The sequence below is a fragment of the Poeciliopsis prolifica genome, unplaced genomic scaffold, assembly GCF_027474105.1.
Source record: "Poeciliopsis prolifica strain line A6 unplaced genomic scaffold, Auburn_PproV2 SCAFFOLD016, whole genome shotgun sequence".
Lineage (NCBI taxonomy): Eukaryota > Metazoa > Chordata > Actinopteri > Cyprinodontiformes > Poeciliidae > Poeciliopsis > Poeciliopsis prolifica.
This window is the reverse complement of record NW_026562391.1, coordinates 5,704,305-5,848,483: the sequence shown is the minus strand read 5'-3', so window position 1 is coordinate 5,848,483 and position 144,179 is coordinate 5,704,305. Positions and strand designations below refer to the sequence as shown.

General features: G+C 41.0%; 2 protein-coding genes across 4 annotated transcripts; one reads left to right on the top strand and one right to left on the bottom strand.

Moving 5' to 3' along the window:
- Positions 1 to 80,955: 80,955 nt before the first annotated feature.
- bcl11ab (BCL11 transcription factor A b) lies at positions 80,956 to 123,930 on the bottom strand. Its single transcript, XM_055040927.1, has 3 exons — positions 123,579 to 123,930; positions 119,109 to 119,513; positions 80,956 to 87,068 (listed from the first exon to the last, which is right to left on the bottom strand). The coding sequence occupies exons 1-3, from the start codon at positions 123,631 to 123,633 to the stop codon at positions 85,090 to 85,092; spliced, it is 2,439 nt and encodes an 812-aa protein (XP_054896902.1). The 5' UTR covers positions 123,634 to 123,930; the 3' UTR covers positions 80,956 to 85,089.
- Positions 123,931 to 127,254: 3,324 nt separating this feature from the next.
- cep170ab (centrosomal protein 170Ab) lies at positions 127,255 to 143,703 on the top strand. Of its 3 annotated transcripts, none has more exons than XM_055040924.1 (20): positions 127,255 to 127,374; positions 129,627 to 129,705; positions 130,901 to 131,046; positions 131,143 to 131,232; positions 131,908 to 131,989; positions 132,195 to 132,250; positions 132,638 to 132,788; positions 133,746 to 133,883; positions 133,999 to 134,451; positions 134,544 to 134,908; positions 134,986 to 135,105; positions 135,207 to 135,339; positions 135,758 to 137,206; positions 137,614 to 137,857; positions 138,123 to 138,231; positions 138,400 to 138,561; positions 139,523 to 139,611; positions 139,934 to 140,027; positions 141,255 to 141,306; positions 141,430 to 143,703. In XM_055040924.1, exons 3-20 carry the CDS (start codon positions 130,942 to 130,944, stop codon positions 141,675 to 141,677), a joined length of 4,140 nt encoding a protein of 1,379 aa, XP_054896899.1. In that variant the 5' UTR covers positions 127,255 to 127,374; positions 129,627 to 129,705; positions 130,901 to 130,941; the 3' UTR covers positions 141,678 to 143,703. The 3 variants fall into 3 exon arrangements, 2 of the variants coding, with proteins under 2 accessions (XP_054896899.1, XP_054896898.1); XM_055040923.1 differs by having other exon boundaries at positions 135,755 to 137,206; XR_008606656.1 differs by lacking the exons at positions 141,255 to 141,306; positions 141,430 to 143,703 and having other exon boundaries at positions 135,755 to 137,206; positions 138,452 to 138,561; positions 139,934 to 140,022.
- The last annotated feature ends 476 nt before the right edge of the window (positions 143,704 to 144,179 follow it).

Here is a 144,179-nt window from a genome sequence, read left to right as displayed (position 1 = left end):
GGTGCGATGAAAGGGGTACGATGAGGAAAACAGGCCGAGTGAGAGGCGGGTGTAAAAAGGAGTGGGTGAAGGAGATGGGTGGATAATGTGAGAAAGGCACATGAAGTATGTATCGGGGGAAGAGATATTGTAAATTCTTCTTTCTTTCCTTGAAAGTGATAGAATGTAGAAAAGTGATAGAAGATAACATAATAACATAAATCTGCTGCAGAATTAAAAACAAATCTTTTGATTTCTACTAAAACTATGCAAAAATATTGCATATGTTCTTAAATTGGTTCCTAAATCTTGGCTCAAAGTATCTTTATACGATTGAGTTAATTCTAATGATAACTTTATCTTCTAACAAGGTACAGGAATTAGTATTTTCTATTGTTTTCCCATAATATTTTGCAAATCTGTTCATTTCAGCCTAATTTCTACATTTCACATGATTCTCCCATTAAATTAACTTACCACAGGATTCTAACACTTGTTTCATTTTTAAAAAAATCTCATCTGTGTACTCAAATTCCACATTTTTCAGCGTTTTTAAAATAAAATTCTGAGCATTTGGAAACAAATGCTTAATGTTGTCCCTATTGAAATAACGCAACATAAACAACGAGTTCTCAGCTAAGAGATGAGGCCTGTGTAAAACTTCTGTTCCCCACATATCAAACTCTATGTCAAGTCAAATTGATCCCAAGTGTTTTGTGGACCTGACCAAGGCATTATATAATGATCAGTATCTATCTGCTCTGTTCCCTTTTGCTGTTGTTGCCTGGCTGTCTACAGATATACGTTAGCTGCACTGTCAAATCCAGGAGTGGATTTTACATATACTCCTGTAAAATGTTGCGATAGGATATGCCAGCTGGTGTTGTGAGACCTGCACCAGTCAGAAAAATGGAGCACAAACAAGATGAAAAAGTATATATGCTGTTCATAAAGATAAAAATCACAAGAGCACAACTCTTGCTGACCTTATGCTAAAGGACCACAAGCAAAGTTTGTGGTCCTAAATTTTACTAAGGACTGCAAAGCTTTAGCTAAACCTGCACACGCTTCTGTATTATGAAAAAAAAATAGATATAAGAATACTGTAGTTATCCAGTGCACAATGTTGGAACCCACTGCCCAACCTGCATCCCTCATTCAGCCACCCAAAGCACATTGAGAGGTGTCAACTGTAGAGGCCTGGTTTAGAGAGGTTCTACATTGATTCACGGCTATCACGTGTGCCTCGCCGGCATGGCTACCATCTGTCTGCATGTTGCGCTCTCACCTTCTCACTTCCTCCTACCATCCCTTATCTTTTGGCTCAGCTTTTTGCTCTTCTTTCTCTGTGATCAGTCTTGTGTACAAAGGCATCCATTAAGTTATTGTTTCTTTTAAGAGAGTTAAAAATATTGAATAATTTGTTTTCAAGCAAAATGGACTGTTGGAAGTTGATTCAAACAGAGCCATGCACAGAAAGGCATTAGGTAGAGGAGCAGACAGAGCAACACCTCTTAGAGGCCAGTGTGTGGCAGTGTGCCACAGTTAGAGCAGACTTTGGTATTGTATTAGACGGAGTATAATATGGATGTTGGAGAAGAATGTGCGTATGTTTAACCTGTGGTTCCTATTATTTTGTGACTAGCTGTGTTTTTGATAATCAGACAGTAGGGTTTATTGCATGTAGTTTTGTATACTTGTGTGTAAACCAGTCCTCATTTGGGCGGCCAGACAGATGGAAAGTAGTAGCCAACTAACTATAATGTTGTCATTAAGGAATTCGTCAGATTAATAGCCTTAAATACTTGGAAACATCCTATGATCTAGTGTCTTTAGCTTGTAATTTCCTCTCCAGGTCCTAAGCACTAAACCCGCTGTGTTGTTCTTGGCATTCCTCAGCCGGACCGGAGAACATCGCGTGGACACTGATACCTTCCTTTGGGATCCATTCTCCTCTCGATTTGATGGAAACCAAAAAAGGGCCTTTAGCCAGGCAGCTCCCATTATGTCTTCAGTCATAGAGCCTGAGGGTGAAAAATGCTCCCTTCTTTCCTCAGCACACCTTTAAGTCTCAACAAGAAATGACATATGCCCTGATGTACGGGGGAACAGGGCAATTCGCCTGCCAGAGTCAGGTCAAGTGTTGAGTTACCGGACTGAACTTTGCTTCAGTGCAAAAGTATTTTTCTTACTTGGGATAGAGCCGGGTTATTTTTTATTTTTTTTGTCACCTCTGCTTGACTGGCCAACTTTGTAGACTAGATTTAACAACATGATAAAAAACACATGGTTGCAAAATCATTTTCTTTTCTTTTTTTTTTTTCTTGCTTTTACTTCAATAAGTTTTTTTTTTTTTTTACAATAATCCCAACAGTTACAGGTGCTAATGATCCTAAAGTCCAGTGTCCCCCTTGGACCCTGTCACATTCCCACTTCATGACCTAATGACAATACATATGCATTAAACAGATGTAACCTGCTATGAGGGGCCTGAAACAGGAGAGGAAAGCTTATATACTCTGGACTAGTCTTCACTGGCCTTGAAGCCAGGGGCCTCTGGGTCCACCGGACAGGATAAACAGGATAGCTTTTCGTGAGCATATGTGGGTGTGCTTGTGTGCATGTGTGTGTATGTCAGGTTTCTGTGTGAAATAAAAGGAGACAGACAGTGCTTTCCCACATGCGAACTACAAATGTTGAGGCAGCTTTCCATGCCAGTGTCATGTGAGAACATTAAGTTCATTGTCAGTGTGAGAATTTCTGGCAATTATTCAGGTCTAATTTGCTTATCTCTAAAAGTCACAAGGAACTGAAGGCATTGCTAATATGCTATGCATATTTCAACATTCTTAAATTTTGTTGACAATGAAAGATGCTTTATGTTTGTTCAAATCTGAGTCATTAACTGCAACTAAGCAAGACTATCAACTTGCAGACACCATTCTTAACTGCAGACACTAGAAAGGAAGAGAGAGTCACATCACATTGATGTTTCACAAGTTTAGTCCTGTTTTACTTTGTGTTGTCGGTCCATACCAAAGTGATAGGGCCGTCTGCCTTTAGAAATAGTTTTCCATGGACATATTATAGGAGACTCAACATTACTTTGAGCTCCTACAGTCCATAATCCTTTTCAGTTCATGCATGATGTTCCTTTGTGTAAGAGTATGTGCAAAGGCGAACATGTCCAGGTTATCCTCTGGTTCAAAGTTGCTCATAAAATAATATGCAATGTATAATTTAACATATGATAAATGCATATTTATATTTAGAACTAGGTTTAATGGTGGTTTAGTGTCTCTCACCTGGATCTGATCAATATATTGTTACTATAAAGTCAGTTGATGTGTAAGTGACAGTCCAAATGCTTGTTGATTTTATGGGCATTGTAATAGAACTTTCAACTTATGCTGATGTATGAGAAAATATGGATAGATTTAGTCTATAATACTAAGTTTTAATAATAAGTTTTCTCACATCAGTTTGAGATTAATCTTTTATAGCAAATTCAGAATGGATTATGTGTTTTTGGAGTGGCCTGTATAATGCAGCTAATCACATCTGGATTCAATCCAATCAATGTGTTTTTGCTTTTGCCTCAGTAATTTAGTCACACAAAATGACAATGCTAAATAATCAAACTCAAGAAAAGACAAGATGGACTGATATTTCTACAAGAAAATAAATTTTACAATTTTATGGCAATGAGAAACAAAAGATATTTTTCATGATCTCATAAGAGTGGACTATAAGTGGGACAATCTTTATCTGGGAAAGTGATTCTTTTCAAACCCACAAGTTTGAAAAGAATCAAACTACGGCATTTTTGTTTGAAAAGTCATAATATTATGACTTTTTTTCTGGAAATGTGGCTTATTTTTTGTTTCTTAGTATGGCCCTAATACTCTATTGGTCGCACTTTTTACTTCAATTAAAAAATTGATGTGGATAAATACCAATTCCTGTTAAATTAGAATATAATAATTCATTATATGTTCATATTTTATACACAAAATTATTAGATTATGAGATTTTAGTCTGCTCAGTTCAGCCTATATTGAGCTGTCACTAAATCCAAAGAAGCTGCTGCTGGCCAAGCCCCCAACTCAGTTAGACAAACATACATCTTCAACCCTGAATCAGACCCAAAGCAGAAGAAGTGGAGCCTCCTGCACAGCTAACGAGAACTCAGCTGGTGTCTTCTAAATTGTTAGTCAACAACAAAACACTTGTCTTTTCCAGCAGCCACTTTAGAGCGCATAGAGCAGTAAAACTAACTAACCTGAGTGTTACAGCTCGGTTCGATTTGTGGCCAAAATGGTAACATTTATTACATTTTCAGCCGTGTCGTTCACTTTCACACTGGACTGTGTCAAACTAAAGAGCAGAAGAGCAATTCAATTGCAGAAATATTGTAAATATATGCTTAAATATATATATAGATAAACTACATCATTGCTAAATAAATAAAAAAATATTTCAACATTTAGTCACTACATAATTTAAGTTTTGCAGAATGAGCTCATTGACATTTGACGGCTAATTGATGTTTGATTTTATATTTCTCAACAATGTTCAGTTTGCTTTCCCACTCGGCTGGGGCCTTGGCTACGTAGTGACGACTGGGATGAAGAAAATGTTTGATTATTTCACTGCATTGAAATCAATTTTACATGACAATACCGTGGACATTGAACGAACCGACCCGGCTAGCAACGTTTCTTGTGCAAGTGAGTATGTGAGGGTCCCCAACAACGAGGCTACCCCAGCTGGGGTAGTTCTATCATCGTCAGAGAGCGCTATCCCGGCTGGGGTAGCTCTCTTTGAGGAGGAGAACAAAGTCGTTGGGGACAGTGTTGGTAATGCTCCAAAAGGATTAACCGACCCGGTCGGGGACGTTGACCTTTTGGAGCAGAGGGTTCGGTCAGACACCTACAAAATGACGTGGACAGAAGCTCCACAAGGAAACATCAAAGATGACAGGGACGATACGGAGAACTTTTGCAAGTTCTCCAACGAGATGAATAACAGCTGGATGAATAATGCATTTCAATCAATCCTAAACCTGAGCGAGACAAAGAGATGTCTCGCTTGGGGCAAGGTGTTTGTGGAGGCTTCACCCATTCCTTCGTGTTCAGCATTGATACTTTCTGCTGTACGAAATCCAGGTAAACACATTGCTCCAAAAGAGATTGCACCGGTACTCAAGGAGCTGGGCAAAGGAGGTGATTTTGAAACCACATCTTTGGTTGAATCTGTTTTAGCCTGGCTTGACTCGTTTGGTGGAAGTACTGACACAGAATTGTTTAGTGAAGGCAGCTGTTCCACATGCGATACAGATTGTTTAGAGCTCTTAAGTAACGGCCCAGTGATTGAACTTCGGAAGACAATATCACAGGCCATTTTAATTGTTGGGTGAACTTGGGGCTCAAATCAATTTGTTTACGCCGTGGAACAAAATTGGCTTACAGTCACTGCCTCACCAACAATAATGTGTTGGTCTTCCACCTGCCCCAGTCGGCCAGATCGAATTATTTTAAAAAAGTCATCCCTAACCCATCCATTGTTGTACCCAGAGAACGTACAGCAGAAACTTACAACTTGTCCTCGCTCATCTGCTGTGGGTCTGACCGAACCCAGTGCTACACCTATATTACTCATGGACCACAGATGGTGAAGGTCATCAATGAACATGTCTTCACTGCAGCGGCTGTCTGCAGTGAAGACAAGAATAGGAGGGGCTTCCTCTATGTGTACAAGAAGAAAAGAAAGAAGAGCAACATCATGTAAACATTCTTGAGACAAACTTTTCTGGGATTGATTGGTAAAAAGATTAGACAGGTTTCCTGTTTGCAGGTTTCTTTCTGGGCTCTCTGGCTTGCCTTGCTGCAACAAAGTCATGGGTTTGAATCCTCTCTCTCATAACCCACTTTACTAGAGCTTTTATTTCAGAATAAAGGCTCAGAAATAATTCAATGTATTTCTGACATGTAATTACAAAATGTCAGTAATACATTTTGTAATTTCAATTTGGAGAGACTCGCAGAGAAGAAAATAGCCGTGAAAAGATTTAATGGTACAAGATCTTTGGCGCTCGGACCGGCAGAAGACTGTGTGCCGAGGATCACTGCGAGAAGGAGGTCGGCTCGGCCGAGCTCGGGATAGTCTTCCTCCCGGGACCGACAACTGGTGGTGGAGTGGAGCCTGGAGATGGAGGAGCGCAGAGGGCTCCTGAAGGAAGTCCGTCAAGACGAAGGTGGAGATGAGGAGGAGGTGAGTCAAAGCGCGGCTGACGGGCAGGTAGCTTGAACTTTTGAAGGCGTCCTTAAACGATGATTGGCTGGAGCTGCAAGGTGCAGCGGTCCTGGTTGGCTGCGGCGGCGCCTGGTTATTAGATGATGTGGAGAAACTGGGTCGAGTCTCCCAGCTTGAATTTTTGCCTTGGCTCCATTACATTTTGGAAATAAAATATGAAAAGGAAATTTACTGTTTGCAGGTTTTTCTCTGGGTGCTCCGGTTTCCTGCCACAGTTTAAAACCATGACTGTAAACACATTTTATAAATGAAAAAAAAATATATATATGTATATATATCTGCAACATAGAAAATACTTAAAAATTATGTAGAAAACTGAAATAGGTCTGCATTTCTTACTCATATTTTTTTTTCTTTTACGATTGTGGCGTGTAAAACCATACCATAAAATCTGTTGTGGAAAAAAACTATTTCATCAAGCACTGATCAGGTGAAATCACTCAATCATGTTTATTCATATATTGCGCGCAATACAGAGAGCTAATGAAGCAGGTCTGGATGAAAAGCTCTGTCAAGCAGAGACAACATATTAGTTTTATACCAAGGATAAGAAATTCAAAACAAGAAACAGTCTGGTTCTGATGCAGAACAACTTCCAACCTTGTACATGTAACCCAAATAGTTCTTTTGGTGAGAGTTCACAAGCATTTAATATAACATGATCAACAAATGTTAACTTGGTAGTAATTTTCCACCACAAGTCTTACATATCTCTTTAACTTGATTTTCTGCAAAGAATGTGGAAAGCTCTTTGTGTTTTGAACAACTCCAAACAGCATGGAAGCCGTTCCATGCACTGCTTCCCCAAAGTTATATCTGAAACAACAGGTAAAATATTACAGACAAAGTTGGATAGAATAAACCAACCCAACTGCAAACTCATGTTGCTGTCAGACAATGAAGCGAAACAAAATGTGCACATTGTAGGAAATAAAATATGTAGGAGTCGGTGGTGTAATTGTCAGAAAAAAATCCTCCACAAGCACTTTGTAAACTGAAATAAAGAAAATTTATAAGCTGTGATGGACTCTCACTCAATGAAGCCTTCAACAAAAATTTCCTCATAATTTCACACTATCATAAACACTCTTACCAAAATCTATTTTGCTTGATTCTGTGGATTCACAAGCTTTTGCAAGATGGTTATCATTGCTGATTTTCTCTTTTCTGTTTACTGCAGTTTTCTAAAAGTTAAACAGGAAAGTAAAATACATCTGTGAGGTGTGTGAGAGAGCAAATGTGTCGTATATATTTGTAAAAACGGTTATATTTCACTAATGTGTGCATGCTGGATTTTAACATGTTTGAATGTGCCTCAATACTGGGTGAAGAAAATGAACAACAATATTTTCAATAGTGTTCTTGCATTGTCTTATTTTATAGTACAATTCTTTGCAAGAACACAATTCTATTTTGTGTTGGTGGCACCCCAAACTCTGGGCTTTTTCCTCCTTAAGGCTTTTTAGTTTTTCTGCTTACCCACTCATAATTCATCTTGATAAGCAATGTACATTCTTAAGCATAAAGTGTCCAAAAGTAGAAATTGGGGGGGAAAACAAATTGTTTTGTCAAAACCTTCTTTGTACATCAACTGTTTTGAAGCTTGCTTACATAAAGCAAGATTGAAAACCGGCGTGTCCTCATTAAATTGTTGTTTTACAATGCACTCAGCTGCAAAAAAAAAAAAAATCTACAAGTAAAAAAACTATTATACATCTTTAAACCCCATTTGTATCATTTTCCACAAAGTTTTAAAAAGGATTAGAAGAAAATATGATAGAAAGAGCATTTCAAAATGTGCTTTTATCATTCTAGCATGAGTTGTGTTGTGTTTTATGGTTTATAAACAGCTTAGATAATAACGGTACCGTCAGCACATTGACATGCCGCGCTTTGACAAAGCCTCAATAACTCGCCACTTTTTCTCTGAAGCAACTAACAGAGAAACACGTTACTTTATACCTGCCTTTGATAATCCATGAGGGTATTAATATTTTAAGCATTTATACATTTACAACACAGGTCTTGAATGAACTGTGTTAATAAATATCTTGTCACAGTAATTTGTTCAGCCTGAGCTGCACTTATTTTTGTTGTTCAGAAACCCGCCGTCAGTACTCGTAGACTGACACGGCAGCAGGTTGCAAGTACTCCACTGCCATGCTTTGTTCTATCTTGAAAGAGATTTCTTCAGGTCCGGTGTTAGAAACGTGTGAAAAGGGGTGGTCGTTAATATCATATCACTTTTTAATGCTTGTGTACCTCAAATGATAAAGCTACAAATGCTCCAGATTGCTCAAATCGGTATGCCGACATAACTGCCAATGATACAGTACATTCAAAAGGCTCGTGGTTATTTTAACGTTTGCTTAATTTCAGTTTTAAGGTTTGACAAATCTTAAAAATGTAAAACATGTTGAATTCAAAACAGCGAGAGACACATTCTTACCTTATGCAGATAAATGATCAGGGATCCCTTTTTGGAAAGATGTGAAAAGAATCGTATCAGTATAGCTGCACATTTTTCTATGCTTTTAAGGAAAATCACAAGCAAAGAAATTTCATATGAAAAATTTTAATTAATAAAACATGACATTTCTATATAAAAGCACAAGCAACTTTGTGAATAAAAGGCTGGCGAATATAGTTTCAGACAGTCCCCTCCTGTATAGAGGCATAAGGCAGCTCACCACCGCAGCATTTTGAAAAGATGCACTCATTCCCCTCCTTTAATAAATGCATCAAATAAAACCAAAAATAAAAACAATTGAATTAGAAAATTGATAACATTTGGGCGAATGAGCATTTGAATCATCCACATATTGGTCCTTCTGCATCAAAATCATTGGTTCTCCAAGCAAAGAGAGCCTCCATTAGTGAGACTGTCAACGACCTAAGCCTTACACCAGAGCAAGCTTGCAGACTCAGTCTCATCTGTTTTTACTGTGCCACGCTTTTTTATTAATTTTTTCCCCAAAAAACCTGACACGGCTATCTGATGATGAACCAGCCCCATTATTTTTGTGCACCAGCAGGAACAGACAGATCCGTGAATATTGTGCCTTCACAGAACCAACATTATCCCTCTATGTCAGAGGTGGGTAATATCCTGGCGGTCTTGGAGTCCAGAGGTGCATACAGAATGATGTCATTAATCCTCCAGGGCAATCTCGTTCTGTCTTCCTCGCTCTCTCCATCTACAACTGCCGAAAAACAGAGCCACATTTGCATGCTGCATATGTTGCCAGGTGGCTCTGTGGGCTGCAGGTACAAATTAGATTTTCTGACAACAAGGTGTAATGGAGAAGAAGGAGCAGTGAAGCCTGGCAGAAATGTCTTTCTTTCTTTCAAACCACTCTTTTCTGATATTCAGGCTGGACATTTTTAGATCCAATTTAGCTGTGCATCCCTCGTTATAGTATTTCAGTCAATATGAGTGGTTACAAAACAAAACTATCGGTGATGGTCTTACACACTATTTTACTGTCTGATGTAAGATAACATTTTAAATCCTCCTTTTTCACATTTGTTAAAATATGTCAGTTACCCCTAGCATTGCAAAAAAATAAAAATCACAAAAAACCCCATCAAACTTTGTTTGGTTTTGGTTTCCAGGTTTCTGAATAAATAACAATTCCAAGTCTTGGTACAACATCCCAACCTTATATATTTATACCAACTCTTAAAACTTACTTTTGATCAATTTAAGATTAGTCTTTTATATTTTTATTTTGTTTTGTGTTTCTAATCATCAGTTTTATAATTTTAGAATTTGTGAATGGACATTCATAGCTTAGTTTGTCTCAGAAGTTGGTGAACAAATGCAAATTAGCTCATATCCAAGTTCCAAGAAGAAAAACCAGTTGAGTTTATTAATTTCTGTGGTGGTAACTACAGTTATTTAACCACTATTAGTAGCTAACAAAAGTGAACAGAAAAAATCTAACTCCTGAGTATAGACCCCAGTTTTTTTTTTTTCTTTTTTTCTTGCAGGTGTCCTTGTTTTAAGTTTGACCATTAAACTATAAGCAAAATATGTTTTTCAATCTCATAGTTTCTATTAAAAGTTGCAATAGAAGCTGAGTTTTACCTTTGAGTGAGTGGGATCACTAAATTCAGGTATTCCAGTCGCCTCCAGAACCTAGACATGCACAGCCCTTCTACAAACATTTGTGAACGGGTCACTTTCTGCAGTTCAGTGGATTCCAGCATGGGACTCTGATAAGATCCCACCTGTGCAAAAAGATCAGTTGTGAAATTAGCTTGCTACTAGTGCCACAGTCAACTGTGTCAATTGTGATAATAAAAGAAAATGGAATGATTTTGTATGACTTCAGTCAAAAAGTGGTAGGCAATGTAAAATCACTCATGACCTGCACTCATGCAGGTCAATGAGTGCTGGTAGCCAACTTCCTGCTCTATAGTTAAAGAACTCCAAAGTCCACTTGGCTTTCAGATTAGCTGGTGAACACTAGAAGAGAGACTAATGGAATTAGTTTATATGGTTCAGCAACTAAATTCAGGACTTACATCACCAAGAACAATGCAAAGCAATGAATACAATGGTGCAACGCTTGACACCACTGGATATGGGGAAGTAGAAACATGCTGTGACAATCAAAACTCTATCTGGCAATCCAACAGAAAAAGCTTGGTTTGATGTTTCCACTTGACCCGCTAGCACAGATTCTTGACCTCAACCTAACAAAGCGTGTTTGGTGAGATTTAGTGTAGAATTCGTCATGTAGGCTTTCTAGTCCAATATCACTGTTGAATGTCAGAAATGCACTTGTGACAGAATGGCCAAAAATGTTTATTAATATAGTCCTAAATCTTGTGGGAAACCTTTCAGATGGAAATGAAGTTGTTATTGAAGTTTGCTGACATCACATTAAACCCAGTAGTTCAACAACTGGATCTCAGTCCATTTCAAATGTGTGTCAAGGAAGATGAGCAACTACTTTTGGCCATATAGTGTCAGTTTGGGGAGTTCTCCAAGCTATGTGGGAACAGCTTGGAGATGATCCATTGCTGTTCCGAAATGACTGTTCTATTTTTAGAGGGAATCTATCTGACATACCTTCTAAACATTTAATGCCAACATTAAACCTTCAGTGTAACCATAAGTAAGAATGACCATATAGAGCACAAGTGTCAAACTCCAGTCCTCAAGGGCCGGTGACCTGCAACTTTTAGATGTGCCTCTGCTGCACCCTATCTGAATAGGAGGAGGTAATTAAGCCATTTCATTCCAGTGTTTTGAACCTGTGGCACATCTAAAACCTGCAGGTCGGTGGCCCTTTAGGACTGAAATTTGACAACCCTGGTATAGAGCAACAAAATACATTGAATCCCAAGTGTCCCAAGCTTCTTAGCTACATTTTATTGTTCAAAATGCCTTACCAGTTATTGCTTCCTACCATTTTTCCAACAGAAGATTGTAAGTAGAGTCCAAGTTGAGGACATTCACACTCTCCAAAGATACCAAGTTACCAAGGCCTTGATCTTTGTGGAGACAACACTGAAGGTCATCAAAGTGAAGACGGTGTTCATTTGAGTGTCAGCACAGTCATGCATGTGTACTTGCTCTTATATTGTCTGTCCATATAAAGAAACCCAGCCTGCTGCTTTGCTTCTCTCCCAAATTCAACATTCTAGCAAAATCGACCGATCCCCTCAATTAACAGACAGGCTTGTCCCCAATCAATTCCCATCTTAGTCTTTTAAATTCCTTTATCTGTCTTTCTCATTCTTTCTGTTCTTCTTTCTACATTTTTCACATCAGCCCCTTGTGTACCCCTTTTACCTCCCCTTCTACCTCACACTTTAAGGTCACGGGGGTCACTTGCACCAAGGTGATTCGCAAACAGCAGCCGGCAAAGAAATCAATACTTTATCAACAAGCTACAAGGGGCTTTAGCCCATATGATCTTGGTGGTAAAGGCCTCCAAACATCTATCTCCTTCTCTGCTCTGCTTCCTAAGCTCTGTTGCTAAGACAATCTGAAGAAAGAAGAAAAGGATAAAGAGAGGAGGAGGAGGGGCCTCAGGAGCGATGGAGGGAGGCAAAGTAGAGGGGATTGTGCAGGGTCTAGAGGCTTGCGGTTAGGAGGAGAGATTTGCTGCTCTGCTGCTTTTAGCTTGATCTGCATCTGATTAAGGAGAGAGGGCAGAGTTTTGTCCTTCACCCCAGTGCTCCTCTGTCCCACCATTATTGTACCCTGGCACTGAGATCCATCATCCACCTACCACAGGCCAGGCTGCCATAGCCTGGGGACTTATTAGACCAACCCTGCACTGTTCAATGCGGCCCCACGCATACCATTGAGGGTAAAAAGCTTGTGCCTCTATAGGACACTGTATGTTTACCATGGATCCTAATGATTCACATGAATTCAACGTAGAAGATACATGTACGACTGGAACAGCTCAGCTTTTCTATAGGCTTTTGTTCTATAACTTGTTCATATTTACTGACAGATTCCCAAGATGTCTAATTAAAGATTAAGAAGTTACAAGTTTTCCTTTTTAGATATTGACTCTGTTTTGCTGTCCTATTGGCAGTTTAAGCTCTAAATTGAACCACCGAATTGTACATATTTTAAGAATTTGCAACATTAATCTTCAGACCTTATAAAAGTACTACGTAGGATAAAGAACATAAATTAATCAAAGGGATTAGTTTACAAGTTTATGGTGTATTAAAAGTGCCATTTTAAGTACAGAATCTAGATGCAGAAATCACCAAAGATTGTTTGAAAATTTCATTCATTAGTAGAATGAATGAAATGTTATTCATTAGAAGAAAATCTAAACTGCATACCAAAACAATTTGAACAACTTAATTCTCCTCGCTATGTGGGAACAGCTTGGAGATGATCCATTGCTGTTCCGAAATGACTGCAAATCACTGCATAAGTTTTGAGAGGAAGAACCTTATTTTCCTTGAGAACTGGCATCTATGAGAATGAACATCTTTGGGATAGTCACACAAGAAACCGTTGGCCCAGCCATCTCATCCCACATCAGTGTCTGACCTCTTGAACTTCTTTTTTTCTTTGCGCCATAAAGACAGTCCTAAACCTTGTGGAAAGCCTTCAACCTGAATAAAAGATATTGTAGTTGCATATTGAACCCTTTCGATTAGGAATCCAAAGGGTTTAAAAATGATTCACTCAATTTCAGATGAGCGGGCAGTTGAGCAAATATGTTTGGTAAAATGGATATGTCCTTGTAATCCAGTAGAAAGTGTGTTTTCAAAGCAAAAAGTACTTCATAAAAAAATGAGGTACTGGACTGAAAATTGGTGAGAAGTAAGTCCAGATTCAACTTTCTTTTTTTCCCCAAACCTTTATGAACTATGAGCTTGGACATTTTTTCTTTGGAAACCAATAAATTAGTTTTTATGAATCACATAGGCTCATGGCATTTGCATAGAGTGTTTGAATAACCTAATTTATTTACATTCATCCCAATAGTTTTCACAGATCAATTTTGTTTTCATCTAAAAAAATGTCTTAGCCCTTTTGTTGAACCCACCGTTTGTTTGCATAAACATTATGAGGACATATTGGAGTTTAATTCATCTGCAAATCACTAGCATGTGGAGGCCAGGTTTCGTTCTGCAGCGGTCTCACTTTCAATTCGTCTCCTCCAATGAGCCAGCCTCAAACCCTTCAAACTGAAAGAAAAAAAAAATGGTGAAGCTTGCCTTGTGCACACATCAATCCAAAATTTCCAGCCCCAATACCATCATGACCTTGGTTTGGAATGACATCTATTTGCTGGCTGGCTGCACACATCTCTTTGCAAATTGTATGGGCCAAGCTAATTTGTTTTTATGCACGTTTAGTCAAGAATGTGATGCCACGTTGGCCTTTGGGAGCACCGCCAATGTGGTGTGGGGTTCCTGGTGACAGACAGAAAAAGGGTGATTGAGGATGATTGTTCTGCCTGGTTGTGTAGATATATAAAAAGAAAGATGCCCTACGCATCCTGGAATGGGTTCATGGCAGATAGAAGTCCTTCTGGGACCACCTAACGCTGAATATCATTATCTGTACATGAGAATAAACAATGACCTTTAGAGCTCAAATCCAAACACACAGGATGGTGCTGGGTAGAGAAAACCTGAACAAATCCTCAAGAAGAATCTGTCATGTGATGCAAAACCTTATCATGTTAATTCACAAATCTATGGTAAAAAATGTACATGAAATAAAGAGAAAGAAAAAAAATCTCAGGCTCGTAGGATTGCACTCCTCTGACCTTAATGTTAGCCTATCAAGATGTGACCTAATGAAACTGAAACATAGTTTATTCATTAAAATGTTTGCCTTCCTCATAGCTGTTTTGATCTTTCAGATGTAAAGAAAGGTGTTATAAACATTATAAAAATGTTCACAGTGATAATGTATCATGTTTTGCTCCCAAATTAAACAAATCTAAGCAAACACTATAGAGAATTATGAAAACAGTTGCTGACAAGATAACAAAACTAACCCTCACCATGTATTGTAACCTCACAGCAGAGTGATCAAGAAAAATACAAAAACTCAAATACTAACTAAAGTGCACAGCATGTTCTGCTATGACTGGATGGATGGATTGAAGGAAGGATGGACTGATTTGATTCAAATTCAAGCGTAGGACAAGAGAGCATACAGGAGAAACGTATATTTAACTCTTAGACAGGGACATTTACTGAGGACGTGCATTCTGCACCTTTGTGATATGATGTAGTAGTGCCAACATCACATAAAAGAAAAAGTACTAATGAAACCAAGAGTAGGCAATAAAGTTTTGAGAGACGAGAAAAATAAATCTACCGAAATTTAAACAACCGGGTTTATTAGTTCCATAATCTTTTTTTTTTTTTACCTGTTATACCAAGAAACATTTTTGATTTCCTTTCTTCAAAATGAGAAACGAAGTGAATATGAGCCATTTTCTCGTATCATAAAGCATCACAGTTAAATCGAGACAGATTGACGATATCACTTAAAACTATAGTGAACCTGCATAGGATACCAGTAAGTGCATGCTTTGAAAACAAACCTTATAACATTAACGTTCAGTTCTGGCTTTCATGCTGCCATCATTAGTCTATTTAAAAATGTTCCTTTATTATTTATCCTACTGCTTCATGTTTTGACATCTGCAAGACTATTCAGCTTCATATAATATCCGGACAGAAACATCTGGGGTCATATTTCTACAAAACTCATATTTTTTGTGCCATGTGGTTTTCCTCTGTGATCATTTGTTTGCTCTGCATCAAACACACCATCGTACCACAGCGCTTCTTTGATCTCTTACGTAGAACTATCAACGTCTTGTAATAACATAATGATGCAAAGCATTTTCTTTAGCAGTTTCTTAGCCGTCCATTCTTTTTTTTTTATCCTAATTTATATCTTGCTGTCCTTATGTATCAGAACCCGGCAGGCTTTTGGGTCCCAGATAATGGATGTCTTTTCATGCATGGGAGGCCTGATAGCAGCACAGTGACCTCATACCCCTTGGCAGCTCAGGGCTATGCTTCTCCCAGGTGTAGTGAAATGTTGGACAAACATTTGATTGAAACAGGAATGAAGTGATACAAGAACATGTGATGTGGCTTCAGGGAAGGAGTGCAGCTCCGACACAATCTCCCAAACGCAGCAGTATCAGGAATATCAGGTATGGTCGTGTTGCCGCAGGTCATTCTATAGGATTAGAGTCTAGTATTAATACCTGCTTTAAGGTAAAAATAGCCCTTTGCTTAGTTTGAGAATGTCAATCAAAACAAATTCAGGCAAATAATGAAGCCAAAGGTATCAACATCGACAATATATTCTGTAAACACACACAGGGCTTTGCAATAGTATTTGTGTCTGCTGAGCGTTTTCCCCCCTCATTTTGTCATAATTATGAACTTCTATGTATTTAAATTGGATTTAAAATGAGTATAAGTGTAATGGGGGAAGGGAGATGAGCCGAGTAATATTTTTCTTTTGTGGTCTTACAAATCAAAATCTGGAAAGTGTGGCATGCTTTTCAAACCCCCTTCATTCTGACACACCTAAATAAGTTTCAGTACAGCCAAGTGCCTTTAGAAGTTCAGCATGGTACAAAACCAAACCACCAGACAGGTCAGAGTCAATGCTGTAGAGAAACTTAAAGCAGGATTAGTCTACAAACAATACGTACAAGTCTTAATGAGCTCAAATCGCGCTGTCCAGTCAACCTTTTTGCAGCTTTTATAGTTGCAAATCATTTGGGCTGGCTACCAGCTATGATCTATAAACAGACAGGAAAGTTGGTTAGAGTTGATGGAAAGATGTGCTAAATGCAAAATAATCACAGAAGTAAAGCTGTTAGTGGTTGCAAAAAAGACTTGAAGCTGATGAGAGTTGGTTCAGATCAAGACATAGTAATGTGCTAGATTAGAACAGCAATTGGAAAAGTTTGAATCTAAATCCAATTGAAAATGTATGACCTGGAAAAGTGATGTTCAGATACCCTCTTGTCAGTCTGACAATTCATTTTGTGAAGAAAATCTAAAGGTTTTAATCCCTAGATGTGCAAAGATTTGCAAATATAAAAGCTGCAAAAAGTGTCTAAAATATATTGACTCAACACATTAAACTTTTATTTGCAAAAGATTTCATAAGCCACATGTCTTGTCCTTTCCTCTTCACAATTATGCACTGTGTTTTAGTCTGTTACATAAAATCCCAATAGAATACCTTAAACTTAAACAAAATGTGAAAAAAACCTAAGCATCAACTAATCTGTTTTTATTGCAGTGCTTGTACTAAATAGGGAGTGAAAGTTAGTTTGCTCATTGTGGATTAGGATCTTGTATGCCAACAGAGATAGCAGCGCTGTGTATCATGAGTTGTGCTCATCTGGGGAGAATAAATCAACTCCACATGCTGACCTGACCTAACAGTCCCGCTTCATCCTAACCTAAGGCCCCAAATCTCCACGGGTCATTCCTGCATCTCAAATCAGCTTCACAGCACTTACTGTTTTTTTTTTTTTTGTCTTTATTCCTTTCATTGCTTTCTTTCATGCACCATGTTCTCTTCTCCTGTAATCCTGTTTTTTTTTTTTAATTTGCATCTGTCCCTAGGTCTCCTGATTTTACCATCTACCTTGACATCTGTCATTTTGTTTCTGATACATGCTCACGCTCACCTCCTTTGGCCTAAAGCCTCTTCTGTCCCCTCCATTCATCAGTCTGCAACTCTGAGATGGACGGACAGGTGTCAAGCTGACTGTACAAGATGTCTCAAAGGGGGTGACCTCTTCCTGTTTGTGTATTTATCAACAGTGTTTTCAACAGCCGAAGTGTTAACTTCAAAAGTAAATTGTAATCATATAGTGACATTTTGTTTGAATTTAAATTCCATTTGAACTCCTGCATAAGTTTTGGCAGAACTTGACTGTTTTCACCAGTTAAATTTTTTAGGGTGTCATATACGCTCACTGGTCACTTTATTAGGTACACACATTCAAACACATGTTGAAAAAGAGTCAGAACAGAAATGTCCATTATTGTCCCACAATGGAAAAATTTCTGAGGAACAGCAGTAAAGTGACAATCCAAGCAAATAGACTCACACAAATGTAAAACTTGAAATATGCAGAATAAAAATGGCAAATTGGCCTGTAACATGTCAGAAACTCAGTGGAATCTGGATGAACATCAGAAAGGGAAACAAAATGAGGATCGAAGACACTTTGAACATGACATGATTGTTGTTGCCTGACGTATTGTCAAAGAATTGCAGGTTAAGAATGTGGTTAAGAATGCCTTGTTGATGTCAATGAAGAATGGGCGGACAGGAAGCAGGGATACCGGCTTGAACTTTCAAGAGTTTTATTAATTCCCTTGACATAATAAGCTACATTATTTTGTTGATATAAACAGCAACATCATTTTTTTTGTTTGAAATTAATTTATTGTTGAGGTGCAAGTGCAGGTGCATAAAATTCATATTTGTTTTAAGTCAAATAAACAAAATCCCAGGTGGTTCTTATGTATGTGTTTGTTTATTAAATGTGATTGCAAAGCTACACAGTCAGCAAATTTCCATTGTTGCACCACACAAATGGGTTGTACACTCAGTATGCTTCATCACAGCGGAGAATAACTTCCATGCAGATTACAAGTTCTGATTTGAGAAACTTATTACAATAAAGACAAATATGAACGTCTTCTAATGCTTCATTTGAAGATGCGGTGGTGAAAATGTGCTGCCTGATACCAACCTTGCACAGCTGGACAGAGGCATGCATGCAGTCTTTATTCTCTCTCAACCATGCACACAAACACATAAACATACATGCATTTACTCATATCTAGGTCAAGACGGCAAGGGGAGAATGGGAAAAGCCTGAGGCATATCTATCAGGCAAATGATCTAATGAAATGATTAAATAGTAGATTTTTTTCCCTTGCAGAGGGAAAAGCAGGCTAAAAAGAAAAGCAGGGGTTCATGTGGAGGTTTGAATACATGCATTAGCATGAAGGCTAATGCGCAACTTAAAGGGCACACTATATTTTTTTACAAAGCAGGAGGCTGAGAGTGAAGAACATTGCTGTTTATATACAATAGATCAAATCACTTCACTCTAGTCAGAAAATTACATACCTTTCTTTACAAAAGAAAGTATTGACATACATTATTATTCTGCTTTTACGTTATAACAGATTTTATTCCAGAATCGCTCAGTATTTAGATTTATTCATCTTTTTATCAATCCTGAAAAGTTTCTCTGCTCCGCCTATAAAAGAGCCCCACAGCATGATACTACCACCACCATGTCACCCAGGGCATTTTGTCAGGGATGAGATGACGGTGAGTGAGATAGAAGATAAAACAATGTAAAAGGAGAATATATATATATATATATTCCAACAGATCCACATTTCATCTCTCGCCCATATTTCTACAATTCCACATGGATCCACATTTCATCTCTGGCGTTCTCCACCACCTTTGGTGGTGGAGAACGCCAGAGCTAAGATCCTGTGGGACTTCCAGATCCAGACAGACAGAATGGTAATGGCGAACCAACCAGACATTGTCGTAGTGGATAAACAACAGAGGAAAGCCGTTGTGGTAGATGTAGCAATACCAAGTGATTGCAACATCAGGAAAAAGGAGCACGAGAAACTGGAGAAATACCAGGGCCTCAGGGAAGAACTGGAGAGGGCCTGGAAGGTAAAGACCACAGTGGTGCCTGTGGTCATCAGGGCCCTCGGGGCAGTAACCCCCAAACTGGAGCAGTGGCTACAACAGATCCCAGGAACAACATCAGACATCTCAGTCCAGAAATGTGCAGTCCTTGGCACAGCCAAGATACTGCAGAACCCTCAAGCTCCCAGGCCTCTGGTAGAGGACCCGAGCTCAGAGGATAAGAACCACCCGCGGTGGGTGAGAAGGGAATTATTTTTTATTTATTTTATATATATGTATGTATGTACGCTGAGACATAATTACCGTTTTTGCTGTGGAGCCTTGAACAGAATAAAACTGTCAAAGGAGTATATTTATATGTAATGAGAATACTGTCAACATAATAGTTTGGTTTGAGTTCTTATGTCTTTGCAATAATTCACAACACAGCACAACTTTTGGTTTTGTTTGCCCAGGAATTGTCTGCAGGACCTTTGCACAACCTCTTGTTTTCTTTGTTTCATCCTCTTTAATCATGTGTCTTCAAACTTGACTAAAATATATCCTCACCACTGAATATCCAGCATTATAACCATATAATTATTAACAGAGTAAACTTCTGTTGTTTGACAAGCCCACAATGATGCGGATATTTTTACTAATGCCAAACTGGCTCAATTCTAAACCATTGTGCATACTTCTTTTCACTTTTTTTTTTTTTTTCAGGAATCCTTTCTATTGAAAAGTGCTGACAGATATGCAAACAAGCAGAGTATGTGTTAATGACTGCCAGCTCAGTGTGTGAATAGCAAGGTGTTGATTAGCGCCGCTGCGAGCTGCTGCGGCCGTGACAAGCCCAGCCCTCCGCAGTGAGTTGCAGTCCAGACCCTCAGCCAACGATAACTAACTTCTGCCTCCATCAACAGCTCTCGTCGTCACTTCTGCCCGCGCCCTGACAGAGGCCTGACTGCCGAGCCGCAGTTCGCCCCGCAGCCCAGACCGGGGGAGGATAAATGAGAGCGTTTTGGACAGCGGTGAAGTGACCCACATGTTTTCTCTGGTCATCTCTGTCTCATCTCTCATTTTCTCCTTCCGCGTCTCGTCTTTTCTCTTCGTGCTAATGCATCGGTACGTTTCCGCTGTGGCAGTAAACAGATGTTTGGTGTCGCTTTGGCAGGAAGAGAAACGACAAACACTGAGTGAAGTCCACACACATATGCTCTTTATTTTTAAATCCTGCTTAAACAGGCTTAAAAGGTGCGCGCGAGCGTCTCTTTGTTGTACGCAGAGCTCTCCCGAACACCCATTGCATTTCCGGACCGAACATCAGAAGAGAGATGCCGCGTTGTTGTTCCTGGAGTCACGGGATCACCCTCGCCACAGATGACAAACAGATATAATCAGCTCTCTTGAGACTCATCCTTCTGTAGCCACATTTATTACAGCCCGGCTAATGCATACATCAAACAACAGAGCCCACTGACCACCACACTGTACCCCCCCAACACACACACACACACTCCTGTCTGTTACTGCTACACATTTAACACACATTTCCACGCTTACGCCGTTATACACACATAATTGCACGCACTGTCAACACTCATTGTCATCACACCGACACGTATCTCATTTCAAAAGAGTTGTCTCTTTGACCCCCCTCATGGCACATAGAGCAGAATAATCGCATAATCTCCAAACTGAGGAGCAATATACAAATGGCTGGCCAGGCGGGCTCTTCCTGTCATTCCATCAGTACAGATTTGCATGTGTGTGATGTATTTAATACTTTCTCAGGCCTGGTCCGGCACGCCATAATAACCCAGCGTGTGAAGGCAGACCTGAAGCTGATTTATAGTCTCAGCCTGGCTGGAGGCTTCAGTCTGGGCTGTTTGAAGTGACATCAGGGTGTCTTTGTGTGTGAATGGGATGGACAGAGGCGCAGATATAGGTGTTTATGCATGCATGTGTGCATGTGTGTGTGTGTCTGGAGGTTCATACATCTAATGCATGTCGTCTAGACAACATTTGTGCCCTCCGTCCGAAAGGGGTGATTGTCTTATGCAAATGAGGCCACGCTGGCTGTGACATGTCATCCAGCATGTGGGTCATGTGATGAGAGACCAACCACGGCACGGCGGTGATGGTTGAGAGCCTGCTTTTTTTTTCTTTTTCTTTTTTTTTATAAATTTATTAGTGTGGCCATTGTTTGTCATTACCTCTTTGGGCAGTAAAGGCCAAGAACAAAAACATTATGTTTCTGTAAAGAAAGGAAAAAGAAAGAAACACTAGTTGACGATCAGAACGGAGAAGATGGACATTGAAATTGTGAATTTAAAAAAGTATATATATTTACATTTATCCCTAGGATATGTTTATTCAGACTTCTCCACATTTTGATTTTAGTGTCAGTTTAATTTTTTCATGTGTTTACCAGGTTACTGTAATTATTATGTAACTGATCAAATAAAATCACACACCAATACGTTTATTTATCAAAGATGACAGTTTGTGAAAACGTAATGAAACATTTTCTATGTTTGGTTTGATCTTTCTTCATGTCTTTTTTTTTTCCACTGTCATTTGACATCTTTGCCTGTGGATATTACTCCAGACATAGCTGAATAAGACTATTGTCAGAAATACACACATATGTATTGGAGTCCTGGATATTATCATAGGGGTAGGATATATGTCCAGAGGTCCACACTGACCTCTCACCCTAGTCTCTGGGACAGATTGGGGCCCCTCTCTCTGCCTGAACAGGGCCAGCGGCAGTTTTATAGAAAAGGTCTGCTGACTGACAGGTCATTTTTCAACTATTGTTTTTCTTTTAAACACCAATTTTATCTTGCAAAGTAACACACTGGTGAGCAATGAAGAGTGTAGCTGTGGTGTTCTTGTTAAAGACAGGCAAGGAGTTTGTGATTTGCTGAAAGGTTTTATCTGCTTAACATAAAGAGGGGTTTCTATTTATTTCAGAAGCATTTATGAGCTACATTAAACCGTGTTATATTCATACATCAATCATTTTCGCTCACTACTGTTATTTTCTAATGATTTAACTAAGGGAAAATACATAAAAATGTGATCTACTCTGCAACTTCTACAGTTAAAATAGGACGTCTTATACTCAGCAAACTGAATTTTCTGTTATTGTCGAAGCCAATTAAGGTCCACGTTTCATCAAATGTTCATATGTAGCTATTTTTACTGTAAAGTTGTTTATGTAAATTTGATTAAGATGCTGAAAAATAGGACAAATTCAAAGTTTCTTCTAATTTCATACAAAAAATGCACTAATGTAAAAATTATTTTTGTTTTAGTAAATACAAAAAAGACAGTGTGTATTCGTCTGAGGTAGAGACGCCGTGGCCGTCCCAGTGGCCACGGCGCTGTGTTTTTTTTGTTGATATCTGGCACTGAATCAAGGCAGGGTAACAAGGCGGGCTCCAAGTTTTAAATTGAATTTCATGCTGGATTAGTGGCCCTCCTCTGAAATGCATGTGAGCCTCCCCCTAATGACGCGCTCATCTTCGCACTCCAGAGACACGCTGTGGATGTTTTTGTTTCTCCATCAATTAGTACGAGTGGCACAACAGCCATGTTTGCTTTATCACTGGAAATGATTACTCACCATGCTGCGCTCACATTGTGACAGACGGGAATAGTTTGTTTTTTATTTGTCAGCTGTCTGAAGACATCAAATTTATTTTCCACCTGCACTCACTCAAACTTCATTTTACATTTGATGCTAATAGCAGTCTTTATTAAATGAAAGCATATCAAACTCATCCATGTGGCCGCACTGCGTTTCGTCTTTCCTCCCCGGCCAGGTCTAATGGGGTCTGTGGAGCCTTGGGTCTATCTGTCCTTTGCCATGTGTCCTCTTTAGCACTGACCCATGCTGGAGGAGCAGGGGCCGGGCCCCGGGGGCCGAGGTGGTAGAGCAGGGGAAAGAATGAGTGCGACGGAGGGAAGGGACTGTCTCTGCTTCAGGCAGTGGGTGAGCAGAGGGCAACGTCGTGGGGGTTGAATGCAAGCCATGTAGGCCTCTCGTTCCCCTCCATTCAGCCCTCCGCCCTTCCCTCATGATCTTGGCCTGAATGACATGGATGAATAACAGAGGAGTGCAGCAGTACAGGCTGCCCTACTGCTGACCCTGACTGCTCTGGCCAGACCAGGGATAACGTGTGTCTCTGTATGCGAGTTTTGAGCTGTACGTGGAGGACCTTGTTTACACGCGTATCTACGTGCATGGAAACTTTTACCACTTCTTGTGCGTGCTTGACATAAACATGTTTACCACAAAACAGTATGAAGGTTGAAGAATCCTACATCCATCAGTAAGTGCATTAATGTGTGTGGTATGTGTAAGTATCCACCAGGAACAAGTAAACAATGGGCTCTTGTCTAGCGTAAGGCCTCAGGCCTCTGAAATACATCAGACACAATTCACACAGGGAAGGAATAAAGTCAAGCAAAGGAAAAGGAAAGATTCAAAAAGAGTTTCACCCAAGTTGGCACACAGAGGTGATCTTGTTTTTTTAATATTAACACGTATACTTTCATTGAGAAGATTTATTTGTAGATAATACAGTCAGCTTGAAAACTGTTTCAACTATTTCTTCAAATAAAAATTTAACAGACCCATTTTGTTGAATTAGTCAGTCACATAAAAGTGATTTTTTTATCAACCAAATCATTTATATTTTAAAGTTTTGTGATTCCCAGATACAGACTTAATTGGCATCACTTCTTAATCCACATATTTTAATATTATGTCAAAAAACCTCCCAGCTTCAACTCTGGCCAGACTTTCTAAAAGGTTTAGAGGGATTTTTTATAAACATCCATTTGTTTCAACTGTAATGCTGAAGTGGGAAGGAGCCATCCACAAACTGTTTCCACAAATCAAACCATTTGCTCAGAGAATTTCACAAAGTTTTGTAAAATCAGTCTCCATGTGTAGGTGCTGGATTTGGATGTGATTGGAGCAATTCAACAAGTTAAGAGGGTTGAGTGAACTATAACTGTGTAAAATTGCCCAATATCACAGCTAACTGTGATCTATAATGTTGTTGCTTTTTCATTTAGTGTCTTTTGCAAAAAGCCCTAATTATTTACTCTGCAATAATTTACTTTAAACTAATACTTATATTTTTAAATGGGGGTATTAGTACAATTGATTTTTTGAGCTTTATAAAATGTAATGATGTGATGCCCTTATCATAAAGGTACCCAGAGTGTCTCTTTAATGCATGTTTGAGAAATCCTTGATGCTCCTCCGGCAGTCAACTGGGAGTGCCTAAACACCTTGTCTTGCTCAGCAAAGTTCCTCCTTGAGCTGTTTCTCCAGCCGAGTTTCCAACTCAAAGAGCTCCCCTCTCCCAGGCAAATAGCAAACACCTGGTGGAATCTGCTGAGCTTATCGTAAAAACAACTTCTCAGTCCCAATTTCCTAAGAATGGTGGTAAATGGTGATGACATGCTGTGAAGGTGCAGTGTCGGAAAGAGCAGGAGTTTTTGAAGGAGACAGAGGAGAATTTCCTGATGTCAAATTCAGAAAGTCAAATTTCGTTTAAGTTTTGTTTGATATGTATAGTATTTTTGAAACAGCTGCTACTTGATTATGCTATAAAACGACACCATGTGCCTGGAAAATACCCTCCCTTAAAGGTTTAGCTTTCATTTTTATTCTGTGTTTCTACACACTTGAATTATTTTTGCTACATTTGTTCTCTGAAGTAAACCCTGCTGTTTTTTGTGGTGATTACAACTCGATAAAGTTAAAGTACTTCCGGCTTTTAAAGTAACGTGTCTGATGAAAATGATGTTAAACCAAACGGCTGCCATCAATCTTAACAAAGAAGTGGTTACGTTTCAGGGGGAGGTGGATCAAAAAGCCAGCCATATTGGCTGAGCTGTTTGCCAAGTGGTAGTCATGCCCCTGCCCAGCCCTCCTATTATGAGATTGGCAATAAGTTGGGCTGCCTGCTGGGGAAAACAGGGAGCTGACACCAGGAACATATGCGGCAACACCTGATTGTTGCGCCACTGCCACAGACCTTTTCTGCTAGAGAGCACAAACACATGTAGATCCAACACACAACAACACTCAGATACTGCAGCGTGCATTAACATGAGAAGCACAACCTTCATTTTTTTTTTTCATTAGCACTTATACTGCATGATCAGTGCATGCACAGAGCAATGTAGAGTGGCTTCCAGAGCAAACCCACTGGGGATTAATTTTCTCGTTCAGAGAGGCTGTGGATGCCAAGCCTGGCTGGTGTGCCAGCCGCCCGCGGTGCACCACACGCTGGCACGCTGTGCCAGCAAACAGCACTGATGCCCTCCATTTGCAGTGTCACATTTATCAAATGCATGCTGCTATCACTTAGCCCTCAGTCGTGCAAGACCGGTCCGCCTTGCTACGCCACTATTTAAACCAGTCTCTGTGCCCTGAAAATGTACTCCGATGAGTAGATGGACCACGCTGCAGCCTAACGTTGCGACTGATTGTGTGAACTTCAAAAGAAAACAAAAAAAAGAAGACTTTGTTTTTTTTCTTTTTAGGTGGATCCTCACCCCATTCCACCTCAGGACAAACTGATTTCTCACCACTTGAATGAACTTCATACCAGGATCGCACATCCGCTGTCTTGCTCGGAGAAACTCAAATGTTTGCAGCCACACACAGAAGTACAAAAGCAGGAATAAAATGTTCTTGAATTTTCTACCTCTACAGAGGATAAAGCAGAGCCTGCATTATTATGCAGCCTTATGGGTAGATTGAAGGAAGCTTGCAAGAGTTGGAGGGGTGAGGTTGGGGGGGTTTGTTAAAGAACCGGCCTGCATTGTCTGCCGGCTCTCAGAAGGTTTTGCTGTTGTTCATAGTCACGTTCTGAACTGGATGCGACCCTACAGGTGTCCCTGCTCTCTAAATGTGTTCTCCAGACCCTTCACCAGCCCCCTTCAAGCCGCCTGTCTGTGACCCCTGACCCCGCAGACCCCAGGAAGTATGGGTAATGGCAGGCTTGTCAATAAAGTCCAGGGTCACTAATAGACTAGCTTTGTTCTGCAATGTCAGCCAGCAAGAAAGAAAAGACTAGCAGACGAAAAAAAAAATCTCCCTCATATTCACCATCTTTCTAACGTATCTGGGCCTATTCAGATAACAAATGGGTGCTTTTGATTGTGAGCCCACAACCCACCACCTTTCTGTGCCCCTCTCCTGCACGTCTGCCTCTCCTCGTCTTCCTCCATCTCCTTGCTTCGCTCTCGTCATTTTTAACTCCAAAGAGGTGCTTGTGCGCCGGGCTAAAAGGTCTTAATGTGCCTGCATTCATCGAGCCAGACCATAGAAGGCTGTTTTTAACCCTGTTTACGGCCTTGCATCCATTTGGCCAGGAGTCCTTCACTCCTTGTTCCTCCCCCTCTCCATATTTCTCTCCATTTTTCAACCTCCTTCACTTTCTCTTACTCCCTTTCTCTCGTCCACCCACATCTCAATCCCTTTGTGATAGGATATGAATGCACTTTGCTAGCTGATAATTACACTCTCCCTCTCTGCCCTCCTCTCCCTTTCTGACAGTGGGATCCACAGGCAGTCCTTATTCAGCCAGTAATTTGCCTGTCCTCCTCTTTCATTGAGAAGGTACAAATTATCCTTCACACGGGCACTGGCTATTCTCTGTCTCAGGCAGTGTGATGAGGACCGCACTAAAAGAGAAAATAGCCAAGAACATGCACTTTGCATCTGCTCTAAGTGTAATCTAAAAGAAGCGATTTATGTTTCATTCAGAAACTTTCTTGCTAGACAACAGCAAATGGAAAGAAGTAGTAATGAACTCATCCAGTTGTGCTGTGATGTACAGCGAAAATATGGTCATAATCAATACAAGCATCTCCAGTACAACTACACATTGTTTAGGTTTACTCTCTACAGCAGTTCTCTTTAAAGTAAAGTCTATCTTAAGAAGGGCAATCAATTTGGAATAGCTTGGAAAATATTTGTGAAAACTACTTTATTAGAGCAAAAAAGGGGCCAATTATTTTTTCCCAAAATATTGCTAAAATGTTGTTTTGTGAGCCAGAGGTATCGTCACACCCCTGCAGTCAACACCACAGTTAGCCATCTTGAAATCATACATTCACATAATTAGTGTCCAAGCTTGGTCACATTTGGACATTTGGTCTTCGTCGCCTTCTCATCAGCACCCATAGCTGAGGTCTCACCGCCAACCCAGCTCTGTTTAAAGCCCATCCAAAATAGTCAAAGTGACAAACAGATAGTTAGCGAAATGAAAGGATTCCACGACAAATTACTTACAGGACTCTGGCTCTGTGTGCACATATGCATCTGCAGCCATTTATATCGCCTTTATGAGAGTAGAGTTTTCATCAGGATTTATGGCTGGATGTGAACTGCACTCAGCGTAACACCCTCAGAGGCTGGAGTGTTTCGAATCCTCAGACGGGGTGGGTTTATTTCAGCATATCTGTGTGAATTTAATTACAAGTGCTTTCGCTCGGTTTTAAAAGTGTGACAGCACTCAGGGCCATTTTCGTAATTTATTTATGGGCTGCGTTGGCAGGGTACCGGAACCTCATTGGGCTGAAAGCAGAGTTCAAGCAGCCGGTGGCGATTACAGGGCAAACGTGACCACTGGATAGACATCGACTGGCCTGGGAAGTCAACAGGAAACGTTCCTTTTTCTTTCTTTTTTTTTTTTTTTAAAGACCATAATCATGTTCTGTCAAGTAATTACAGAACAGCAAAGGCAAAAAATGAAAACACATGGTGATAATGGGGACAAAACATTGATCATCACCATGCTGAGCAACTGCTGATGGTCATGGAGGGACAATGGAGCACAGAGACGCCAATTGTTCTTTGACTCGATGAACTATGTCGCTCATTAGATGGAGTTTTCCAAGATTAAAGAGATCGGTATGAGCGGAGGAGTCAAGGCCCGAGGTTAGAGCTGGGGGCGAAAATCGACACAGCAGAGACGATCCGGCTCTCCAGCCCCTGACCCCACAGCGTGCTGCAGCCTTTGATTCTGCTTCTCTTTTCCTCGTTCCACATCAAAAACATATTGTTTCACCCTCTTTGCATAATATTGAGACGCAATCCAACTCTTCGGTTCTGTAAAATAATACTTTTCACCTATTTCCTTGCACTACTATAAGTGTTGCTTTCCTCCTTCCATTGAGGAGTTCGTAATTGATGGATTTTAATGAAAGGTGTAGGTGTTGAATGCATATCTTGCCAAAAGCACCAAGGCATTGATATTCTCCCTCAGGCAAAAAAAAAAGAGAGAGGGAGGGAAAGCGACTGAGAGGAGAAAAAGAGAGGTGACCCTGCTGCCTGAGTGGCAGTGGCCGTCATGCATAGCATCTCTAAAACGAGGGTGGGAGCTGGGTGGGGGTAGAGGAGGTGGGTGAATGTCACTTTCAAGTGTCTTCTCAGCACTCTTCCCTAATGAGAGATGGGTTCTGCTCCACAGACAGCTAAGGGGACCAAGAAAAGGGCCCCTCCCCGCCTCCTCTTCATCCCTCCCCTCCACCTCTCAGATCTCCGATCCTCCAAGGAGCTGACAGCTCGAGCATCTCCTTCCACCTGCACAGCCCTGTTCCCCCAATCATCATCACAACAACAACAAAGGTAGGGAAAATTTCCATTTTCTGACTCCTAACCCGGGTCCCCGAGACATGCACCTTCCTTGCATCACTCTTAATCAAAATGACCACTCGTCCACTGTGTTCTTGCTCATACCTGAGCGGCCCCTCACTCCCCCACCCTCTCACTCTTTCCTTGCCGTCAGTGAGGGACGCACACAAATGCTATTTAGCTACCCTAGCTAGTGATTCATCCATTCCAGCTGAAGGGAAAGGTGAGAGGAGAGATCTCCCAGGACTCCTCGCAGCCCCCATCTGTCAGATGCACCCGGCCCGCTGATTTACATTTACCGCAAGGATTTATGGGATGCCCGCCACAAAACGAGTCGAAGCAGCAAGAATCATGGGCGAGAGACAGAGCTGGAGAAATTATTCAAAGTAGTGATTATTTTGGGACGGCCATTACGCATGCACACCTGATCAGGGCCTGTCACCCATGACTCCCCCCATCTAGCATGATGGAGAGGGGCCTCATCCAAGCTGCGGTCTTATTTTACCTGCCTTGCATAAAGGAGAATTCTCTTAGGCACCAAGAGAGCCTACTAAGGCTAAATTAGGCCCCCGGACAGGCAGAGGAGACAGGGAAAGAGGAGCAGATAAGGCTGTTACGTATGCACAGGGGACTGAGATAAGAGATAGTGGTCAAATTCACAATCAATCTTAAGCCGAACATAATGTGGTCACGTATTTGCCAACATACATTTCCCTGTTTTGATCGTTTGTGAGTTCATTTTAACCCTCTAGGTCATTTTCTTCTCTCCTTTACACGCTCAATAATTTAAACTTCAAATTATTTGAATTGCAAATCAGTTGAAACCGTACAGTAAATGGACATAAATGTGTGAATTTCCGTATGTTTAACAGGTGACATTTGCCAGTCCACCTGCTCTTTCTGTAATTCAGAAGCCCAGAAAATGTCACACTGACAGCCCTCCTTTCAGCGCTGCTCTCAAAGCTCCGCTCACTCCCCACCTTCAGCAAAGGATCATCACTTATAGTCATTACCTACAGCACTTTGCAGTCTGTCGCTAAGAAAAGGGTTAGCGTAGCCAAGCTTTAGCACATGTTCTTTTGCCGTAGCTTAACAGCTAAGGTCAGCCGAAACTGTCTGCCCTCCTCCTCTTCTCCTCTCCCCTTTTCCCTGCCAAGTTCATTACCGATGGCCCCCAGGAACGACCTGATTTCAATTCAAATGCACTTTGTTCAGCTGCCCTTCTGGTAAAAGCCTCTCAGAATGGTGCCAGCTGATTATGTCGTAACAAAGAGTTTTGCTTATTTTATTTATTGCCCAACATAGCAGCAGATTTTTATTTTTATTTTTTTCACAGTTGAGAAGAATCAAGCTTTTCTTCTTTCTTTAGTTTCCTCGATGTTGTTACTGTTGCTTTTTCAAATGAAAAATGCATTCAAAATAAGTTACCAGAGCATAGCATACAATGTCTTACAAGAATCATTTGTTTCTCACTGCCAGAAATGTCAAGGTATTTCTTTGATATTTGATGTAGTACACCAGCATATCATGGTGTGTAATTGTGAGGAGAAGCAAATTTGTACAAGTTTTTTGCAAGATAATAAAAACATTTGGTGTGCATTTGTGTCCATCAATACTTCAAAGAACTACTTTCTTTGAAGTATTGACAGGTGACATTTGACTTTGAAGTATTGACAAAAAACTTGCAGATGCAAGTTTTTTGTCATATACAAGTTTTGTGCAAACAGACACCAAAATATTTTACCTTTTTTTTTTGTTTCTTATTTTTGCAAAATAGCTCAATTTCAGGCACATGTTAACATCAGTTTGTTCTAATCTATCAATCAGATGTGGGTAAACATTGACAGTGCCATACTAGCACAATATAGCTCTGGTTGTGTATGTAGGTTCATTGTCCACCCAAGGCTCCAGGTTATGTTGCTCCCAATGCTCTCCTTTATTTAGCACTTATCCATTTCTCAAGATGTCTTACCGACTTCCCTGACACCGGTGGGGGAAAAAAAGCATTCCCACAATATGATGGAGGAACTTTGTTCTGAGAGGGATGTGGAGTGTTTTCTGGCATGTGCAAGTTGAAAAATTACATTTTGGTTTCAGGTAATCAGAGCACCTTCTTCTAGTGTGCTTTTATATAGCGTGTGGTAAACTGTGACCAAAAGACTTCTTAATGCATTGCTTTCTTTTTCTCACCCTTCCATAATGGCCATATATGAAGAGCAAAACTAATGGGATATCCTTCATAACTGAGCTAAATGTCTCTCCTTCACTTACTGTTGGCCTTGTTGCTGATTTTCAGGTTAAATAAAGTCTTGGCCCTGCCTTACCTTGCCTTGCCGCATCATTTATCAGGATATCAATTGTGGTCTACTCCTGCTTTCATAAGACCAATTAAATGAAGAAAACAACTATTTCTTTTCATACACAAAATCCTTGATCTATGCTTGAGCTGTCTGTTGTGGTCCTTGGTCTTCATGATGTTGTTTGTCCATTAATGCTCTCTAATAAACCTCTGAGGCCTTCGCAGAACTGGATCTACACTGAGTTAAAATTTCTCAAAGTTAGACAACTTATAAAGGAAGCTGGTTGACCTGGTCTTCAATAAGGAAAGGGGAATGAACGCAACACGTCAAACTCTACAGAGTTTTATTTGTTGGAAATTGTATAAAAAAGAAAAAAGAGTGCATTATTTTCCTTCCACTTAACAATTACACTTTATTTTGTGTTAATCTGTCACATAAAATCCAAATAAAATCCATTAAAGTTGTGGTTGTAATGTTAGAAACTGGGACTAAATTTTAAAGCATTGTCACTTTATTAATGGGTCCTGACAACTTGCTATTGGCAGTTATTTGAAGGGCAAGGTTAGCTTAGCAGCACAAGCAAAGTGATCGTCCATTACTTCTAGAGTCTCATTCGACCCCAGAATGACTAAGACGGAAGTTTAACACCGAATAATATGCAACAGCACTAAATGTAAATGTCAAGTTACAGAAGACTCTAATTTAGGTGGCCACAGGCATTTTTCCCACTGCTTTCATGTCCTTTCATGGTGGCCAATGCGGTCTCATGAAATTTTGTGAGCTTGATGTTTTAAGTACTGGTCACAACTTGATTTATATTTTCTTAGTCCTTTAAATGTTGGGTAGATTTTAAATAATTGAAATTGATATGTTGAAATCGCTGCAAAGGCATTTCATCTGTTCATTTATGTTTTAATTTATAGGCATTCGTGCCATAGAAGAAAAACTCAGGCGGAAAACTTTTTGTTCAGTCATATTGTGAGGCTTTGTTGTCGTCACTTATGGTGGACTGCTATGCAAAAATAGAAATTTGCAATGTACATCAGCTTGTATAAAGTTCAACTGCACACAAGAAGTAAGGAGTTGGTGTTCCCTCTTGATAAAACTTTTCAAAGCTAAATTCGTTGCTTTTTTTCTCATTTTTATATTATATTATATTTTTTCTTAGTTTTTTTTTTCAATAGAGTCCTTGGTAATTTTATGCTTGGCTGTGAATTTTATTGCAGTTGCAGGGATTCGGTTCAGACACTGCAGAGGGATATCTCAGGCCAAGAAAGTGAGCAGAGTTTAATGAGACGTTCTGTAAAGAGGGCAAAAATAGAAATTGAAGCATTTACTGCATCTTTTCACAAAGCAGGAAAATAAATTATTGTGGTATTTCCTTAATATAATATGCAGAATGAACAGCACTCGTCACTATTATTTATATCCTTGCTAAGGAAATGTCCAAAAACATAAAGATAAATAGTTGTGATGGAGACTCGGTGACCCCATTCACCGAGTCTCCACCAATAGATAAGTGGGGAAACAATAATTAATAAAAGCTCACTGTCACTCAGTAAACTTTGAAGATTAATTTTATCCTCTACACCATGCAGAGGATGTTTAATGTTAATTAAAGATATTAAGTTCACAAGAGTAGCTGTTTCATTTTTGGCATTTCCACACTTCTTGTTTTTTATGGTAACCCTAGTCCATTTCAAAACCCAGTAGGTTTGCCAGAAATGTGAGATGTATACTGTATATAATCTATTCATGTGTGACATTGCATAAAAAAAATCCAAACAATTTCAGAAAAGTGTCTGGTTCAAAGACATTGAGCTGAGTAACGAAGTCCTTCTAGCCTGTTTTAATTTTCAGTCTTTTTATGGAAACTTAACTCATCACAAAATATGTAGCAGGACGGCCAAAAAGCAATTCTCGAACACTTTTGGTAAGATGGAAACAAGGTTCACTGCGTCAGAGGAGTCATTGTGTTTTATAGAGCCTTTCTGGCCAAAGCTGTGATCACACAGCAGATGAGTTGCATTTGCAGGCATTACAGGACTGGACAAAGTTCAGCACTGAGCAGTGTAATATTTCTGTTTTACTACACAATCTTTTCCCCACTCATCTACTGCCTGACTGCTACATAAAGTTCTTCTTAGAGATGAAAAGCAGGCTGGGAATCTTTATTTGAGTCATATTCAAAGAGCCTTATTCACTCCATGATTGTCTTTTTCCTGGCACTGAATGATCAGCTTAGTGAAAAATGGCCTGCTCTTTGTGCCAGCTGATCCTAAGATGATGAGCCATTTCGCCTGGTTTAAAGGAAAGTTGATTTGACCTCAAAATAAGAATCCTTAATTTGTCTCAAACTGGAAAACAGGAGAAATGAATATTGTCTGTTTGTGGCACAGTGTGACTTGCAGAAAGAGGGATGTGTGAGTAAGGCCTCACAGGGGGAAAATAAGCCTTGGACAGGAGGAGAGCTGAACTTGCCGAGAAGATTAGAATCACAAGAATTTGTCAAACGGATGATGGAAAAGTCGGTTTTATATTGCCCACAGTTGCTTATGATTTGCACAAGAAAATAACCGTTACACATATTAAAGTGCCTTGCAGAAATATTCACATTGAGCCATTCCACATTCTGACACGTTGTGACCTCAGAATTTTAAAGGGCTATATTGGGATTTCTATGTGATAGACCAGCACAAAGTAGGACATCATCTTAAGGTAGTAGGAAAAGGATGCATGACTTGACCTTTTTCTGCCCCACCATAATAAAAATCTGAAAAGTGCAGCAAGGGTGCATATTCAGCAATCTTGAGTCAAAACCCATGTAGAGTCCCCTACTGCAAATAAAGTTGTAAATTTTGGGGGGTTCATCTCTTCCCACTTTTATGTGTCTACAGACTGAAACTTTCTCCCTTTTTTTGTGTCGCATAGTGAAAGTTCAGTCAGAGGGGATACAGAGTGTCTGTGAACCTCAATATTAACTTTTGCCTCAGATGTCATATTGCTCAGTATTTCACTTCATCCAGGTTCCCATCAAGTCTGAAAAGCCCTCCTGTCCTTGCATGGTGCTGTCAACACTGTTTCACAGTAGGCATGTTGCATTCTGGGTGATGTACGGTGTTGGTTTCTCCTAAACCTTTTATAGCCATGCTTTATTTTTCCTTCCAGTTTACAATTACTCATTTTTATTGGTCTGTCAGATTAGAACCTAATAACATGCAACAAAGCTTGTAGTTGTAATGTGACAAAACCTGTAAGTAAATCAGGGAAATGAGGACAAAACTATTAAGGATACTTTGCTGCCAATTTCTGATACTAAACTATAATGAGTGTACGGGTCTTTTGCTGTAATTACCGTACTCCCAAACACCCAGGCCAGTCCAACTATTGTTTTTTCTCAAGCCTTTAAACAACTGGTGGACATGGTGAGGGTGAATTATGTGGCATAACGTATGTGGGAAATATCTGAAGCCCATTGTGGCCTGACAGAAGAACCCACCTAATCTGCGGGATAGCTTTGCCTCTGATAGCAGGTCTGAAAGGCTGTTGGGCAAAGAGGGACAAAGAGACTCTTAATTTCCAATACAGCCTCATCGGTTGTCAACTCAATTAACATATTAGAAGGGATCAGTCTGTGACAACTGTCAGAGCACAACCTCAAGACAAAACCACCATTGTGTCTTAAGGAAACCTACATGGCCCGGTCAGATGGATGAGTAAGAGGTAGGTAGGGGAGACGGAACCAGAATGTAGCTATGTGACCCCATAAAGTTGTGTTCAATTATAATTATATCATTTTCCAAATGTGTCTGATGTCGTGTAAATATTTTTAGTCCAGGCACGTAGAAAGACACCTCCTTGTGTTGCGGCGAGACACGGTAAAGAGTTTTCCAGCTGTAGTTCCATGGTATTATGGATGCGTTTGAAGCGCTGTTGAGTCTAAGCGTTGTTGACAAAGAAAGATGCCTGGAGGACCCTTCAAATGTCCATCCTCACAGGACATGAAGCGGACAGGACCCAGAGCAGCTCAGGAATGGGTTTATAGGCGAAGCGTATGCTATGCAGAAACGAAGCATGAGGAAAGACAGGGGGGTGGCAAACATGGATACAGAGAGGCAAGAAGGAGATGAGAAGGGAGACAAACAGGCATGCGGGTGAGAGAAGGAACACAGGGAGGTGTAGGAGTCGGGTGGGTGCTGAAAGAGACGGAGAGAGCACGCATGAAAGGAAGGAGGGAACGAGGAGAGGGGCTGAAAGGGTGAAGGCAAGGAGGGGTGTAGAAAGAGGGAGAAGTTTGAAGTAAACTGGTTGGGACATGTGTGACATTGGGGCCCTGGCAGGAGTTGTGTCATTGGTCCGTATGACTTGTGTGGAGCGCGGGTGAAGTAATGCGTTGTAGCAGTGGTGGAATGGTCACTGTATGTCAATGACCTTTCCATCAGGAGCGCTGTAATCACATGTCAAAACATTTTGAGGGCCCGCATACTGCAATGTCGCCGATGACTAAATGCTTTCTGACAAAAATTGCTTTTTTGGCTTCAATTTCATTTGCTTTATTTTAATAAGATTCGATGCATTTTAAGAGGATTTTAAAACCAGACCAGGGAATAAAATGAGAGATTGGACATCTCGTCTTGTTTCTCTGGTGTCTGCGAGACAACGCTTTACGTCTTTATTTTCTGTGTGCTGATGAGATGCAGCAGAGTCCTTCAGCCATGTAAACAAAACCCCTGAGAAGAGAAAATGCCAGGGTAACCCAGACCACCCCTACCAAGAAATGAGACTTGACAAGAAACAGACATGGGTTCAAGCCTTGGCCTCTAGGCCCCTCTGCATTCTTCATCACTCCACCAAATAAAAAGTGTAGCAGAAATGTTGACATTTCTGTCCGTATGGTACTGCAAATTAGTCACACAGATTTAAAGAAGGTCATCGTGAATTAAAATGGTCAGATTACAGCACAGGAACCTTTATTATAAAATAATAAACCTGCCTGTTTATTATGAAACGGCAATCAGTGACAAACTTTTGTTCACAGATATTCCATATGAGAAATATTTTGGAAGAAATATTCTTTTTGCAGGTTGTACTCATAATTGTGACGTGAAAGAATGACGACAGTTTTCAGTGAAAAGGAAAAAATGAAAAATTGATTGAAATACAGTTGTAATTCGGCCTCCTTTATTCAATTGCCAGTGAGACATGGTGGTGGTGCTATTATTTTGTGGGGCGCTTTTCTTCAGCAGACCAGAGCTGAGAGGGAGACAAAGACTTTAGACCTCATTTATAATTAAAAATGGCTAAGTTAAAGAACCTTGAGGTGAATCAGTGGTACATTTTAGGCATTGTAAATAAACTCACTGGTTTGTTTACACTATTTGGTTTAGATGACTATGTCAAAATAAATTGTATTTTGAGTTAGAAAACTTTCTTTATGATTGCGATTTTTAATGAGAGAGGTTGTTTTTATGCCAACACGTGTTCATTGAAAACCCACCTGATCACACTTTAGAGCAGCTGAAGGGACTCTTCACCAGTTTCACGTCCAAAGTTCATTCCCCTGTTGTGAGAAGTAGCACTCAGCCTGTGAAAACAGATGTTTAATTTCTGCTGCCTCTCTCAAACTAATTGCTTTCTAAGTGGTGACATCACTGGGGTTATCAGAGGTCAGGCTACCACTGGAAAAAACGGACTAAAATTGTTTAACAGCAAACCTGTGATAAATGATGGTATTCTCTGTGTCAAGTGAGAAAAATTACTGGATTTTGTTTGACTGAAAATACAATCCTTAGTGTTTCTTAATTTTTTAGGATAATTTAGAGGTATGACTTTGTACTTATGTGCTTTATTTCATTGTTATGGAATATAAAACAGTGGTGACATGCATTGTTTAATTATTTAGGCTTCATAATATGGATATATACTAGAAGTGAAATTGAAATTATGTTTCCTTTTTTTTTCTTTTTTCTAATAAACTACATGCTGATTTGTTTTTGATGAAAATCTGAATTATTTAAATAAAAATGTTTAACCGAGCCACTTTAAATCCATGCAAGAGAATACACAAATAAGCCAATAACAGAGACTGTCTATCTAACTACCTCCTTCTCTGTTGATCAGTTTTATGGTCAATTAGACTGTATGTAGTCTTCAGGGCTAAATGGACAAAAGCATGCATAAAAGAAAACATTTCAAACTCTAATGACACTCATTAAATCTCTTCATGAGGATTTGTTCTGTGTCCACAAAACAGAATAACTATCAGAACTAGAAATCACTAGAAAAAAAAATATTGAAGAGGAAAAAAGACCAGAGCTTCTCAGATCCACTTTTCCTCTGTGTTTCTATAACATTCCTCTTTCGTTTGACATGTATCGAGCTCTTTATCATTGTTCTGTGTTTATGCATCCATGTCTTTGTGAACATATTTGAAATGTGGCATTTTAAAATAAAATCGGACGGTGAAATAACAGTAGAATGGATACCACGATGTGTGCATGCTTCCGTCATGTCTGGACTTTATTACCACACTGGTTCCTTTAGATTGATCCAAATGTTAACAACTGCAGCAAGAAGTTAAATTAAATGGCAGGATGGCTGAAAAAAGAATCACAATATGACAGAAGAAAACAATTTTCTAAGTAAAATCTGTATCCTCCTTTCTCCCCCCCTGAGGGTGGACTCCCAAAGTCCTTGGGCCTTTGTGGCTGTCTCCGCTTTATGAATAGAGGCTTAACTATGGCCCGAAGCAATGCATCTTCTGCTCCCTCATTGATAGCCAATGCATAATTCATTTATTTTCATCATGTCGTCAGATGTGCATAAGCTTCACCCAGTTATTTTTTTCTTCTTCTCATGAAACACATTTATAATATTCAGTCACTCCTGGCCTCTCAACTTTATCAAGAGTCCAACTGAGATGAAAGCCAGTCTTTATTATTGATTATCAGAGGGATTAGCTCCCAGCGAAAGTTAAGGTTAGCCCCCAGTGAGTGAGTCGGTCCCCTTTTTTGTCGGAAGGCTGTCGCTGCACACTATCCTCTCATGTGCGGGTCGGGATGTTGTGTGTCTGTGCGCGCACACATGAGAAATTACGTTAAAATTATGCAAGCATTCTTAAAGTGCTTGCACTTTAAAGGCTTCACTTTGTCCTCAAATCCTTTCAAACTTAATGCACATCCTGCAGGGTTTTCTTTTTTCTTTCAATTTCTGACTTCAGGACACAAGGCACGAGCTATCCCGTAGGTAAGACGGTGAACAAAAGAGTTTGAAACTATATCCCATATCCACGGCCGTGTGTGTAAGTCACTGCTCTGGACCAATTACCAGTACCACCTCCCTCCACCTTTCTTTACTTGAATGAAAGACAAACAAAAATCTTAAAACCAGCTGGCTGGCCTGGCCATTTGAATGAAAGCATCACTTCTCCCTCGACCTTCTCTTCACTCGGTGCCCATAAGTCTTCAGCCTTGACCATACATTATCTTTCATGCTCAATGCTCCTCTTCCTCCTTTGCTTTTTCTGGTCTCCCCCCCCCCTCCCCTTCTGTGCCCTGCATCTCCAAGAATAAAGCCCTCCTAATGACTGTGGGCTCTCAAGGGCCTGCTGGTGCCCGGGTACTCGAAAGTGCGGCATGTCGGAGAGGTGGGGGGGCCACCTCCCCCTTCCTCTCTTCCTCCTCTTTTATCACAGGTGAGAATAGAGGGTCAAGAGGGGTTAATGTGCTGCTGTTGCACAGAGGTTTGGGCTATCTCCATGGCAGCAAGTAGGTTGAATACCAAGGTGTATTGCTTTCCTTCTGAAGCAGAGGTTTGTTTGTGACTTGTTTTCTTTGGTGTTTGGGGTTCAACTTAATTTTCAGATTTTGACCTCAGAAGGTTTTGTTGTTGATTTTTAAAATTTTTTATATATATAAAAATTGTCATTTTTGTAAATGTTTTTTTATTTTAACTAAAATTAGACTATTACAGCTGTGAAATTCAATTATAAAGACTCTGGTCAATTCGTCTTTTTAATATTCCTCCTTTTAATCCAACTATGGTGCAGTAAAAAAAAAATCTACATATGTGGATTTACTTAAAACGCTTTTTGTTCACATTAATCTCATGAGCATCACTGTTTTATACACATTTCTGGAATAAATCTGGTGCTACAATTCCTTATGAACCCATCCTGTCTTTATGTATGACAGCATTTCCACTGCGGTGTTTGTTGGAAAGACTGGTGAAGAAGATGAGAAAATCCTCTTCACCAGAATCCTCTTCAAATCTGAATAAAATCTGAGTTATTCAGATTCGAATAACTCAAATCAGATCTGAGTTATTCCAGTTTGGGATTACAAAACATTCGTACTTTAGCCATTGATTAAAAGGGTTCACTATCTGACATCTCAAAAACAATCTTAAAAGTGGTGGATTAACAATTGTTAGAACCAAACCACCAGAGCTTTGGATCTCTGTTGCTCCTCCAGAGGTGCCTCTTGGCTGCTTCTCTGATTAATGCTCTCCTCACCCAGCCTGTTTACAAAGCCTTGCAGTCACAGAAGTCCTCATGAGCAAAAGGTCAGAGTCAAGGGTCAGAGTCACCAGATGGGTCCAAGGGGCCGTAACATCTGGCCAGTTGTAAGGTTCAGTGGTGAAGAGAAATGTAGGAAGAAAAAAAAAAAACTTTTGGTTTTTGTGGATGTGAAAAGCAGAAACTTACTTGCTGTAGACTTAAGACTCATCATTAAAACCCTGCGAGGCTCTATCTACATTCTGAAACTTCACTTTTATAATAAATTAACCCACTTTATTCTTTCCCCCCGTAACTTGAAACAAATGCAGACAAATTATACATTTCAAAGGCGTGTGAATTAAAGAAACATTCCATCCAGCCATTCTGATGCAATTTGCATTTTGATTTTTTGCGATTTCTGCACTTTCTTCCAAGGCTTCATGCTCTTAATATCGGTGTGGATCAAAAGCCTTTCATTAAGTTTTTTTTTTTCTTTTTTTTTTTTACACTCCTTCCAGCATTGTTTGGCTCTTAGGATAACAACAAAGTGCTTTCCTCTCACTCCGGGGCCAGGTTAGATGAGAAGAAAGGAGCAGTTATTCCTGGGCTAAGTTCACATCAAACACAAGGAGCTCCAAGTGAGAGAAGATGAAAGCGTCAGGCCTGACCCGGAAGATTAGACCGACTCCGCTGCCAGCTCCGTAGCACCCAGGGGCCATCCTCACTCCAGGATCCCACCCCTCCTTCCTACGGCACAATGGACTCCAGCACAGGAGAACACTAGACGGAGAGGAGACTTAAATATGGAGAGCAGAAGAAGCGAACAAAGATACAAAAGCAAGGGGGGAGATGGTTGAGTCGGAAAGAAGAGAAGTACAATACAGTTTCAATGGTGTAAAACTGTCCCAACCTACTTTTCTCGCCTCCACTGCCGCCTCCTCCGACAGATAGCGGTGAGGCTAGGAATAATGCCAATTATCATAATTGCTTAAAGTGTGTGTGAATATTCATGATTTCTGCAGCCTTATTATAGCAACAAATCCACATCACAATGAATGTAAATGTGCTGTGATTATTTTACATAGCGCTATGCCCCTAATCCTTTTTCGCCATGCATGTGTGCGAGCGTAGACTGCAGCTGCGGGTCTCAAGGTTGGGTGCGAACTGTAACCGGCCCTCATCAGCTGGCCGAGCTGTTGCCACGCATCACATGCAGAGGAGAAAAAAAATGTGTAACGTGAAAGAAGAAAGGGGGCGGGAGGAGCGCAGGGAAGTCGAAAGTGGGAAACGAGGAAGGGGTGAGGGGGGGGCGTAAGCAGGCAACAACAACGCCGTGAATATGAGAATGAAATAGGAAAACGACTGGGAAGGAGCAAAGGATCATCTTTCCACCAAAAAATAAATAAATTTGAATTATGAGTTTAAAAGAAGAGAAGCAAACACATGTCAGGTACATTACCCTCTAAACGTATTCACTACTTTCCACATTTTATGTTAGAACTACCACCTTTAATATTTTATTTATTGTCTCTGTAAAGTGGAAGAAAATCAAGTTCTCACATTTCTCACACACTGAAAAGTGTGGTGTATATTTTTATTGAGACCCTTGTGCTCTGATGCTCCCAAATACAATCGTGTGCATCTTTACGCCTTCAGAAGAAACACAGATTGTCAGTAAGGTCTCGTACACCTAGGTTTTCATAAAAACTTTTATCTCCACCACGTTGTTTACAAAGTAATAGTTTACACACTTGATTGGTTTCAGAAAAGTTTTCATCCTCACAAACTGCAGAAATCCTCCTCAGAGCGTTGTTTTTAAAATGCTAAAAGCATATGGGCAAGTGGAGCTAAATATGGTGCAAGGAGGTTTGATGGGATAGCAGAGGTATATAGGTTGAACTACTTTTAAGATGCGAATTAGAAAAAAAGTTAATAAAACATGAGACAATGTCAACTGGGAATCACGTTGACACTAATATGTAGATATATGGGTTCATTATTTGTCACAACTAATGCACAGGACCACATTTAAGGAGTTTTGTCAAGTCTAATTCAGAGATTTTATAAATAATTGTTTCAAGTTATAATAAATGGATTTATTCTGTGGATGAAAGGCCAAAATGCATAAAAATTTAAATTGTTTTCCCAGATATTTGGCTACTTATAGAGTAGATCTTAATCTCTCTCTCTAACTGCAGCGGTTTTGTGAAGACCTCAGAGGTTTGTCAGAAAACGATTGAAAAGACTTTTTTTTTTATTATCGTCCAATTTTTTTTCTTTTGTTATTTTTATCCTTCTGTTCCTTAAACTTCTATTAAACTGCAATGAAGTTTGTAGTTGCAATAGTTGCTTGTGGAAAAGTTCAAGTGGCACAAATACATTTTTAATATCACAATCCTGCATGCACAGACATGCACACAAATCTCCTCCCGCTCCTGTGCCCGTCCTTAGGAGGTGCCAGATGGCACAGGACAAATGCTCCTGAGGGGAAACTGTGTACTGACCCCTCCCTCGCTTCACCCGTACTTTCTCACACATTGAAGACACATGGACATGGGGGGGCAAGAAGAGGCAGGGTTATCGATGATGCCCATCAAACGTACTCCCAAGCCCTGCGCTGACTGACTCTCGAGATGCAGCGATATCAAGGCGTGCCTCGACAGATCAGGAGGCAGGCAGGGATCTGAATCGCCCTTTGGTTAGCCTGTGGGCCTGATGCACAGCCTCAAGGACAGTGCCCCAGATCAAACACTCACTTTGTCTGGCATTCATGGCCTGCTACCTGGAGATGCTATCTCGCCTCCGCCTGCATGGTACGCAGTGACCTGCCCCCACGCCCTCACAGCCGTGCAACAACAAGACCCGTGAGCTCTGTCCAAAAACCTCCAAATTCCCTTTCAGTCATGGCTATGGGTGAGCAACATGCACACAGAGACATTGACAAGAAGATGGAGGAGATACTAAGCTCTGGTATGAATGTGGGCAGCATCACAAGACCAGAGGCTCTTATCACAGTAGCTGTTGATGGAGGCCGTCTTTTTCTCAACGCCGCTGTGGCCCTTGTCATATTTGTGAAACGGTAATTAATCAGGTAAAGTGGTGTGAACTCTACAGTCGATACAGCAAAAGAAAATGGAGGCCTTATAGGGATCGTTTCAGTGAAACATTGTAATGTTTACTGTTTTATGAATTCCACTATGCTTCCACATGCATAGTGGAAAAAAAAATCTGTCATTTTGTTACATTTTTCATTTGTGTTAGCTCAGGTGTTTCCTTTGAAATACAGTTCAAGTAAACCACTTGAAGTAAAACGATTGCAAATAACTTGGAGATTGCAAATACAGACCACATGTCTGTCACTTGATCTCGGCATTAAGTAACAAACATCACCATGAACCGACCACAGCAGACAGATCAGCGATAAGCTTGTGGAGAAGCTGAAAGCAGGTTGGTTAAAAACTTGTTTTCCAGCCTTTCAACATCTCAGAGAGCAATGTTCAGCAATGACCCGTACTCTGCCCACATTTATTGTCAGAAAATTGCCTTTGGTATAACTATATGTAATCTTAAGACAGTATACAGGATGCATAACGCGCATTATCAAGTGTCACTGCCTTCATGCTATGAGTGCATTTATGAAGCTGGCATGTCAAACATTGTAGGCACTACAGGTTAGGTCTGAGGTAACGTCACAATTCAGTAGAAACATTTTTAAGGAGCTCCAGGTTGCAGACCAATGAAATACCACTGAAATTTCTTATTGCAGATGTTACATATCCCCCTGAATGCTCTGCCGTCTGACAGCCTTTTCTCAGTGCATAAAGTGACTAGTTTTCATTGCCGGTTCTGTCCGTTGCACTGCCTCTGTCCTCCTTTCCTGGTGTCATCCCGAAACTTTGTTTAGGTTCTCTTTTTAAATTCCATTTTCATTCACCACTGCTTCATCTTCAAAACGTATGAAAGGTTTTCATGTTTGACTCGCTGTTATATGTGCAGCAGCCATGATAAATCTGAACTTGGGTTCAAAATAAAGTGACACCTTTTACTTGGAAAGCTCTAATTGTGACTTCAGGAAGTGTTTTTTCTGATTTTTCTTAATATTTCCTCCCGGTTCATCTCTGCCCTTTGCAGCATCACACTCTTGCAAATCTTACATTTTGTTTTTTCATAGTTCTTTATTACTTATTATCCCTTTTGTTTATTGCTAGTTTTTTCTCACTTTAGTCAGCTTTCATTCCTTAATGTGCTAATTACATAGATTTGACTATGACATTACAAACAATACAAAGTCTGTCTAAATAGAAAATGAATATTTTCATAAAGCAAATTTTTTGAACATGAGTTTCACTTTCACTTTTTGATCTTAGCGATTTATTTTGATTCTGCTCTTCTAGCAACAACGGCGTGTGATTTTTGCATTTAAGTCCAGAAATAAAACTAAACAGAGTGGAAGAGATAATGGTACCCATGTGGGACTTGAATTCACATCATGTGTTAGAAAGTTCTTTGAGTAATTGGTGTCTTGTTAGAGGCTCTATAACTTTCCCCGGTTTGTCTTTGTAATAATGACAACAGTGGCCGAGTTTATTAAGCCGTACAAGTCTCACACTTGGTCAGAGAGAGCCAACATTTTGCAGAATTTATACACATATAAGTATACAACTTTTATTTCACAGTACATCTGACTAATCATTGATTCTGAAGGATCAAGTCTGGTTTTTAATGCTTTATCTTTTTTGGAACAACATTTTTAAGTAAAATTTCAGCGTGACTTACTGTGGTAACACAAAAAAGCCGTAATTGTGAAACAAAAAGTAAGTGAACTACTTTCTGCTGTAATTACAGCTGTACTTATAGATTGTTGTACAAAAGTTTGGTGTTTAAAATTCTATATGGTAGATGTACATATATGGCTTTAAAATAGATCTGAATTATTTTTCTTTACTTTTATGCCATTTGTTTTCTGTTTAGATGTTTTATTGATAAAGCACAGCTCAATACTTTCTAAAAAAAAAACCCCATTGTACTCAATAGTTACTTTACTGTGTCCACTCCTTTGAAATGTAAAATAATATAATATAGAAACTGTTTGATAAATACGATTTCAACATGTCAATATTTATCACAATTATCTTATTGCTTCTCTTTTTAAGCACTTTCTGGGCACCAAAACTGATTGATCTTTACTCATTTGAATCACTTTCCCTGTGATTCGAATGAGTGTTTACTCAGTGTTTTCTACAGACAAAAGTTTTTGCCCAAATGTCTTTGCACAACCGTCGTTTGCACTGTATAATTGGACCGATAGCGTCTCTAAACAGCATCTTTGAAGCCTTGACAAATTCTTGTTGGAATCCGTGTCTCGACTCTGATTTGACCATTCTGTGCTCTAATACCCGTCATAAATACGTCCCTGACCTGCCTGCTTTGTTTTTTTTAATCTGTGAGATGCTGGTTGCTCACTTGTGGTCTCCAGCAGACCAACCAGGCCTTCACAAAACAGCTGGAATTATATGGAGATTCAAATAGGGAGACTACATGTCGACTATATCTAAATGACATCTCAAGTTAATTGGTTGTACTGTAATTTATTTAGGGGCATCAGAGTAAATATAATACAAATGCACACCCCAGGGCTTTTCTTTTATTTGGTTGAAAATTTCATTTCCACTTTACACTTTTTGTTCCTTTTTGGCCACAAAAAGTCCCAATTAGGACTAAATAATGTTTTGCTTTAACTGAGAAAATGTTCAGAGCACATAAGAAGGGGAAAGTGTGAACTCTGATGAGCTGATTTGGACGATGTTTTCACTCACTAAAATACATGAACTTAAATAATTATTGACCTTCAGTTGTTCTCTCATATTCAAGTGACTCTTTTGCTACTCAATTCAAAATGAGTGCAGCATTTTCCTTTGAGCCACAGTGAATTGTGGTCATAATTAAGTCCAAAATACCTCGGTTTTTGCAATGCCTGAAGAGTGACCTATTTGGTTTTGTCTCTCTTTTCTATCAGTGGGTTGGCTTGGAAGGGAAAAGAAAAGTAATAAAAAAAATAAATAAAAAAAAACCTGCACTCGGAGGACAGGCCAAGCCGTCCCAATGGGCTCCACCACTTATCACCAGTCTTCCGAGATTCCTCCAAGATTCAGCCCCTCATGAATAATCTCACCCACAGGCACAAAGGAGCACTGGAAGGAGGGGGAAGCGACAGATTATTTAGAAAGACGCAGGGAGGGTTGAAGATAGTTTGGGGGAGAATACGAAGGGGAAAAAAAGGGCAGACAAGAGGGAGAAAGAGAGAAGGAGGCAGGATGGAGAGAAGAAAGGAAGAAGGAAGAAGGAGGGCATGAGAGGATGAAGGATAAAGAGAAAGTGAGAAATCTTTTGATGCGTTTCCCTCCGCAGAGAGGGGCATCAGGCTGGGATGCTGGATCCAAAGCTGGAAGGGACTGACTGGTTTATTAAACGCTCCCGCCACCCCCATGCCTTCCAGCGTGACGGGATTAATGCTGGCATAACCCTTTACTTAATTCATTACAGAGGGACGCTGGCTAATTTGATTTGATATTATTTTAATAAAGTTCTGTGATGATTTGGAAGATTGTTTCAGGCTATCAGAAATAATTTTCCAGTTATTACGGCCATTCAGGCAAGTCCTTTGATAGCGGCGGCCAGGCCTCTGTGCGTGCAGAATACATTAGCTGTAAGAGCGAGTTCTTCAGCTCACAAAGCTTCTGAGGAAATACTAATAATTACGCCACTGTGGATTCCTGAGTGTTGTGAAAGAACGCTCGGACGAGCTGTGGACAGGCAAACATGACGGAAGAGGCAGAGGGACGGCGAGGAGAGCGTAGAAGAAGAGGAGCAATATTTTCGTATGCGTTGCGCTTACACATGTCACTATTGTTAAATCTCAGAGGGATACATGGTTGGCTTTCAGAGGAGAACCAGTGCTTTGTGTTATTCATGTGCTTATTGAGGGACTGCAACTACCGTGGGTGTCTCAGGACAAATTAGATGATTTTTTTTTTTTCATTTTCTTTTTATCCAACTTCTGAGCAATAATCAGAGGAAAGAATTACAGTAACGTCGAGGGTTGTTATCCAATGAAATGTAGAACAAAAGCACATGTTTCTGATGCATTTGACAAATTTATTTTCCATTTTGTGCGTCTATTTTATAGTATAATTAAGTTCCAGATCCAGCTCGGTAATATAGCGGTCCCTCGGTGTTTGAATAATCCTGTTTTCCACCACGTCTTTTGTCCACCTCCCGTCAGCAGCCGCTGCCAGTTGTATATAATCCCTCCACTGTCTCTTCTCCTATTTACATATTCCTGGAGATAATTGCAGACATAGTGGATGCTTTGCTTTCTCTCCCCTCCTGAAATGTGCAAGTTTTAGACAAGAACGTAAAGAAGTGAAGACGGAGAGTTTTGGGGAGGGAGCTGAAACTGTATGGCGGTGACAGTGTTTTTGTTTTTCTTGTTTTCCCTTACTTCTTCCTTAAAACCCACCCAAATGACACACATTTCCCTCTGAAAGGATAAGCTCTCAGTCAAAGGCCGCAGGAGATGTCTGGGACCCTGTGAAAGAAGTGGGGGAATTACCTACCAGGGGTCTGGCATGAAGGGAGGTGGGGTTCGGGGAGTGAGGATGCAGAAAGAGGTGGGGGTTACCCTTATTCATTAGTCCGTCTGGGGTCCAAGGCGGGGTCACACAATGTGTCGGTTGTTCTCCAGACCCCCGGACCCAAAGAGACACGTTTAATGGTCGCCGTTTCCTCTCCAGACGGGGGGGAGAAAGAATGGGAGGGGCATGGAGGTTGGGGGGCGAAGGTGGCAGAGGGGAATGGACTTTAAAAGAGAAAGAAGAAAGAGGTGAAGGAATAATGAGAACACTGAATACGCTTCGGAAGGAGAAAAAAGGGTGGGGGGAGATTCAGGTGGACACGAGTAGGACGTGATTCTGAACCGAGTGGGTTTTCACATGGGACGTGTTAGTACCTGCCCTGGCAGCGCATTCCATCTCTGGATACATCAGACTGTTTTCTTTTTTTCTCAAGCTGAAAGCTTCTCAGGTCACAATTAGGAACAATTACAGGAGGTAAAGTTCATGGTCGTCATGGGAAAGAGGAATCACAAAAATGTGAAATTTCTCTCAGATGCAAAATGTTTTTTTGTTGTTGTTTTTTTTAAGGAAACACACTCTATGTGTTCAATCTTCCAAATGTTTAATTTTTGATCTCTGCTGTATTTGCACGCATTTAGAACCCACAAATTGCTTAGCAGATCATACAAATCAGCCGGGTCTTCAAACCATGACCTGAACTGGAGAGGTTTACAGCTGAGTGGGAATCTGTGGGAAACTTCACGGCTGTGGATCAACACACAGGAGATTTCAAGTGTGTTGGTCTTAAGCAACACACTCGCTAGGATTTAGTGATAGATAAACAGAGTCGCTGCCTCTTCACATTGAAAGGAAGAAGGTGAGGTGGTTCTGGACATTCATTTCCACTTATAGCATATCCCACTTCAAAGACATTTAGGGCAGACCGAGATTATACCTGGGAAAGCATCGCCAAGGCAAAGGGATGTCTGGGTTTCCATCTCGGATCTCTTACATTCACCATTCTCAGACAAATGGAAGACAAATTTATAAATTTCCTACTTGGATCCTAATTTGACTTCTAGAGACATGACATATAGGCAGCCATACACTCTTTTTAATTACTGAGTTCAAAAAGGTCAAACCAAAAATGATGACGTACGGCTTCTCAGCACATTTGAAAATGAAATGCAAATCGCATGTATTTTCGTTCCGTGTGCGTGCCTCTTTAACCAGACTCTCTGATAATGTCAAGATGTCAGAGGTGCTAGTAGCTGCTTTTTTTTTTTTTTTTAAAGTTCATTATATCCACTAAGATTCGCTGCTCCTGGTTCGGTAGTGTGGCCTCGGGCAGAAATCAATGTCCACAAAAAAAAGGTTTTCTGATACCACAGCAAGTAATCAAGGTTAGGGAAAAGGGCACACATTAACACAATTCCACTGGAATATGCAGAGTTCACATGCATATGTGCTGAGATGAAATCAAGGACCCAAAATGTCAAGTGTAAATGCATGCAGATCTGAGAAAATAGGGCAAAGCGTTTCCTGTTGACGCTGTGGCTGGAATGCTCAGTGAGGCGATAAGAACGTCTTGAGTTATCAGTTAGTATGCAAATAAAAAGTGATTCACATGTAGCAACTTGCAGGACAAAACCCTATATGTTTTATTACTGTTGAAGCTAAAAAGCCTGGAATCATTCACAAACCTATAGGAAGATATTATTAAAATGACTGCCAGTTGAATTACACACTTTAAGTAAATCATTGTGTAATAACCAATAATTTCATGTATATACATAAATATATATGAGTCTGTTTTTGCGCTATTTCTAATAGGCTTTAAGAGGGAATTAAAAGATATTGAATTAAGTACCTGGGTATCCCTTACTACATTCATCTCCAGAGGTTCCCTTTTAGTCCCCAGAGTGAAAGGTAGTAATTTGTCACTTTACGCCGGCTCCAATTAGATTAATTGCATTAGACAGGCTAGTTTAGCGAAACCCTCCTCTGGAGCTCAGAGACTTGGGTTTTCTGTCTTCCTTTTTCTCCTCCGTCTGCCCTTAATATGCTGTTTCTATCCCCTCAGGGCATAGCTGTGATCTTGAAAGATTTTGTGATCTGCTGTTGATTTATTCGTTGTAAATAAAAAACGTGAGCAGAAAGTTACTTAAAGGAAATCTGCTCATTTCTGTGCAGTAAAAATAGTTTTCCGAGGACATAGAAAACGGATTATATGCTGGCAAGACAAAAAAACAACAACAAACAAACCTCAAAGCCTGACAACAACCTGACCTGCCGGCATTCTTGTTTTATCTTTGCAGAGGTTACATAAGGACTTGGCCTGTAAAATCTGTTGTGTCTGCACCTTCCCCTTTGAAATTTTAGTGGACAAAAACATGTGCTGATGCTGCTGGAGTCTCAGTCCGGACTCGTCTTCATGCTGACAAGAGACGGAAGATCAGGGGTCACGTCGACCCCAGATTATTGGACGATTTTACATTTATAAACCTGTGCTGGCTCTAATTTAACTGCACCTTCAGGGACTTTAAAATGCGACTGGAATGAGAGAAACAGATGTGAGGCCCTTTTAATGAGGGAACGGCAGCAGTGGATGCAGCGACAAGGCCAGACAGGCTCATTTATGCACCTTATTTCTCCCCTTCTTCCTGCTCTGCTTCCTTTTTCCTTCCTGTCTACCACGTCCCCTCTGTTTCTCCTCTCTTCCCATTGCCAGTCGCCTCTCCCCCTGTGTCTCCTCCCCCGTGTCCTGTTCCAGCCGGTTGCGAGACTGAGCCGGGTTTCATGTCATGAACTGCGAAGTGCGCTCCCTGCCAACAGCTCAACATCCTGGGATTCACGCCTGGCATTGACTCGCTGGCCTCAGCCAAGCCCCTCCGTAGACTGCGCTCCAGTCAGCTGGCACTGATACTGGTTAATTGTTGGATACTGTGCATGGCGAAATCAGAAGCACTGCAGTGATTTGAACTTTGCAGAACGGCCCGTCACCAGAGGGTTGGGGAAATGGATGGTGATTTTGTGTGTGTGAGATTTTTTGTCATGCTGCTCTTCTCAGATTTCTTAAAAGGATAATCGTTTGCATAAATGTCTTTAAAGAATAAAATATATGTGACATAAACTCAACACAGAATAAGAACTCCTTTTGATCTGCTGTTTAGGTTTAAATGATGTGCTTTTTTTTCAAAGCTTATGGTTCACCTGATGAGTGTTCAAAACTGACCACTAGGGGTGTTTTCCCGCCTGACGGTCCGGTAGACCCAGTGTGATTGGGGACCAAAGTTGCAACATTTGCTACACTTTCAGCTGGTGTTGTTCATTTTAAACACTTCATCGTGTCAAAAGTTCCCTTTCAAAAAATTTATTCCTCCCTCACTTGTGGTGGCACAGCAACGAGACCCATTGACAGAAACAACACAAAAAGCTCAGATGAAGACATGAGTACAACTTCCTTCTTCACAAAATTAAAAAAAATGGAGTAGCTCCAGATTTTAGCGGTTGTATGATTTGTCTTTTGTTGTCGGTGAAAGACCTTGAGTCATTCCTTCTAGTGCTATACTTATGCGTTAGTTATGTTTTTGTTTTGTTTTTTATCCAGAATACCCTGTGCTGTTGTTGCAGTCTCTGGTGCTCTTTGCATTCTCAAAACGCACCAGAGTTGACTTTAACTTAATTTTCTTAGTGAAAATGTCGAGCATCTTCAACTCTTCCACTTCCAGCCTGTCTTTCAGACATTGCCTCTGCCTCTAAGTCATATATTAAAGCCACTTAATTTGAAGCCATTTGATATTTTGAGAAAAATCCCAAATGAAATGAACTTGGAGGAGTTTAAGGTTTACTAAAGAACAAAAGTGAAGAATTGGCAATCTTTTTATAACCTAAAGACGAGACGGCAGTTATATCACTTGTTTATAACACCGATAAAGTCCAGGAAACCAGAAAAGGCTGAATTCAGAAAAAGCTTCCTATTTTGAGCCTTTATTTTTACGTTATGGAGTCATTATGTTCTTTGAGTGCTAATCAATGTGCCAGTAACAGGCTCATAATCTTTCTGACTCCCACCATATTAACTCAGAGCATTAATATACAGCACCAATGCAGAAAAATACACTTGTTATACACTGACATGTTGGGGCTGGGAGGTACAATCAACGGTCTATCAACAGTCCAGTTCTATACGGCTCGGATCAGGCGCCGTCACTTACTTACTGGTTTTGCAGTCTCACTGCCAGACAGGCCTGTTAATTGGCCAACAAGATCAGAGGCGATATTACAAGCCAATTAAAGCGATCTGGACAGATTGCCAAGTGATGAGCTCCACTGCGTAATTGAGAGTGTGAAGTATTTGTCAGCTCTCTCTCTCTTTGTCCATATATCCGCTCCTCTGGGTGCCTCTGAATGAGGGACAAGGCTGTGAACGACTGAAACCAGTGTGCACATTAGTGACTGGAGTCGTTACATGAGACTCCTTCATCTTTGCCCTCAGAGCAGGAGGTTGTGGATTAGCGGTAGGCGCGTTGCTGCACTGGGTGCACATCAATGAAGAAAACCCAAATAAGAGCAGATGTTTAGTAATAGGCTGCGTTTCTGTCAAATTGAAGACTTGTGATCAGATGTGTACTTAATGTCTGCTCCCTCATATTTTTTAGCTTCTGTATCTGCATGTGCATGCAGTTGTGTAGTTCTGGTTGCGTGTGTGAGAGGGAAAGAGAGAGAGACAGAGAGAGAGAGAGAGAGAGAGAGACTGATCCGTACGACAGCTACTTTAATTTGTTCAGGGAATATTATTGTACCGGTGCAGTCCATTGGGTAGCACCTGCATGCCAAGTTTGCTTAATCATGCAAAAAGAACAGAAAAATGCATTACAGATGTCAGACCGTGCCCCAGCAGAGACAGAGATTTGACAAACACCTTGAACCCTGAGAGAACAGCGGTGCAGAAATTCATTTCGGGTGCATTAAGGTAGATCTGACCTGTCATCATATTACGACTTCTGCTCCAATTTTTTCTGCATTGCCCATGCACAAAATAATTAATCATGATCGCTTCATTATTTTATATTTTTATCCATGAGAACACCTATGATGCATCCCGTTGGACGCAGAGTTCAGTAAAAATGTCATTATCTAAATAAAAGCGCATGCAGTAAAAATGTGTTTGTTTCGTATTAATTTATTCCACTACACATATAACCCAGTATTATTATAAAACGTGAAAATTACTCTTTCTTTATTGTCTCTTATCTTCTCAGCCACAGATTTTTCCCCGCTGATGTTTTCTGTGTGAAAATAAATTAGATGAAACATTAAACAGACCCATAACAGCTACTGTGTCAGAATGTGATGTACAACTGAATCTGGTATGTTGTCCAGGTAATTTATGGAAGCAGACTAATGTAAAAAAAAAAAGTTTACAATCAATTATCAGAAGCTGCCTTTATTTAAATATCAAACGCACAATGCACACAGCCTTTGCTCAGCTTGAAGAGCACTAGAAATCTTTTTAATGCTCTTTTTTGTAGAATTGAAGGAAGATGTGTCTCGGCTCATCAGCGGAGACTTATAATGTTTTTGAAAAAAAGTCTTATGTTTACAGTTTTTCATCTAAAGTCCAGCTACATTTATCACTTCTTGCTCTTCAGAGGATTTAATTCCCAGTAGCTTTCACATTTTCTCAAATATCTGAAAAACTTTAACAGATGGGAGTTCAAACTTAAATATTATTTCCAGTCATTGACACACAGTTATATTGTTCCATTTAATGATGATATAGAAAATGTGTTAAAAGCTAAGCTTGAGATAACATTAGTCCCAGATTCTCTAAAAGAAAAACAAAAATTTCTCCAGGATTTCTTTACTCCTTCACTTTAGATCAGTATTTTTAGGTTAGTTTTTTTTTTTATCCCTAATTTGATGTTACAGGACCACAGCTCTTGTTGTCTTGCACTGACAAAAAAAAAAAAAAAAACGTATGAAGAAGAAGTGTTACCCAGGAGCCTAAACCTCTATTTGCAGGTTTAAGTTATTGTTCAGCACATGTTCCTATTCATTTCAGTTGTTGATTTGTGGGGTGAAGCAGCATGATGGATTTGGTGGACAGTTTGGACATAAAAACGACAATAATTGACGCTAAAGTCTGGGGTGGGGTGTGTCACCCTGGTAACTGGGACAATGGAGGCTTTTTTCCCCCCTGCATTAGGTAACGGGGTGTTATAAGGTCATTCTCATTTCACTACTTTTTGTCTGACCAGACATTGTCTGCTGTTCATATGAGAAAATGTTCCAAAAGATGGCGAGAACAAAACAATACAAAAAAAAACAACGAAGGATACAAAGAGCTACTTAAATATTTTCACTTACAGTACCCTGTGTTCATATTAAAGCCCTTTGAACCTTTCCCATTTGGTAACAACCAAAAAAACCAAAAAATTAGACATTAAACCAACACAAAGTGCATTATGAACTGGAAAGAAAAGTATCCATTCATCCACTGCCTCTACCTGCTTGTCCTCATAGAGTAGTAGGGTTCTTGTACCCATCTCCAATGGCCATTAGAGGAAAGCTGGGTTACTCTGTTAACAGGTCATAAGGTCATCATTTGCCAAACAGAGAACAAACAGGGCTGCATGTCCTCTATGTGTACAATAACATGCTCTCCTGTAATTGCAATTTAAAATCCACAATTAACCTATCATGCTTGGTTTTGGTCTTTAGCAGGATGTTAGAGTTCCTGAAAACTTTGGGAAAGGAGAACAAGCTGGCTCTATGCAGAATTAGCAAAATGAAATCATCGCAGAGCAGCAAAATGACAATTTCACAACAGCAGAAAGTAAAATGTGAATGGAAACCAGTCAAATGTTTGAACTGGAGGATAATCTGACGAGCGAGGAGGCTTCACACTGCAAAAACACAGTCTGCCACGCTGGAGCCAGAATGGCAGATGCATGTCTTTAAAATGTTTCTAAACTCGTGAAGAAGTGTCCTCTAGCGTGATAATTCATAAATCTGGCAATTCAATGGACCAGCCTCAGTTTCACTGTTGCCATGAGGTCAGTACTTGTCTGACTGCACTGTGTCAAAGTAAAGTTTGGTGCAGAGGGGATTATGGAGAGGATCACATTTGGGATTAAATAGAGCACAGACTGATAGCCAAGCCTTCTTGTCCAACATCAGTGTCTGACCTTTCAACTGGGTTTCTGGAAGAAAGGTTTAAATTCCCATAAAAACTCATAGAAAGTCTTTCCAATGGAGTTGAAGTTGTTCTATCAATACCTGTGGATTAATAACAGGATATGACCTAAATTCAGACTTGTTTAAAGGCAGACGAGAAAATGATACAATGTAGTTTCGATCCTTTGGATCGTCTCTTTTTCTACTTCTCTTATTTTGAATTGACCAGGTTCTGGTGTCTGTTTCAGCCTCTCTCACATCACATCAGACAGCCTCTTAAATTCAAGTCCTGAGAATGTTCTATTTTGTCAGGTTTTTATTAATTAATGGGTTGGTGATGCATGTTTTGAGGGTGACACACTTTCTTTCTTCGCCCTGAAGCCTCACACGGCATTTCTAATAGAAGCTAATGCAGGACTCTGCCACTTCTGCTTGTTCTGAAGAGGGGGAGGCTGACATTTAGAAGCTGACAGAGGAGCAAAGGAGCAAAACATGAAAGTTTCATTTTTAAAAAGGAAAACACCAGCTACGGTTTCTGTTACAGGCAGGCCGCACATATTCCCAAACCACACAAGCTTCAGACATAACGACCGTTTTCAGTTTTGCCCATCAATCTTAAATGGCTTGCAAGGTGCATCCTTGTCGCTTTTAAGCACACTTCTCTTTAAATGGGCCATAACTTTAAAGGGAGTTGACACCAACTTCCCTTTACAAAAACACAGTTACAACTTTCACAACCTTTTTTACGAGCTTTGTTGACAACTCTCCCCGCAATGCCGAGTACCAGCAACTCAATGGTGGGATTGTCCTCCGTCCCTCTGTTTCCCTCTGCTATACTGCTGATGTTGTTCTAGAGCTACTTGGGGAGTGAGAGACCTCACACTATGGGGACTTGTAAAACCACTGTCATCTTGATGGGGAAACTCAAAAGTGTGTGAGCTCACACACATATGTGTGTGAGTGCCCGGCCTTGAATGTGTGTATGAGCACACTGCAGAGACCAGTAAAATGCTGCCTGAATGAAGTCCCAGAGCAGCAGTGGTGAGTAGTGTTTGATGGCCATGTGATTTGTTTGTTCAGCCCCAATGGCCTTTTCTCCAGGCTGAGAGGGGGATGGAGGGGCAGAACGGTAGGGGGAAAGACAGAGAGAGAGAGGACCAGGAGTTAGGAAGGGAGGGTTGGCTGATCGCTTCGCACCTTCTTCCCTTCTTCCCTTCTAGCCCCACCAATGAGCCATTTAATCCTCCTTCCTACAGCTAAATCAACACCTCTCACACACCCTCCGCTGGTCCGGACCACCACAGCTTACGGTCTGCCGTGTGTTCGACCATTTAGCTTTAATCTGTCGGCAGCTCGTTTCTACCTGTCCCCAAATTATTACCACATTAAGCCTTAATAATATCTAATGTACACTTAATGCAAGGTTTCATTAACACTGGTGTACAGAGCCATGAAAATGATTTTTATTCTTTTATTTCCCATATTACAGACACAGGCTAAAGCATAGTTTGGATTTTATGTGATGGTTAAACAACCGTTTGTGTATAATTATGAAACAAAAAAAAGGTGCTGAATGCATTCAGTTACCAGCCTTTTTACATTAAATTTCTTTGACAAATAGTTCAATTTGTGATTATTTTTTTGACTTTCTGTTTAATTATTTTGGTTGGGGTGCACCATCTTTTGTTTAATTTTTATTTCTGTGTTCTTGATCAATATTGCTATTTTCTGCCTCTGTGAACACTTGTTTTCCATCTGCTCATTTACTGACTCTCTGTTAAATCCAGTAGTCCAGAGAATTTATACTGGTTTAGTCACATGATGTCAGATCCTCCTGTTGCCCTCACACTGGTTTCCTGCTCATTAAATTATAATTACTTCTGCTGTGTATTTCTGAATTACTTCACATCACGACACAAACTTGAAAGGAAAATGTTATAATCAGTCTTGCTAAAAATTCTCAGTTGAATTTAGGTCTGGACTTCGACTGGGCCATTCCAGCACCTGTTTTGATGTAGATGTTTTGATTTTTGTTTGTTTGCTTCTTGTAGCTCTGGTTTTATGTTTAGGTTTGTCGATCTGCAGTAAGGTGAATTTCTGGAACAGTTTAAGACTTTTTGGCCTGGATTGGCCTGTTTTACCTGAAGCCTTTGTCTCATTGACTCTGACTTATGCTGAAATTAAATTATACGTGGAGGAACTGCTAATTACAAATCTTCTCACATCAAAATCCATTTGGTTGCCATGGATTTTATTAACAGAGTATCAGAGTAACTGGACCTGAAATCAAGTTCAAGGTAGATATTTATTAATGAAAGTTTTGAAAACCATCTATTATTTTCCCTTCACTTCACATTTACGCTCTGCTTGGTGTTAGTCCATCATTATAGATCACAGTAAAAAAAACTTGTAACATGACAAAGTGTGTTGACACTGCATCTGTGTTATTGTCTTTGTTGTGTCCAGAACTAGCAGCTCTGGCTCTCGTCATCTCAACGCTCAAAGTTGGAGGGAAAAGTGACAGACGAAAGGAGAATGGAGAAGCTTTACAGGATGGAGTGTTTGAGTCCTTCAATATATGTATTGAAGGACTAAAAGCTTCAGTAGGAAGCAGGGTTGAGGAAGGCCTTTGATGGGAACTGTAGCTGGTGAAGCGATGTATCTTTAGCCCGGTGTGATAATTGTGTCCCAGGGGTGGGATCCTCAGACCAGGTTGAGATCAGAGAGTGAGGAAGATTGCTGCCAAAGAACAGGGAGAAAAGAAAAAAGATTAGTCAGAAATATGGACCACAAGAAAAGTAAAATTATTACAAGCAGCTTTGCTCAAACATCTCTGCATTCTCAGGAAGAGCTAAAGCAGAATCAATTATATTTGAAATTCCATGTTACTTTATCTGAGGTTTTTTTGCAGCATCTTCCTCTTGCTGGCCAATCTCATTCTAACCTATTACAATGTTTCAGAAACATATAGCCACTTTCCACCCCCCAAAAAAGTATGTACATTTTCTATTCTGATCAGCTAAACATGTGTTGGAGGCTTTTTGAAAGTGTCTGAAGTTTATAGACATATCTGGCACCATAAAGGCAAATGTTTATGAAGGCAAAGCCTTGAGAAGTCAGACCACTTAAAATTCACAAGCACCCAAGTACATGTGAAACATGTGAATAATATATTGCCACATTTACAAATGTGACAATCAGTAAAATGTTTTCATTTTAGTTCAAAACATGGTTTACGTAACGAAGAGATTAATTTTAAAAGTACTGATCTGTTAGCTATCTGTTTAGTTCAAAGCTGATGCCTTTACCTTTCAGTTAGGTAAGCCACATGTTTTATTTTTTTTATTTTAATGATTTACAAATGTGACAGAATGCTTTCTGTTTTTGACCAGATTAGAGGCTTTAAACATTTGAAAGAAAAGTTCAGCGAAGAGGAATGTTTGTTTGTATAATCTGGCTTTCCTTATTAAGCCCATTCCAACTTCCTAACTTAATGTTTACCATGTAAACTTCATTAATGGTGTAATTAGGATCTCAAAACCTTGTAAAATTGCATAAGCATATGCAAATGGATGTTTTATTGTTTTTCCATGGTTTCTCATGCTTTGAAAATTGGATGAACGCTGAACAAATGTTTTCCCGTGCAACTGCCTTTTCCTTGTTCATCTTTTAAAACTGCAGTTTCTACCCTAATTTGTTGCTTTGTTTAGACCAATGCATCCTAAGTGTTTTTCAAATGCATATTACTTTCCTAAAGGCTGCATTATGATACAGTTGTTAGCGTTGTTGCGTCGCAACAAAAATGTCCCGGGCTTTAATCCCTTTCTGTGTTCATGTCCGTGTTCTCCAGTGCATGTGTGGGTTCTCTCTGGGTGCTCCAGTTTCTTGCCACAGGCAAAAAACAGGCAGTTTTACTGGGTTTTTCTAAATTGTCCTTTATTGTGTGCTTGCATGACTATTTGTCCACAAAGCTGTTAACAACATTCCAGTGGCATTGTCTCTGTAGTGCTGTTTTACACTGTTCCCTCTCATGTACTGTAATGTGGTGTTAAGAGAGTGACCTGCGGTCATTTTATGGCTCTCCCTCTAGCTCATTTGAAGAAATCCTAGTTTGATATATTCTGTTTTGAAAATACCTTTTTCTAATTGTACAGGTCTTAAAAAATTAAAAGAGAATAGCCTTCAACCGCAGTTCACATTACTGATGTTACCAGACAGACACCGCTGAGTAAATGGGATTGACAGAAATAAAAAGAAAAAAAAAAGCAGGCAAACAGTTTATCCATTTCCCATACTTAGGTTGTCCTCTCCAGGGTCACGGGAGTTGATGTAAGCCTTCATCAGGCAAACTGCAGGGTTCACACAGCACAGGTCGCTAGTTCATCACAAGGCTGACACAGGGACACATGAGGCAAACAACCAGGCTTGTTTTTGGACTGTGATTACCATGTAAAAAAACACACATGCTCAGAGGGAACATACAAACTCCACACGGCAATAGCTCATATCTGAGATCCGAACCTTTGACGCTGGGCAAAATTTTAAAGTTTTTCCAGATATAAATTGCAACAATCACAAGCATATCAAAAGCTTTTGATATGCTTGTGTTACCAATGATTAATGCTCACAAGATCTGTGTCTTGTAGTGTGAGTGGTGCAAAGGAGCATAACTCTGCTCTTTAGCAGATGAAAAATTCAGGCAAGTTTTAGGCAAGAAAAAACAAATTTGATACTAAAGTCACTTTTCTGCTCTGAGCATTCCATGGTTGCATGGTGTTTCTTTTTTTTATTTTTAAAGTTTTCTTGAGGAAAACAGACTTACACCAAATTGTTACATTTGGCTAAAGAGTTACTCATATTCAGTTTTTGTCACTACAAATAGACAAAAAAAAAGCAGGCAAGAAAATAAAAATAATGAATCCAAAAACGGACACACAGCTGGAGCAGCAATGGAATGGTTTAGAACAAAAAAAAGTACATTTATATGTTAAAATCGTCCAGCAAAAATGCAGATCTAAGTCCAATTGAGAATCTGTGTCAAGGGTTGGGAATTGTTAAAACATCCAATTTGTCTGAGTGAGCTGTAATTTTTGTGTACCATTAAACCCCTAGTGGAGACACAAATAGACTTTGAAGGGCACAGTTGAAAGCATTCTTCAGATCCAAAACATAAACGTTGGCGAGACGATCAAACTCATGATCCTTTCAGCATCTCTGTGACAATATAAATTTGCCAGCTGATTGGTGAAGACACCAGTTTCAGTAATATGATGCCATAGTGGATATGATTCAATTTAATTGGATCAAAACCAGTTTGTTGACCTTTTGCTGAAGTTTTTACTAAAGTTTACGAAGATAACATAAAAAAGAAAAACCTCCAGCTAAACCACCGAGGAGCCGACTTAGTTTAGAAGCAGCACAAAAAAATGGGAAAAATTAGTAGCTTAGCTGCACTTTCATCACAACATGTGATACACAGTGGTGAACACACGCGGCTGTTCTTGTGCGTTCTCAGTGCGCCACAATCAGCTGAAGAACACCAAAGCCGTTTTGTTGCGACTTGGGGCGCAAAGGGGATCGTAACTCTGTTCCCTGCTGAGCGACCGACGCGATTCTGATGGAGAGCGCTTCTCTACCTCCCTCTCCCAGGATGACCAACTTTGTTTCCCAAAGGTCCAGCTACATTTATGCCCGCATCACTACATGGTTTTATGCAACCCACACCACCCGGGGAGCAAACAAGACCGCTCACAGGCATGTGCTGATGCTTACATGAAAAAATGTACGCAGGGCGGGCAGCACATTCAGGCGCACACATGCGCATGTGCTCCTATCTGGTAGCAGCAAGCGAGTGAGGGGAAACATGAGCGCCGGCGGTCCGAGTGCTTTGGTGTCGACTGACAGATATAATTACAGGAGCGGTCTCTAACCCCCAATCCCCCCACCTCGCCATTTCTCCCTCCATTCTTCCCCTCCTTTTTCCTCCTGCTACCCTTATACCCTCTCCCCTGTCCCCCACCCCCCCCACCAACTCTTACCCCCTCAGCTCTAACCATTATTTATTTTAGCAGCTCCAGCCCGCTTCAGAGGGCTCAGCAGCACTCACAGGGCCCCTGCCAAAAAGTGGCTTTCTGACTGAAAGCTTTCCAAACAAGCTCCGCTGGTCCATTTGGCCGAGCTCCAGCACTGTGCGGTCTCCCTACTACCGCTCCCTCTCTCTAAGAAAAGAGGGACAGAGGGAGTCTGGTTTGCATTAGCGTCAATGCGTGCGTGTGTGTCTGTGCATGGGGCTACATATGCTCCCATACTTTAGGTGTGTGTGTGCCTGCGTGTGCTTGTGTGTGTGTGTTTCTGGCGATTTGACCCAGACCTAGAGTGATGGTCTCTGGAACCTGAAGCCACACTGTGCTGTATAAACAATGAGCAGTGTATTTACACAGAGCCAAGAGAGCAGGAGACTGCGGCTCCTCCGGTGCATCGCCGCAAAGCACCGGTCTCTGATACTACACAGACAACCTGTTTATGGTGTGTGTGTGTGTGTGTGTGTGTGTGTGTGTGTGTGTGTGTGTGTGTGTGTGTGTGTGTGTGTGTGTGTGGGCGTGTGCGTGCGTGTGTGCGTATGTGTGTTTTAGCATTTCTCACCTTGTAAGGTCCAATTTTACAACAAATTCTACGTTGTGAGGACCTACTTCTCCATTTGGGGCCCAGACTCCGGACCCCATGAGAAGAAATGCTGTTTTTGGGTTGAAGGTGTGAACTGAGCTTTGGTTACGTTTATGGTCAGGTATTTAATGGTAATAGTTAGATTTTAGGTGAGGGTAATGGTTAGGCTATAGAAATGAGTGGAAGGCAATGCAAAAGCCCTCATGAAGATAGAAAGACTTACTCTGTGTAAGACTTACTCACGCGCGTGCATGCCTGCACTGGGCCATCTCCCTCTCTGGTTTCTTATCACTGCTGGTGAAGATAGCCAGTATATGAAGAAGCAGCTTTAATGCCCCCATAGATAAGTCTGTGTACAGGGGAGACAGGTGATGAGATAACACATGATTACCTTTAAAATGCGCTCAGACACCAGAATATAATTTGTTCTGGGTTCCTTCTAGTCAGAGGGAAATGTGCATTCAGATACAGCAGTGGAGCAAAATGTACAAACCCTCATCACCGGCATGAATGTCGTATTGTTTTGGTGCTTTAAATGATACCTTTGAACCGGTCTTTCTCACAGGCTGAATGATTATATAACAATCACATCCTTGATTGATGCTGCAAATTCACCTCTGACTACAGCGACACACAACCAGCCGGCTGTCCAGCTCTTGATCCTCGATCCTTGGTCAAGGCACTGGTACCACTGGCAGCAAATTAGACCTTCAGCTTTGGCCCACCACCACCACACCACACAGTTAGCTCAGTGATCTTAGCCTTGAAGGCTTCACATTGACTTCTCCAAACATTCGTCATGTTATTGAGGTTATAGGGCTTTATCTTGCCTCCGTTCCACCATAAAGTTTTCCCACTTATGGCATCTGGCTTGTCCATGCAGGGAGCAGCATATTCCAGTGCTGTTTGAAGATCTCTCTTTGGGAGAAGTTTTGTTTTTCTTGGTCAGCACTCTTTCCATCCCGGATAATGATAAACTGACGATATGTGGACAAAGATGCTAAGTGTTCCTGCAAGTTCTAGCCTTGCTGGACCAGAAGTGGAGTTCCTCTGAAAAATCTTAGCCAAATTTTATTTTTCACCAGGATGACTGTGTGGGTCACATGGTTACATTTTGGACAAAACTGAAGAATAATCAGGAAGACACATCAGGTGTTGGTATGGATAAATTAAACTTCTGTGGATTTTTCTGAAAAGCCAAGACTGTGCTTGGAAACCAAACATCTGAGATGTGCTTTGAATTCTTCCAGGGTAGAAGATCAATTATGAATCCAGAATCTTCCAAGTACATTTCAAATGCTGCAAAATGTAAATTATAATTTGAGCTCCCAATAAAATCCATTTAAGTAATTTGTACTATAAACCAAACTAAGATTTTGTTTATTTTTAATTTCAGCATGTCAACCAACAAACAATAAAGGGAAGAAGAAAACACTTTTACCATTCAATGACGCATGAAGATATAAAAGAGGAAATAAAAAAAAACTGAAAAAAGAGCAACTGTGTGGGTGTGTGTGTGTATTTCTCATGTATTTGTGTGAGATGTTGCAGTTGTCCACTTCTCCGAGAATCAGGAACCAAACTCGATCTCACCTGACCTCCTGTGAGCTGCGGAGTGTGACCAAAAAATATGCACACGTACACATGCATGCACACACATGCGTGCCTAAAGCGTGGAGGAACAGAGCAACAGGACACACACTCTTCCCCAGGCCAGCAGGGAGGAAGGAAGTAAGGGCTGGTGGTCACACCAGCCGCCAACTGTAAACCTGCTTGTCACACAGTGCAAGCCGCCGTCTCCTTTGAGCAACGCTCAGGACAAAGTCTGAGAAAAAGAGATAAACCATTTTAGCAAGCTCATTTTACTACTTGTGAAATATTTTTTAATACATTTCTATCAATTAACATGAAAAGAATCACCATCATGCACACTTTCATACTTTGCTAAGTCCGTCTCTTCAAATATCTGTGCATTACAGAAGACCAGCATGCATGATGACGACTGAATGTATTTGGATGAGTTTTCATCTACTCTCAGGCTAAAGGAAGCTTTTATTTTGGTAAAACTAGATCAGATTTTACATAAAGCATCTGAAATCTAATCACAATGTGGAGGTTCTGGCAAATATTCTAATTAATATTCTCAATTTTTTAATTCTCTGCGCAACTCTTGAAAAGGTTCAGATAAAAATAAAAAACATAAAAATGAGCAAAAACCTGAATGACTGGCTGCAATTATGTGCTTGTGAAGTCAAAACAACGAAAACTGACCTTTACTACAGTGTTATCCCCAAACAGAAAGCTTATCAAGATGTTGTTGAGTCTGGAGAAACTCTTTCCTTTCATTTTTGAACAAACCATTGCGAACTAAAGCAACTTGATTTTGTGTATCCGTTTATTACTCTCAGTTCATAAGAGCGAGTATTTTGCTGAATTTTTGGTAGAATAAAAGTCAGAATTTCATTTAATTATGATTGATAAAATTCTAAAGTTTTTGTCACAACCCGATTCCAACTGATTGTGATTCTGATCAAGAGATGAAAAATGATCAAAATACCAAAACCAAATCAACTGTGATCGACCTCCTGCCTCCAGTGTTATTTATCGGAATCACAATTCCTCAAAGAAGAATAGTTGATTAAAGCTTACTTGTAAGTAAGAAATGCCCCCAAGATTTCTCCTTTTCATACTCAAAAACCAGCAATTCCAAAAAACATCAAATCTGTGTCCTAAATGCCTATTTGCTGGCTTTAAATTTAGGTATGATTACAATCAGTAATGGCTGTTTTTATTCTCCCACACCCAGTCACTGAATTATATCTGCGAAACTACTGTTTTTGTTTTCCTGGATCAGGTGCAGTCTGATCCATTCCAAACAGTCCCCCATTTTAAGCTCTTGCCACGTTCATCCGGGCTGGATTAGCCAAAACTGGAAAACACACTTTAGGGTTAAATACAGGAAAATGAATTGTTCATTCTGCTGAATTGCAGCCAACAGCATCTATTTCAATGGGTTTCCAGTTTTTATGACACCAACAGAAAAAAAAAAAAAAAAAAAAGTACACAAGACTGGAACAGCTGGTTTTGTGTGTGGGAACACAATGTCCGAGTTAACGAGCAGAGTTTACAGAAGAACAGGCTGAGTGATGTCACATAACAGAGAAGTGATTGTTCAGCTAGTTAGTCTGCAGCCGCTGTTTATCAGGAGAGGTCAAGGCTGGCTGTTATTGTGTGAGGGCAGTCACTGATCCCGGGCGGCAAGTAGATGGCCGCCACGAGCAAAAACGTTCCTCTCCCAGATAACTGTCACGGCTTACATGAGTCATTTCTCGGGTAGCTCGAATTTGTCGCTTTGTCTCCTCACTTTCTTCCTGTCTTCCAACGTTTGCTTCCTTTCTTCTCGATGGTGTTCCTTTTACTGCCCTGCAATTACAGCTTATCTGCTGTGGTAAACTTGGCCCCTCCACTTCCTTATCTGTCTGACTGGCCAGAGCAAGGGTCTCTTTGGTAAGGAGAAGACAAGAAGAGGGAAGAAGCTGAATGGAAGGAAAATGTGCAGAAATAAAGAAGAAGCCCCCAAATCACACAGTTAGATAAGAGGATGAAAAGAATGCTTGCTTTTGTTCAAACTTCCCATGTTGTATTTCTGTTTCACAAAAGATGTCAAAGTGATGAAGCAAGTCGTTTGTTCAAACATGTTTTTGTACAAAACGTGTTTTACATATTCGCAGAGGTGTTCATACTCACCAGTTTCATTTGGTTTATTGAGATTTACCTTTTAAATTAAATAAATGTGGCTTGAATTTGAAATTAGCCCGTCTGATTCAACACTATGTTAAATCAACTTGCAACCTGCAATTAGACCTGCAAGTCATTTGGGGTAACAACAATTTGGCCCCAGAATCCCTCTTGGATTTAAAGCTTCAACTAACAGTTATTTTAGTAATCCATTATTCTATTGAGTTTCTCAATGATTAATCAATTAATCAGATAAAAAGTTGGACACATTCTGCAGATTTTTTGTTTAACCACTTCAGCCTTTTTTTATGCTAAAGAAATGCATTAAAATATGCAAATAAACAAATGATTAAATTCCTTTTTCAAATAAGAAAATATTAAATTAGAGGACCAAAATTCAAAAACATGAAACTCCGTTAGTGTACGCTTTGTCGATGGTAGCAAAGGATTTAAGTGCAACTGAAAAGTGCTTCTAACGCCAACATGTGAAAAGCTCGGTCCTTTCTGCAAGACTGAACATTGTTACATTGAAAGGCTGATCTGTTGATCATGTTAGAGATTAAACATTAAAAAGTTTCTTAATAGGACTATTTACATAATTTCAACTGGATGAAGCTAAAACTGTCACCTGAGGAGTTTTGTCTGTAATGAAAACATTACAGACAAAGTTTTTTTTGTTGCTGTTTTTTAAATGCAAAATGTTTTTATTTTCTACACAGTTTTGGTTTTACTAAGGTAATTTCACAAAATTACCTTTCTTAGTTTGCATATTCTAATCAACAACTAATTAATCACTAAATTAGTTGACAATTATTGCAGCAACTAATTAATCCGATCAGTCTTTTCAGCCCTACTTGGATTTAGATGCAGACTTTGAATGGACACGTGAAGCCGCTTCGACCTGAGCCGTTCCATCGTCGATGTGGCTGTGGGTTGAGGGTTGTTACTCGAAGGTGGACCTTTCTGCTACCAGAGGAGAAACAATCCCGCAGCATGATGCAGGCACCACCATAATTCACTCCGGCGACGATGTGCTTACATTGATGTGCAATTAGTTTCCTTTCACGCAAAACGCTTAAGTCAAACACAATCGTTATTGAAGTTTGTGGTTATAACGTGGCAGGATGTGTTAAACTTACACTTGAACTTATTATTCCAGAATAGCCAATAAAGCTTAAAAAGTGCTCCTGAATGATAAATGCGCCACACTAATGCATATTAGCATATTCAAACGGAGACTGACATTTTTTCTGTTGGTGCCGAATGCACTATAGCCCATTATTTCTTCCTTAGACCCTCCCCCATCAAACCTTTCTTCACCCCCGTCCGCCCCTCCTCGCTGCCCTTCTCTCTGTTGTGTCGGCTGGTCAGTGGGTTCACAGTGAATGCTGTGTGCCTGTGTGCTCGTCTGAAGGGCCACTGGGGTTAGAGAGTAGACCTTGGCCTCATGGTTTGACCCCAGAAAAGAGGCTGGTGTCTGGGTCTGAATGGCCTGTCTGACCTCAGTGTGTGTGAGTGTGCGATTGTCCATCTGACTGCAAGCTTTGTGTGTTTCTGTGCCTCCTGCATATTTGCGCACATATCTCATGTTTGCATGTAAACACTCATAGACGGAGCGTATGTGTGTGTTGGAAAGTGCGTTTGACTGTTTCACGTATACACACGCGCACGCTGCTCTCCAGTGTCCTCATGTTTATATAAATCCATCATCAGAGCACAAGTGGAGTGGGAGGGAGAGGGGCTCTGGTCAGACGAGACAGAAGTGACAGGTATTGATCATCGGTGGTCCAGTCGAGCAAAGACCCCCTCAAGCCTGTGTGCTTTAGAAAGAGTCCTGTCTGCGTCCATGGAGAAAGGTGGGGAGAGGGAGACAACTGCAATCAATGTCTAATCCTCCTCTGAGAGCTGCAGGGTCAGCCTGAATTTACTTCTTCTTCTTTCCTTTTTTTATTTTTGGGTATGCTCCTGACTGACAGCACTAAAATAGAGAATGGCAGTAAACCAATGTTGAAAAAGGACAACACATAAAAATGTCAATATTCAATTTTGTTTGTCGTGTCGTCAGTGAAAAGCAAGTTTCATAGAAAACATTCAGGAATAAGTGTGGTGAATTTTAAAGAGTTTGCCAAAATTGATCCCGTTTATTTTTGACTTTCATGTTGCTGAAACTGTGATGACACAAAATTGCGTCTTGGTCGTATTGAGAGCTTTTTGTATGCGCAACAGATAACATAAAAAATAAAGAGACTGTGGCATTGTTTAACAAGAGAAGTGCTCTTCTTACACCTTGCATTACTGAAGCCAGATTTTGTCCATGTGGCCTTACCTTTTCCTCATAAAAACTGATGGAAGGAGTCTGAAGCTGCCCCCACTTTTTAAACATCGACTGCACTGAGAGAATAGCACAATGCACTGCCCTGTAAAATGATTTTAGAAGCATTTAATATGACAAAGCCACACAAAGCAATGATTGTGAAGTCAAACAAAAAAGAGATTTTTTAAAGGTTTTACAAGATCCAGCTACTCTGACATATTTTTTTGACGAATACATTTTGTTGCAGTTAGAACTGGAAGTTATTTTGGGAATCCAGAAACTGAAGCTTTTGCCAACTGTTGTCAAATAACTTTTTAAGCTCATTCAGATTGGATAGAGAGCATCTGAAAATGAGTTTCCACCACTCCGATTCTGAACTGGATTTAGGTCTGGACTTCTAATCTAAAGCTTTGAGATGGGTTTGTTGAACTTTAACCTTCACTACATTTTCAAGTATTTTTGTGACCTTTAACAATTTTTTTCCCTCACAATTGTGAAAAAACTCAGTCATTGAGTTCCTTGTCCCTTTTCAAAAGGAGAACATCAACAGCATAATGCTGCCTCTACCACATTTGATTCTGAGATGTGTTCAAGGTGATGTTCAAAGTAAGTTTATCACCACTGACAAAGTTTTGTGTGTACATGCCTTCACACAAATGGACTCCTCTGCATATCAAGTGTTTGCACTCCTTTATGTAGGGGTATCAGAGTAAAGAGGGCTAAATTGAAGTAAACCTCATGTTTTCATACTTTTTAAATCAGAAAAACATTTCGTTTTCTTTCGCATCACAATTATGCTCAATGTTCCTGTATTTTGGAGCTTAAACACACTGAAGTTTGTTGTGACATGACAAAAAGCAAAAAAAAAAAAAAACAAACCTCGGTGTCTGAGTCATTTGGCAAGTCAGTGCAAAAGATGAGAAGAGTGAAGCATGAGCTGAAAACACAGCGATGAGAGAAATGAACACCAGGCGAAAATCTGCATCTTTTTTAGAGCAAACTGTGTGGTTCAAAGGTTCGCAGTATCAACTATCACACATGGATGCAGCAATGTATGCAAAACCAAAAAAGAAAAAATAACATGCACACACTATTACAGCCAGACCCTTCTGCCCCCAGCCCTCCCTTCTTGTCCCTTTATCCCTGTCTGGGTGGAAAGGTCAGTGCATGTCTGGGAGAGTGGGTCCCAGAACCCCCGAACCCCTATTTTCTTCCCACTCAAAGCACAAATAAAAATCCTATCTAAACTTCCCATATTGACTGTACTCATGAAAAAAAAGAAAAGAAAACATATACATCAAATAAACCAAAAGGTAAGCAATGTGACTTATTCAATTGTAATGGTGCAGGAAGTCCAAATGAAATTTATCTGCTCTGGTCATCATCAGCTGTGACCCCCCCACCCCTCCTCCTCCTCCTCACCAAGCCCGCCATGTTTCCCCACCAATCTCAGTGAAAGAACGGACAGAACACATTCAAATGGAAAACATAGTCCATTGTGTCAACTGTTTTGTCTCCTCGCCATGTTAATAGCTACACTGGCCAGCATTCAGAAATGTGCAGTTGTAGCAATGTTCAACAACAACACTGTCTCTGTCCGTCACTATAAAAGCAGTCATGGGACTTTTGGACTTTCAGTTACATTTTTTGCAATGTTACTTTTCACAAAGAAAGGTGGACATGTGTCCAGACCTTCTTACGGATCCAGCGCAAGGCCCCACTTTATATAAAATCTAGGAGACGCATGGGGTTGTAGCAAGAGAATACAGAGCGGCCTGCATGCACATGTCTTCTTGCATGTGTCTATGCATGTTAGGGTGTTAAGTGAAATAATCAACTGTCTGGTTCTCTTCCTTTTACCCTAATGCCCCAGAGACTGCCATACCTACCCACCCCCTAGCACACGCACACACACACACGGAGGACTGTAGACACACAGATAAAGAGGGAAAGCTTCTATATCCTTCATGAACCTCATGACCTGCAGCCCTACACAGCCAAGCAGGACGGGGGATGGATAGGGGGGAAGGAACTTTGTGAGGAGAGGAGAGAGACTGCAGTCCCAGCTGGGGTGGAGGAGGAGCATAAATCCTCCCCTTTCTACCCTTTTCTCCAACACCTCTCCCCCTTGCTCTCTGACCTGTTGCGGAGCAGAGTGCTAGCCATGTCTGGTCTACCTCATAGCCGTGTATAAACTGCCCACACGTACTCTTTTACAAGCCAAACTCACGTCTTATCCATATTAATCATTTATAAACTCTGAATAGAGAATAATGATGTCACTTGCAGTCTTTAGATTTTTTTTAGTGCCCTTTAAAATGGATCAGCATTTTAAAATGCAATGTGTTCAGTTTTCTGACTGACAGTTTTTCTTTTCCTCCTATGAGTAATTATTTGTGAATAGTTACACTCCCAACCAATTATTAGGGTTGAAGCAATGAGTCCTGCTCACTAAACGAGATCAGACATTCTGAGGAATAAGAATCTCCATGCATTGTTTTCATATATAGAGTAAAAGTTCACAAATAGAATTTATGATCTACATTAAGTTTCATGTTTTGTCATGCATTCTGACGTTCTAAAAAATATACTATCCAAGTTTAAGCAGAAAATGCATGTGTATTGAGAAAAATTGTGTGATGAACAATGTTCTGTTGCGTCACAAGATTCGTCTTGTGTTGATGTAATTTATTTGTTTTCTTTTTTCTGAGTAAATTGAGTGTCCGTGAATTAAACTTTGATGCAGTGTGTGCTTGATGGTGGCCAGATAACTATTAGTTAAATTAGTCAGGAAGCCAATAAGTAGGAAGTAAGCCACCAATTTCCGTTTCGGTTTTAAGCATCCAGCATGTCCAGGTGAGAAAATCTTCATCAATCCAGAGTGTTTTCATGTGGGTGTATGGGATTAGATAATGTTATTACTTAATATAATACAACAGCTCCTTCAAGTTCAAGTCAGAGCAAAAAATATTTCCCCATTCACAATCAAGCTAAAAATCTCTTAAGGCGCTTTTTTTAAAAAACAACCTCAAATCTAGATGAAGGAAGAGGGGTGGATCGTAACAGAAAAGCGTACCTAACTCAACAACAAAGTTTATTTATGGTACAAAACGTTTGATGAATTTACTCTCTTCTACTACATTCATTGTAATTGCATGAAAATGCTGATTATCTCATTTAGCAGCTTCTATTGACTTCAAGGGCCAACAGCTACTAAACAGTTGTTTTGTTTTCAGCATTGATGTTGCAGCAGAGCTCTCATTTGTTAAACTTTGAGAAAAATCATCACAAGAGCTTCTTTAAAGTGCTAAATATTATAGAATGAAGTCAGACATGGTCCTAAATTCATACTCATAGATGTTTGGGCCGGTGTTGAAGAGGTAAAGCCTCTGGCTGTTGACAGCAACCTGAGAAGAATTGCCTTCGGCACCAAGAACAGCTGCCTGCTGCAGAGACATGGGCAGAGACAAAACAGTGACACAGACAGACAGCAAGTACAAGAGCTGAAAAAGATAGGAAACAAGACTTGGGAAGAGAAGATGATGGGGATGTTTCATCTGACCTCTGATGCCACAACTTTTATTTGGATCTCAGCAAAATTATTGCTTTCACTAAACAGGACCTGCTGAGAAGAAGGGGGGGGGGGGGTGCTCATCTCCCAGTTGGGCCCATGTCGCACACAACACTGATATTCTCTGCTGGCCTTGCTCCTGATCTGGGTCAAGGGAGAGCCCATTCAGGTCTGTTTCATGCCCTGGAACCCCCTGCTGCCTTGGTGCTCCAGCCTCAACTCAGTAGCTTTTACTTTTCGTTCCAGGGATTGTTTCCGAAGACTAGACTTAATATGAATATCCATAAACAGAATAGGACTCACAGACTGTGAAAGCTATCAAAGACATATTTGCATCTAATCCCTAAAGAAACCCTCTCTCCCACCCCTTACAGAAAGCTAGCAACCCCCTTTCGGCCCCCCAAAAAGATCTTACTAAACTACAACGAAAGAGGGGGGGGGGCTGCCATTCCCCAACCCCCAAAATTCTCCCCTCTTGCCCCCCAGACCATCTCATCCATTCCCCTACCGTTGGGCCAGACAAGACGAGACCAATTCTGTTGGGGATTATTTAGCTTAGTGATGAATAATGGATGACCATCTCCCCTCTGGTTCTCAACCACAGCAGCACCTCTCAATTGGCCTTGGCACAGAGCCATTCACTGGCCTGTCTGGATGGCTGCTTGGACGGCTGGCTGGCTACCCAACCCGGGAGAGGTGTAAGCTGATTGCAATATTTCAGAAGTACGGACCCTAGATCAGTCATAAATATAAAAAAAATATTATCCTACACAGATTTACACCTCTATTAGATACTAAAGACTTACCAGGTATGTAGACAGTTTATAAATTTAAGATACTAATTCCTATAAAACATCATCAGAATTTTGCTAATTATAACATTTATTTTTACTTTTATGACATACTTTAGCCTACTGACCAAGAAATTATTGCCAGGCTTTCAATAAATGTATATATGAGCTGTAGCTGTTTGACACTAAGTAGAACCATAGGGGCAGAGCGAGTGTTGGACAGAGCGTGGGAGAAAGGCCCGACATTGTCCTTGCCCTGAAATGCATGGAAGCCACTCTTCTTTTATTCCTGCTCTCATCCTTGTTTTGCACTTTATCTCTTTTCATTTGCTTCGCTCTCCATCTTATTTTCAATGGAGCACTCGGGGCCAAAGAGATGTCAGAGCCGCAGATACACACAGACACATACGCAGACACAAACACAAGGACACACCTGGGCATAAGAGTGCCAGCTGAAAGGAGACAAGTTCATCTAAAGGGCCTGGCTAACAGTAACACAGGACGGGGCCCGGGCCCTTTGTGCTCCTGGTCTGCTTAGAGGCTTCTTAACCCTCACTCATCCTGGAGACAGACTCCTAAGGTGCAATTCAGCTAGATGGTTTTTTTTGTACATTCATTATTTGTGACCCCTTTTTGTCTTTGATTTTCTTGTTTTACGGCTTTGTTTGTTTGTTTCTTTCAGCCAAGAGTGTAGTGGCTTTGGGTCCTTTGGCAGCAGCTGTGACGTGTCCTGCAAAGAAACAAGACAAGTTGAACACAATAACTGATGAGTGCTTTGTAAAAAAAAAAAAAGGAGCCCTACAATGAATTTGTCCCCAATAAATACAACCACGGTGCCATAAAGACTGAAATATTAGAAGAAAGCCCAAACCAAGAATCCTGAGGAGCGTCCATCTTGAGAACTTGAGCTGCAGGTTTTCACTTTTAACTACACCGACTGGTCCATGATTTCTCAAAAAATATTCCCCTCACCATAAGGCCACCACTATCAGTGTGGTTATTTCTTAGTAAACCTGAGAGATGGTTGAGCATGGACTTCCAATCAATTTCTGTGAGGCTAGTCTGTGTCACAAAAATAGAGAAATTGAACTTCAAATTACTGGTGTAATTTCAAAACTTCAAATCATCTTCTTCACATGTAGTTCCTTTACTGCAGTGTCTCCATCATGTGACTGGTTGATTTGCTATTTCTGTTATCAATTGAACAGGCATACCTATAAAGGGCTGATGAATGCAACAATATCTGTCGTCATCTTTCAGTGTCTGATACTCTGAAGAGTAAATCTAGAAAAGATCGGGGAAAAGAGAGATTAAGATCATTATAGCTCTTAAAAAAGTGAACAAATTTTACGTATTTGGTCTTACTGCAATTGCATTAGTGACTAAGGATCTCAAGGTGGCTGTGGAGGATGGATGATCAGGGCATGAAGGTGTGCAGTGCTCTGGAAATCCTGTGCTCAGATTTGTCAGCATTTGCTGATGATACACAAGGGTGGAGATGCAAATGAGTTATGAGCAAAGACGAAAGACCAGAGAAAAGCTCCAGTGGATGTTTGAGTGTATCTAGCATAGGTACGCCAGTGATAGTCAACTCAGAAAGAGACTTAAAGTTCTGAGAGTTTTCTTAGTGAGGACTTAACATTAGGTACACAAAAGTAAGTCTAGCTACAAGAAGATACAAGGTGACTAAAATGAAGGTACTGAGAGTCTTGGAAGGCTTGATCATCACAACCAGAGCTGACAGTCGGGTTTTTGGGGAGTTTTCTTCTGGTCCTTTTAACCATGCAGTTGGTAAGATGGTTGGATGGAGCTGAATCTGTAGCACAGCAGAAGCAATCCCACGCTCAAAGAGAGAAAAAAGGTGAACAAAACAAATAATGACTGCTGAACAATCACTGAAGAAATTGTTCAGCAATAGCAAACACATGATTGCATCAGACTTTAAGACCGATTTTGGGTGAAGACCGAAAGATAAACTTCTTTTGACCAGATGAGATGTACAGCAGAACCACAGTCGAGATGGTCTGCCATCCGTCACAAGAGGCCGAGGGATATAATTAGAAAAACAAGAAGACAGACCAACAATGCAACCAGATAGTCCAGAGAGAATACAGGATGAAAATAGAGAAGTATATTGTCAGACTGTTTGTTTTTCACTGTTTGTTTTTATAGAAATGGGAACAATGTTTTTCTCAAGATTACTTTTCTTTATTAGTGTGGTAGACTTTATTTTGCCAAGAACTTAGTATTAAGGATGGGTTTCTTTAATGTATTAATTAGAGCAGTGAATGTGCGTGCAGCCATTGATTAAATGTGATAAACATCTCTCAATATTCTGGTTCAAATGGAATCTATAAGGGAAGTTGATGGTTTAGATGAAGTAGTATTGTTTTCTATTCACATTGTCTACAAACCCATAAGAGAAGTTTAAATGGGACTCCTGTAAAAACAATAAACATTGTGTCACAAAATTTCTGGCCTCTCTAACTACTATGAAAGAAAATCTAATATTCCTTGGATATAGGTTTACAAAAACAAAACAGCATCTGCAGGCAGAGAAGAGTATGTAAAGAGTGTAGCAAGCTAAAAGTCTGCCAGGTCAAGCATCTGACTGCAGCCCTATCCCTCTTCACTCCCCTTTAAACCCACTTTCTGTAACCCTCTGGGCTTCAGGAATGAACCTGGGCTGAACCGAGCGCATGGCAACAACCCTCAGAAACTCCCAGTAACTTCCAAAGCCTGCCACCCTCAACCCAAAGCGTCTCATCCTCCATCAGCTCAGCAGCAACTGGAGTGGATCATTGAGCTCTGCCTACCCCACAGAAAATATACACAAACTTATTAAACGGCATATATGTACACTGGCTAAATATTGATCACAAAGGTTAAAGGTTAAATGCATGTAAATACAATATAGCTACCAAATGCGGACAGTATAACAACTCATGCAGCTGCCATGACTAGAAATCCTTTGGTTGAACAAAGTCTGCAAAAGCTTTTCTCACTGTTGCATTCAGTGAACGGGTCATGCATTTTCATTCAACAAAAAACTTCCTTCCACATAATGAAACAGCAAACATGTGGAAGATGATGCAGCAGTGTAAAAAGCATTTCAATTCTGTAAGATAAGTAATGGATGAATAAATACATATTATTATCTGGAACCCTTCTCACTCTAAACATGCAGACAGATCTCCAATGGAATGGTTTAGATTATTTTCATTTGTTGAAAGTACAAATATCCAGTTGTAAATCTGTCACAAGACTTGAAAACTATTCTTCTCATTCCAACACATTACATGTAATGAATTTTACTCCACAATGTCAAGTAATAGACGTGTGGTGGTCTATTACAAGAAATCCCAATACAACATTGAAGCTTTTGATTGTGAAGTGACAAATTATGGAAAGATTCAACAGCTGAAACTTAATTTTATTAAAATAATGTCTACTGCAACCATCTTCTAAACATCACACCGTCTTCACCCTTATCTTATTTTTACTATGACACTCTTCCCCAAGTCTTAACTCCCCTCCACATTGTACAGCCTTTTTCATCTTTGTGTGTTTGCTTTTTTAATTTCACAAAGCGTAATCTGAATTCATCCAACAAATATCCAGATCTGTCTTTTTCTCCCAGCCGCTCTCCTCCTTGTTTCTTCCTGTCCCTGCTGAAGCACTGGAGGGCAACGTGACAGACTAATCGCTCTCCTTGTCCGAGCCCAGCTCTGTTTGCCTTGCAGGGCCAGATTAAAGTTCATAGATAGAGCGAGGTTCCTGCTTGGGCCAGGTGTTGACAGTTGAGATAAAGCAGAGACGCGAGGAAGTGGAGCTGGTTGGGAGGGTGTTAGAGGAGAGGAGTTATTAGCTTGGGTGTTCTTGCGCATATATACACTTTTGTAATCTTTAGAATAGCCGTTGCTCTGGCTCAGACGCTGAAGATCACCCAAGTTCAATGTCGGGAACAATGCTCTGCCCCACAAATCCTGCCACCAATCAAGCCATGCATAGCAGATATACTTTTTCTATAGCACTCTTCCAGACCTGGCCGACCAACCCCGGCAACCCCTCCTTTTCATGTCCTTATGTCCTTAGCTTGTGAAAGGAACCATCTATTAAGTGAAAAGCTAGGCTTAAGCACATTTAAGATGATTTAAAAATCTCTGTTTGAAATGCTTCCCTAAACTTATTAGCCTGCTAAACAAGATGCTAAAGGAAGCAAAAGACATGGTAGTTTGCATATACTTATGTCTGACTAATCTTAACCTAACCATGGTTCTCCACTTGCGTTACAAGTACCGCTGCTGCTAGTAGCACTCAGAAGAAATTTTTATGTCATTTATTTTCAAGACAAGTCTGCAGCCCCCAAAGTGTTTTTAACCACACTAATCTGCGCTTCCTCTCAAAAGAGAAGTTCAGTGTGGACCTTTTTTAGAACGTTCTGTAGGCCCTGAAGCAAACCAAGAGTAGGTGCTGCTGGTCAGTTCTGTTGTGTTCAATTTGTCTCTAAAGTGAGAAATTGACCAATTTGACAATGTTCTAGTTCCACGTAAAAAAAAAAAACTGGGATTTGCTTTCATGTTTTCAGTGACCAGGCGCTGAAATATTTTAACAAGTTAAGATTATGGTCAATGTGTTAGTGTGTGAAAGATTTGATGAGATTCAAACAAGTTTAAGTTTTTTGTGTGAGGCAGCCATAATGGATTTTGAGTTGAGAATTTTAGTTTCCGACTTGGGATTTTTAGTTTTTTTCTAACTTGAAATGCAATGGGCATTGACTGATAGCAAAACTTATGCATGTCCTGATCTGTGGGTTAGGCCAGATGTGCAGTTCTCCATTTTTAATCTTCCCTGCATGGAACGAATGGCACCAACCAAGCAGCATAATGAGAAGGTAAGATTATAAAAGCTTACCTTTTAGAATAAAAGGTAAGCTTTTATTCTATTGTATTCTATTGTAAAATGTTACGTCGACTCCAAAACAAGATCAACTTATGCAGATACAGTTGAATGCACTCCCTATTCATATTATTATTATCATCTTTATTACATTGTAAGATGATAACTGCACCTCATCATGCCCCTTAAATAAAGGTATGGACTGCAAATGGATGTTTTCTATGCGCTATTTTTCTAGACATGCGTTTCACAAAACAAATTTAAAATCTGTTTTAAATCTGAAGCTATAGTTCTCCGATGGAAAAGAGTAGATTTATCCTATTAGATTTTAGGTCGATCACTGCTTTAAGTGGAGCAGTGAAAGCATCTTGGCTTCCTGTTAACACGTGAAGCAGGAGATGGACTGAAGCTTTGTTTCCAGTCATGTAGGCATTCCTCTTGTCCTTCGCAGTGAACAAGCCAAAAAGCAAATTAAGCTTTCTCCATAAGGTGTCTGTATTTATTTTCATCCTCTGAGTGGAGTTTGGAGTAGAGATGCTTTGAAAAGAGTCTGTTGAGATGGTTAAGGGAATTGATTAAGATGTCTTCATGATGCTTGATACTTTTGACCGTGGAAACACCTTGGAATCTTTCGAGGGAAACTGAAGTGAGTTACTGTCTAGACTCTAGGAAGAGGTTTTAGTTTTTCTGCTAGTTCTGTTAGATGGATGAAAACCATCCTTCAAAACACCTGATTATTTGACTCAGGTGTGATGAAGCTCAGACACATCTAAAAGTTGCAGGACGCCGGTTCTCGGCGCCTGGATTTCAGGACCCCTGAGGTATACTCGCTTATTCTTTCCAGGTTGCAGGGGGGTCAGCTCCGCTTCTCCAGTGGTAAAATAGGTGAGAGGCACGGTACAACCTGGACGGGCTGCGAGGGCAGTACAGAGACACACAATCAACCATGCACACACTCATATCTAAGGGAAATTGTATAGTATTTAATTAACCTATCTGATGTTTTTGGACTGTGGGAAGAACCCACACAGGCACAGGGGAGGACATGCAAAATGCATGCAGAAAGACCACAGGCTGGAATCCAAACCCAGGATTTTCATGCTGCAAGGCAACAACACTTCACTTTCTTAATTTTATTCTCTTCTCTGTCTTATCTTCTTGGTGTGTTTCAAGACAGAAACACACCAAGAATCCAAAAAAAAAATCCTGTCCAGGAAAAAGTAGACTTGTTGAATTAACTTTGTAACCTTTTTTAATATGCCTCTTCTTCCTGTCTTGCTCCTTTTTTTCAAATGCTTCTTCCCCCTTTTCAGCTTCTTGTATCTCTCACAGTTCCACTTTGGTGTTTTTTTTTTCAAGGATTTGCGGCTGATTTAGACAGATTTTTTTTTTCCTTTTTTATCTAGCTCACGCCTCACGAGTGTCTGTGAGTAGGAGAGGACTGAAGAGCAGCGATGAAGAGGCAGACTGCAGCTGTGCCGCGTTGCGGTGAAGAGGGGCCTCGTCCGGGCTCCTTGGAACAATATAAAAGCACTAATCACCCAGGACAGCTGACACCCCGCGCCTCACACATATACTAACTGTATCCCACAGACACACTCACACAGATCTGAGGTTTGCCTTCACAAGGTAGAGGGAGGAGCTGTGTCCAGGCAGGTACGGAAAACAAAGTGCGTGTTTTGTCTATGGGGTCCCGACGCTTCAGGGCTGAAAGTGCTCTAAAATAAAGACACAAGTGTTTGCCTTTAATAGGAAGCAAGCACATACAACAAGTTCAAAGCAAGGATGATACAGTAGAGAGGAGAATTTACCCTTCATTCATGCTTGTACGCAGAATTAAACGCACATGCTTGTCTTGCAACAAAAAACCCGCATAACAGATCGGCTGCATGCACACTCTCGTGCATGCACAGACGCACACACACGTGCATACACAAAAGTGTCTTGGGGAATTTGACCTTTTCCCAAAAGCCTCCCTTTCCTGCCTTTACTCCCCTCCCCCTATGGCTGTGTGAAGACTGAAGGGGTCAAGGGTTAGGTTTTGGGGGGCTGAAGATTAGGTTTCACATGACTGAGCACCTTTGTTGGGGCAGGACGGCAGAAAGGAAACGTCCAGGAGGGTAGCTCTGTCTGTCTGAGAGGAGAGAAAGACGAGAGAGGGGGTGGAGAAGGGAGAAAGGGGAGAGGACAGTCGGATGGACAGACGGACCGGTGGAAGGACAAGGCTTCAGTTGAAGTTGAAGACTGAAGCTGACGGCCAAGATCAAGGAGGAAGTGAGAGGAGGCAGAGCCAGGGAGAGAAAGTGAGAGCACAAATGAGAAAAGCAGAATGACTTTATCCCAAAACTTCCTCTCTCTCTCTCCTTACACCTCTCATTCTTGTCTTGACCATGTGGCTTCTGCATGGAACCGGAGCCCGCAAGCGTCCTCAGTGGCCGCGCCGATCTGCCCTGTGACCACACAGTAAGAAGAAAGTCCCGGCCAAAACAGTAAAATGGATCACAGCAGAACCAACCCCCACGCCCTTCCCCCTCCTGCTCCTCCTTCTTCCCGGTCTCACCACTTCACAACATCTGAGACGTGGTCTGCCCGCTAGACAATATGCGCTGTAGCTGGCAGGGAACGACTTGGCAGAGTCCTGGATTACCTCGCTTATGAAGTATTGCTTTAAACGTCTGTGTGTGTGACTTTTTTCTCTCTCTCTCTCGCTCCCTCTTGCTCTCCCTTTCTCAGAATTAGAGAGAGGGATTTTAACGACGTGCAACAGTTTAAACAAAATGACTCACAAAGGTGGAACTGGTACTCCTGATGGCTTCCAGATAAGGTGAAAACTTTGACCTCAGAGGGAAAAAGACTTGGGGGGGCTGGAAGGGGTTGAGAAGATCATATGCAAGCCTTAGTTGAGAGAGATGCTTTTCCTGTTTTTGTCCTGCGTGGTCACAAATTACCCCTGAAGTTTGTTTCTGGCATCTTGGACAATGCATTCATGAAATTTTGATTGCCCTATTTTATTTGTTTGTGCTGCTTTAGGTATACATTTAGTGGGTGCACTAACACACAGAGGGGGTCAAGCCTCTGCGTGTCACTCGGGATTTGAGTGACGACTGCAACGTTTGGCACCGATACGTGTTTGTCTGTCAGTGTCGGGGTTTCCTTTTGCACACTGCAGGGTTGGCTCAATCCAAAGCACAGGTAGACTTAAGGGGAAGGTGAAGGAGGTGGAGCGGGAACGGTCGAACGATTCCAGAGACAGACTGATCCGACCTTGAACCTCAGACAGTTGAGGTTATGATGGCACCATTTTTTTTTTTTTATTGTTTCCTTGCTGTAGATTACGCTTTGTGTTTTTATGTTTTGCATATGATGTTGTCTGTTACCACTAGATGCACTGACAAGCATGCAAATGGCTGGGTTAGTTTATACCTTTGTAATGTATGCATAGTGTTTCCCAGGTGCATCGCTCTGAGTGTTTATATAGCCAGTAAAAAAGGGTCATATTACCAGCGCCCTCTGACTTGTGTGTGCCTTTTTATCGCATGTGTGTGTATGTATGTGTGTGTATGACTTGAATGCTGCATGTACAATTAGGGACAGCAAGGTCTCTATTTACTGTCCTGCGAATAAAGAGCTAAACTTCACCCTTTGGCCTTTTTATGCCACTATACCTCAGTGTCAGTAAGTCTGGACAGTAACTCAGTAAATACATACTTTACAGGCTGTAAACCAATAAAGGATCTGGAGTTATCGATTCTGGCAAATAACTAACTGAAAGACATGTGCAAATTGACTTTCTTTCTACTCAACACTGAATACAGTTGTAAAAGCATTCCTTCAACTTACTTTTTTATTTTTACATTTGATCACATTGCAGCCACAAACTGCAGCGTATTTTACTGATTATTTATGTAATAAGCCAACACAAAGATTGTGTGTTCAACGTCTTTTACAGTGGTTCTCTGAAGCTTCGCCGGTTAATGTCCATTTCTAAATCCTGTTGTGTGGTAAGAGAAAGTGAAAAAGTTCAAGGGGAGTGAATCCTTTTTTGAAAAGTGTATAACATTGATGCTTTGGTCACCCAGCAAGGGAACAGCTCAGAGTTGCCACATTATAATTAAACAGCAGTGAAGCTCAGTCTAATGTTAAATTGAATTGTTTCTCTGAGTTTTGATGTGTCTTACTGTAAGATTTACATATTTCCGGGAAGACAGGCTGCAACAGGTGGAGCAACAGAAGAAGCACAGAATTCAGAAATGTATATAATACATTTTATTATTATTATCAAGACAAAATGGCTGAGTGAAGAAAACAGCTGAAAATAGAGTGGCATTTCCATAAACTGAAAACAATAACAACAAACTTGTAAGTCGAGCAAAAACTCATAGATGTTGGACAATGACTTTTGGTCATCAAAGTTAAGCGGTCACAATTCATCAAGGAGGGAGAAGAACTGAACTGATCTGTTTTTGCAGTGGCTCCGTTCTGAACAGAGCAGGTGTTTGTTTGTATAGTCATAATAAATAATGTCGGCCTATGCCAGGGGCCGACTTCAGGTTCAGTTCAGAGCAAATAGCCTGAAGGCGAATACAGAACACAGAATTGAATCTTAAGCGTATCCCAACACCAGCGGTATGACAGCATGTACCTACATTTCTGTTTGTGATTTTACTCCTTGCATATGAGTTGTACCATCTTCAAATCAAAAAGCACCATGGTCTGTTTTGTCTATGAAAGAAAACTTTTTCAGGTTGATATTGGACTGATTGCATATGATAAAACGTTTTTTTTATTTGTTTGTTTTTTTGTTTTGCTTTTTTTTTTTTAATGACAGCTGGAATGTTTTCAGGTGGTACATGACAGTAAAAAGTTGGCTACCAAGAAAAACCCAACAATAGCTTGTATTACTGCATATAAAATGGCAGGAGAGAAAAAAAATTATAAACAAACTAAAAGGATATTTACAACCACCTGTTTTTACCTCAGTGTGGCCAGCTCCCCAAGCGGGACTGCCTGAAAAGGTCATCATATGACCTATCACCCTTTGGGGAACGCCACCACTTTTTATTTTTCAAAAAAACATAACAGTTTTTTCCCGAGCATACAAATTATTCACACTAGATTATCCTGCCAAATTAAGAAAATATACGGTGGCAGCTTGTTGGGATTTTTTTTTTTCACTACAGAAAAAAAAAAGAGTACATTGAAACTTTTAGAGTACAAGCAAAACAGTTAAAAATAAAGGCTCCAACATAAATACTATAAGTGCCTAAGCTAAGTGAACATTAATTTCAAATACCATTCTAAATACAAGAAAAAAGTAGACCATAGATGTGTTTTGAACATAGGAACTTACAAGAGTGTGCATTTTCCTATGCTTTTTAGGTTCTCTCTTCCATATATTTGTATATCATAAATCTCTCCTCAATGCAAATTTTTGTTCAACCTGAAGACGTTTATTTCATTGTAAAGGCAAAAAGATGAGAGACAAGTTTTTTTTTTCTTTTTTTCCATTTTCTTTTTTTTTTACACAATTCTTTACAGAGTGATCAAGTCCTGGATGTATAGGACAGATTAGAGAAACATCAATAAACAAACAGCAACAACAAAAAATTAAATAAGATTCTCCCCAAAGAGTGTTACTTCAGAGATTTTATTTACTTTTTTAATCAAATTTTACTTCTCTGAGTTGTACTATGTTTAACGTTCGTATGGCAATTCCTGCATTTATGCCTCCAAAAGCAAAATTCCTGTTTAGCTCTCAGACAAAAACATGGCTGGCAAATGTCTCTAGTTCAAAACCTTTTCTCTTTTTTTCCCCTCTTTTCTTTTTTTTCCCAATTTTAATGCTAAGCAATGACACCACACTAATCTGCCAGCATAAGAGCAAGTTTTCCCTTGAGCGCCCAACTGTAAACTGGGAAAATTGAACAGTGCATGTAAGGTAGCGCCAGACTGGAATCTGGTCCTCATTTTATACTCAACCAGCTGTACCTCCGATTAGAGAGACAGATACAGAATCCAAGGCAGAGTGACAAGTGCTATATTATCATCATCATCATTGACAAAGGATGGAAATAAAAATAATAGAAAAACAGCCTCCATTAGGAGAAAAATTTCTTTAAAAAAAAAATTGACCTTTTTATTAATAAAACTTGTGTGAACAGGGGGTGTTTTTTCCAAAGAATTTAAATTTTCATATTGAAAAGTTTTTGATGCAAAAGGTTTTGGATTTCTTTCATGTTTCAAAAATATATCAGAAATGTGTTTGACATTGTAGAGACGTTTGTTAAACTCGATCAAAAGAGATGCACCAATTCATCAACCAGAGTTCAGAATCAAACAATTTTCTGCTAGGTTAAAAACTGAAAATCTGCACCATTTGTGCACAAACTCATCAATAAACATCTTGTTTTGGTGCACTTTTCTGTTTAGTTTGTCTAAAATCAAATGTAGGGTTACAGACATTAATGGAAATAAGGCTGCATTATCTTTTTTTCAATTCTGTGGGGCCTGTGACATTAAGTTTTTCTTTATGCTTTTTATCTGTAGAAAAAATATGAGCTGTTAAAATTATACATGAATAGTAAAAAATAAATAAATAATGAAATTTGTATAGGCCAGAAAAAAAACTGACTTGTGGATTTCTGCCAATCACCCACCCTCACATTTCCTGACAAAGTCACCAAAGGCTTCCTGTGTCAGACGCTTGTTAAACCCAATCGTTGCAGACGCCTTAATCAGTTGACCAGAAACCAGAGTAGGCTAATTTTTGCACAGGTAAAATACTGAAAAATGTTCAATTCTCTCCAACATAAATTCTCAAACCATTTTCAGTCTACAAGCCACACTTACAGACCTCATTTCTTCTTGAATGAGATCAAGATTTCAATGATTTGATGCCTTTTCATATGGATTCAAAACTAATATCTCAAAGAATTAGGTATTTTTCTATTTTATGTGCAATGGTCTGAGAGAGAGAGAAAAAAGTGGAATATGTCTAAATCGGAATCAGCAGGTCAGACCTCAAAAGAAAACCAGAAACAGGTAACAGACATGAAAGGTGTGATTGGTGCATCTCTACTGTCCATCTACTGTCAGGCTCTAAAACCAAATCACTCACCTATAATCTGCTTGAGTTACCAGAACTAAATCCCGTTTCACCTTCGAGTGGCTGCTGAAATTACAGTCTGGATGGCAAACACAGAAGGGGGAAAAAAATCTGTGCTGTTTACAAAATAACACTTGCATTTTTAATGTTCAAAGAAAATAATCACTCTGGAACCTTTAAGAGCTTCATGTTGGTTATAACAACTTGTCAGAGTACCTTTTCTTTTTTTTTTTCAGTTGTACCACAAACACCAAAACCAGAAACCTCCGACCCCTTTTAAGCATGTAACATGCCAGTAAACAGAATTGTAATCATGAACACATTAATATGCATGAGTCAGGTAGTTAAATGATTTACCAGAGATTTGCAAAATTCAGGGTTTTTTTTTCTAGGTTTGTTTCAGCTGGTTCCCTATGTTTTGCAAAGTTAAAAGAAAAAAGAAAAAAACGGGTTGTGCAGGTGCTTGATGCAAGGACCTGCATCTTCCCATGTATTGTAATCATTTATAGCTGAAACTCCAAGCTTACAGCAAAAAGGAGAATTAACCATTGCAGGTAAAATATCCAAGGCACTCTTTATCGTCATGTCACACCACATCATTAGTTTAGTTTCATTGATGTTTTTAAAAGAAATATTTAATCTAGTGCCTAGCATTTGATAGGCAGCCCAATTTTATATACATATGGATATATATATCTCATCTCAATGTTGCATGGAAAATCTTTCACAAAGATTGGTTTTATGTTTGACCCTGCTTGTCTTGATGTTTTGACAATATGACACTGTCTGCTATGTTTGAACACAAAACTGTACATGATATGTAAAACAGTATGTACTGTATGCAGCTTGGGTTATAACTAACTGTATTGTTTTTTTGTTTTTGCTTTTGTTTGTTGTTTGTTTTTTGTTTTTTTGTTATGCTGAGAAAAATCAAAAGTATCAACAGCAACACATGTACAACCAAAATCCTCCAGCTAAGGACAATCTTCTCTTTAAGTAGCCAAAACACACCAAGCATGCTGTCCAGTTACAAAAAATACAAAATGTGTAAATTATTGCACAATAAAAAGGCTCAAAAAGTTCTGATGCAATAGTATTGCCCAGTACTGGATCATGCATCAAGTTTTCTCCAGAAGGGGATGGAGATCAGGGCTGCACGGCATTCTGGTGTCTAACCCTGTTGTCTTTTCCCCATTGCTCATTGGCTACAAAGCCTGGGTTGCTTTTTAGCTGGCGGCAGGGAGGGGCATCTGAGAGAGAACTGCTCTTTGCCTATTCAGTTTTAATGTCATTAGCCAGAGGGCGGTCACTGTGCCACTTCTTCATGTGTTTTTCTAGAGTGCTGTACACACTGAAAGGCATGTGGCAAATTTCACATTTGTACACGTCCTTGCCCATCTGTCCGTGGGTCTTCATGTGGCGGGTGAGTTTTGAGCTCTGGGCACACGCGTAGCTGCACAGCTCGCACTTGTACGGCCGCTCTCCAGTGTGGCTGCGTCGGTGCACCGTCAGGTTGCTGCAGTTCTTGAACACCTTGCCGCAAAATTCACAGGTGTCGCTGCGGCGGCCGTCCTTGGAGCTCGGCCGCCCGTTTCCGCTGCCGCCGTGTGGAGTGCTGGCGCCGCTGCCCGTGCCGCTCCGTCCCGAAGGGGCCCGTTCCCCATCGAGTTCAGCGGGTGGGGTGGAGTAGCGCAAGCTGCCGTTTTCTGATGAGTGCTCAGATGAGGAGGTAAAGGGTGATTGTCTGGAGTCCCCACCTGTAAAACTGATGAAGGGGTCCTTGAGTTGTCGGGAGGCGGCATAGCCAGCTAGCCATTGAGAATAGACATTCTCTGTGTTTGGGATGGTTGGTGTAGGGGGGTCGAGGTCTTTTTCCACCTTGATGCGTTTGGATAGAGGGCTCAGTGAGCCAGGACTGATCCCACCGCCCAGTAGCTTTCTAGAGAGAGTGTCGTTGGATAGTGATCCCAACCCGTTCATGGCGGTGGTCGATGCTTCATCTGCACGGTCTAACTCAACAGCTGAGTCATCATCGCCGTGCTCTCTAGACAAGCTCCGGTGATGCGGGTGTAGAGCGTCGCTGTTCTGGTGGTGTCGGGCCCCTTCCAGCCGGAGGCTGAAGCGATAGTTATTCCTTCCCCCTTCTTCAACTCTAGCCTTGCTATCGATTTCCTCCTCATCTCCTTCCTCCTCTTCTTCCTCCTCCTCTTCTTCATCGTCTTCCTCTTCCTCCTCTTCGTCTTCCTCCTCCTCCTCTTCTTCATTTTCAGGCATAATTCCGTTGTTCTCAGTCTTGAACTTAGCCACCACTGACTTGAGTGCATCAGTGGCACTACCTAGTATGTCGCTTGTGCCAGGTTCAGGTGAGCTGGCAGTCGAGAGGCCATCGTCTGACTTGGCGTTGAGCGCCGACGACTTGTTCTGACAATGCGTCTTCATGTGGCGCTTTAGCTTGCTGGCCTGTGTGCAGGCGTGGTTGCAGAGGTGACACTTGAATGGCTTTTCCCCTGTGTGACTTCGCCGGTGAACGATAAGGTTACTCTGGAACTTGAAGGTCTTACCGCAGAACTCGCAAGACTTTGCCTTGAGAGGAGTGCCTGGCTGAACTGCATTAGATACAGGATTAGGAGTGGAGCGTGAACCAGACGGGGACTGAGAGGTGGATAGGGGAGGCGTAGCTGTAAATGGAGGCTTAGAACCTGGCTGGAATGGCTGGAGCAGCCGTTGCATAGGGTTAGGTCTGTTAGGGGAGAGAGGCGGAGAACCTCCTGTGGCATTCCCAGCAAGCTCCCTCAGGCGTCTAGAGAAGTCCATGCTCTGAGGGGGTTCTAATGGCACTGAATTCAGTCTCATCACTCTGTCGAAGGCGCTAGGATGGTGGGTTGCCAGGGCAAGATCATCCGGGCTGAGATGGTGGCGTGGCGGTGGGCTGAAGAGCGGAGGGGTGCGGGGGTAACGGCCCTCGCGCGGCGTGGATGCCGAATCCCGGCCAGACCCTGATCCCGGCATCCTTAAGAGGCTGTAAGGGCTGCCATCAGCCAAGTGAACCGCGTGGAGGGGCGGCTGAGAGGAGGCACAGTCACCCCCCATCCCAGGAGCGGCAGCTACACGTGGGGTGAGAGGGCTGCCAGGTTCACTCTCCAGATAGATGCGGAAGCCGTGAGTGTTCTGGGCATGCTGGAGCAGGAACCAGGCACTGGTGAAGGGCTGCTTGCATGTGGTGCAGGTGTAACTGCTGGGCTCATCTTTATCTGACAAAAAAAACACACACACACACAGAGTACATCAAGTTAGAAAAGCATAAAACCAAAAGTAAATAAAGCACAGATGGATAAAACATACAACATATGATTTTTTTTAAATATATAAAAGTTTAGTTTCACTTTCTTTAATGTACTTTAACAAAAATAGCCCAAAATAAATTAAATAAATTCAAAATGTTTTAAAATGAAACAGAAACTACATTGTCAACATTTTACAATTTAACAAAAAGGTCAGTAAATCGAGTTTTGTAAAAGACTAAATATTTTCAGCACATTAACAAAACACAAGGCATATCTCCTGCTGCCAATGCACAATTCATACAGATGAGAGAGCACAGAAATAATTCAAACAGTAATTGACTTTCAATTGCACTTGTACACTGACCTGAGATTTGCTTGACAATGCACGCCTAATCTCATTAAACACACTCATCTTCCCTCCACTACTCTGTTTACGAAATTAACGATTCTAAAGTGGGACATGTATCGAATGCTGCATATTAACAATGAATACAAATAAGGGGTCACATGTTAATAATTGTACCACTGTTTATCACAAAAAACCACACGTTCACAGGAAATAAAAGCCACGAGAAAAACTGTGTCCGCGTGTTAGTGTGTGGGTGGGGAGGCTCCTTTGAAAATGCATTTCATGCATTGCTTTTCTATTTCTGATATTTCATGCTTTATGGATTTATTTAAATCCTCTCAGGTGAATAGAAAAGGAAAATAGGGGGGGAAGCAGAAGTGAGAGCTATGCAAAATAAGAAGCATCCACCGCTTGCAAATGTGCTCCTTCTTTCATCTTTTGCCGGTTTTTTTCCCCTTTCTTCTCTCTCTCTCTTTTTCCCCACTGCAGGCAATTCTTCTAAAGTCATTTGCAGACACTGAACCCGAAATCCACGGCCCTTCTATGCAAGTGAGGACAAACAAGAGACAGGGAGAGAGAAAGATGGTCCATGTATGACGGGAAGCGCATGTGTTTTAAGCCGGCCGTGGCTTAGAGAGACAAAGCAGAAAGAAGAGGGCAGAGAAAGAGCAGAAAGGAGAAATGCTGTGGTTGAGTCGTAGTGAAAAGAGTTTGATGTTTTGTGGTTTTGCCTCCTATCTCGCGTGTCCGCAGCCACGGAGGCCCCCCTCCGAAGTCTCCCACTTAAAGAACATAATGCTGCGTAAAATGTGCACCAAATCAAATCTCCACACAAACCTTTCTCTCCTGACTGAAAAGAGTTGGAAGGGGGTATAATGGTAAATTATGGATCATTACAATCTGCAAAAATTACAGTTAATTGCTGCCACCTGCAATGGGCTTTGACCCACTATGGAATTTTTCCATCATAAAAAAGCCATTTGCCCATACGCTTTTCTGCTCTCACTCATTCCCTTCCTCCTCTCTCTCATAAGCACAAATAAAATGTGCCAGTTACATTAACACACACTTCCTGATTATGTGTGTGTGTGTGTTTTTTTTTTTTATGGCTTCAAAAGGAGAGCCCATGTATCCCTCATAAAAATGGTTGCAATAACCTGTGTTCTGCTGTAGCTTTTCCTTTGATTCGTACCCTGCATACTCTAATCCTGAAGCTAGCGTAATGTGCAAGCAGACAATGTAAATGCAGTGGGAGGAAAACATACTCTTTTTCTGCTATTGTGATGACTAGGAAGGAAGATAAGGGGGTTTGTGCTTTTCAGAGAGAGGAAATCACAGAGGACTCTGGAAAGTGAATGAAAGAGTCAGGAGGAAGAAGAAAGGCAGCTGGAAGTGCGGCATGGAGGGGACAGTCTTAAAGATAACCTAAAGCGTTTGTAAAGGACACGAGTGCCACCACACAACACTTAAGACTTCTGCAAATTCATTGTTTCACCCATTGAGGCACCAGCATATCTTGAGCGATATAAACATTTGACAAAAGTGTGCTCATGCCACAAGCAAAGATAATAGTTTGTTTTTTTTGGGGGGAGGGGTTTGCATCCAAGGAGTTGGACACAATGATGCGAATCAGAAAGTCAGAACAACGGATGTCAAAACTCACAACAATGGCACATAAGATATCTACATGAGCCCACTATTGTCCTTAATAGCCGTTCTCTTGGGAATGGAGGAAAAGTAATTCAAAGGGATAAAGGACATTTTGACAAGGCGTTTGATGTTTTTCATTTTTTTATTATTATTATCCAAGAACAGAGGAGCAAAGAACTGTGTGAGGGAGGAAGGAGGATCTTACAAACAAGTCTGTCCTCTAATGGAATAAAAGAGAAGCTCCCACTCTCTCTCAGTCTGTTTCTCCCTTTCTGAAAACTTAAAGTCTGGGGAGAGTTAGGGCTGGAGAGCAGCAGAGCTGAGGCTAATGCTGGATCTCCAGGTCCCTTTGAAATAGGATCAGCAGAGAGGAGAAACCACACTGACAAGCCCTTAGCTGCCATTTCATTGCAAGGGGCTGAAAGAGGGGACTTTAGAAGAGAGAGAGAGAGGACAAAAGTGTGTGGGAGAACTGAAAGAGAACACGGAAAATATAGAAAAAACATAAATCAACAATAATCTGGAATGCAGAAAACTAAAAATCACGACAAAAATGCTAACAAAGTATTTTTGAACCATTCCACGTATTGCAGCAATAAGAAAAGGGCAGCAAATATGGTATCGGTTACTCTACTGCCACCAGGAAGAGGACATGATATTGATCAGGGTCGTTTTATGGTTCCTTAAATTGTAGACATACCACTCACACCATCATCACAAACTGCAAAACAAACCACTATATAAATCATAGTGTAACTCAGGTGTATATGTGTCTGAAAAGAGAACTATTATTACACCTTAAACTTGGTAATCAAGGTCAATGCAGTGGTTGGATTTTGTGTCTAGTTTTGCAGCCCAAGTGGAAAATGAAACGTCAGCAGAAGGTCAATAGCTTTGTGCTGTAAAACCGTTGAAACATTTTCTCCACTGCCACCTTCAAGATGGCGGCGAAGTAGGACTCAGCGTGTACGCATTCATGCCTATTGTCCAACCAGCGACTTCTTATGTCTCCAACTGGGACATACCCTTTCCGTTTTGTCAATGTTGTGTTTTTGAATTTGTTGAAGTGGTTTGCACCTCAGGGCCACCATAGGTAGAAAATCTTGGTATCTTATGACCTGATCTAGGGTATATTTAAGTTGCTTGCGAAAATAAAATGTTATTGAGTTGTAATTTGCCTTGTAAAAGGGGATGTGCTGTAATTTTCTTTAAAAGGGAAAGGTTTGTTACAGATACCTCAACCCTGTAACTTTACTGTGTTTGTAGATTCCCAGTGATGCAGACGTTTTCTGAGAGACGGTTGAGTAAGTTAGGGTTATTTCTCACAAATGATTGTGTTACCATGGTATAAACATTTCCATGTTGAATCAATCTCAATTTCTTCAAGAGGCAGCCCAAAATATTCTGTTGCAGAGAAATCATAGTCATCTTACTTCAGAACTTCACAGAAATCTCTGACTGGTGCATCTTTACTGGAAACACATTTCATTTTTGCCAACTCTTCCCCCCTTTAACACACAATGCAGTTCATCAGGAGAGAACAGGTCACTAGATTGAGCCATGGCAGTGTGCAGCAGTCAGCCGCTAGATGCCTTGGATGGAGGTACGAAAACAACAGCAGTGGTTATTTCTGGATGTCCATCACACACACACACCTTTATATGTTCAATCCCTTAACTTCAGAGGTGCCTGGCACAAGTTTCCTTCATTTTTCCCAACAATGCCCCACTGGAGTCCTATGAACTCAGCTTTTTTTAAACAGCTCACATCTGCCGGAACATGGCCAACTTAATTGGTGATTTACAAACAACCAGAGGTATTTAAAGAGGGAGTTGTCTTTGCTGCCAGATGATAAAACTGAGGCTACTGATTGCTGTAATGTTAGTGACCCAAGCAAGGCATGTCCCCAAACTCATAAAACATGGTAAGAGATTTACTTGAGTATAGACTTGAAGCAGTCTCCACCCTGAGATGTATCCTCAAACTTTCTGGTCCTACTTATAAAAGTTGCCAGACTTGTCTTGACCTCTAATTCTTTTTTTTTTTTCGTTTGTTTGCTTTGTCCTTGACCAACCCCAGTAGTCATCTAAGGCCGTCCTAGTGTGACCATGTTGCTTTCACTGATATTGGTCATTAAGCTAATGGAGGAACAAGCTAACAGGATTAGCTTGCGGGTCCTCCGAAAGGAGACGGAGGAAGAGGAACAGAGGAGGATGAAGGCAGAAAGGCGGAAGACACGGGGGACACAGCATGTCACGGCCGTTCCTCAAAGTTATCTGTCGCTACGGCTTGAGGGAGCACTTACAAACACCTGAAAAAGTGATTATGCTAATACAGGTCTTTGCCAATAATCATAAGTGTTTATAGGTGTTGGAGTGAGTGCTTTGGGAGGAAGGAGGCTTGTCAGTACAGTGCCTCTTAAGAGTGCCTTTAGCCGTAACTGGCGTTAATGTGATTACTACTCTGTTTATGTCATTAGGGTATTCACAGTCAGGGATTGGACAGGGGTGAAGGGTGAAGCAGGAGAGGACATGTTGAGGGAAAAGACTGTGGCCCTCTTCTTGTCTAAAGTCCCTCTCTTCTAAATGACTTTCAGCAGTATTTAAAAGCATTGTTGGATAATAGTTTATTAGCAGCTTCACAGATAGACCAAAGAAGTCTCATCATATCCTGATTTGTCAAGCAAACTTTCCAGGATTGATGTTCTTACCTACTTCACTAACTCTGTCTCTATGCCACTGTTTCCTTGCTGCACATCCAGGCTCATACACTCACTTCTTTGTGCTGAGCAAGCACCTGGAGAATGGGAGGTGGAGGGACTTGTCTGACCAACACTTGTTTCTGAGATAAAGATGAGTGCAAGAAATACAATTCAATCAACTGACAACCAGCCAACACCAGTGGGTGTTGGAATTACACATGTTACCACTGGGTGAAATCTACTCCTGGCTGCTGGATGATTCACAAGAAGAGAGAGAGAAACAGAGAGGACATATGGAAGAGGTTGGAAGCAAAAAGAGTAGAGGTGCACAAGATCTGAGGAAGAAAAGCCGGTTTTGGCAGTAAAAGGCAAAAAGGGAAAGGTGCGATTGTAAGATAAAGACGCATGGTGGACTTGAAGGGTCTGTGCCCGGTTATAAAGTAACCTGCTGGCTGTTGGCTTTGTCTTACCTTTCCTTCCCCCCCGTCTCATTCTCCTGAAAGTTGATAAGAGCAACTGTAGAAGTGAGGAGTTGCTCTGAGCTACTAGCAAACCATTATAGACAGATGGCACCCACACAGGGACCAATGAAGGCAATGCACCATACACAACAGACTAGTTTGTATGTGCATGCTGGGGAAGACGGGGTATTTTTCATGAAGATACGCCTTGGCACACTCTTTTATGCTGCTTATGCATACTCAGTGTGAGCTAGCGACATGGCATTTTCAATAAATGTGTATACGGGTGTGTGTGTCTGCGTGTTTGCGTGTGTCTGTGTGCGTGCGTGCGTGCGTGTGTGTGTGAGCGAGAGAGCGAGCGAGAGAAACAGAGAATGGAAAATTGTAACAGTGCTCACCACAATCATGTCAAAATTAGCATAGCTCCGCACTGTCTGTTTCTCTGCGTGACCTCTCTCTCTTTGATCTTCTCTCGGTTGAACTGAGTTTGAACTGACCGTACAACCCAAACATCTATCAATGCATCTATCTCTCTTCCTCCATATATTGCTCTATCCATCCGTTGTGACTAATCGCCGTATGCGCAGATGCGACTCGGGTCCAGAAGAGCTTTCTGACAGGCTCGGCCAGCTCCGTCTCCGATGCAGATTCTTATTTCCTCTCTGCTCGCCAGTGTCAGAGGGAGAGGCCTGACTGTATTGTTTCTCATGCCGGCTCTAATAGTACAGTGAAAAGACCTGCGGGCCTCTAAGCTTAACCAGTTTAATTAAACGGACCATCACTTATGTAAGCGTTCACGGAGATTATTTGACAAGCTGGGAGCCGTTTCGCAGGATCCAAACCAGCTGTCGACACAAAAAAAAAAAAGCCAATAATCTATAGGCGGGTATTTAAATGTAGAGGAATCAAAGAAACACATTGAACCCAAAAAAATATACAGATACATAAGAAGATATATTCAAAAGCAGGACTATTTTTGGATGTGGGCAATATCCCAGATGGGCGAGAAGTCTCTGGGTTGCTTCAGAGGGGAAATGAGAAGAGCGGCCTGTCAAAGAAAAGACGTCTCAATAACCTGCAGCTTGAAGGGGGGAGAGCAGAGTAAAATATACAAAAAAAATCTTACTGTACTTCAACTAAATGGAGTAAAATAAAATAAAAATGGAGCCATCTCTTTGGTATGAAAATACATCCAACAACATTCAGATAAGTGCGTCATCCCAGTTTAAAACGCTATGACAAGATAGCCTCCGCACGACATGGGGCCAGCAGCCTCAGCTTTACTATCTCTGCATAGCTCAGCTCATGACAGGCTGCCATCCCTGCAGAAAGGATGGAGGGGGACCGGGGAGGTCGGCTTGCTGCACATTTCTGCATAAATCTCCAGATAGATAGCATCAGGAGAAAAGAAACAGGGGAGGGAGGCCGGCAAGCAGTGAAGGATGATAAGGCCCCCAGGGCAGGGCATTCGACACTGTCAAAACCGTTTCTTCGCCGGCTATTGGACGAGTGGAGCGCGTTATTAGCCTGCATACCATTTGCCGGGACGCGATTCGGCTTCACCAGAGCATACAGCGCCCTGTATCTGACCTCTCCTCTTTCCTCCTCCTTGACATGCGGAGAGATGGACAGAACATCACAAACATCGAGAAAAAAAGAAGGACGACGGAGATCTGAAGTGGAGCCTTCGCTTTGATCAACAGCACCTTCAGCAAGATGAGGCGCTAGCAGAAACTATGAGGAGGATGGAGAATTTGTTTTAAAATTAGTGAAAAAAAAGAAAAAAGCCTGCGGGAAAGCAGCTTGAAGTGACAAAATTCCAGCAACAGATTTTTGCATAACGAAGCAATGGCTTCACTCAGTTGACTTAATGTGAATTCACATTTACTGAATACAAAATTTTAAAAAAGGAACTTTTTGATGTACTTGGTTATTCTGCAAACGAATAACCAAGATTTTTGTCTTTTTGAGGCCGAATAACATCAGCAAGAGTGAAAACACAAGTGTTAATAGTGCCTTTCCTTTATCTTTTTCTCATCCTCTAACATTTCTTCTACTGAATAGTTTAATAGGATTTCATAAGACAGATGATGTGAGGATGAAAGAATAAACCATAACAAAAATCTAAAACATTTGGTAAACATTTGTATTTAACCGATTCTGAATCATCAGTTTTGCAGAAATTATGGCTCCACGTTTTTCAGGGTATCAACCTGCAGGCTTTCCACATCTAAGCTGAAACATCTTACCAATTTTTCTTTGGAGAAAATCTCAAGCTCAGTTAGTCTGAGAATCTATGATAAGCTATTTATCATGGGCCATTGCCTTCCAGTGCAACTTGCTCACAAATAAATTCTTCCACCACAGTCTGCGCTTGCTTTCTCCCCTAGACTCGGATTGTCTCTGGTCGATTTTCGACCAGGCCAATCAGCAAAGAGAAGAGAATAGTGGTGTTGCCCACAGAAAAATAATGAACAAAGAATATTAGACTCAATTAAGAAAGAACGGGAATAGCCAAAAAGGAATCTTGTAGAATTCACTGGCAGTGTTCAGGTTAGAGGTGCATAAATAATAAATTCAAACATAAGGGTGAGACTGAAAATCAAAGAGATAAAATGAAGTTAGGAGGCGCTTTTGAGACGACTGTGTTGAGGAACCCAGATGGTGATAAAAGAGAAAAGAGTGAGGACATCAGAAGGCGAACAGAGAGTGGGACAGAAGAGATGGTTTCGGAGGAAGAACTGGTAATGAAGGGTAAGAGGCAGATTCCCTGAAATGCAGACAGAGAATCCGAGAGCCGATGGAAGATCAGACTTTTATGCACAATGCCACACAAACATCAAGAGCCTGTCTGAATTGAGGAAGGCATAACCCCTTCCTCTCGCTACAAATACCTCATGCGCCTCAATTATACTTCATCACAACAAGGATGCACTCATCAGGCCAGTTTATGCAAATCTTTTTTCCTAACTTTAAGATATATTCACTGTCTTTGCAGGTTATGATCACAAAGAGAGTCTGCTGCAGGGCTGTTCAAACTTTCTGCAACAAGGGGGCCACAACGGTAATGTTAAAACTAAATAAACAATAATTTAATAAAATGTGATAGCCTGAATTCTATACAGAAAGTATCTGTATACCATTTTATATATACAAGAACATGATACGAGTCCCTCCACACCTTTGTTCTAATAATCCCCTCCTTTAGCCTAGTTTAACCCAAGTCTACTTTCTAGTGAAAGGTACTGGATGCTTGTTGTGCTATGTGGTATCAAATTCAAATGAAAATAAACATGTGGTCATTAAAAAAAATGTATAGTTTGTTTTGTTGCTTAAGTTTTCCAACTTAAAATTATTTTTATTTGTTTGCATTATTTATTTATTGATCAGTGAAAATTGAACTTTAATCCTGTTTTATGCTCATCGCCATCAGATGGTGAAATTAATCTGCTCTATTCTTGAATTGTGGATTCGTCCGTAGAGAATCTTCGGTCGCCCCTCGTCTACAGAATGCAATAAGCTCAGGGTTTCCAAAGCAAGCAAACAGAAAAATGACTTTATGTGCAGTGAAATGACTTTTTCTAGTCTTGGTGTTGAGGTGGAAAATAAAAACAAACCTGTGAACAAATAGCTGAATTTCTGTCTGGCGCTGGCCGGAGCAGTTTGTTCCTGAACACGCTCACATTTGCCCTCAAAGCTCTGAAGCATGGCCATCCCGGAGATGCCAGCAAACAAGAGCTGTTTTTCAAACACGTTGCTATTTTTCACCACGTCCCTTCACCTCAGGGTATAAGGACCAGGGCATGTGAGCTCAGGCCAACCATAGCAGCTCGTTATGCATCGGAGCCTTAAGGCATTGTGGAGGGACATGGCGCTTTGAAACAAGGAGGGCCAGTGTTGGAGTGAAGCGAGGCCCCGGAGCTGTGGAGGCTGAAGGTTTAACACGCGTCCAATCTGCAGTGTGTGACTGTGCACACGGTGGTTGAGTGGTTAAGGAAGTATCAACAGTCGCTCTTTAAATTGAGGGATGTTTCGGGGTCAGGACATGGAGTTATAGACTGACTCTGTCACAAGTTCACAGTGTTTATTTCTTTGTTTTTCCTGTTGCTAGAATCTGTAACGAGGACGCAGTCACACGCTGAGACCTTAGCGCCTCCACTCACCGCCATCCATTGATCCAATGCCTTGCTCCATTATTAATTCATCGAGTTGAAAACTGTGCTGCGCCAAACATTGATTAAAATTGCAAAATGGCCTCCTGTTCAGCTCAGTTCAATCCCTTCAAGACAAAGATGACAGAGTCAGGAAAAGACTTGGCGGTGAAAGGAAGTGGTCAAACAGTCACAGCAGCGTGCATATGCTCCCATTCCTACTCTTCCACTCCATCCATGAACTTGACAGTGAAGCTGTTAGGACAATTCAAGGGTCACACTCGTGTCTCGAGCTTCTTTGGACAAAAGCTGGCTGGCAAATGAAATGAGTCTCATTTGGATTGCATATTGCAGTGCAGGATAATCCTTCACAATGTCACAAGCCGCCACTGAACGTGTTTCTAAAACGATGTTATGTTTGGAAATCTGGTGAGCGGAAGGGCCACATGCGAGGCAGCGACAGTTCGAGCGCCACAATCATATTCATGTCTAAGTAACAGATTCCAGCTTTTTCATTGAAAAACTATGTTCTGATTTATAGCAAAGTGTTTTTCTCTTTGTTAAAAGCAGACATTTCTGGTTATTCTTGTAGGATTTGCATAAGGAGCATGCATAGGTCCAAGCAGTAAGTGGGCAGGATATTAATTAAGGTAGCCAACCTGTAGGCTGCACTGAACACAGCTGTAAAGCATAAATCAGTGTTTTAACAAGGCTATGGTCTTAAGATCTCAAAACAGAGCTGGAAAGCAACATGGTCAACCATGCTGTATAGGTCCAGAGCTCCTATAGATCACTACATTTATCAGAGGAGAGCGATGGCAGACTACCCAAGAGTAGAAAAGAAAGGGCAGAGATGGTGAAGCACAGAGGCACAAAAAGAAAGTGCCAGAAGAAGGGACAAGAACCTACACGTATAATACGGGTCATCAGGTTTGTGAAAGCACATGCGGTGTACATACATGTGTGCTGCAGGCGGGTAAGCGTGCTCAGTTTCTATCATCTCAGTGTCTATAATGATTCTGTAATAAACGCCACAGGAAATCCAAGCTAATAAGAGAGAAGAGACAGAGGCAGATGAGAAACGTTAGCAGAAATCTTCAGTGAAAGGTCAATAATCTCACCGTTCAAACACACCCTTTTTTGAGAGACGCCAAAAAGAGCTTTCAGACATCAAAAACGTTGATGAGCAGAACATGTGAAGAAAGCCAGAGTGCCACTGGTGACAGAAGGATTTATTCCCAGACAGCTGCAGGACAGGACACACTCTGGAACAGGCTGAGTGGCAGGGCGACTCCACCTCCAAGTCATCGTTTCTTCATGAAAAGAGCCACGGACTCAGGCATTCCACAGCAGGCAGTGACAGGACACAGATAATTGGGGAACATAACGCTGATGCAGACGTTTACGCTTTGCAGGGCAGCACTCATGCTAAAAATGAGCATAAAAACAGTATTTTTTTTGTCTGATTTCAAGTCGACTAAAACTACTCACACTGAGAAGATTAGCAGTTTTCTAGCAGTAAACAAAAACATATTTCTGTGAACATGCGTAGCTTTGACTTAATAGCTGATCAGCGGAAGGTTGTGTTTCTGATGCCGTTCCAGCTCAGAGTCATGAACCAGATGTTTGTGTTTCTGCAGTATACAGGCTACTGGAAACATCACTGCAGGACGCAGAAGACACGTAATGCAGTCGCAAGATCCAAAGTCTTCATGAGTGATGAAAATGTGAATTCTTAGTATTTATCTCTGACAGCTTCTCCTTCCTGTGCTTGTTTTTGTCATGTCAAAATACGCAGCTGTGGCAGGAATGTGGCTCCCCTCCATGTCAATATGAACTCAGCTTCTCAGGATCCACCCTGTCCTTTTAAGAGGGACTGACAACCGCAGACTGACACGGGGGTCACGAGGGCAGCAAACCCAGAGGACTGCTTGTGCTGCATTCTGAGAAATGAACTGTGTTTGCACAAGGTCAAACTGTAAGCGACCTTATGTGCTCATTCCATACATGTTCTGCAGATATGGTTTAGGCCTATGAAAAATCATGGGAGGCCTCTGGCTGCTTTGAGGACGACCCAGCAACCCAGCCTCATTTCACCTGCAGCTTTAACACATTTGATCCCTTCACCGCCACAAGCTTCTGTTTGTTATTGGAAAGGCCAAAGTCTGAACTTGATGGGGAAATTATTTCAAACTTTTCAACAAATAAAAATCTGTTGTGATTTTTATCTGTCTTCTAGCCCTTAGAATTAGATTTTCAAATGTCCGCACTTTGACTGGCTCTTTTGTGAATATGTTTGATCTGAACTTTTCTTTTGAAGCTCAAGTTGTATGTCTAGATTTGCTCAGTTGGAATCACATGTCTGTTCCTGGATCTGACAGGTTTTATTTCATAATTTTTCTGTACTTCGCTCCGTCCATCTTTCCAGCATCCCCACAGCATGATGCTGCCACTGCTATGTGTTTTCAGGGTATCTGGTATCTTCCAAACATAGTGTTTGTCATGTAGGTCAAAAAGTTTTGTTTGACATTTTTATGAGGCTACGCCACACATTTCAGAATATTATTTGTAAAAAAAAAATTTTTTTTTTATTTTTCCTCATTTTGTGTTGATCTGTCAGCAAAAACCTCAGTCGTAACTTACAATATGACGTAATGCCATAAACGTTTAAGGGGACTGAATACTTCTGGAAGGTATCACACCTTTTACTCAATTACAATGACATAAATGGAAAAAATTAATTTTTGCACCAAGCGTGTATGTTCCTCATCATTAATTTTAACTCATATTGTCTTTACCATGTGCAAAGTAGTAGCCAATAAAGGAAAGTGCATAGCAGTGAACTTAGAGACTATAATCAGAGGAGAAAGGGCCTTAGCTAAAGGGTATCGAAAACAACATTAAAGCTGTAAAGAGAAAAGGGAGAAAAAAAACAAAAGAGTGGTGGACAGCTTCACAGTGCAGCACACCATTCTAGATTACATTAGTGGCAGCTGCTCCCTTTGTCTAGTTTTATAGCCTAGCCTCAAGAAAACGCTGCTAAAATTTCATTTAATCTGCTGCTGAAACTCAAGTGTCAGTCAGCCACTCAAACAAGGGGAGACTAAAAGCACTGAGCTCATATAACTAAGGCAAAATAACGCTAATAATATCTCTCTCGGTAGCCTCTCAAGCCGACATTTTGTGTAACCGAAGAGGGCTCGCCATTCTCGCCGGTGCATGGGAACCTGGCCTGCTCTCCGAGTCCAGGGGCAGGTCTCTAATGGTGAGTGAACTACTCAGACACCATCCTCCTTCCCCCCTCGTCATCTTTACCTCCTGTTCATCCATTTAAGTCATTAGCGAGTGTTTCAAAGAAGAAAAACGTGTTCTGAGTTTATAAAAAAAAACAACAAAAAAAACAAAGCCAATAGCTAGAAAAGCTGTGTTTACTCTTTGAAGGCAAGAAGGGTGATTGAAGCTGAATTGGAAAACTGATGATTGTTCAAATTGTCAGAGATATCAGAATAGTAAAGATTTTTAAGGAAATATGTCAAAGGAGGACAGAACCGTCTGGAAAACTGCTGAACAATCAAAGACCAACAAAGAGAGAGCCTTGGGATCTAAAATGTTAAATGTAGTTTTTATGCTGAATAATCACAAGACCTGCTTTAGAGAAAACAGCCTATTAAGTTAAACTGGCTAATAGCTGTCACAAATGTAAGAGAGGTGAACATGAGAGGACAAACCAGAAAACTGAGCTAAAGTAGTTAACACTTGCTGCTACAAAATGTTATGAATATGCTTATGTTAATAATTTAAATAAATATTTTAGCTAACTTAGAAAACATTATAAATACACAAACATGCTAACACATAATAGCTGCACATGCACAGTACTACTTATGCACGGTAGCCTGTTGCATAGGTAGAATCCAGAGAATACATGGAATATTTATGTTAAATAACTGGGAGATAATTTGTTCACTTCCTCCAAATTAAAGGCAGTCATTGGTGTCATTGTTTACAATTTCTCCTTCTTCTGCCACAGAAATCAACTTCAATGAGAGAAATCCCACTCTGGGCACTGAAGGAAAATAAGAATCGAGTGGAATTGTGTAGAATGCAATTTCAAGAGCAACAACAAAGTTATATGTTATCTAAAAAATACCAGACGATGTGGTACAGGACTTATAATTTAACATTCAAGTTTAAATAATATGTATGACAGATCTCAAACAACATATATCAGATGATTTCTGTTTTCATTTTTAGTCTCTTTGTATCCTGCTTGACTGAAATTTATGAGACCAATGTTTCTACTCTACCAGCTCTGTGCAATAAATCCATTCCCCCTCTGCCAAAACCTGAAAGCCAAAAAACTTGAATAAACTTTATGAATCACACAATTCGTAAATAAACTAAGGCTAAAAATTTTACTGTGAAAGTTCGGAAATCACAGCAAATTTGGCTTTTTCCTGAGCTCCCTGATCCTAAAGACGAAAGTAAAATAACACACGAGCGTTTAGCTGTTTCCAGACTGCTAGGAGGGAACAGCAGCGGTTAGGGGGAATCTTCCTCCCCGATCTTACACAGTGGCATGTCCATATGCATCCAGGCATATTTTATTCAGATTAGCAGAGGAGCGTTTTAGCTTTGAGAGAAATACTCAGGCTCAAGGGACTTCTTTTCTTTAACCTCAGGGGAGCGAAAACGAAAAGAGCCGGGTGTGGGAATGATGAAACTGAGAAGGTAAAGGAACACATCACAGCACTGTGCACAAAAATACGGGAGAGGAGGGCTGCAGCGGGCCGTAAGGTCAAGATTTCCTCTCCATCTGTCTGAGTGGGAGAGATCACTGCTGATGAGAGAAAGCTGGGGACTTTCTCTCCCACTGGAGCAAGTTACACTCTTCATCCACTCAAGATCAGCCGCTTTTGAAGTGAGTGGCACCTCTGTGAGAGAATCATGATGCATTGCAAGATGAACAGCTGGCAATGTTTTTGGCATGTGAAACAAAGATTGCTCTCAAGCAACATTAATACAAATCCCATAATTAGAGTAATGCGCAAAAATTTTTTACTATGTATACTGAATTTGTGGTGTTGTTAAAAAAACACTGATTATTTTACCATAATGAGCTCTGAAAGGTGTTGTATATACATATTTAATAAAAATACATAATCTCTCATATTTACAGGAGAAAAGTGGAAGTAATACATGCAAAGTTAAATATTCATGTTACATATCCACTATATGTGCCGATATTTTCATACACAGACAGCAAACATTTTCATCTAGAAGCACAAGATTTCTCCAAATAACTAAATATAAACTTATATACCTACACAGCCAGAGAAACCAGAGAAACCAGTCACTTCAAGAACACAAGAACTTTAACCAGTTCAAACAGTGACTGAAATCTTTTCCGGTTTTCCATGTTAACATGTAAAATCTTTGTATGTCTTGATACCAGAAAAAAATGGACTGCAGGAATAATTTCACACTTTCTGAATTACATTTTACACTTTGAAAAAAATATATGACCAGTTTAAAGAGAAATATTCCCTCCCAGCAGTTCTGGAGAACAGGGGCAACAAGGCAGACCTTTGTAAGCACACAAACAATGTAAAGGGTTATGGTGTGAGATTATAATTAGCCATTTAGCCTTCTAATTCTTCCGGTGAATAAACTAATAAATTGATAAATGCAGCTTAATGCAATATGAACTGACGTTCCAAGAGTAAATAATATCAATAAGAATAATTCACTAGGAATCATGGCTCAGAAGTGCTAATGAGTGTTCACCCTTACCACTGCTATGGAAAAAGAAGATTAGTAAAAAAAAAGGAAATACAAAGGACGTTTTTTTCTTATTATTAAAATTAAGCAACACATATGAAAATAAGTGCTAATGAAGTCATGAAAGGCAGCAGAGAGGGTGTAGGGGGGATGCACGAGGGAAAATTAACCTTTTTAATTGGAGAGTGGTAGCGCTCTTTGGACCCAGCAGTTGGATCTGGAGTGCTGACAGATGATGAGAAGGAAATGGCAGACCTATTACAGGCAATCTGGCCCTACAACTTGGCAGACAACTGCAGTACGAGAGCCTGGGGATGACGGGGCATGTCCAGCATGGAAAGCTCTCCCTGCCAGAGCGCGAGCTGGCAAGAGGCAAGCTCGCCTCAATAAAGGTATAAATAGAGAACAGTCGTCTTGGCACTTTGAACCACGGGGGGAAAGGGTTGTCATACGTGACTTTGGTTTCTTGTGCGATAACAAAATGCCACCTGGTCGAGATAAAGGAGAAGGGTTTTCCCTCTAATGAAAGGGAGGGAGAACCAGTCTGACAGGTGTGAGAGAAAGGCCACAGGGGGAGATAGCGGTGGGACAATGGTGGTGGAGGGAGCGTAGGGATCTCAGTGAAAAAAAATCACCAACCATTTGAGTTAACCTGACTTTGTGCTCGTGAACACAAGACATTTTAAACCCTGAATCGTCTACCTGAAGCTCACAGGGGACAATGCTGTAAGAGAAAAAAAAAAAACACAGGAGAGGATGACTTCCTGTCAGGCTGCTTGTCTGGATGCGAGAGCCGTGTTTATGTCTGAGGAGACAAGAAAAACAAACATCAGTTGGAGTCTATCCAAGCAAGAGATAGCTGCTTCTTAACGCGGCTGTGCTCCTGCATCGAGCTATACGTTCCCAAAGGGAAGCGAGATTTACACAAAGCTCTTGAGCAGGCTTTGGTTGGGAATATCTGAACCATTACACTTTAAGAGCTAATCCTCAAGCTCAAGAATTACCGCCTGACATCTCACAACCTGAGTATCTTTGTCACCTACAATAAATTTACTTGGAAGAGTTTGAAAGAACTCAGCTGGGAATCAGAATAATTTGATTTCCTGCTTGATTTTCTCACACCAGCAACTAAAAAACCCAAACCTTGTCCGGCCTTCCTAATCAATCACTATGGGATCTGTAATGACCTCACACTTCAGCGTGGATGATGTTATTGAGTGAAGAACGCTCAAAGTTATGCATGTGCAGTAGCACCATTTAGCTCCAGACCATTTACTCCATGTTTTTCCCTTCTCTCTCTGTAATTCTTCCTGTCCAGCTACACAAGAGTGAGAGAGCCACAAAACCTTTTAAAAAATAATTTATAGTAAATGGTAAATGGCCTGTACTTTATAACGCTTTATCAAGTTCAGAGAAAGCTCAAAGTGCTTCACACTGCATTCAGTCATTCAAGCACACATTCACATGCTGATGGAGACAAGCTACCCACAGCTGCCCCAGGGCAGTCTGACAGAAAGAAGGCTGTCATGCACCAGCATCACTGGGCCGTCTGACCACCACCAGCAGGCAAGGTGAGGGATCTTGTCCAAGGACACGACGACAGAGGCAGTAGCTGATTACGGGATAGGCTTCTGCCTGTCACAATAACACATTTTGCTGGACAATAAATTGTCCCAGAATATGGAATATTGCTGTTTTGAGACCATTTCCAAATTATATATTGGTAATGGTATAATAATTCAAGAGCCAATTCTCAAAGATCAACAAACTTTAAATTCTAATCAAATTTAACGCTGGAACTGGAAGACATTTTAAATATCGAAAATAAATAACTAAAACGACAAAAACAACAAATTAAATGAATTATGAGGTCTTTGCAGACAAAATTGTCCTTTAAAAAAGGGATAGTTGAGACCAAAACACCAGAATGAAGGCTTTTATCATTCAGTTTTTTTGGTAGAAAGAGAAAGAAAAGCGAAGAACAACGAGTCTTGCAAATGGAAATTATTGAGTTAATTTTAATTTATCATGCGATTAGCTGATTTATTGTTTGTTGCAACAGGTCTACTCCTATTACCATTGCCACCATTGGAAAGGAAACTGTTATTTCTATCACTAATAACAGTTAGTAGTAAATTCATGCGAGAGCAATACTTTCAGTAGATAATGTGAAGGCTAAACAAAGAACAAAAATATTTTCCTTTGGAGCTTTTCAACCTCATGGAACATGCTGGGTTTGTAAAGTTTGGCAATCTGTTGCAAATCTCATCATTAAGGGTCTACATTCTCTAGAAAAATCAGCAGACAGTGCTGTTTGCTAACCATAACCATCAACAATACTCAATGTTAAGGGTTTAAATTGTTATCTCCATAATAATTTTGTCTTTGGAAAATAATAGAATCAAATTTATTTTAGCATTTGTAAGGTCGAAATGTGGAATTGGAAGGTCAAAGCTTTATAAAACATGGATATCGGAAAATGGGCGCATATCTACCAGGGATCACGAAGTATCTATTTGACATGCTTCTCTCCTTTGGCCACAGACCCAAAAAGTGTCTCAGCTTAATCTGTCATTGTGTCACTGTCCAGCAGATTGTTGAAGTAAACATAATGTTGCTGTTTTCTCTTTAATGGTGACCTCATTACCCAGACGACCATGGACATCTCTAGGTCATCTTCAGTTAGACAAAGCGCAACCAGCTATTATCTTTTAGCCGTTCTTCCCCTTTTTCCCTCTTCTAGTCCATCCCTCTCTCCTCACAGTCCCCTCTTTTTCCTCTCTGCGTCCATCTGCCTTGAATTATGTATTCTAATGCATTTAGAGCAAGGCACAAAGTGGGGGTCCACACTGGACTGCTTTTAGTCATGTCAAGCGTAGACATCCAAAGGACGCCCGCTAAGTCTCAACTCATCCCATCTATGCGCATGTGCATCTACCTTATGCATATCTATAAGCCTGGATCTCATGCATTCAACTCTCACTTGCAGATTTTTCCATCACTCTCCCTCCTCTTTGTGTCTGCCTCTGTCCAAAACACAGTCACACACATACACCAGACACATGGCCGGAGAGAGCAGACTACCATCTGGGAGTAGTGGCCGTGTTTGTCTGGGGGGTAAGTGGGGGTGAAAGTGCCAACTAGACCCCCTCCTTGTAATACACACACACATAAACTACATACCAAACCCTTACAACAGCAGCCCCCCGTCACCCTCCCCACCCAGCTGCTCTAAGTGTGAGAGCTCTTCTCATACAATCTGCACATATACATATGCAAATTAGCAGGGGGAATTATAAAAACAGCCATCTTCTCAGACACACACAAACACACGAATGCAGAAAAGCAAGCCATTTAGTTGGCCTTCGCACCAAAGTAGTTGTGCAGCGTATTAGAGAAAGAAAAAGCAAAACGGAAAACACACTTCTCAGAAACAGAGCGAAGCCGAAAGCTGGGAGAAAAGTACAAACATAAAAGAAGAAGAAAGAAAATAAACTAATTCTAGCATGTGTGAAATAGATGCAAATGGGATTGCGTGCATTTACATGGCGATGTACATAAACACAATGTGCACACAGATGCAGAGCTATACATTATCCATGTTTGCCCTGCAGCTTGCATATGATTTCCACCTAAAGACTCCCAGCATCCACTGACATATGATGTCATAGCATCTGTTTAGTATCCTCAAGTGAAACAACAGAGGACTTTTTATGTTGATTTAATCATAACACATTTTGTTGATATTTCTACTCTTATTTTTGTTCCTGACCATAAAAAATATGAGGATACACTGAACATCTTTGTCACTTACAATAAATTTACTTGGAAGTGTTTGAAAGGACACTTCCAAGGATCTTTTATGTAAACACATTTATACTGTATTTAAAAATTCATCCCTCTCTCAAAAATGGAGATCTGAAGATGGGCAAGTAGGCTTTTCATTTTAAGGCTGTATTGATGCTATGCATTGTTAAGATTTTTTTTTTTTTTTGATTAGGTTTGAAAATCACATGGACGTATTGTGGCAAATATTTTCCCTTTTTTTGTTTGCTTTACACGCTTTTGTCTAACAAAACTCTGATATGGGGTATTAATAAAAGGCTGATCAAATTCAAAATACCTTTTCGTCACCTCTTGCTTGCAGCTATTAATCAGTCATATAACTACATTGAGTTAAGTCAAAAAAGAAGGTAGAAAATTACTTCAAATTGCCATGGAAGATGCTGAACATCATAAAAAAAGTATGAATTATACTGACTCATGGTCAGTATAAATAATCAGGTGGCAGGCAGCTGGGTACGAAACAAACAAAACTACAAAGGTACAGAACAGTAAAATACCTGGTGTTAATTTGGATCATGTGTGCAGAAGCATCAGGTTGGTTGCAGAAGGAAATAGAAGTATTTAGAAATATACATTGCAAACTACACCGCTGTTACTCTCTACCCCGATTAGCAGCATCTGGCTCCAAGGTGTGCAACCAAGGGATGCTTTTCAAACCTGTTCTACTCAGAAGCGCGGACAGTTCTGATAAAACCCGTCTGAACTCCAGTGGTCTGTTTTGCCCCGGTACGCTTCAGCATGATATGTTCAATGTGCTTTATAGATGCTAACGCTCATGTGAAAACAGAACCGACCGTCAGCTCAACAAACTCAAACGAATCTGCGTAAAACTGCGTCTATGTTTCATGACATTTGCTGGCAAGGATTCAAAAACAGGATTTTCTTTCCAGCAACACGACTATCATGTATCAGAGATATGATTATAGGTGAAGCTGACTCAAATAAAAGGTTTCTTGCCCACACAGCACAACAGCCCTTTATGTGCCATCTTCTGTATCAAATTCTTTCCCCCAGTTTTCACCACTCTCATGTTTGCTGTAATGTTTTCAGTACACAATAGCTGCAGTGGTGTTAAGCTCATGTTGTCCCATCAAGAGAAGAGCACCGACAACAACCGAACACTCTTCCCACCCCCGTTCATGACCAGTTCCACTGGTCTTTCGCTTTGTTCCCACGCTCCCTCGCTTCTTTCTTCTCACTTGTGCATTGTCCTGTACCCCCAGGTTAGAGGTTCTCTCTCTGTTTCCTCCACTAAAGCCCGGAAAAGAGGACGACAAGAGGAAGAGGAGAGTCAGAGGAGGGCCGGGCAACTGAGGAGGGCCTGTCCATCTTCCTCCTTTCGGCCTCGCTTCCTAACCGGTCTGAACTGGTTCTGTCATAGGTGAACCAGAGACGTGTCCTCTTTCGCCTCTGGACAAAAAAGAGCCATGGTGGCATTCCATCTATAGTCAGCAGGTACCAGGCAGCCATGAAGCGGTGTGTGCATAATTGTGTGTGTGTCTGTCTCCCAAGACCTTTGAGGCCTGGATCATTGCCAAGTTCATCTGTTAATGGACAGCTATGGAGAGAGCTTCCACCATCCCCCTCTTTCCCTGTCTCCGCAGCAGCCGTGCCTGCTCACGACCCCCCTTTAACCTCCCCAACCCCCACCCAGGCCCGTTCAGACACAGGCCTCTACTCTCCCTCTTCCTCGACTCCTTTTCTCTTCCTCTTGCCCTCCTCCTCCTCCTTCCAGCTCCCCACTGCCCACTACTCTACGCGCTTCTCCCATTCAAGATAAACAGAGTGCTTCAAGTTCAGGGGGACACCCAGGGACCCTTTAACAAAGCCATCTATCATGCTGTCTCCCCAAGACTCCTGTGGTCGTAGCGGGCTCTGCTGTCGCTGCTGATACTGCTGCAGCGTCTGCATCTGACCCTCAATCAGCCTGTTGTGAGAGGGTGAAAACCTGCAGGCTGGGCACAGAACAGCCAAAAAAAGCCTCCTAACTCTGAACAGCTGCTGGGCAATTTAAAACTGTTTCCTTTACTGTGATTTTAGCCACTATCACTAAAGCAAAGAAAGAGCAAATCCACTGTCCCTTTCAGACAACCTGTGACAATCACAAGGGCCAGCACAGAAAAGTGGGGCTCCACACTTTGGAGACACTGACAGTTCACTCATTGCCTTCCAGTCTCACTGTGAGATGATCACCCAACTGTCAACATCTTAAAACTATGGGAATATGACAATGACAGTGAGACCGAAGCACTGCACAGAAACTTTGTGGTGATAAAGAGAGAGGATGCAGAAAAAGTGGTTCCGTTTTTTTAGAAACACCAATATTTGGAAGAGTATCAGGGCACAAAACAGATATTCTGTTTCTTTACAGCTTGCTTGAAATGCTAGTACACAAAAAGGAAAATAAAGATTTCAGGTTTAAAATGCTGCACACTGTCAGAAAGCTGCCTGAAAGAAGATACCATTTTTTTTTTCTTTCTTCTAAGAAAGACAGATTTGACTTTTTTCAAACAGTCAGCAGGTTACAGGTAGCAGCGGACTTCAAACTCATTTCTGGATTAGCTGAGTAAGTTAATCAGCTAATATAAGCTTGCTGTCATTGGGTTACTCTATTAATAGAGAAATATTACAGAGGCAAAATATTTTGTGCAACAAACACTTACAAATGATCAGGTTTCTGTCTCAAAATAAAAATGGTAAAATTACTTGTGTGCCACTTTATCAAGTCCAGAGACTCCAAAGCGCTTCAGACTACATTCTGTCATTCATTCACATACACAGATGGTGGCAAGCTACTGGATTGTAGCCGCAGCTGCCTTGCGAGACTGCCATACCACCAGGCCCTCTGACCACCACTGACTGGCAAGGCAGACGAAGTTTTGCCCAAGGACAAAAGAACTGTTGCAGATGAAGAAGATGGAACCCAGTGACGTCAGAGGAAGTTCCTCCTGTCTGCACATCGTTAATAAAACATGTATGTACGTATTAATGTATGAACAGAGTTTCCATAATTTTGCTTATGTATGTAATGTACAGTGTTTTTTGTCACGGACAGTGTGTGCAACATGTTTCGTGTGCTGAGATCAGAAACGGCAGAGAACAGATTCGAGGCGAGGCAGGCAGTTCTCCTTCCTCATGGCAGGGGGCGCTCATGATCCCAGACACAGTGACTCCATAACTGCAGAGTAAGAGACAGTAACAGCGAGCTAGCCATACAGTAAAGTCGAGTGCAGTGATGATGCGATATATTTATAGTTTTCTCCTCGTACCACAACAATCTCTGACTAATTATGGGAAAAACCTTCACCTAAAACCAAACTACTGCAGCAGACTGAATGCTCTGCTCTTTGTGTGGGAAATATTTGAGTGGCTATTTTGTGGCGTTGTTGTCAGATGCTGATACAGAGAGTGAGAAAGAAATGGTTTTGAGTTGTACTTTTAACAATTTTCCCCTTTGCTGTGGAGCACAGCGGGAAATTAATAATATCTACACATCCAAGTTTGATTGAGTTAACGGAGTTATTCCACAGCGCAGTTATGGATGGCATGTCCAAGAATTGTCATTTTGTCCTCCAGCGTTGTCCGCATGCACAAAATTTCCTTATGTAAACAATAACATGCAGGGGGTTTATATTTGTAAATATGATCATGATTAAGTCAGTGCCTCACCAGCCATGAACCTCACCACATGTCACTGGTGGAACCAGCAACCCACTGGACAAACACGTTAAAAATAAAATTATCAACTTAATAAAATAACTGCAAAATGTAAAATATGTGATTTTATATTTAGTGGGAATAATCGTCGCCTTTCTTACTTGGAAAAACAAAACGAAATGTCAACATGTGCAAGAAGAACTCTATGTTTTTGTGTGAATATTATGAAATTGAAGTTTTCATATTGTGAAAATCTCTTCCAAGGCTGTTCCAGTCGCACTGACTACTCAAAGCGTCTTACACTAGACCCGCATTCACCCATTCCTACAGCGCAGCTTCGGGGTAAGGCCTGTGACTGCACAAGAAGTGGAACCAAACCTCGAACTTTCAGAGTGCAAGACAGCGCCGTCCCCACTGAGCCACAGTCACAATATTTACAAGCTCAGATTCATACAGAGCTTTTGACACCGCAAACTTTCCTGAGGCATCCCGGTTATACCGACTCCAACATTAAGATATTTCTATCTGTCCTCCTCCCTCTTCACTCTCTCTTGTTACTTTTCTGTATCTATCTGACAAACAGCCACAGCATCCGCCCCCAGAGCTCAGCAGCTGCTGTGCTCTCTCCCAGCTACTAAAGGAGAAGGGGCGGCCTCCAGGTTTTAGAGCGCTAAATTATCCATTAGATGTTATCAAGTTGTAGCAGGGCAATGCCATTCTGCCAGGAGCCATCAATTTTTCATGAGTCCCAGACAAACCGCACATCGGGAAGCTACACCACAATCTCTCCACTCCCAGTACTCCGTCTGTCCCGTCCAGCGAACAGAGCTGCACGCAAACTTGGATGTGTACACGCAGTCATCCAGACATCCCAGTATGCAGTAAACAAATACACACGCTGACATAAAGGCAGCCAGGTACATGCTCTTGCACTCAAGCTCTGCCGAAACAACCAGGACAGACCTTGTTTATGGAACATTGAGTTCCGCATTTAGTCTTTAACTCCCCCCCGTCTCCTTCTTTATTCCTCAGCCTACAGCATCTCGAGCCAGTTCTCAAATTTAACACTCCCTACACTTTATTTCACTACCTGTCACATCTTTCTTACTCGCGCACACCCTCCCTCTCTTCCTCCTCCCGCTGTTTCTTGCCGTGGCCTGGCAGCCTGGCAGGGCAGACATGTTCAGAATGTGCTCCAGTAATGGGCTAATCAAAAATGCAAAACAATTGGCAATTACCGTGCAGGGCCCTAATGGTCATTAGAATTTACAACAAGGTAATGAACTGAGAGTCAGCTCAGTCCATGCATATTCATAAAGCAATCAGGCCTTTGAAGATTAAAGAAGCGCTTCAAATTTAAATGAGGACGCCAATATGTTATCAGGGAGATTCAGCCTGCAAAAAGTAAAGGGTGCCTGGGACAGGAGTGTGCTTTTAAGACCGTGCATGTATGTATGTGTCTGTGTGGTAAAGGGGATCAGGGGTCAGTTTGGTATGGGGGTGGATGAAGTCAAGGTATAAGCGGATGTGCATGCATGTATGCACCCATGCATACGCGATCGGCATCAGCGCTCTCGACTGTCTGTTTCTCTCCAGCTCCTGATTGCACTTTTCTGTGCAGAAGCAAAAGCTGTGCAACAAAAATCGTTTTACAGTCTAAAGTGTTTTTAATGACTAAATTACGACTTGTTGAAAAATGAATGAAGGCAAGTCATTATCTTTTAATCCACATTTAAAAGACGCGGAGTTTGAATGGGAGATCAAATGCAGGCTTGAGTTGAACTATTAGGAGGCAACGCAGCTTCTGAAGCCCCACTGGTGTAAATCCCACTACTGGTACACATTTATATTTTACAAAACCTCAAGCATGTTCCTGCTAAACAGCTCTGAGAGTTTCAGTCACAGAGATGAGACAGGCACTCTTGGTTTAGGCCAAAGGAAATCCAGTCACTCATATCCATATACTTAGACCAGCATGCATTCCTCATCACTGTGCTTTTTGTGTGGCCTTAGATTAGTCTTATTAAGCATGAGAAGGACAAAGCAAAGGCCTGTGGCCTTAAACACAAGTCATAATATGAATAGCTTGAGATGGGATTCTTACAGGAATAGCTCAGGGTCTTTGAATTAAGGTGAACGCTCTCTGCGCCATAGACTTCTTTAGCTAAGTAGACCAACCAGACCAAAGTGGATAGCATCACCCTCAATGTGAATACTTCAGGAACCTTCAAACTATCATCTGGTTTTCACAGGGTTGGTATTTACATAGAATCAGATTATTATTAGCAAGGTAAATGGAGTTCGGAGATAGAATGAAACATGATGCAGCTTTTCCCACTGAACAAAAAAATCTTATTTCACATAATATATAAATATTTATACAGCTATTAAGCATTTAAATACCTCATTCAAGCATCTAAAAACAGGAATTGACAATTGAAAAAGTGTTTTAATGATAAAATGTTCACTGGCCAATCAAAGTAGCTGCCTGGTAGGAAGGTAAAGAAGTGTAAAAAACTGATAATAAAAACAGTAGTTTCAGTGAAAACTGCCTTTTTGATTTTAACTCTGCTTTTCCCTCAGGCAGTTTTTCTGAAGGGAAACACTTTATATGTTCTGTCTCACTACACGTTTAACACAGGAAACTGCTGATCTTGTTTAAACCATAAAACTACACATGCGGTTCATGCAGACATGAGTTACATTTAAGTATATGCATGCCTTTGATTTAAACCTGTGTATTTTGTCTATTGTTAGCCCCAAAAATACCATCCTAATTTATGTATTTTAAACTGAGTTTTTAAAATTAAAAATGGACGTTTTTCAAATTTCTAAGTTATGAAAAGTGGTATGTGCTTAAAAACCTAACCTAAAAGACAGTTTATTTAAGTCAGCATAAATACATTTTATTTTTTAAGTAGTTATATTTTGGCAGTAGCACCATATTTTCTATTATTTGAAAGATGCAAACTGAGAAAATAAAAGTAAATATGTTATATTTGTACTTTAGTGATGGCAGTAAATAATCTTGGACCAAAATTGATTTCAGACCAGAACTAAATAAAAGGAAGGGCTTTTACTTTTTATGTTCTTCACCTCTGGAAGAAACTTTCTGAAAATTGAGATGTGTAAAAATGTTTAGCTCCTTCAAATCTGAAAAATATACTGAAAAGGTTACTATTCAATTCAAATAATTCATAATTCTTTTTGCCAGATGCTCAGTGTAGTAATTTGTATTTTGTGTACTTTTTTTGGTTTGTTTATTTTTGCTGTGGAGCATTTTGAATGACCCTGTAGATGAATAGTGCTACGCATATAAACTTGTCGTGGCTTGACTGGTTAGAAAGTTTTACAGGGTTGCAGAGCAAGAAATTAAGCAGATGTCTAGTTTCTTCATCTACTTGAGGACTTGAAGACTGATGAGAATGTTTCTTTTAAACGCAAAACAAAAAGTTCAAACTGAATCGTCTCAAAATCTTTTCTTTTTCCCACCTCAAACACTAATCCGCCTTCCTAAAATATCACGTCTGTCCTTGCTCTGATCAGTCACTTCCTGAGCTGCAGCTGCATCAAAGCCACGCTTTTCTTCTCTGTTTCTGTTCTGTCTAAAAATAAAGTCATTAACCTGCAGGTGGGGAAACCAGCGTGGAAGGGAGGGGCTGGCATGACGAGCCCTGACACTGTCAGATGACCCCTGACCCACGGATGTGACTGCCTGCCACGCTATTGACAAGACAGCGGCAGGACACGCTCAATTCTGTGGATTGCTTTTTTTTCATCTTATGTTACGCGACCGTGGACAAACAAGGTTGCTTCTCTTGTGCATCTTACTCCAACAATAGGTAGAGGGGACAGAAGGAGACGCGGCGCATGTTTGTTCCAACTGGCTCTGCGGCCAAGTCTGCGAGAGTGAGAATGAGCACTAGGGTGGAAGTTGGAAGCCTTTAAGAGGTGCAGACACGCTAATGTAGCCAAAACTTTCAGTTTCCAGTTCCCCCTGGCAAACCAGCGGAGCGCTACGAGATGTAAGAGAGGGTTTGGGTCAGAAACGGGACAGGGGGAGAGTTTAAAATAAGGATCGTATGTTTCTGACACATCTCATCAGCTCACAACACATCATGGGGCCTCTCCCGCAACACATTTATTCTAGACAAAACACAGGTTCGCAGGCGGGAGTTCCTCAGATGCCTGATGTGTGCGCGAGTGTAACTTCCTAAAACGAGCGCACGTTGTGTTCGTCAAGCAGATTTGTGTCAGTGAGTGCATGAGCCTCCTTTTGTCCACAGTGTGCTTGTGTTTGTGCGACTCCGTGTTTGTGTGCATACTTCAACTAGTCTCCACCTGAATGGCCCGAGGCGCTGGTGCTGGGGTTGTTAGAAGACAAACAGAGACACAGGAAGCCCAAGCCAGGAGCCCCCCGCTCCAGAGAGGACTGCACCCGCATGTACAAACGCACACGCTCTCCGGCACCTGCCTACCTTTCTGCTGTCATTCATGCATATATACACAGGCACATTTGCATGTGTCTTTCCCCTCACTGCACGTTTTCCCTCACGGATCCACAAAACAGATATACCTACTCTGACTTGCACACACATGGTTAAGCCCAGCCAGTGTTTCGAGCCCACCGCTGTGTGCCAAGTCTGGCCTGGCATGGTCCACAGAGAGGTGTCCTCAGGCAAGGCTTGCCAAGTCAAAGACGCTTTCATGTTCAGCCTGCACGCCCAGGGTAGTAAAGCTTTAACAAACAGCGCGACGCACATGCTTTCTTTTTTTTTTTTTCCCTGCCTCTCGCACACACCAACATAAAGCCATAAACCGTTTAAGTGGTCAAAACCCACACTCATACACACGCGGGCATTAACACCACATCCGCACTCAATATGTAAACATCTTCGGCTCTTAAATGCAGTCAGAGGCTCTAGCATTTAATCCAACAACAAAGGCCGACAAATCTCCTCCGACAACATTTGTGGGTGTTTGGAGCTCGGCTTCGGAATACAAAAATGTCCTTTATGAAAAATTCATCCTCAAAAACCATTCCCGTTCACCTCCATTAAAACTTAGCTGAGCCAGAAATAGGACTGATCTTATCAGAACCCAAAGCGACTGTGCGATCAAATTAGAGTCAGTTCTCACAGACAAAGGAGCGCTTATACTCAAATATTAGCTGGTGTCCAATAATTGCAGCAGCATGCATCTGTGCCTTTTCAGTATCAATTAAAGTGATCACCGAAACAAAGGCGCAGCACGTAAACTTACACAATGCCTCGCCATATGCCTCCGCACACATACACAGGACAGGATATCACAGCTAAGGAGCCCCTCCAGCTGACCCCCCCCTGCTCACACACTCTCTTGTGCAACGCACCGTTCACCCCCAGGTTCTGCCTGAGCGATACCCCATGTAGATGCATGTGGCCAGGGAAGAGAAGGTGGAGAAAGGTGGCAAAGTGCCAGCACAGAGCCTCCTAAACACCTTTGTGTCCGACTACACACAGCCAGAAAGCTGGAAGCAATTGAGCTAAGAAATACAGCTCTGTTGTTACGGTGTTTTCCTCCATATGGAAAGGGGAGGAAAGAGAGGAGGGGAATAGGTGGCTGCCATAATTGACTCAGTATCGATTCGAAGTCCAGGTTACAATGGAGGCAGCTTGCACGAAGTCAAAGTGTGAGATTTTGGTCGATTGGCACGGCTACAGTGGCCTCATTAACACATGTGGCTACGCTAGTGAGAATGTAAAAGGTGCTAATGCTGTGAGGGATAAGTAGTTGAGCCAAAATGATGTGCAAATATAAGCAGAAAAATGGGGTGGCACTCTAATATAATCCAACAAAGACAAACGCGTTGTGGAGATGCTACTTACAGAATGTGGAACATGAAGAATAAGACATGGGTAAATGTGATCATGCAGCTTTAAGCCTAAAAAATTTAAAGGAATCTTCCTCCAGTTATTCAGTATAAAAAGATAAAACACGAGGGTGCAAGATTTTGTTTTTCTCTTATCATTAAAGGGAAGAACTATGCTGTTGCTGTTCCCATTTATCCTATTATGGTGAAGTAAAATGCAAGCTGTTATTATGCCCTAGGCATCGAACTGTGTTCTCTAAACTTGTAGCCGTATCGTACTCGTGTTTGGGACACTTATTTTGAAGTCAAAAAGGCAGAAGATGCCCCATCAAGTTGGCAAAGGTGACTAGTAATGACTTCTGAGTAGACAACACTCGGTTAAAATAGCACAGAATAAGCCTGCACCATCTTTAAAGGGTTTGGGAAAATTTTGGCCACTGATCGTTAGCTGCTAATGAGGCTAAAGTTGTTTTTGTGTGCTTCAGGGCCCACGGTCGGACCCAATGCTTGTTGAGGAAATAAAAAACAAGCCTCCAGAAATTTTCAATAACACCATAAAAACGTTTTTACATGTTTTTCCGGAAGACTTTTTTAAAAGAATCGCTGGAAGGGTCTGAACACCGGCACACCGGCACATCGTGCAAAAATAATGCATAGATCGGAAATTTTAACACGATGTGCCACAATGATGCACTACACACAGGAAAGTACACTGGATTTGGAGTTTGGTCCTCAAAAAAAAAAAAAAAAAAAAAAAAAAAGATAGATAGATATGAAATACAAAACGAACACCGATACTTCACTAAAAGGAGAACAGGAAATGATACCACCGGAGAGATTTCTGATTGATTGAGGGATTTGTTAGGGAATTTTGGATAATTAGGAAAAGTAGAAATTATGCATTTGAAGTTATTTGCAACTGTCCCTTTTATTGCTATCCTGGTTGCTTCCATTCAGCACTAATATATCTCAGGTTGACAAACCATCGTCTGCTTCTTTCTGGGCCATCCATAATCTGCAGACAAGCTTCGATGTCCCTATGCATATCTTAAATTGTTTATCATGCAAATGACGGCGTGCAGGCTGCTTTGCCCTCAGCTAACGGCTCGCAGCTCTAGACAGCAGACCCCGGCCCCAGCTGCAGAGGACTCCCAGACAGCCTCAGCTGTCCCCTAGACAGAGGCGGAAAGGCACAGCTCCTCTCCGGCTCTGGGTCTATTACAGAATGAGACCCCTTATTCTGACTTCCCGTTCTACCCTTACCCTACATCCCCCGCCTTCTGGTTCCGTCGTCCCCTGGGTGTCGGCACCCTCTGAGTCCAGCCTCCTTTCTCAGCCTAAACCAAGCGCCATCGCGTTTATAAACTGCTGTCCATATGGAAATCTATCTGTGTCAAATGACAGGTCAGGAGTAGGGTGAGGAGCACATGGGGCCACTTTCAAGTGCAGGGCTGCAGCATATTATGCACTGTCCTGGAATGGAGCGAGAATGAAGCAAGTGTACGGACAGTATGTATTGAGATGCCTCAGCTCAGTGTCAGACTCTAACTGAGAAGGGGTGAAAGGACATGGCAGCAAGCATATGGAGCGCGAGGTGGCTCACTGGCACTGCCAGTCTTCATCCATCAGTCTTGGATGCAGAAAGCAGAGGTGGTGGTGGTGGTGGTGGCAGCAGTGGAGGGAACCAGCTGATATGCATCCTCTGTCTGTTCTGCACACATTTTCTGCATGACCCAAAAAATTTCTGTGGCTTTATTTATTTGCTGATCAGCATTTTTTTTTTTACCTGAAATGTGATAAAATAAAGAAGCAGACGTACCCCCCCAAAATGAACTCAAGCTAATCCTGACAGAGCCAGATGAAAGTCTGAGCTTACGAGAAATGGAAGATCCTAAAAACACTAAAATTCTCAAAAAATCGGGTTTGCATTTTTTTTACACAAGCAAGACGTCAGTGGTGTCCCACTCTGTTTCCAAAATGCATCTTCTTCAGCGAGGGAGATGTTTTTCTTTTAGAAGCAGACAAGCTGGGTTTTATGCTCTATTTGTCCTCATGACACTTGCATGTCAAAAGTAAATGTCATGAGTGTGAGCGGTATCACACTACCATGAAAAGAACAAAAATGACAAGATAATTTATTAAAATTAGAAAAGCAATAATTATTCCTATTGGAGCTAAAATACACAGTCTGATTCTTACAGTTACAATAACAAAGTAGGTTGAGGCCATCCCTAAATAAAATTTAGCATAGGGCCTTATGAGGCCTTGGACGGGCTCTGCTGTTACACAAAGTCCAAACATTTAATAAGTCCCATAAATAAAGCTCTGTTCACAATGCCAGTGACCTTCTGATATCATGTGAACTACACTGCATGAAGATCTAGATGAGCAAAGAAATGCATGTTTGAACAGCTGACACAGCCAAAAGGCATGTCAGATGTGTGTGTGTGTGTGTGTGTGTGTGTGTGTGTGTGTGTGTGTGTGTGTGTGTGTGTGTGTGTGTGTGTGTGTGTGTGTGTGTGTGTGTGTGTGTGTGTGCGTGCACACACAGATGTTTAACAAACTGTTAACGAACAAACAGTGGTCATTTTGTGTCACGGGGGGAGAGGGGGGGCTGACTGACAGAAGCTCTCTACCAAAAAGGCCTTCTGCGATTGCGGTCCAACGCCGAACAGGAGAGCAAAACGATGGAGCGCCCTTCCTAGCGCGTCTAGCCTCCGCTGGCATCAAATAAATGACAACCAGCCAGACAATCAGCACAATTTGGCACGCGCTATCGGCCTTCGTGAAAGGGAAGGGAAAAAACGTCTGAATGCGCCGGTTGAAATCAAAGCCTGCTGTGTAAGAAAAACCAGCCATGAGGGACGCAACTTGTGTTTTCACTGCAGCCTCATTCAGCCCCCGTGGACACCCAGCAAACCAACTAGCCGGCTTAAGAAGTCCTTAATTACTTCAAATCAAGAAAAACACTGACAATTAGTGGCTGTAGAGTTCCTCAAATAAACACTTCTTCGCTGACAGATAATTACATTCTTCTCCATCTCTTTTTAATTTTAGAACCAGAGTGAGCTTCTGCAGGCACATATTTGAGGGTAAGAGAGATACTCTATGACAGTGTAATAAGCCAGTAAAGGATAGAGATACATCGCTGAGCGCCACATGAGAGAATATCTGTCGCCGGGATTTGAGCACATCTGTGATGCAGGACAAACCGACAGAAACTCATCTCTTCTTTCAGCCTAAGCTCCCCCTCTGAGGATTTGTCTCTTTGTCTGAGTACATTTGTGTCTTTTTCATCATCTCCAAATGCTTCCTTCATTTTCAGAATATCTGGTCTTCATTTAGTTGCGTGACACAGCTGGGAAACTTTGCAGCTCGTAAAAAGTAGCAAGAGAAGTGTTTTACTCCCTGCTTAAGCTGATTTTCAAATATCCCAATTACAAGAAGCAAACCAAGCAAATCCCAGGTCGTGTTTGTTTTCCTCTGGCGCAGACACTGTGTGAACCCTGGAAGCTGCAATCTCTGTTAAGGTACCCAGCTCAAGCTACCAGTGTGTTTACCTGTGACATTCTCCTGCTTGGGGATTATTCCTTGCAAGGGCGCAGATAAACAATCCTCGTCCAGAGACGACACCTGTATGGCCACCTCCACCGGGTGACGTGCTCTCCGTGGGTGCTGCTGCTGCTGCTGCTGCTGGCTTCGAGAGTGAGACGAGGACGTGGAGAGGGGCGAGGCGAGCGGCGAGGACGGCGGCCTGTCCAGAGGTTTGTCCAAGCAGAGGCCGCCGTGGCACTGCCTCCGTTTGTGCTCGATGAACAGCAGGATGTCGGCCAGGGGGAAGCGGGTGTGGCACTGGCCGCAGGTGAGCAGGTCTGGATCCCCTTTCAGGGGCTCGTCGTCAGCCACACCCAGCCTGGGGGAGTCCTGAGAGTCTTCTTCGCCTACAACACCTGAGGGCGGCTCAGCTGGATAAGCAGGCAAAATAGAGGATGTTGGTTAGAGAAGCAGCAAGACTGCAGGTGAAGTGTGACATGAGAAAGTATTCCTACTTCTTAAAGAATCGGTATGTAAAATTTATTTAAAACTATCAGCTTTTTACATATTTGCTGAAACTGTCACTGTGTCCTGACAGTGTGGAATGAGACACATAATCTATGAAAAAAATGACCTCCCTCCTGAACTACTACAGTAATGTGAAAATAATGCACCACTCCCAATCAAAAACAACCAACCAGAGTCGGGAGGAGGGTGTTAGTGCCAGCAATCAACGTCGTGTACGTGCTGCTCAATGTGCTAATAGCAGAGACACAACTCACCATTCCAGGAAAACTGTTTTGTCAGGTTCGTTAGCGTCGGTGGTCATGCTAACTAACCTGACCTTTCATGACAGACTCAGCTGTCAGGAAAAAGCTCCCGCATAGCAGAGTGAGGAGGAGAATGTGAGCAGCATGAACACTAGCATGATTGACAGCACCAAGACCCTCGTTCTGACTCTGACTGATTTTTCTGTGTATTTCCGCAGTTAGTAGGAGAACTGAGAGAAAAGACAGAGGAGCTCAATGTTTATTCAATGTTTATCACAATACAGCGACAGTTTTAACAGGTACATAATTTATATAAAACCTTCACACTTTAGCTTTACTGTCTTTGTTTTTGTGAAGTGGAAGCAAATAATACATGGTTTTCAAATTTCTTTACAAATAATAACGCGTGGCGTGACTTGCCCTCCTCGGTAAATAAAATCAAGCGCACACAGTTGCCCTCAGAATGACCTAATTTGTCCAGCTGCACTCTGATCTCAGTGTAAATCCAGCTGTTCTGCGAAGAGTTCAGTAGTTTGTTAGAGAACATTGACAAATAAAATTAAAGAATCTCTCTGTTCTTTCTCTGGACATATCCGGGAGAAAGCACTACTCAATCCACCAGCAGAAAAACAAACGTGTTTGGGCAAAACTTCTACAACATGGCGATCCGCATAACCTGACAGGGAATGGAGATGGAGGATGAACTAAAGATGGTCACATGAAACAAGGCCATCTTGCCACTCCTAACACTAACAAATCTTTAGCTGGTCAGAGTGGATGGAAGATGGAGGAAAAACCTGTTAGAGGCACCAAATGACCTGGGGAAACAACAGACCAATGACCCTGACCATACAGCCACAGCTATGATGGAAAGCTTTGGATCAAAAGGTTTTCAAGTGTTAGAATGGCCCAGTCAAAGTCCAGTCATGTATCTGTGTTCAACATTTGAAACCCGATGCTCACAGATGCTCCACGTCCATTTCAACTAAGCTTGAAGCATTTTACAAAGAAGAATGGGCAACGATTGTAGTCTCATTTTGTAGATCCAAAAATCTACTGAGGTTTCTAAATGTTACTCAGCAAAATGCAAGGAAGCTTTTTTTCCAAAACACTTTCAATGTGACAAAGGAATTATTACTACAGTGCACTCTTGCAGAGATCGGAAAGAATATGGTCAGGATTTAATGTGTAAATGTGACATTTTTTTTTTAAGAAATAGCAAAAGAGGAAAGATAAGAAAAGAGCCACGCAGCCTCCCTTCGATAAGGACTGACACGTTCAGCTTGCTGGCAGCAGTCAAACGATTAAGTTGCTTGACCCTCTTTATTGTGCTGCCAATCTTGCTTTTTTAATGAACCTAACACCTCTGAGAATCAAAAAATAGATTCTAATTTGAGTTCAAGATGATTGGACCCCATTTCGTTAAAAGTGCTGGGATCTTGTGAACCAAGGTTAGACATTGAGGGGTTGGATGTGGAGTAGGTCCCTGAAGTACTGACAGAGAGAGAGGGAGAGAGAAGAGAGGAGGGAGAGGGAGCATTTAAAAAGAAATATTCTAGCCACATGGTAAACGACATCAGGCGCCCCAACTGGGATGTTGCGATAAGATGTGATGAATTCTTGCCGCTTCAACCTCTAATTCTGTTTCGGGTCAGATGAGAAGGTGGTGAGGGACTGTATGCAAGATAGGCCCCGTTAGTTGTCCGTTCGACTGCATTAAAGATGAAGGAATGCGGCCCCCTATTTTACTTAGGCTTATCTAAACCGGTTTGTGCTGCGGACGCAGGCGAAGGTGTGTGAGGACGGGGTAGATGGAAACGTTTCTCTTTTTTCCAAACTAAATAATCTCATTTTGAAGCCAGGCAAGAGTGATGTAAATGAAAACCTTTTTTTTTCCCAGACATCTCTCACTGACAGAATTTTAAGTAGTTTAGGCCAACATGTCCCACTGGAGCGCTGCTGCAGCTCATCTGTTTGATTATCAGGGAAATCATTTAACCTCTTTCTTTTTCTTTTTTTTTTCTTACTTCACTATTTTTAGGCCAACATGACTCCCTGAAACAACAGTGGATCAATAACTTCATTCCACTCGTTTCCTGAAAATGCCAAAGAGGGCGGGGAGGGACTTCTTAGCACATTTTCAAATGAATTCACCAGAAGCAGGTATGCTTCGATCATTCTTTTCCCTTATTTTCTTAGAATAAAGCAACTATTAGCTTCCTGATTGGTCACAATAGTTCAAAACAATCGGGGCCCCTCCAGAGAGTCTTCAAGGAGATGGACAGAGGGGGCCACTATAATCTTCAGATTAAAGCCATAACAGAAATTTAGGAGAATCACTATTCTGCAGTCACAGTCTTTTCAGGGGGAGAAGGAAATTTAGTAGAGGCATGATGACAGGTAGAAAAAGAGATTAAAATATATATATATATATATATATATATATATATATATATATAATGTTAAAATTCAAATAAGAAATGATAAGATGAGATCCCGACCCCCTCTGCCAACAACAAACAACAAAACGACATTTCACAAGTTCCAGGTTAAGCAGGACATGGATGAAGCAGGTGAAGTTCATATTTGGTGCCCCCTCCCACTACCCCGACCCAGATGCCCCCTAAATTACCTCCCCCCCTCCAGACACCGTATAGGACCGCAATCACAGTGCGCCCCCAACTGGCTACACCCTTCTTCCAATTACCACTCAACTGTGTGTGTTTTGCATTAAGCAGAACAACTCATAATTGATTCCGACGGAAAGTTATGGAGGCATGGACATCAACAATGGCTCTAAGTAAAGTCAAACGAAATCCAACCTCTCCTGGTCGCCGACACCAACTTGCGTGTGCGTGCACGTGTGTGTGTGTGTGTGTGTCTTCGTCATCACTGATACTCAAAGAGCGAGCTGATGAGACGCCTCTTGCCTCCCTGCTGTCATTCATACCTATAAGTCTTATTTTACTGCGTAAACGAATCTGTTGCAGCGCGTAAAAGCTGATCCGCGAGTCACATCAATGCATGGCGCGCGCAAAAAAGGGGCATTTCTGTGACACGCCAGAGCGCCAAGTGACATTTTTCTTTACATATTGTTATTCTGCTATTCATCACACTTTATAACCCAATGCTGGTCGACTGAACTACTTAATAACGTCCGCCGTTAAGAGGAAACTGCACTTTTTCTTTCTTTTTTTCGGTACGGCACAGATCGTTCCCCCTCGCTGTTGGCATGTGGGTATGTAAACACTTCACTGCACTTCCTTGTGTCCAAACTACCGCAAACACATTTCGGTGTTTTCCTGCGGTCAGAAAAAAAACAGAGAGAAAGAAATCACAATCTAGGCTGAAGTTGTTGGGTAACAGTGGAAGCTTCGCACTGGAAGTTGTGAGCGAATGTCCGCAAGTCGAGCCTGCGCTGCCTTCACATGCAGGCAAAGGTCTCTGGCCATAAAGCTAATGCGTGCCCTTTAATGGCGAAACAAGCCTTGATGACCACGTTATTCAACGAACTCTGCTCGGAGGCTTCAGACAGAACTTTTTCACCCAGGAGGTTCCATGTTTTGTTTTTTTTATGGAGACCTGTGTCTAAGTGAAAATGCGTGTAGCTACAAAAACCATCCAAGGAAGTTGTATTTGCAGGGGAGGAAGGGAGACGCAACAGAACGATCAGTAGATCCCCCACGGGTTAGAATAAAAACCGAGAGGCTGAATATTCTCACTTACGCGAAAACTCCCGTTTGCTCAAGTGCAGGGGTTTGCCTTGCTTGCGGCGAGACATGGTCGGTTCGGCGGGGGCTTCTCAGCTGAGTTCACATTGGGAAATCCGTCCCTTCGAGGTACACTCCAAATGAGAAAATCTTCATTGATGCGTCTGTCATCCGGATGAAGGCAGAAGGGGGACGAGAAAAAGAAAAAAAAAAAAAAAAAAAAAAAAAAAAAGCAGAAGCGGAGCTGAGGGTCAGACGGAGCGGGATGCGTAACGCGCGACGGGCTGTGTGGAGCTCTTCATGACTTTTTCCTCCAAAGAGGGAGAGAGAGAAACAGAGAGAGAGAGAGAGACGGAGAGTGATGGGGGTATACGGCGACCCCCCCACACCCCCACCACCACCCCCCGAGCTGCAAGTTCAAGTGCGGACGTGACGTTCCTGCGAACTTGAACGTCAGGAGGTGGACGGACTGAGACATAGAAAACATGGGCTGGGCGAAGCAGGCCTATGGGAGGGGAGGGAGGGAGGGAGGCAGGGGGGCAAGCCTAATAAAAACCAATGGACACTCATTATTGACTACCTATGGTAGAGAGAGAGAGAGAGAGAGAGAGAGAGAGAGAGAGAGAGAGAGAGAGAGAGAGAGAGAGAGAGAGAGAGAGAGAGAGAGAGAGACCCCAAACATACCAGTGGACGAAGGAGATCAAGTGGGCTGGGCTACGGGAGAGGGGAAGGACCACTCCGGGACGCATGGAGCAGGGAGGCTGCGCAGCGTGGATGTAGTGGAGGACAAACTCAGTTATTACGCTCATGTGAATATGCAGCGTATTTGTAAATTTCAGAGCAGGACGCGTGAACACCAGAATGCGCTTCTTCTGCTGTCATTGGATTGCTCTCAACATTAGTTATGAGAAACAAGCATGCGTTATTGATTTCTTGATCAGATCTATCCGGATTCTTGTTTTGTTAGAACTAAGAGGTGAACGAAAAAAAATTAAAAAAAAAATAAAAACACGGAGCAAAGTGTGACGCTTCACAAAACGAGAAAACGTTAAAACAACATGAAAATATATTTAGACAGGAATATTTGTGGAATATGACCTGATATGAGTTCAGCATATTGTTTCTTTTGCATATCAGCTTGAATAGAGATTTTCTACTTTATTTTGATTCCTGTTCGTTTGCTTCCTGCTGTGACAAGTGAGCTTCCTCTATTGGGCTCAATCAAGTCCCTTATTGTATTACATACAAAACATGTAAAGAAAGAGATCTGCTTTTCATTCTCCTTTTTTTTTTGTCTGTTTTATTTTATTTATTTACTTTCTTTTCTTACAATCCAGCAGAACGAACAAAATTATTTGCGTCAACAAAAACAATCACGCGTTTTTATTCAGTCATATTATTATTATTATTATTTTTTTTTACGAGTTCAGAGTCCACTACTTGCAATTTCTTTAGTGACATGCTTAGTTGTTTAAACGTGTTTAAATTCAGGCTTAAATAAATACAATAAATATGCAGAATACTAATAATAGTACATTTGCTGTCACTGCAACCCATCTGACCTCAGAGGGCAATGAGATAAGGTCTGCAGCATATGACAGAGCAATAAGCAATTTATTAGTGCAAAGGTAGGCTGAATATGCGGCAGCATTTAGAATAAAAACTGAAGATTTACAAATCCTAAAAACAAATAAGTAAATCATAAATAAATAAAAAGTATTGTATATACTGCATTTATTTCTGAATAGCTGGTGGTCGTTAACACCAATAATAATATGAATACGAATGAGCTATGACAGTGACATCATTGAGTCCATATCAATATAGGCAATATTATTTCTATTTTAATTATGAGTGGAAACAAAACACATTAGGTTTGCACAGAAATACCTGCTTTGCATTGAGGCTTTATATTTTTGATCGCAAATAAGGAAATAAGTGTTTTTATTCCAAAAACACTTATTAAACAGTTCCAAAACCTCAGACGTCGAGTCACATCCATTCGCTCTTGCTTTGTGAAGGAGTTTGACATAATTTACATGTCTAAAAATGACATTTTTAGAAATAAGATATGGTTAGAGCATCTCCTCATCCAACATTCAACAAATGCTGACAGAAAAGTCGTAAAGTAAACTTTATTGTAGTATCATTAGGATGTCCTTGCCCACAAAATGGATGTCCTTGCCCACAAAATGGCATTGTTTAATAATAATTAGTGGGAAGCATTACAAAAGATCAAACACTTATAAGTGAAATGAAAATGAAACCATTCGGTCCTGACAGCAGTTCTGTTGTCTTGTTTGAACCTGACCTTTGTGGTGATTTATTATATCCTGTTTCTTTCCTAAATGTCTCTGTGAACGCAGTGGCCTGCTTGATAAGTGAACGCTCGCTATTGAGGAAGTCGCGCGACTGAGTTTGACGTCGAGTATGGAGCGAGCTATGGAGCTCAGTACTCTGGCGCCATCTAGTGTCTAGAGTTATATTTACGTTCAATTCTACAACATAACTTTATATATCTCTTTAATGTCTTATTTGAAAGACATAAGCCGTTTTAGCAAACGAATGTATTGATTATTGTCAGAATTGCATGGTCAGATCATTTGACCTACAGAGTCAGTTAACACTACAGACTATGCCAAGCAGTGGAGTAAAACCATCCCTAGTGAATACATCTACATGACAGACCCCATGCATCCAAGTCTAAACTCTGAGCGTGCATGCCATCTGATATTTATATTATTTTTAATGGATTTAAGTGGATCTTGACAAAGAATTCCAGAGAACAAGAATGTCCACAGGAAGGCAAAATGAAAGGAAACACAGACCGATAAAAGAGACGTAACCCAGGGCCTGGTGTACTACAACCTTTAAATACAGTCTAAAGAACATTTCCTCATCCAACATTCAACAAATGTTGGATGAGGAGACTTGTATTCAGTTTTACAAGTCGCTTAAAATTTGTCCTGTGTGAACAGAGGTGAGCTATCCTTTCACTAATACACTTTGACAACTGTACGACAAAAGCTGAACTCAGGGATTGTATTCATGAGAGAGAATAAAAATCTGCTTGATTGATTCTATTAACTACTGAGGAACTTCAAAGAATTTCATCGGACAGAGAAAGCAGATCATAGGTATTTGTGTTTGATGCATGAATCACAGAGATTGTTCCAGATCAACTCAATGCTTTGACGCCATCTAGCGTCCAGTGTCAGAATTACGTTTACAGAAAACAACGACAAAAACTCACTCCTATATTTTTTTAGGGCTAGTCAGTAAAGAAATACAAATCAGCAGACAAAACAGTTAAATAAATACAAATATAGTCCACTGTGAGTCTAGTTCAAAAATGCGCTTTGAACTGAGATTGTTTTACTATTATCTTCAAATGAGCTGCGATTCTTATATGTCTTCGTCAGATGAATACAAGTGGATAATAAGATTTATGAACACTTTCGTCGCGGCATTAATTAGCTATGTTGCATCGTTGGTGTTGTTGTTTTTTCTTTCTTTCTTGGTTCATTTGTTTTCCAAAATCTCTGCTCTATAAATTTGGATTTCCTACAGTCATCATCCACCATCATCCTCACTCATGATTTCCAGCCTGTGGCCTGGTATTATGTAATCCCATTTGCTCTCCCTATTCGAGCCCACAGCGCCACCGACAGGCAAAGACGTAGAGGCGCAGAAGGAGCCCTGGTTGGGTAGCGGCGGCTCGCTTGGAGCAGCTCCAGCCAGCTCGTAATAATTCCTCCTTAAACATCCGTCCAGCTCAGTAGGCTGTCGGTCGGACGCCGGGTGTCCAGCAGGTGAGAGACTTTTGTCTTCCTTAGATTGCCGCTGCTGCTCTGAGTCACTCTGCTGCCTCCTCGGCTGTCAGGATGTAGGCGGTGACACGAGCATCGCTGCTGGTGAGACGTTACAGGCTCTTTATTTTTATTTTTTGTTTGTTTGTGCTGTTTGTGTCGCTGGAGGAAAGCTTTCGAAATAATAATAATAAAAAACAAAACGTGAGACTTGTCATCGTTAACCCGCTTGAATTGGTCCGTGTTGGGATTTAAAGGGAGGAGGAACATCAAGGATGGGATGTGGACGCCCCGGATGATCACGTCGGTAATTAGACTCACGGCTCCGCGTTTATTCCCGCACCTTTCTCGTTTTTCGACAGCGGAGACTGTTGGACCTGGATGCTCCTAAAAAGTGCTCCTGGGTTTGAACGGCTCCTCGTTGTGAGCGCCGCATCGAGTCATGGCCTAACTGGGGTAATTTACAGGCTCGGGCATCGGCCTGTTCCACCCCATCATCTGCGTCCGCCTGTCTGCGCGGCAGAGGGGCCGTCAGTTACTGTACTGGGTGAAACCGTGCAGGAAATCATGGGGAAATCTGGGACATTAGTGTGGGCACTGGCTCTGAAAGCCCTCCACATGGAGTGGTGTCCCAACGGGGGGATGTCTTAGTTATTGCACATAGCAAAGTGTGAGCAATTATTACATCTTTAGATTGTACATATTGTTAATGCAGAGCGTGAGTCAGCAGCATTCTCCATGGGTTGATGGTGCTGCAGCCCTCTAAAAACTACTGGGGGAACATAAACCTAATGTGAGTTTAACCCAGGGTACAGGTGCAGCTATATAAAGTAGTCATATTATTGAAAAGTTTATACATTTCAGTAGCTCAGTTTAAAAAGAAAATTAAACTTGTACTATGCGGCTTAACTACTTATTGTTAGGATAAGAACAATGAAAAATGCAGGCGTGTGTCTATATGTCCTCATCATCATTGATTTCCAAATGGAGAATTTATTTTTAATTTCAAAAGATGATTTTGGACCGCTGGACATCATTTTTCTCCTTAGCCTTTGTAAAAACAAATCTCCGGTCATCTTTAGTTCACAGGTGGTGCGTGCGTGCGTGTGTGTGTGTGTGTGTGTGTGTGTGTGTGTGTGTGTGTGTGTGTGTGTGTGTGTGTGTGTGTGTCATTCCTGAATTGGTTTTGATTCTCTAGCCTCTCAAAGTTGTAGTTGTACCTCTTACTTTTGCACCTTTTTCTAACAAACTTTTTCCTTTCTCTCAACTTTACATTGATTTACTTGAAAATTACATTCAGTGAACAACCAGCCTCGTTAGCAATTTTTTATTTTATTTTATTTTTTTTGCTTACCTTCTTCTGGAATGATAGATATGATGGACCTGGTCTTCTCAATGATAATTTTATATTGAAAAGAAAATGTTTCTACTATCTGGCGCTCAGTTTTATGCCCATATAAGTCTAATTTTCACCTCAAATACCTAAATTTATACATATTGCTTTGCTATAATTTAACTACTTTAACTTAATGAATGAGATGGTTGATTGCAAAAATAAGGACTTTTGTCTTATATGACTGTTAATATATAGACTTAACAAGGAGTTAAAGAGATTTAAAATGTGATGTTTGGGTTAAAATGAATAATTTTTTTATCCGTTTATATTTTACCCTTGCTTAATCCTGGTGGGGTCACTGATAACACTCTCCAGTAGGCAGTGGGGCCTTGACAGGTTGTCTGTCCATCACTAGGTAACAGAAACACACAATCATTCACTCTCACACTGGACTCGCTTGCTTGTGACGGTGTTGATAAATGTACCACACCAAAATGAATGATTGTTAGTTTTAAAACCACAATGGTTTAAATATGCAAGAGATCCAGTGAAGTCTGATCTTATCAACAACGTTCTGTGAAGAACCCAGTTTTGGGCCAAATGTTTGGTTAAAACAACACAATCTCTGTCCCAGCAGCATAACCCAAGCTTCTGGAGTGAATGAATAGCCCAGCAGTTTTCAGAGTGTGCGCGATGTAATAAAGGGTCAGAATGGAAGTCATATGATCCCGAGGAGCAGACACAGGGGTTTGCTTTTGCAAGGAAACTTGTTTCCCTCTTGCTTCTGGACCTCTTGGATCTGACAGATTTAGCCATCTGAATGCTCACATCACTGTCTCTGCCCTGCTAGAAAACAGCCTCATAATCTATCAAATGGCATCACCATTTCCTCTGCTTCTTTCTGACTCTTTTTCTTCAGTGGTGTGACTTCTGGATTTGCTGAGGGCAGCTCCTAGGAGTACTTCACTGGGCAAGTTTTGAAGGATGCCAGAAATTCTGTAAGCCATCCCTTGATTTCATGCTTGTAGTTGGTTTTACACTTATACTACCATAGGCAGTAATGATGAGCATGTCCATGTCCTTGAGTGATGTCAGAAATAGCAGCTGTGCACATGATGCACAAACCACATGCAAAGATAGAGAAATTTAAATTTCTGTATAGTGTCTTGGAGAAACGTTTGATATTGTACAGGTTCTTTTCTCAGAATCTTAAACTGTATTGTAATACATTGGGATTTGCTCTGATAGACTAACACAAAGTAAATTATAAACACACAGAGAAAGAATAAATATTTTTTAATTAAAAAATCTAAAAAAAGTGTGCTCAGCCTTCCCGAATTAATACTTTGGGGAACCATTTTTCTCTGCATGTTTAGACTCAATTATTTTAGTTCAAATAAGTTATAAACAATCTAAAAAGGTTTGAATTATTTTGCAAAGTGGGGCAAATAAATATTCAAACTATTCCACCTCTCCATCATCCCAGCTCTTGCCACACCATGATATTGCCACCGCCATGTTTTGTGTTTCGCAATTCACATTTTCTGAAACAATTAGCATTTAAATCTAGGCCAGAGATTTAGAGCACCTTCACCAGACAGGTTTCATGTAACATGGTTTCCCTGTTGACAGTTGGACAACCACAATGTAGGTGGACGTTCATATCTTGGTTGGCATGCAGTTGAACCATATGGTTTACATTTTCCAGGCATTGAGGAGTTATCTGGGATAGGTTCAAAACTTGCTAAAAGTTATGTAGAATCTACCTCTATTTATCCTGTTCCACGTCTTTCTCCCTGACCCGTCTGCTATATTTCTTTGGTCTTCTTGATGCTTTTTGTTCAATTGTGTTCTCTAACCCAGATCTGAAGGTGAGTAAAAAGAATGTGGGTACAAATGCAGGCTATGCTTTTCACTTTTTTTGTAAAACATTTTGAAGACCTTCAGTCTTGTTACTTCTGCTTCACAATCATCCAGTACTTTAAATTGGACTGTCATATAAAATCCCAGTCAGGTAGATTGAAGTATGAGGTTTTAGTATGACTGGAATGTCAAGTGCTATGAACATTTTTGCAAGGCCCTCCACATATTTATCTACCTCCGCATATGTAATTGACCCAGCTGGTATTCTTAGTACGCATCATTTTGTTGAATGAAGTGTGAACTGTGATTTGTCTCTCCTCTTTCTTTCAGCATGACGCACTAGCGGTCCAAGGTGATCCTCTGAGGCAGAGATGAGTCTGACGTCCTGGTTCTTGGTGAGCAGCGGTGGGACGCGCCATCGTCTTCCCCGGGAGATGATCTTCGTGGGGAGGGATGATTGTGAGCTCATGCTGCAGGTACGACACAAACTCAATTACCAGTTGCACTTCCTTATGCTGCTAAATATTCTGATAAATGAAAATGGATTACATACGGGTTTGTGTGTGATTTAGTCTCGCAGCGTGGACAAACAGCACGCTGTCATCAACTACGAACCAAACACAGATGAACATAAAGTGAAGGACTTGGGCAGCTTAAATGGGGTGAGTTATTGTGAGCTTGGAAACCTGAGCTTGGCTCCATCAAATATAGGTAATGCCAGACATGAGTCTAACTGCATGCAGTGACATACCAGATATACTTAAATTCATGTAAATAAGTAAGGCCTTAAAAAGTCTTACGTTCATTTTAAAAATGTAAGTAAGCTTTAAATAAAATAATCACAGGTCTAACTTTTTGTCTGGGTAGGACGATTTAGTCTAATGTCTGTAGATTATTCTTCTCATGGGACGTTAAGCAAACATTTCAGAAGCATGCAGACATTTTGTGACTTCAGGTGGTTGAAGTTACATCAACCAGCGACTGACATACCCTTCCTACCACGACATAGGTTTTTGTTGTGTCTGTCTCATGAAAGTGTAAATTTATCATCAGCTGTCTGGCATTCTGTGCTAAAATGCTCATCAGTACTACAATATAAAATATGCAATTTTCTTCTGTACATCTCTGTCATGTTACACATCTTTAATCTTATTTATTTTATTCATAATGGCCTTAAAATGTCTGAGAAAGCATTAAGTTTGGCTTGGTAAAATCTGCAGAAGCCTTATGTTATTTATTTAATCTACAAACTACCTTAGACTACTTTTCTGACATCAATTTCCTCTGTATTCTGTGAACAGCCCATTTTATACAGGATTTAACCTTATATTTTGCAGACTTTCGTCAATGACGTCAGAATACAGGAGCAAGACTACGTCACGCTGAAGACCGATGACAAACTGAGGTTTGGATATGATATCCTTCAGAAGTTCTACTGTGCAAAGAGGCCAAATTAGATGACTCCCACACACAAAGCACTGTCAGCTGTGTAACTTTATCTGTTTGTGAATAGATGTGAACTCTCATTGTACTCTGCCTGCTGCATTATACATAAGGCTATTCAGTGCGTGTTTCTCAGTGCTCAGCAGACCTACCCAACATTTGCCTTAACCTACCTCACATACCAACTTGTTCACTGTGGTTCGAGGAGAGCTGCACATTCCCGAGGAGGCCCTCAAGGTTAGACAGCATGCTGTGCATTGAAAAATTCAAAAAATTAAAACTTGCTTGCAGATAAAGGCTGTCCTGCTCAAAACAGGACAGCCTTGTAATTTTTTTTTTTTTTTTTTTTTTACTTTGTGGTCAGGGAAATAAAAAAGTTCTGCTGAATCAAACTAAAACTTCACAGTTGATAAAGCGCTGTTTCATCTTGTCAAGCTCAGGTAGCTGCAGGGAAAGGTTTTTATCTTAATGAGCTTGCAGAATTCCAGCGTAAATAGTTAGAAAGACTTCCGTAACATGCAAAAGTGAGTACATACTGCAAAAAGTCTGCATTCAGCTCATTCATTAGCTTGACATTACCATGTTGCGTTTTTTTTTTTTTTTCTCTGTAAACTCAAATGTCAGCATGAGAAACTGAGCAGCCAGCTTCAGATGATCCAAAGGAAACCTGCAGAAAAATGTGAGGTGAAGCCTTCAGAGGCAGCGGCGGCTTCAGGTTCAGAAGGAGCCACGTCAAAACCTCCAGAGTCCGGCAAACCCGAGGATAAGACAGTAGGTGAGCTTTAACATCCGTGGAATAATAGAAATCCAACACACCGCACTCTATTTCGCAGGGTTATTTTTCTAACTTATGAATAAATTAGATATAATAAAAGAAAACGCAACAAAAGTTTAGTGGTAGAAAAATTGTTGGAAGAATTGCACTAACCCACACAAGCTCAGTTGTTGAATGAAGTGTGAACTGTGATTTGTCTCTCCTCTTTCTTACAAGTATTTTTCTTGTCTAATTGTATAGGAACGGCACATGCTGCATTAGTTTTTTGAAGCTCATTGTAGACTTTTACCTTTCTGCTATGCTAGTACAGAATGAATTTAATTCTCTGAAAAAATGTCTGAATTAATTTTTTCCTTTGGTGGCCTGAATTAAAGATAGAGAGGACAAGCTTGAAAGAATGAAACATGGCAATTTTTGTCATAAATCCAGACTTCTTTTTATCCACGGAATAATCTGGGTCTGTTTGTGAAGCCGACTAAACTTTCCCAAGGTGGGAACAAATGGACTTCCTGTGGCCAAAGTCCAGCTGTAAAAGCACTGTGGATAAAGAGTTAGTATATCTCCATAGAGGAAACAGTTTATTTTAGTTTCTTACTATCTCTATAGTTTATTTCTATAGTTTCTTACATATCAAGATCTGCAGTAAAACCTTCCACACAAAAGAGTATCACTTTTACCGCAACATGGTCGCACTTTCACCTAATGCGTTCACTGATTGGAAAAGGATCATATACTTTAGTTTCCATCAGGTCAGGCTTGATCAAAATGAAAATTTGTTCATTTCAGTCGCCAGGTGATTTTTTTTCGTTCCGCTAACATTTTTCAATTTGGGAAAATGGTAACTGTGAAGTGTGCACCCAGTTCAAACTGTCTTCTCCACATTACAAGCGCTCCCGTGCTCCGCTCGTAAATCTCTCCTCCATTCAGTAAGACTAACCAATGCATTGGTTTTAACAGGAGACATAGCAGTTTTACACCGGGGCACGCCCCTTTATGGGCAGCCTGCTTGGTGGGGAGATGGAGACACGGATGATCAGCATCCCGAAAAACCTGAGGAGAAAACCTCTGATAGGAAGAATGAAAAGGCAGAAACGGGTACGATCCGTTTTTCAGAAATATGACGTGACCAATGCTATTTTTGCAATCCTAAAACAAAAGAAGTAACTAGATGATGAAGTTTAAATTGCCAAATCTTTTCACTTTATTATAGACACCAAAAGAAGTGCAGAGATCCCAAAGTCTTTGCCTCAAGCAGTCTCAAATCAAGAACCCAGCTACTTTGAAATTCCAACAAAGGATGCTCCCATCGCAGCTAACACCAGTGAACGTCCTCCACAAGATCAAGAGACAAATGCTTCCACTGCTGCTGTGGAGCCCATCCATGGCCATGCCTCATTCACCATCGAGTTTGACCCTGGGGCGTCAGGCAAAGTGTTGGTGAAGGATCGGGTGGCAAAAGTAGGACCAGAGACCCGACCCCGCCCAAAGAGGGCTGTTGGAGAAGACCTGAGTCCGCTTCAGACAGCCATGGTGGCAGCCGAGGTTAAAGTTGCTGACTGGCTGGCTCAGAATGAGCTGCCATTGGCTCTGAAAGAGACAGTGGCAGAAGATGATGGAGAGAGTGTGAAAAGCGATGTTCCTGTGCATCTCAGGAGTCTCAAAGGTGCGTGATGAAACGTGTTACAGTATTTGGTTAATTTCTTCCTTTACGCAGTCATTTGATATACGTTCTAATGTGTGTTGCACACACGCCAGGTAGTAAACATGAGGATGGCACTCAGAGTGATTCAGAGAATGCTCTTGGGGAGCAGCGCAGGGCTGCAGCGCTGGAGGAGCGCTCATGGGGTCTTTGGGGCAGCACTGGCATCAAAGAAAGTCGTGCAAATGTACCAGAAGGCCTGTTTGCAGAAGAGGAGAGTCCTGCAAGGCGTTGCAAGTCTTCAACATCGAAAAGGCAGAGCGGGTTGGTGGAAAGGCGGCGTGGCTCAGCATCACATCAGCATGGTGGTCGTGAAGAGTGCTACGGACACAGAGATGAATACAGTGACAGAGGGACTTACACCATTGAGCAGGAGAACGGGGCCAATGAAGAGCAAGAGGCTAGGAAACTGATTGACAAGGTAAAGGCTGAACTTTTTTCTTTATCAGATCACAAAAGTTCTTTTTACTTTATTTTATTTTCATTTGTGTCTTCCAGGTATTTGGTGTGGATGAGCATCGTGTTTCCAGGAAGGGAGGGATTGATCAAAGAGAGAGGTTGTCTTCACAGAGGTCTGGTTCGAGAGACAGAGGAAAGCCTGGACGTCTGGAGACAGAGGTGCAAAAGCATTCTTCTGACCTAAAGTGATTAACCAAGACTAAAACTGTTTTAGCGATACACGAGTACTGCGAGCAATTCATTTTTTTCTTACGATTTAGTTCTTGTCTGAAGAGTTGATGGTTGGTGGTCCTCGTTGGGTGTCACAGTGGGCTACTCTTGCTGCCAGCCACATTCGGACAGATCCTGAGGGATCCGGAGGGGACAGTCACACCATGGTCACAGAGGACAGAGGTACTCAGTTTAGGTCATAAGATCACACACATCATTTATTTAATATATTTATTTAAAAGTATTTTTATACACTTTGCATCTTTTCAGCCGCATCAATAAAAAAAACCTATAAAAACTCACAGCAGCAGTTTTCTGCCTAAGTGGTTTTTAGATGACAAAAGACTATAATATCCCAAGATGTTTGAAGCAATGGCTTATGGGAGGTTTAAACCTATGGTTTCTGTTAATGGTGGAACTCAAGATGAAAGTATTGAAAATTGAAAAACAGAGAAGGAAGGGAGCAACAAGGACTGATTGGTGGATGGAAGGATACAGCTTTGAATGGATGTTGTTTGGTTAGTTGGATGGTTGTATGGATGATGGATGGATGGATGGATTTAATGCCATTTCATAAAAAGATTTTCTAATTTTTCAGCAGAAATACGTGGATCCAGCCACATGGCCTCTGTGCACACCGAACGCAAGAGGAGAACCCTACCACAGCCACCTGGCGAAGAACTTAATCTGGGAAGAAAAACCCAGGGTGGATGTCTGAACCCAGATATGGGTGAAAAGCAGGATACTGAGCCTCAGGAGAAAGAGAATCAAGATGAAAGGCTATCCAGAGGAAATAAACAAAGTATTCAAGGCACCAGAGGTGTGGGCAGTCAGAGCGGTAGCCCAAGTCGATCTTCTCCGGCCAAATCACAGGACAGTGGTGGTGGTAAATCAAGTCACTCGGGTGTCCTGAGCAAAGTCCCTCCACGTCCACTGACCAGTGGACAGAAGAGAATGGAGGAAGAAAGGAGGAGAAAGAAGGATGAGGAGAAAGCTAGAGAGAATACCGGGAAACCATTGCTGAGGCAGGAGAGTTTCACTGTGGAGAAACCGAGCTCCAGTGTACCCATAGAACTTATTCCACGAATTGATGCCTACACAGGAACCAAAACTCAGAGTAGGGATGGGGGCATAGACAGTGTCTCAATGCAGAAAGACTCAGAAGCTGTGGCAGCTTTTCTAGAGAGCACTGTGTCAGACCAAGGTGATCCACCAAGTCAGTCTATTGAAGGTTCCATGTCTCCAGAGTCAGACGTAGACACAACAAGCACAGTTAGCCAAGCCGATGGAGTTAGAAAAGTAGTTCAGAAACGCAGGATACTAGCTGGGCAGCAAAAGGAGAGAACAATGGTCTGCACCTCTAACAAGGGCCCTACTGGGAGCAGAGAGCCTCTGGACAGGAGGGGGAAGAACAGAACCTCTGGCCCTCAACAACCAAGTCACCCCTCAACATCCCTGGACCTTACTGACGATGACATCAACTCCAACTCCCTCCTTTCCGACTCACAGCCTGTCTCCACACAAGACTCAAGGGGTTCAAACTTTAGAGGCCAAACAGTTGGGGCCAGCACCAAGTCTAGTCGGGCCAAGATGACACAGCCATCACCTTCTTCTGCCCCAAACAAAGCCAGTAACGTTCCCAAGCCAAGACCTACTCGGACATCCCTGTTGAGGCGAGCCCGGCTGGGGGAGTCATCAGATACCGAACCTGCTGATATGGACCGGATGTCAGTGGCTTCTGAGGCGTCAACTGCTAGTTCCACATCCAGGACAGGGATAGCAAGAAGGGGAATGTCTAGAATAGAGGCTCTAGCACAACCAAGGAGACCAAGAGTTGGGTCTCCATCTGCCCAGAGCGACTCGGAGGCCACCGTGGCTAAAAGCAGAGGGTTGAGCGGCCGAAGTGCAGCAGGAGATTATGCTCTCAGACAGGGATTGAGAGGTTCAAATGTGGCTTCACTATCCGGACCCAGAGCCAGAGCTAACAGTGCCTCCAAGGTGCCTGATAAAACTAAAGGAACATCATCGTATGGGCATATGACACCTGCATGTAAGTGGAAAATTTTTCACCAGAATCCATGTTGTCTGTGACTGAAATCTGTTCAACAATCTCTTTGGTGTCAGTGCTTCTATTTCCATCATTGTTCTTTTAAGTCATTGTTCATTTTGAATTGTATAAACATTAGAAAATGTTCAAATGTGCTGGTTTTGTTTGTTTCAGTTAATATTTACTGCGAAATGCAACATCAGCACTGATTTTCAGACATTTTTGAAGTCCAAATTTTCTTGCTGGTTTTTCTGGCACAGCAAAAATGTTTAGAATTTTTCTTCTTAAAACCTTTGCTTGCCTTGAAACCAGTCAACCCACTCGTGCCTAGATGACGTTATCTTCATATTCTTCGTAACCAGAAGTCTTTGTGTGTTGAAGGTTTAGCTTCTTTCGTATCTTCTTTTAAGCTGGGACTCGGTGGCGCCGTGTTCCTGTGGAGTATGCATCCACTTCTGAGGATGAGTATGGCTCAAATCGCCACATATCCAAGCAGGGGCCTACGAGGCCATTCCCTTCGACCCGAGTTGCCCAGTTAGGAGGTTCAGCTCCGGCAACACCCAACCCTGCAGGGCTGACCAGCTTGAAGCAGAATTCCAGGGACCAGGATGAGTATATGAGAGACTGGACAGCGCACAGTGAAGAAATAGCCAGGTGCGTGGGTGAGAAGAGCTGACGAGCATGCAATAAAAAGTCCATTTTTAGATCCAACAATGAGGATGTTACTTCCCTCCAAAAACACTGTTGTTACTTTTGCCGCATGGGATGTTTTTCGATTGCTTTTTATTTGTGCAGTTCTGATCGTAGTCTATGGTATGTGTGAGTATGAGGTACGGGATGATAAACACAAGCACATAAAAAGGAAGTTGATATTTTTAGGTGCAATGAAATGATGTCATTACTTTTACTTGTTAATCAGGATCAGCCAGGATTTAGCCAAAGATTTAGCAATGCTGGCACGAGAGATTCATGATGTGGCTGGAGAGATCGACTCAGTCAGTCCTGCAGCAACTGACCCTGGAGCTCTGGTAGGAACACATCACATTACATGAGCGTCAACACAGCTGACAAAACAAATATTTATTTACAGGAATGTACAACTGACATTTGAAGTCTTTATTATTATTATTATTATTATTATTATTATTATTATTATTATTATTATTATTATTATTATTATTATTAATTTCCTTTAGTTGGAGGAGTCAGTATTTGATGATGGTTTGGATCTGGGTGGTTCCACCGCAGAGCAGAGCAGGATTCTGGCAGGCGAGGGCCAAACCGTGGAGCTACGACAACGAAGCTCAAACGATCAGAGCTCTCGCTCTATCCGTCGACAGACATGGAATAGAGACGACGTGAGTCTGAGGCTCATTATCGAACATCAGTTAGTTGTACATTTGCACAGGCATTTTGCACTTGCTGAGGACAGATTGCTTCAAAGTCAACAACTCTATGCAGTAACTCGGGTTTTCCAGTTGGTTTTATTTGATCCGCTGACTGCAACTGTAATTAGAATCATATTGGACTGTATGAGACTTTGTAATTTGATTCTACTGCAATAAGTTGGACTAATTCAAATTGAATTTGGACCGATCTGAATTCTGTGAAACTGGCTATGAAATGGATGCAACATGTAATTTGGCATATTATGAGTAAACTAAATTAAATCATTAATGATACCGTGATATTGTTGACTGCTGCTGTCTCGACGAGCTAATTTAGGAAGGTGCAGGCACAAAACTGTGTATAACTGTTGTTGTAAACACTGTAAAATGATATATGGTTTACAAATATGCAACGTGCAACAGAAAACACTGCTCATTACACCTCGCACACAATCCCTCTGTGGAACATCGTGGTGCCCGTGACATGCTGTGGAAATCCATTTTCATAAAAGTCTTTCATGAAGTTCATCCACCAAAAAACCCTGCCAGGTTGAAAAATAAGTTCGATTTTTGACAGTAGCCAACATGCCATGCATTCTATCACCATTACAGCAACATAAATAAGAATGCTGAGTTAAAGGCTTATTCTGTCCTGTGGAGAGAAAATAAGTGTTTGACATGGCGATCCCTTTATTATTAACTTTTATCTGTTCCATATTGGATAAAAAGTCGTTTGCTCATGCCCTTGTCCAATGCAAGGTACTGCATGTATCCTCAGTTTCCACAATTCATTTGTCCATTCTGACCTCAGAAACTGGAGTTAAATGTAAAGAGAATAATATAAATAAATCAACTTAAATTGTAATCATTCCTATCAGAACAAGTACAGATAGAACAGTTAATATTTGTTTTTTTCATTTTTACTCATCAGCTGTACCTTGACAATGTGCTGCTTGCTTCTGTGACTCAACTTTCGACCAGAATACGACAGTCTGTGGACAAAACTACCTGCAAAGTCAGGTAAGCTTTGTGACCTGACCGCTTACTTACTGGCTGTTAAAGCAGAAATAAATTACTGTTTCATATTTATGTATTCTGTGTTTTCTGTTAGAGCTGGACAAATTGGCAAAGTCTGAGTGGCAAATCAAAGAGATTTTCTCTGTCAAACAGAATTACGTTTTCTCATTAGGATGAAAGCTCAAAGGTTTTAGGGTTTTACAATCTGCAGACATAGCCAGAAAGAAATGATCTGAACTGTCAGCTAATACTTCTAACAATAGCTATATAAAGCATTTTTCTTCAATTGTGCTTTTATCTATTTTTATCTGAACTCGGCCTCCAGGATTCTTTTCAAGGATAAGGAAAGAAAATGGGATGAGATTGAGACCAAACTGCAAGCAGAGCACGACTCCTTAGTTCTCAAGAGCTCCAGCAAGGTGATGAATATTTCCGATATTCTCAGTTATCCTCTTGATTATACTGCTTGATTATTAAGCAGGCTTTTTGCTGCCTGTCAGATGTTAAATTATTTTGAGGTTATTTGAACTTTGCACCTATCATATGTGTGAATTTAGGCACAGTGCTAACTCGATCCAATAAGCACTTAAGAACTGAAACAGACTGTTCAATCCAGCTATGTTTATTATTTTATTGTTAACGTGAGTTCTCAAACAATACTTTGAATCATAGCCAAAATATATTTCTTTCTACAACTACTGCTTTTTCATTGTTACAATGTTTTAAATACGAATACAGCAAAATCCATTTGATGCACAGTCCCATGAGTTCATGGCCCTTTTTTAACAATATAAATCAGTGTACAAATAAAATTTGTTAGCTGACCAATGTCCTATTTTTAAACAAATCTTGTCTTTTACCCTGTAGAGTTTCAAATGCGGCTAAATACTGTTTCATTTTTTTAAAAAATGTTTATTAGTGTATTCCTATATACAGTAATTGATCATTTTTTTGTAATCTAAAATAATCATTTACTTTACATAGTCAAAATACCTAAATCTAAATTCCATCAATTGCTTACTAATATTAGCGAATATTACTCATTTCCTTTCCTTAGTTGCCTGATGTCACTAAAAAGCATCAAACCCAAAATTAGAAATACCTCTTAGAATATTGGTCTCATGTTGTCTATTCTGATGCAGCAGTTCTAGAAATCATTAGCGAGTCTACATATTTACTTTTTTATTACTGGGGAATCCAGCTCAAGGTTAAGACAATTTCCTGAGTTTGTCAGTCAGATTGCATGTCGTCTTCACATTGCACACTTCTGCTGCCATGAACTTTACATAGTTCACACTCCAAACACTAGATGGCATTAAAACACTTCTAAGAGTATCCGTAGTCAGTATCAAATAACATTTGGTATTCATACACCACCTTGACTTTATTCACAATGAAAAAAAAATTATTAGTTTAGCCTCATTAAAAGTTTCTTTGGTGTAGGGAAATAAATTTTACTGTGTGTCCACACATGAACCCAGAACAGAAATGTCAGACGCTTGTAAAACATTACTCTTCATAAAGACCTCAGCTCCAATTTTTTTCTGCAGCAAAAAGAGATTAGTTGAGTTGATTGGTTCAGTGCTTGAGCTCCTTACTTAATCAATCACATCCTCAAGCATCTGTCTAAATTATGTTCTTGCCAGGAGATTTCAACAATTATTCAAGACCTGAAGAGTGTGGAGAAGCAACTTTCAGGTATGGGCATAAATAGCCATACATCACAAAACTAAACTTCCATAAGAAAATTATTTTATGCATAGTATTTCTGGTGAATTTGGTGCTAAATAATGCCTTGGTTGTTCTCCTCCGAATGAACAGTTATCGATATGATGGTGGACCCAGACGGCACTCTGGATGCCCTGTCCAGCATGGGTCTGACAAGTCCTCTAAGTGACCAGAGGATGAGTCCTGGGAGTCAGCAGGGGGCCCCGGCGTTGCATTCCAGAACAGAGACAAAGACATCCGGCGCACTGTCAGCACCCAGGTGTGAAGAATTTTCTGGCGAGCTCTGTGGATCCTCAGAGCGCACAGAAGGCTCGAAGCAAGGCAAGAGTGTTACATCCTAAAACTGACAAAGAAAATCACATCCAATGATTTTTTATATAAAAACTGACAGGACGTCCTTGGAAAAGACATTGGTGTGGGGTTTAGTCATTTTTATGGCTTTTTCCTCGCTGAAGATAGAAGAAGGTGAGTGAAGCTTTCGTCATGGTAAAGTTTGTTGACTGTGTTGTCAAATGTATCATTTCGGATCTCCAGCGTGTTAAAGGAAATGCAGTTAAGAAAAGATCGAAGTGTTGACAATGAGCCATGTGTCTTTGTGTTGCAGGTTATTTTTGTCCAATATATTTAAAAAAATATCAGAAAAAATCAGACTGACAGAGTGTTAAAACTGAGCTTGTCTTGGTTTTTAAATGAGGTAAAATTGGCCTCAAGTCACCATTACAGACACAAAGTCCCATAAAAGTAAAACAGACAGAATCCTAATTTATAGGGCAGATATCCGGATTTTCTTCTTTTGTTTTTACAAACATACAGCTTCCTGTCGATTCATACTTAATTTTTCTGATTCCAAAAAATATTTATAAACATTTTGGAAGTATTTTGTTTTTACTTTTAACTTGAACAAATGATTTTAAGCTAATTGGTTCGGCCCAACAACTAGTGTAATGTAATTCAATCTATTGAGCACAAGTAGGTGTTTAGTAGTGAAAAACCACAACTAAAACTGAAAAACACCAAAAGACAGTCTAGTCATGCCTAATCAACTTTATGCTCACAAACAGCTCAAGTGACCTCAGTGGTCTGGCTGCTGCCTCCCTGCTGGATCTTTATCACTTACTTTACATGATCAATATTTTTTCTTTTTGATAAGAACCCTCACATTTCTGTTCAACAGGTCTTTTCCAATATACTGTCAGAAACTCAGTATCCAGGTTACAGGTCATCCTACATATAAGATACGAATTTTCTGTTTTGTGACTAGATAGGCTTTGTTTTGCTGTCAACAACAAACTGATTTGAGAGACAATGAAAAGACTAATTTGATTATTTTTTATTGTTTCAATATTTGGAGGGTTTATGGATCCACAATGTGATATTTGCGCTTTAAAGAAGATCCAATTGTATCAGAATAGAAACAAAACAAATCTGATTAAGTGTCCTTTTTTGCTGCCATAGTTATTTATTTAAATAAATGTAAAGTACTTTTCCATGTCTTTCCTGTATATCAGCCTTTCTCTGTATTGACTTTCCAATCTCAAATCTCCATTATGAATTCTTCTTAGGAAATGAAATGGCCTTGCAGGGTATCTTTAGTTACATTTTCTCTTAATGTCCTCTCCTTGTGTTAATGTGGTTGAAAGTCAGTGCATCAGATCAGAAACTGGTTGTTATTAGACAATGTAAAGGCAAATGTAGCTCATGGGGTGGACTTTTCTCTTGCAAGCAAATTTTGTCACAAGTGCTCTGGATCAAACAATCAGTGGAGGTGGTAGGAAATAAAGGGGAGGTGTAGTTTGTTCCTGAGGAGGCTTGAAGTGCTGATTAACTTGTATCGTCTTATTAATATTTGCGGGACCAGGACATGACGTTCCTAAATGACACACATTTACCGTGTTTATGTCTTTCACCAAAAGCAGGGTTTAAAACCAGCTTCCAGGACATGAGAGGTTCCACAAACGGACCGCAAACAAAATGTTGTGTTAGAACCAGCATAGATTGGGACTACCTCTGAGTCCTGCAGCTGCATTTTACTATTTATAATGCAACCAAACAGGTGACTGTGTAATGACCGTAGGCTTTCCAATGTCTTGCCTCATACCAATGTTTACACTTGAATGTACCCTAAAAAGATCTACTTAAAACAAAAAAATCTTTAGCCAAAACAGTTTTAATAGAGACAAATGACTTTGTGCTCAGCACGCTTTCTCTATAATTCTGCAAGTTTGTTGAAGCATTTGATGATGTTTCTTTTTCTTTTTTCGATGTTTGTATGACTTTATTTTGTAATCTTGTTGGGTTAGATGTTGACCTTGCAATAAATGTCTCGTTTGTCTCATTTACAATAAAATGCATGATCCTCATGACCTGTTTAAGATTATCTTTGCTATTATGTAACTGGATAAAAAAAAGAAAACTACTTTTGGAGAATTATTTTCAAATGACTAAAGCTGCTTTATAAATTGCAGATTTGGATTTTCTATGGAAAATTTTGACCAACATATATCAACCAAAGTTATACCAACTTTTGAAATAGAGGATGAAATTGGGATGGTTTGAATCTAAATGCTGTAGATTTATTCTGGTTTTTGAGGTTGTGTTACATTGCTCTTGGGTAGGCCATTTTTAGTTACTCTGTGGTTGGAGTTTAGATACTTCAGACCAGTGCATAGCCAAGGCTTTAAAAACATATATTTTGGCACAGCAAAAACCTCTGACAAAAGTAAGAGAAGAAGATTTAATTTGAGTGAAAACCAAAAAGCCCCATCTGTAGTTTTATTAATCGTTTTATAACTCCGTGGTTTGGTGTTGCGCATTTTGAGAAAGAGTTTAATTTACTTTAAATT

What these genes read in the sequence shown, in the direction of transcription:
- cep170ab (XM_055040923.1), top strand. Translation starts at nt 130,942, where the DNA reads ATGAGTCTGACGTCCTGGTTCTTGGTGAGCAGCGGTGGGACGCGCCAT. An exon ending in CATGGTCACAGAGGACAGAG is followed by an intron (nt 135,340 to 135,754) that starts GTACTCAGTTTA and finishes CTAATTTTTCAG; the next exon opens with CAGAAATACGTGGATCCAGC. An exon ending in CAACTGACCCTGGAGCTCTG is followed by an intron (nt 138,232 to 138,399) that starts GTAGGAACACAT and finishes AATTTCCTTTAG; the next exon opens with TTGGAGGAGTCAGTATTTGA.
- bcl11ab (XM_055040927.1), bottom strand. Translation starts at nt 123,633, where the DNA reads ATGTCTCGCCGCAAGCAAGGCAAACCCCTGCACTTGAGCAAACGGGAG. An exon ending in GAGCAAACGGGAGTTTTCGC is followed by an intron (nt 119,514 to 123,578) that starts GTAAGTGAGAAT and finishes CTGCTTATCCAG; the next exon opens with CTGAGCCGCCCTCAGGTGTT. An exon ending in CAAGCAGGAGAATGTCACAG is followed by an intron (nt 87,069 to 119,108) that starts GTAAACACACTG and finishes TTTTTTTGTCAG; the next exon opens with ATAAAGATGAGCCCAGCAGT.